Here is a 126,178-nt window from a genome sequence, read left to right as displayed (position 1 = left end):
AAGTTCTATGTTTTTCCTATATGGTGTTAATAACTGTGTTGCACGGTGACAACCGATCTGAGCATTAGGAGTGTTATTTATTTGATATTTTTTTATGTTCAATACAGACATGGGGAGACAGTAATTACATTAGTTACCAAATGATTATGATAGAACATTTTCTACATCTTTGGTTTTGGATACATTTTGTAGCTGGGAATTGTTAATTTCTGTGTCGATTTGGTCTCTTGTGGAGAATTGTCTCATTGGCAATCATACCTCATCTTTTTTTATATGTATTTGCTTACTATTGGTATGGTTCTATTTACATTACTTTGTGGTGGATCGTCAGTATCATTAGTAAAAAAAAAATTTAAAATGTCGAATTTCTTCCTCAGATTAGAATACATTTATTGGTTTTAAGTAATGACAATGGCTTAAGTCTGACATGATTATTGGGGCTAAATAAGATCGGAAGTAAACCTCTGTGCTGATTTATATCAATTCTTTATATCTCCTCCAAAGCTGGTCGAAGCAAAGACAAATTTTGACCAAAATAAAAATGATTTCACCAAAAGAACCTTTGTGAGCATGCTTCAAAGACTCATAACTGCTCCAAAAGTAATCTGATCGAATTTGAAGCATGTCAAGCAGATATCATCAACATCTACTTAATAAGTCTTAAAATATGTCTAAATACCTAAAAAGCTATTTAGTACTCAAAAGGTATTGCAAAATTATTCCTTTTCATTTTTTGTTTTGTTATATGGATACAAATATAAGTGATACATGTACCAATACAGTATTTGTTGTGGTATGCAAGTGTAGTAATTAGCATTTACTGTAACAATGTTAATTCACACAAATTAAGAAAAAACAAATGAATGGAACAGATACTCCGCAGGGTGCTGCTTTATACGACTGCAGAGGTGGAAACCTGAACGGTTGGGGCTAGTATGGACACAACATTCAAGCTAGATACAGCTTTGAATTTGGATTGTGGTTAAATAGTTGACACAACATAGGTTTCTGACACAGATTGAATGTGGTCTATAAAGAACATCAACTTAAAAATTTTAAATTGGACATTTACCTATTTTGGTCCAATATCCAAAATCTAAATACATGGTTAAATTCAGAATATCCTAGAACCCGAAGAATTCAATTTTTGATCGGACCAACTTGAAAACTGGGCCCATAATCAAAAATCTAAGTACATGTTAAGACTCGCCATATCAAAGAACCCCAAAAATTCATTTTTTATTAAAATCAAGCTGATTTTAAATTTGGACCCTTTGGACCTTAATGTAGATCAATTTAAAAACAGGACCAAAAATTAAGAATCTTAACACGGTTAGATTTGGCATATCAAAGAAGCACAATAATTCATTTTTTTGATGAAAGCAAACAAAGTTTAATTTTGGCCCCTTATTCCTTGGGACCAAAACTCCCAAAAATAATCCAAACCTTCCTTTTGTGGTCATAAACCTTTATAGATTTCTATTAACTTATGCTAAAGGTATTGTTAAAAAAACCAAGAAAAATGCTTATTTGGGACCTGTTTTTGGTTCCTAAATCCTACCCTGTTGGGACTAAAACTACCAAAATCTATTCCAACCCTCCTTGTGTGGCCATAGACCTTATGTTAAAATATCATAGATTCCTGTTTACTAATACTTGAGTTATAGAGCAAAAACCAAGGACAATGCTAAATTTGGGCCCTTTTTCCTAAACTGTTGAGACCAAAATACCCAAAATCAATCCCAGCCTTCCTTTCATGGTCATAAACCTTGTGTCTAAATTTCATATATTTCTATTGACTTTTACTTAAGTTAGAGTGCTAAAACCAAATGTCTTTGTATGAAGACGATGACGCCAACGTGATACAAATGTACAACCAAAAAGTTTTCAATTTTTGTGGTGGTATAAAAATGATCTCAAATCAAATTTCTAATGGAGTTTGCAACAATAATTATTCAACTACTCATTTTAATAAAACATTAAGTATTAAAATATAAATGTCATACAGTCATGGTGATGATGCCCCCGCTAGCATATAACGTTAAAAAGGTACATAAAGTGAAACTGCCAAAAATTGAACTTAAACTGAGTTTAGAGGTAATAAGCATTATATACACATTTCACTAAATTTAGTTGAGACAAACTTGAGAAACTTTTCCATTTGTGAAAGGGCATAACCCTAGAATGATAATCAAAGTGCTTGTAATCACTGAATGGCTATTAAAGACTGCTTAAATTTATCAGTTGGTAGTAAAGTGAATTTTGCATTGTATAGTGTATATACATGTATAGCATTATTTTAAGTTGATTCAACTACTATTATGGACAGAGAAATCTAAACTCCAATTTTTAAAGAAGATTTCATAAAGCATTGGTTTTAGGTAATTCAACAACCATTCTGGACAAAGAAATAACTCAAATTTATTGTCTGGAATCTACAAAAATGTTTGTTTTTGGCCCTTAATTCCTAGACTGTTTGACCCATAACCCACAAAATAGACCTCAACCTTCTACTTATGGTATTCAATATTATGGTACAATTTCAGAACAATTGAAATACTTATACACAACTTTTTGTACGGACACTAGATTAATGCTTGTTTTGGTCACCTTTGGAACCCTTATTCCTAAACCTTAGGGACTATATATATAACCCCCCAAAACAATCCCAGGCTTCCTTTTATGATTATAAATATTACTGTGGATGCATTATTATTCTTTGGATACCAATTTTCGTGGCTTTTGTGGCTAGAGTCTTACCACGAAATTAAATGTTCAACTATTAACAAATTTTCTATAGGCTTGTATGCAGACTTCGGCAAAACCACGAAATTAAATATCCATGAAAATGCAAACTTTCTTTAATCCACGAAAATTGGTACCCACGAAAATAAATGAATCCACAGTATGTTATAATTTTAAGGCTTCCTTTTTACTTATACTGAAGTTATTATCTGGAAACCATCCGTCTTGGGAAGACGATGACAGGATACATACATGTATTTCAACTGCAAAAATTTCTGTGGTTGTTTAAAAATTTCAAACATGTACGATGAAATATTGTTTTAGAAATTGATAAGCCTAGATATGCCTTATAATTTTTCCCTGCATAGTTGAAGGACCATTTACACTCAGAACCGAGTCATCAGTAGGCAGGTAGTACAGATGTATTAAAACAACCTAGCATCATATTGCTAGTAGTGGTAGTAGCATTCTCGGGTAAATTTGTTCTATTTTTTTATAATATATTTGGTTCAAATCAATATAGAATGCTTTTATCTCCCTAATACTTACATTGTAAATAGAGGTGATACTACTTTGACAAATCCTTGTACATGAGAGTTTTCTGTCAAATCTTTATTTCACAAAGAATGATTTGCATAACAATGAACTGAGCTCAAAGCAAAGTATTCAATAATACACTTAGACAAAGAGCTAAATTCAGTGATATACTTTGTACTACAGGTCCTTCATTAACATCCATCGACCAAAACCACATCTCAAAAACATTCCATACTACATGGTTGGATTCAGAAGACCTGAAAAAGACATGATTTTTTTTATCATATTTTAAGTATATACACACAGGTTTAAACTTTCTTGTGGTACAATCATTCCGTATCTAGCAACTATCAATTAGCTTCATGCACATATTGATGTGTTGAGTTTACCTCTGTTGGAAATAAGAACACACATAAACCTCCACCTAATTTTAGTCAACGGACAAAACATTAAAAACTATAAAATATTATCCAAGACTTGTCAGTGTCTATTTACCATTGCCACTGAATCAGTGATATATGTACACATAATTATGTACATGCAAGACTAAAATTATAAAGTACACTAGAACAGACACGTGGTATCGCAGGTCCAAGACTGAGTTAACGTATATAACTATGTGCAAGCCTTATTTTAGTGTTAGTATTTTTATCTGATAAAGTTTTGCCGATTAAACGATACACAGTTTTCTCTGCTTTCAAATCTTTCTGATTGAAACCGTCGAACTGGAACTTATCAATTATTGGTAATATTAATTATTTGAAAAACAAAAGTTCCTGGAATGGAGTATTTTTTTAATCAACAGCATTGTCTTATACATACATGTATTAGTTGTAAATAAAATTGAATTCTTTGATTCGCTGTTTTACGTCATGCCGGCTAACAAATTGAAAACTGTACCTATACGCCTTATTTTTAGTCCAGATTTTAGTATTTGTATTGTTACAATGTATCTTAGAAAGTCTAAACTGATTAAAATTTGACAATTTAGTAGTTTCAACCCTGTGGATACGACCCGTGTATATAGCATATTAATCCTGAACACCGTTTGGTGGTGCACCTGTCAGACGCGGAACGTACAAATAAGGTAATCGGTAACAGGTGAATATACTATTAACTTTTGGTATCGGTATCGGACTCGATCCGGAACTTCTTAATTATTGGCAATATTAATTACGTGGAAAACAAAAGGGCCTGGAGTGGTGTAATTTTTAATCTACACCTTTGTACTATATTAGTTATATATAAAGTCGAATTCTTTGATTCGTCGTTTATACGTGATGACGGCTGACAAATTAGACATCGTAATTTTAGTATTATAGATATATAAGACTAAAACTGACATTCAGTCTTTACAATATCTTCATTCCCAAAGTCATTTTCAAATCTGACTTCATGGTAAAATAAGATTCCATATCTACAACCAATGAAAAGGAAATATCCCTCTAATAGACCATACATGTCAAGTGACATGATATTCGCGTGTAATACACGCTTTTTCAACGGTTTACACGCGAGGATTTTGTCACATGGCGTGTACACGCTTTTCACCACTTTACACGCAATTACACGCTTTTTCGTTCTTTTCATTTTTTGGTCGTTAGTGATATCGCTATTCTCGGGTTTTTTCCTTATTCGGCAATAAATACCGAAAAATGCGAAGTAATTGTTGGCTGCCGTATTGTTTATTTTTCTATATGGACAAACAGATTTCTACAGGCCATGGGGATAAAAATATCACAGAACTGTTGGATCAGCTCTCATAGTACCAGCTTTCGTCTGATGAACTACCCAGTTTTAACCAGGCAATAGCAATGGGAACAATGGCAGAGATAATAGATGACATTTTGCATTGCCAAAAAAACCCAACATTATGACATTCTTTCAAATCTTGATGAAGCTAATTCAGTCAAATATCATTTCCTACTGTGGGAGAGCCTTTTCAATTATAAAGAAATTGACACTGAATTCTGATCAGAACTTGACATTTGTATTGTGTGCTATTATCAAATAAATGTAACTAAACTTAAAACTGGCAGTTGTTTTGAATATATGCCTATAGCTAGTGGTGGTGCTTTAAAAGCAACATAACAGACCACTGCTTAATACAATAAAAGTTCACAGTAGAATATGTATTGTTTTTTATATTCACAAATTTGTAAGTATTAATAAGTCCGCATCTACGTCACGCGTTTTCACACGCTTTTTGACATATCATGTCATGTCATGACATGATTTCCCATTGTCAGAGGTTGACATGTATGTAATAGACTAGCATTTAAATCACAGTTTTCGAAAATGGAAGCTAGGTCACCGTGGAACCTAGAACAAAAAAAAGGGAAACAATACATCTTAAATATTTCAAATGCATGTACATGAAATAATATTAATCTCTAAAATTCACCATATTGTTCCCTTTTTTATCTTCTGTTCGATACTGTATATCCAGTGGCGAATCCAGAAATTTTCTAAAGTGGGAGCCCACTGACTGACCTAAGAGGGGGCTCGCTCCAGTCACGATTCAGTCAGTGATTCCCTATATAAGCAACCAAATTTTTTCTCAAAAAGCAGGGCCCCCCCCCTAAATCCACCTCTGATATCAACCTCTAGATGTCTTTCAATTACATTCAGTTTAGTGTGGGTTGATGTTTGATTGTTGTACATGTTACAATTACATTCAGTTTAGTGTGGGTTGATGTTTGATTGTTGTACATGTTACAATGAGCAAAGCCCATACCGCAGTCAGCTATAAAAGGCCCTGATAAGACAATGTAAAACAATTCAAACGAGAAAACTAACATGTCTGTTTAAGGTTACATCATCAAAATATGTAGGGTAGGTAGGTAGGTCGGTATTTTCTTTTTATTATTTTGTCCATTTTATTTTTTGTGCCATGATTTTGAATTGTGTGGTCCGAGTTGTCCATGGGGCGAGAGTTCCCCTATTTAGAATGATTGGATTATTTCTTACGACGGCAATAAAATGGCTTAGGGTGGGTGCTCAAAATAGGATCGGTCAGGTACCCATAATCAAACATATATTTTTTTGGCCTTACCGAGAGCACCATTGAAATATATACAAATCACGGATCGGATACGCATCACCTATGTAAGACCTAATTTCAACACCCCTAAACAGTGAATATTTTTATCGCAAACAGTAGAATTTTATTACATAATGTGAAATCAATCGTAACTACTCGGCCATTCTCGCTATGAAGTACAATAACGTTATTTCTTCGTGCAACCAGAAAGGCCGAGTAGTTCCGATTGAATGTGAAATGTGTGGGATTGTGCAGCACGTGTCATCATGACATGTGTCCCTTCGCGGCCTTCAGTTTTGATTATAGACTAGAGAAGAGACTAAATGCGTACAAACCTGATGTCAAATGAAGATATACGGAATTTAAATAACGTTGATCCTTTAAATGTATGAAAAACAAAAACATATGACAACTGTTCACATAAAATAGATAGTAAAATTTTCCAAATGAACGTCCATTAAAATTATTAAAGTCTCTGATGAATATTTCCCGCGCAAATGTCATGGAATAGACCAAAACGAATTTTAGGTGTGAGTTGTCATTAAAAAATTCGGGTCAATGAACACAGTTAGATTAAATATATAAATATGTTAACTATATTTATATTGGTTTTTCAGAAAAGTAACTTTACCAGATTTTTTTTGTGGCAAACAACGGTAAATAGCCTATATCATCTTGACATGACATATGAAAACCCCTTAAGCATAATGGTGTGTGTATGGAATAGTCCATGGAATTGTCCAAACCGATACAGGTGAAATACGTAGAATAATATTGCTGTGTCTATTGTGGACACAGCAATAAAATCAGATTTAAGATCCTTATGAGCCCGTAGTAAAGTAAAAAAAAATGTAAAAAGCCTTATTAAATAAAATTTGCTCGATTAACCTTGAAGTGAAGACTAATAAAAATTTGCGTGTATAGTGAACCCCCTAAATATAATAATACTGTGTTCTAGACCACTTCCCCTTTCGGTGATCTACAGAAAATTAAAAAATTCGGGTCAATGAACACAGTTAGATTAAATATATAAATATGTTAACTATATTTATATTGGTTTTTCAGAAAAGTAACTTTACCAGATTTTTTTTGTGGCAAACAACGGTAAATAGCCTATATCATCTTGACATGACATATGAAAACCCCTTAAGCATAATGGTGTGTGTATGGAATAGTCCATGGAATTGTCCAAACCGATACAGGTGAAATACGTAGAATAATATTGCTGTGTCTATTGTGGACACAGCAATAAAATCAGATTTAAGATCCTTATGAGCCCGTAGTAAAGTAAAAAAAAATGTAAAAAGCCTTATTAAATAAAATTTGCTCGATTAACCTTGAAGTGAAGACTAATAAAAATTTGCGTGTATAGTGAACCCCCTAAATATAATAATACTGTGTTCTAGACCACTTCCCCTTTCGGTGATCTACAGAAATGATTTTTTACTATATAGTATGTTAATAATCTTCGGACTTATCGCCCCTGATTTTGTGCTGCGTTGCTTCATCCTTGTAATTGCATTTATTGGATACTTCATACCATATGTTTCGAATTATATTGATATATACAGCATTTTGTTGGAGAAAGTTTTCACTATTCAGAAAGAAAACAAAACAAAGAAAGATGAAGCAAATCGGAAAGCTGAGAGCGTATGCAACGCAATCGAACTAAATAATGGAAAAATGGCAATCGAACTAAATAATGGAAAAATAGCAATCGAAATAAATGATGGAAAAATAACAATCGAACAAACTGTTTCAGCAAATCAAGATGCTCAGAGCGGTCGAAACAAAAACGAACAAAATGTAGATGAAATAACTGAAGACTTATTCGACTATGTAGTTGATAATTTTAGTACCGTTAAGAGAAGTTCATTCCTTTTGGTTGTGAAAACATTTATGACTATTATTTTCCTAACTGTCATTTTTTTGATACTTAGAGACACAGGCAAACTTCATGACCTAAACCTAAATGAAATCGTACCATTTCTAGTGGTTCTTATTTCTCCTAAAGTAGTTTCTATCTTTACTACATACAAGATGGAAGACGAAATTGAACGGCACAAGGAAGATATTAAAAAGATGATTGAGGATTTTTATACAAATGCAAACACAAATAAAGTACCGACATGAATCAAAAATTTTGGAAATGTGTAAATGCATATGTTTTTTTTAACTAAGGAAATTATAATTGGAATTAATCCCTGTGAAAGAATTCAGATTTAAAGTTTGAAATGCCATATAGAATAATGAACATGTGATTCAAAAGAAACAAAATTTTAAAAGGTGCAAGTAATATTAGTTTCAAATTCTTTGTAAAAAGGTGGTTTGCTAAAATAAGATACAACGGGGATAGTAGGAGCCATATTAGTTAATGAAATACAGACAACACTGTGTCAAATATAACAGACAACACTGTGTCAAATACAGACAACACTGTGTCAAATACAGACAACACTGTGTCAAATATAACAGACAACACTGTATCAAATATAACAGACGAAAAGAAAAAATAAACAACTTATTCGTAAAGGTTATCAAAAAGTAAAATCACAAAAATATTGAACTTAGAGGAAAATCAATTCGGAAAGTCCATAATCACATGGCAAAATCGAATAACAAAACACATCAAAAACGAATGGACAAGAACTGTCATATTCCTGACTTGGTACAGACATTTTCAAATGTAGAAAATGGTGGATTAAACCTGGTTTTATAGCGCTAACCCTCTCACTTTGATGACAGTCTCATCAAATTTCGTTATATTTACAATGATGCGTGAACTGAACAGACATAATAAATAAAATAGTCAAAATATTATACCGTATTATATATTTGTTTCTGTAAGTCAAAGTCTGAATCTACTGGGAAGTCTTCTTTCTTTCCTTTTGTTTAAAGAATCCATAATCAGCTGAGATTCGATATGTGCTTTGAAATTTAGCCGAGCTTGCGAGATTTATGTCTCGAAAGCAAGAAATAGCGATCCTAGATTTCGTCGGGGGTGTCAACATTTAGGTTCAGTATGCTTAAAACCTTCATGAAAGTTTACGAAAGTTGGACAGAAGCTTTTTATTCTCAAAAGAGTATCAAGAGCATAATGATTAATTAATATATTTGATTTTCCCGTATTTTTTTAGTCCTATAACATATGACCTCGGGGGCATTATTTAGTATTTCTATTTACTTGTTTCTGATATAATTTTTTACTATCAATGTGCCACACGAAAAAAAAATGAAAAATGAAAAGTATCAGTATAAAAACGTAAAAAATTGAATAAGAATGCGAAGTCATATGTTATAGGGCTATCGTATTTTACTGATAAAAAAAATTTCAAGATACAGTCTGTGGTTAAAAATTGTTACACTTCAAATACTTTGTCAAATCTTCATCAAATTTTATGAAACTTTGACAGAAGCTTTTTAGGGATAAATGGATGAAGCATTTTTTTTTAAAGTATACTTTTTTTTCAATTGACAAACAGACTTATCTTTTAGCAATTAACAGACGGTCTGTGATTATTATTTTTCACATTACAAATTTGAAAAAAAAAATCATATATTGTCATATTCCATTTTAAGAAAATAAAATCTTCAGAAGATGTTTGATTACTTCTGTAATGGACTGGTGAATGGATTCAATTTTCCCGGGAAGCGGTAATCCCAGGCGAGAACCACGGTTCCAAGGAACCCTTTACGAATTTTCATAATGCACCTAAACATCTATGCATGATTAATCAATTCATATTCATTAACGACATTTGCACAAAAAGGGGTTTTGTTCGAGTTACTTCTTTGAACCACGGGTTCCTTATATAAAATATTTTAACGTAACTTGTTTGGATATTTTCTCTAACACAAATGACCATTAGATTCCAAATCAAAACAATGTATAAGAAGATGTTATAACCTGGATTGGGGCCCTCAAACCCCTCGCCGAGGTTAAGGCGTACACTTAAAAATAGCCTAGCTACGACACTGGAGGGACAGTCAAACTCATAAATCGAAAATAAACTGACAACGCCATGGCTAAAAATGAAAAAGACAAACAGAAAAACAATAGTACACATGACACAACATAGAAAACTAAAGAATAGGCAACAGGAACCCCACCAAAAACTAGGGTTAATATCAGGTGCTCCGGAAGGGTAGTTGTTACAACTTGTAATTGTTCGGGGCAACTTTTGTTTGTCCAATATAACAAGTTGTCTATCCATTGCTAATATTTTAAGACAATAAGCAACATAAAAAAATAAATAAAAATTGTGATTTAGGGGAAACCACTTCTCACTGGTGTCAAGAGTCAGTTGTGGAATTCATTCTAGGTATGTGATCATTTGGTGTTAAGAGTTTGTCTTTCTATAGTTTTCAATTTAGTTTATCTTAGATGAATCCGATATGTAGTGCATTCGTATATGTAAAATACATAACTATTTTTTATCATGATATGAAATGTTCTCCTGGTAAACATATAACAATGAAAGTTACCATTTTGTGAAATATTAACTGTGTCTCATTATAAACACACAATAAACGTTGCCATTTAGTGAAATGTTCCTCTTGAGAACACACAGCTCAATGGACCTTTGAGGAACAGTCTCGTAAAAATTGCAATCAAGTGGAATTTTCCGCTAGGGAACACATAATTATATTTATCAATCATGGTGTTTATGTTTTTCCTTGGGAAGATATAGCTAGAAAAGTTACCATTTTGGAAAATCCAACTGTGTCTCATTGTTATATTCCTCTGAAAGAGCACAATAAACGTTGCCATTCACTGAAATGTTCCTCTGGAGAGCCCACAGCGCAATGTGCCTTTGGGGGACAGTTTGTCAAAAACTACAAAAATTGTCAAAAGGGAAAAAATGGTTAATAAAAAAAACAGCCGGAAACACCAAGAAAGATGATAGACGAAGTTATTGGAACTTTATTGACTTAATCATATATTTCTGATAGTTTTCCCGACCTATTCACATTTATAAAGTATAAAAGGTGACCTATTCCAGCGGCACATCCAATAACCTTGTAGTGCCCCCCCCCCTTTCCCCCTTTCTGGAAGAACTCATGATAAAATGTTGGTAAAAAGTTCCTCTGGTGAACATTCATAAGAAATGTTACCATCAAGTGAATTGGGGAACACTTAATAAAAGTTACCATTTAGTTGAAAATTATAAATAACTGAATTATATTTCTTCTGTCGTATGCTCCCTAGAAATTAATAAGTCTTTAATTTTGACTACTAGGAGCGATATCATCTAGATCATTAGTCATTAATAATCTCGACTCAGCAATAACTTTTACATGTGGTTCTCATGATGAGGGACATTGCCCTAACTGGTGACTTTTGTGTTTCCTAGAGAAACTTCCCCGGCAGCACATTGAGCTGTGTGCTATCCGAGTGAACATTTCAACAGTTCACTACATGGTTATGCATCATTTGGCATGCAAATGCAATTATTTCCGGTCTCTGATTTTCATCTAGCACGTCAACGTTCACACATTCTTTAGTAGAACTTGGAATCATATGCAACTTGTTATTGTATTACTGACCACCAAACTTGTTATTGTATTACTGACCACCAAACTTGTTATTGTATTACTGACCACCAAACTTGTTATTGTATTACTGACCACCAAACTTGTTATTGTATTACTGACCACCAAACTTGTTATTGTATTACTGACCACCAAACTTGTTATGGTAATAGTGACCACCAAACTTGTTATTGTATTACTGACCACCAAACTTGTTATTGTATTACTGACCACCAAACTTGTTATTGTATTACTGACCACCAAACTTGTTATTGTATTACTGACCACCAAACTTGTTATGGTAATAGTGACCACCAAACTTGTTATTGTATTACTGACCACCAAACTTGTTATTGTATTACTGACCACCAAACTTGTTATTGTATTACTGACCACCAAACTTGTTATTGTATTACTGACCACCAAACTTGTTATGGTAATAGTGACCACCAAAGTTTCTAAGAAGTGTTATCTTGACAATGAAAATTGTTTTATCCTTTTATGAATAATCAGTCTGATCCAGAAAAATCCCTTTCCAGAGTTGTTACCATTATATGGCTTAATTTAATTCGTCAAATATGAAAACCCTTCAATGTGACAAACAAGAGAAACACCACCTCAAATTTCACAACTTAAAACTGTCTATCATAGTTTTCAGAAGACAAGATAAAACGCTAATATTGGTTATAAAAATCTTCATCAGTTCAGGGCAGACTAAATTAATACTCATATAAGAAGCCAACTGAAGATTTGCGGTCATAATAACAATTGAGACGTTACGCATGTAGTGTTCGGTTTAGTACTGGTAACGTTACTCGACGTAGTTTTTCAATTATTTCAACCGACTTCTGTACAAAACGTGAAAGCTTTGCACTATATTTTAAAACAGCTGACATTTTGATGTTTAACTACTTAAAAAAATAGACTGTAAACATGACTGATTATATATTTTTGACAAATAAACTGTATTTCCTCATAATCTTTACTTATTGAAAGTGTATTTTTCAAATATTTGTCACTGCCCAAGCATGTCAATTGTTGCAAAATGTACATACTGTAATTTGATGCTCAGGATTCTGTCATCACAAGTATTTAAATCTACACATATATATCGCGTGGATACAGTCAGTACCAAAGCTGTTTAGTGCTGTAAGAGTATAAATGTTAGCCTTCAAATGTTCCAAAGTCGAAAGGTTCGGTATTATAGAAAACTTATTTTCAGTTTCCATTAAAAAATGATAACAACGTATGGAAATAAAGAGAAACTAAATGCACCAAATTGAGATATGTCAGACGTTACGCACGGTATTGGGTCTATTTTTCATTTGACCATTTCTTCATGCATAAGTAGGACAAAAAGAAATCAATTCTGCGTATTATTAAATAATTACTGGTCTTGATTCATCATTCTGATCGAAATTAAATCAAACTAAAATAGACTTTAAAGGGCAATTACTCCTTTAAGGGATCAGTTGATGAATTCGATCCTACACTTATTGAACATTTTTGCTGCTTAAAATTTGTTTATCTGCAATAGTTTTCAAGAAAATAACCAAAACAAGGAGACTTTTCATTAAAATAAGAATTTCATGTGCAAAAACTCCATATTGGGTTGTCTGATTTGTCTGCAAATTGTTCTAATAAATAGATCAACTGCTGATCATTTTAAACTGTGTCAGTTTTGCTGTAACTGTTTTAGTTTTTGAAAAATAAGCCAAAAACTGCACTTTGCCCCTATGTTCTTTTTTCAGCCATTGTCGCTTTGTTTCTTGGAAGACTGGAATTTAAATCAATTTTTACTACATTTAAGATACCAAAATGATCATTCGTCCCAAATTTGGTTGAAATTGGTTCAAAAGCTTCAAAGGAGAAAATCTTATGACGACAACTACAGTTTACTAAGTACAACAAAGGGTGCCAATAGCTTGCATGGAGCAAGAGGATACAAAAATATATAATAGAAAGTCTTTATGATAGAAAACACCATTAAGCACCAAAGAAATTACTAAAGTCCACAAAGCAATGTTTAAGTTCAAAAGTATTACCGTTAGTTCAGTAATTAATAAGAAATTACAACTTAACTAATCAATATAACAGGTGGAATTTATTTTAACAATTATTATATAACAAACAGGATTAATCACAGTTTTGCTCCTCTTTTACACCAACTACCCTCTCTTTTATAACATCTAGTTTGTTCTCTTTCACATAAATTTTCTCTTGTTAAATATCCATTCCATTTTCTATTGTAACAATGTCCTCCTCTTTAATAACAATGACCTCCTCTTTTATTACAATCTCTTTCTCTTTTATAACAATTTCCTCCTCTTTTATAATAATGTCCTCTTCTTGTATAACGATGTCCTCCTTTTTTATAACAATGTCCTCATCTTTTATATCAATGTCCTCCTCTTTTATTACAATGTCCTCTTCTTGTATATCAATGTTCTCCTCTTTTAAATCAATGTCGTCCTCTTTTAAATCAATGTCGTCCTCTTTTAAATCAATGTCCTCCTCCTCTTTTATTACAATGACCTCTTCTTGTATATCAATGTCCTCCTCTTTTAAATCAATGTCCTCCTCTTCCGTTTCAACTTGCTCCTCTGTAAGATCAATATCTTCATCAGAACTTTCATACTCTGAGTCCTCATCCTCTTCGTGAGTTTCCATATGAGCTTCTAGACCATATTTCCTAGTATACGCACGTTTACATATAGGACACACATGTGATTTAGATTTACTGTGTGTTCTCATATGTCTAGTTAGGTGTTCTTTACGTCCAAAGTTTTTGTCACACACAGAACATGTAAATCTTATATCTCCCGTATGAATTTGAACATGTCTCCTCAAGTGGTCGTATCGTACAAATTCCTTGTCACATACTTGACATTTGTAATCACGTTCTTTCTCTGTAATGTACATTTTATCATCTTCCATTTTAACTACTTTTTGTCCGTGTGTGTCCCGATGGCGCTTTAGATTAGAACTAGATATAAATGCCTTCTCACATACATCACATTTGTATGGTCTTTCACCTGTTAAAGGAATAGACATAAACATTATTGAATATATTTTTTTTTAAAGTATTCTGGATTCATTTAATTTCGTGGGTATTCATGGTATTATTTTTGGTGGATGGAGGAAAACTTTCAGGCATTCTCGAAGATATTTGATTTCGTAGTTTTGCCAATCTCTGCATACAATGCCTAAACAAAAGTTGAAATAAGTTGAACATTTAAATTCATGGTTCATAAAATTGGTTTCTAATGAATAGTAATGAATCCACAGTAATGAAAGATGAAATAATAAATTCATGCATCAAACATTGAATAAAAAGGATATAACTACATTTATATTATACAATTGTCTGTTAAACATAAAGTGTCAAATCAAATCATGTTTCCATTAATTTTAAACAATAGCTTAGAGATTCAGTATTATTGCTAATGAGACAGTTTATATCCACCAAAGTTCAAATGAAGTAGATGTAAGCATTACCTGTGTGTACTCTGATGTGTTGTTGTAAGTGATGACTCAAACTGAATTTTTTATGACATATATCACAGCTAAAGGATTTCTCAGGTATATGAACTTTCATGTGGGTCTGTAATAGAAACATACAAAATAAGACAGTGTCTGCATATAAGCTATAGCAACTTACAGCCAAGAATAAGGGAATAACTTTTTAAAAGCGAATAAAATGCCTCAACAGTACTAATTTTGAACATCTTACATATCTTATGTCAGTATCAAGATTTATAAGTACTTGTTTTGAAATAAGAGAAAATTTGCATTCCAAAAACTGAAAATACATAGTAGTGATGAAGTTTTTTTTTATGTATTAATTATAGAGACAAAATATTCTTATTCTTTATGATTATTAAAAGATTGCTAGACACCTACCAATTATATTTTATTTTAGTTTTTTTGGGACATGAGATAAACTTCTTTTTCACTTAAGGTCAAGTAACAATAAATGAAAGCTGTATACCAGATTCCACGAAATATTGCGATGTTTTGTACGAATTACGTCCCCTTTGACTAGATTTTGCATTGTTGCAAGCTGCGACTTTCCGACGGAACACCGGTAAATTTGATGGAAAGTATGCAACTTCTAAGAGAATGAACTTGTTTGCTAAAATTGAAGATGAAGAACTACTACAGGATTTTGAAAATGAATATGAAAAAAGTCATGAAATAAAAATCACGAACTTGACTGGTATAAGATGGTAGAACTTTGATATCTCACTAAGCAGTTGAAACAGTGTGTATTTCTTTCTAAGTTGTGATGAGGAAAAACAGTGTGGTCTTGGAAGTATTCTATATGTAGTTTGTCAAAACTGTTCTTACAAAAACCCTAGCTATATTCACTGGGAAAAGACATTGTTTAGCAGAAAAAAAGCAGAAGGGGTTGCAAGTTTTGGACATTAATCATAAACTTAGTATTGTACGGTAATACTAGATATTCCCTATAAATGTACCACATAAATATATACTGGTCATAAATTCTCTGCTGCGTCAGTCAGTCAACAACAACAGATGCCACAAAAAGATTTTCCATTTAAATTAATTAACCTTCTCCACGGTTGCAACAATCATTTAAAATTTATACTTCATAAGTTTTTAAGACTAAAACAAATAAATTGTTAACAAAAGTGAAGTTTGACGATCATTAACCCATCGCTACATTTTGCATTCAATGTTTTTGTTTTCTGTAATGGTGTTTTCTTTCATGTCCGCAATTTTGTGGAAAGTTTCGAAGTTAGAAATAGAACACAAATCTTTATATAGATACATGTATAAATAGTCTATTGTTTGAAGAGTTAAACATGGAATATTCTCCTAATAAAAGAACATTCAGAAAAATAATGAATGCCCTATTACCTACAAATGTATAGAAACTGAAAATAAATCTTTTCAGAAGAACTTTATGATGTTTATATTGATCAATGATCCTTGAAAATAAGGTCATAGTCAACCAAACCCAGCCACACAAACATGTATCACTAACAATGATTCTATCAGATAGACTTTAATATATTTTACCCGTTTCCTAAAAGTAACTGACAATATTTAGATAACTTATTCACAAATCTTAAAATTGATTTTATAGACATTAATACAACATGAAAAGGATGACAAGGTTTATATACCTTGAAAGACAGGAAGGAAATCTTCATCTTCCATATTTCCCTTAAAAGGTGAAATATAGCTCAAGGTGTCATACATATATGTCAGGGTCATTTGATGCAGGCATGATAAAATCAGATTCATTGACTAATATGCATTTTACCTGTAAATGGTGTTTCAACTGGAAAATTTTCCCACATTCTCCACATTTAAATATTGGCTTTTCAGCTGGTTGCCTCCCCTTTTTAGTGTAATCTATTAATGAGGCGACATCAATAAATGATGCTAAGTTTTCTTCTAATGTCTGTGTGAACTGACTGATACAGATTTCTATATCTTTACTTATTGCTTCATCTGTATTCTCTGAAATAAAAAAACACTTTTATGAGAAAAAGATATGCCATATGGCTCAATCAATTGTCTACAACATAATTGCAGACTTAAATACAAACAGTGTTCCTGCCTGTCCTGAATAGAAGGGAGACCCACCCTTTTGAGTACTCACCCCTACCCTTCTGTCCTCCAAAGCAAAAAACTGCATCCATCTGCCTTTTAAAAAAATAAAATTTCCAAATTTCATTCCTATTTGCCTTTCCAGTAAAAATGTTAACTGACGGGTGTAACACACTAGTTTTTCAAAACTTCCTATTTGGTAATTAAACTTTCAAGAGGATCCATATGTTCAAAGAATTATATGTGTTGCAAAATACAAATGCACCAAAACATTTACAATGAATAAATATGTATAAATACCTTTTCAAAATTTGGGATGTATATTGATCTACACAAAACCTATTACTGTGGATTCACTATTATTTGTGGGATACCAATTTTTGTGGTTTTTGTTGGTACAAGATTTATTATGTTCAAAGAATCACAAATTTGCTATTGGGTTGCGTACAGACTTTGACAAAACTACGAAATCAAATATCCACGAAAATGCAAGATTTCCTCAATCCACGAAAATTAATACACACGAAAATAAATGAACCCACAGTATATAATTATGGTTATACATGTATAAAAAGTGGGTTTTTTTTGTAAATGTATAAAACCAAAAGTTATTTAAAAAAGACATGGCAAACCAAATACTGTGGATTGGTTTGTACATGTAGATAAAAAAATATAATGCTCATAACAGTGAGAAACAAATAAGTTTGACAAACCAGATAATACTGAGCAGGTTGATTATTATCTTCCAAATGGTTAATAATATCCTGTTTGGGATACAATACCTTGTATGGGATTTTAGTTTAACACTGAGCAATTTTTTTTTCTTTGGACTCCAGGGAAAATATTACAAAGTGCGCATGCAGAAAATAGCAACTGTACAGCAAAGGCAACAACATTTGGTTAGCAAACTTTCTGAATACCAAATTGTTTATTAATTGTTTATTAATTTGGTCCATTGGAAGGGGTTGATTTATAGAAGGATCAATCCAGCAGCTATTTATTAATTTTTTGGAAAAGCTTCTTTATAAATCAGAAGTCCTGAATGATACTACTACTGCTTTAAACATGCTTAATAAATGCACTTTTCAATATTGAAATACAAAAATTGAGATATTTTTGCACTGAAAATGTATCATGTGTATATATCTTATTTTGGCTAAAATCACAAATTGCCTCTTATGATCTTTTTGGGGAATCCATGTCTGTTTGCCCAAAATCATGTTCCCTCCCATTCACCCCCACATGTTCACACCCTAGTCCAGCCCTGGCCTCAGTGACTTATTTTCAATTTTTATTTATTTTGTTGTTACTGAGTCCAGCTGGCTTTCCATTACCTTCAAAGGTGTAAGCTCGCGGGTAGATAACACGGGAACGATATAGACAAAGGGGTGATGATTAGAACTTACTGATGCCTTCAATCAATTTCTAAGTGCGGACATAGGGTGCAACAAATTTGTTATTATCTGTCAACTTTTTCTGGAACAAGGAGACTTCTCAAGATTGTTAGATAAAAAACAGTTCCGCTGATGAAAATATATGCTCTGAGGGTACAGAGGTGGGAGAATGACTAAGATATGCTTACAATGTAGGCCTAGATAAGTGCACTTGTTCATATATCCTACCTCTGTTTGGAGCAATTTTAAATAACTTAAATTGCAAACATTCCAATCCTGTCTTAATTTTTGATATATTTGATTAATATTTAATTTCCTGGCGAGTGCTCTCAATAAAATTATTTTTTGTTTAAGCTAAGAAAGCAACAACATTCTAACAGGAAACCAATTAGTTGAGTATCACTTTGGTAATCGATACTTGGTACTACTGAGCGTTACTCGAGTACTCAAGAACTCATTGACATCCCTACTTTAGAGATATTAATGTTCCGCGTCATATGAGTATTTGGACCATATGAGTATCTCATATCATGGGGGGTCAGAGGGGTCCAGATCCAGAAATCCCCGGTTTAAAAACATGAAATCCTGACATGCTTGAGGTCACTAATTTTAAAAAAAATCAAATCCCGACATCCCGAAATTCGAATGATGAATTCCCAGATCCTGAAAGGATCAATCCTGAAATCCCGAGCTCAAAAACACCTGATCTGGAGTCCCTATAAAGGTCCATCCCCCCTCTCATAGGGGGTCTCATTGGGGGGTTCCGATCCCGGATCCCGCTTACTGTTTTGTCAGATTCCCGTATCCCGCTTACACTATGTACATAAGCAATTCTCATTTTTTTGTCATTTCCCGGGTCCCGCAAGACCTAATTTCCTGTTTTCACGCCACAATAATTTGACTTTCACGTGTCACGCTTACAAAAAATCGACAATCCCGCGTCACGCTTAGACCCCAATGAGACCCACCTCATATGGTCCAACCATTTGTACATTTTTTGGACTATTATCTAGATATGAGTATATATACTTGTTTGGTTATCGATGGGCCACATCAAATGAGAAATTTGAAACCAAAATTGGCACTGAAATCACATCACATAATACACCAATCAATATGCACTAATAAAAATAGTTTATTTGATGAAAACTACTGTATAAAAAAATATACAGGCCCTGTGAATCAAACTTCGGGTCAAACAGCGTTTTTAACCTTTGATTTCTGACTGATTTATGTCTTCAAAACTGACACTGTCCATTTTTTTCCGGATACCCTGGGATCCTGGCTTACTGCTCGACAATCAACAGAGTTATCGTATATTAGATTGGGTCAGGATGCCTAACTGTTTTTTTCGGACAAGCCAATAAAAACCGGAAGTCACAAAAAATGATAAACTATAACTAGTGAGGAGAGATCCTGTTAATACTACGGAAAATATATTTTCTCGAAAATCTTCACAATTTTAAATTTCATATAAATTTTGAAAAAAGTTCAATTTATTATTTTCATGTCTTTGATATTTATTGTCATGTTTTCTTGGAGAAAAATCTTTTAATTGTCACCAAAATAGTCCGTTGTAGTTGATTATTTTTCATCAATCTTTTATTGGTAGACTTATCATTATTTTCACCAATGAAAATCCAATAAATAATTCACTCCTGGTGAATTGTCAACTTCCTTTTCACGTGTGTGCCAGATTTTGCAACATCAGTCAAAATGTCACACTACAATTTCAAGAAAATCACTGTGGTTCCACCATCAAAAGTAAAGTCAATTGACATTTTATTTGAAGGAAACACTATAGCTAGTTATTTAGTCTTTTGAAATTATGTTCAATTGTAGAAATTACAAAAAGATACATATCATCGTGTAATGTGTTTTCGTACTAATAACAATTTTCACTGCTTACGGTTTTTACTGTTGAGTTTTTATTTAGGTGTTTACTCAGATTTAAAAAGCATGTCCTGTAGATTGATTTTAGGTATCTAGTTTTTTTTGTCAATGATTTCTACGATTTTTTACTGTTTCCGATTACTTTGCGATTTTTGTATGTCAAAAAAACGGCGTCATATGTTTTCGTATGAAATAAAAATTGGATCAGTACACGGACAGGAAATGACTACAAAATCCGGAAATAATTTTTTTTTAAAGTCGTGGTTCTGGTGATCGCTTGAATCATAAAAAAAGTTATTAAATACTTTTCAGTACTAAAAATTACTAGTTAATAGTGTAAGGTTGGTGTTTCGTGTGATGAAATTTTTAGATTTTGATTAATTTTCAGATTGGCACCTGGTTTGTACAAAATACATTATTTTTTCTAAAATAAAATGCAGTTTTCAAAATTTATGATTAAATATAAAAAGTTAAGACTGTTTTCATCTTCATGTATCAAGGATGTATAAAAAAAAATTGTCAATGAAATATTGAATAGTTGGATTTTGAACAACCATTTTATATAAGAACCATGCTAATTTTAACTCGATGGTTTGTAATTAAAACGGCCAAAAAAACACATGACAGTCATATGTCTTGAAGATCCGGTGTCTGACTTGCAAAAAACATATCTGGACTTTATTTTAACCCTTCAGAATTTTTTTCCACAACTATTCTAGTGATGCGTTTTTTTGACATTAAATAAAAATGGCTAAATAGGTCAGTTTTATTTAATTTGTTCTAACGTCTTTAAAAAGCGACGTTGAATATGTTTTAAATATATCAAGTTGTAGTGGTGTTGTTGTTCTAAATATAGAAACAGAAAAACATGCCACAATGTACGCGTATGCAGTCGAAACCGACGAAATGTGGTTGATACGAAAACATATGACATACGAAAACATATGACACGACGATATGTTTATAACATGCCGTTCATGAAAAATTTATGTTTACAAAGATGGGGTTAAATAATAGATTGGTTGATAGTTGCTAGCATCAACGAATATAAGTGGCAACTAAGCAAATTAGTTTTCTTAATACAAATTGAATAATAACTTGCCCGATTGCTAAATCACTCCTCATTGCCCTCAATCTTGAGGCCTGTTAGCCCAAATTTTCTCTATTGTGTGTTTTGCTCAACGTAGTTTCTTCTCGGTGCTATAAAAGGGGTCTCACTAATTAGCGACAACAAGCGTCAAGAAGCGACAACAAGCGTCAACAAGCGACAAGAAGCGACAACAAAAATTATTTTAGCGACAACAAGCGACAAGAAGACTATTTAGCGACAAGAAAACATTTTTTTTTATTAGATATAAAGAAATTTGTATTTAATGTTTTTTTTTAAATATACGAGCAGATATGTCTAATTAAAATGTTTTATAATATAAATAGACGAAGAAATGAAACATTTGTGAGAAAGCTCAAGATTGTCATTAATTTCCTTTCATCTTCAATCAATATGCATAAACATGATAAATATTGCGAGCTTAATATATATTGCACGAAAAGAGTTTTAAAAAACAAATTATAAGATAAATAATATGTTCTAAAACACAAGGAAAAGTAATCTCATAATACAATAATTAAACGTAATACTGGCTGTTATATATATATATTCATAATAGATGATAAAATATTATCATGTTAAATAATGTTTCATTTTTTTCTATCAATTTTAACTTTCTTCGTCGCTAAAATTATTTTCTTTTGCATATTCTTTTAATATTTATTGCAATAATTAATTTTAATTAAAAAAAAAATGTTTTCTTGTTGCTTGTTGTCGCTAAAATAATTCTTATTGTCGCTTCTTGTCGCTAAAATTCTTGTTGTCGCTAATTAGTGAGACCGTATAAAAGGGTATGCACTGGTTAAGAGTGGGATTGTGGAAAAGAAGTATCAAATCTGCAAATTCTGTTTATGAACTCGCCTTCTAATCTGGTAAACATACTGTTCAGGGTGCTCTTTGGATATTTGATTGAACATATCTTCTCGTTTGTTCTCATAGCAAGGACACTCCATGAGGAAAATGGTGAAGTGTTTCACGTGCTCCACAGTTGCATGACTCTGCGTTGGTTTAGTTGTCTTACTTGGTTCTTATAATAGTTGAGTTCTGTGTAGCCAGTTCTATGTGGGTGAAATATGCTGAAATGTCTTTTAGTTGGGAAATCGTACAAAATTGAGTGCTTTGTAGTTGGTATTTTTCCAAACAGGTCTCTGCATAATTCTCATCTTCTCTGCCATTTGACATCTTGAAGTGTTTTAAAGTTATTTCCAGTGGTTTTTCTTATTGATCCTAGCTGACATTGCTGCTGTTTTTGCAAGGATGTAGGCCTCGTCATTGCCAGTTATATTGGCATGTCCTGGTGTCCATGTTATAATTACATTAAGTCCTTTTTGCCTAAGATGTTGTATGTTCTTCTTTTATTTATCTTATTACAGAAATGTAGCTATTTGGGGCCCAGCTTAGTGTTAGTAGTCCCACAGCACAGACTGTCAGAGAAAATTTTTAGATAAAACTTTATTGTACAAAAACAATTTTTTTAAATTTAGGGGGAAATATTCCAAAGTTCAAACAAATAATTCAAAATTTGGTAAGCAACTGTTTTAATGATACTACAATGTTTATTAGATTGATCTCTCAAAAGAGAAAAAAAGCAGTTACTTTGGTTTTAATAATTATATGAAATTGGTTGTCAGCAAGTTTAGAATACTGGATGTTAAAAGAGTAAGAGGCAATCACAATCTAATGTTTTTGAATAATTTTCAGGATTTTATAGACATAGTGCTGTCCAAAACACAGAGGAAGACACCAACTGTAATACACAAACAATATCGTATTGGCAGAATTCGTCATTTTTATATGCGTAAAGTCAAGTTTGCCCAACAAACATTTCACGATAAATTGACACAGATCTTAACAGATTTTCCCAAACTTGAGGTAGGTATTTAGTCATATGTGTATGTCTAGAAGATTGCCATATTAACATGATTAAGACTTCCTTTTTTCACAAAAATCTTATACAAAAAAAGTATACATTTCGATTAAAATAGGCTTCATTTTGAAAACCTGCTATTTCTAGATTCTTTGATTTTTAGCATTAAACTTCCTTTTAAAATGTTTAAAGTCATATGAAACGAGTGACTGGTAAAAAAAAAATTTATCCAATTCTTGAACCAATGCATGTATATATCATACATGTATACTTAGTCTTTTGTGTACAAATTTATTACTTTTTATGCAAACATATATCGAAAGATCGTAAATTTTTTTTCTCTTTGTCTGTTGTGAGATGAAAATATATATGGCCGCTCATTAATTGTCGAGTTCTGAAGTCATAGTTTACCAATTGCCACCTTATAGCAAACAATCAACAAATAAGCATGGATATTGAGCACGTGTATAACATGTACAATCAGATAATAGTTTATTTTAGTGACAGATAATGTGTATTGCGGTCACTGAATTTTTATGAGTAGGGTCACGCTAAGGTCACTTTGAATACGGAAAATATGTCATTGAATTGCTTCCTGGAAGCAAGCAATTAAAAAAAGTAAACTTCTTCTAATTGTGGTCAAATTAAAGAATTTTCTTCAGAAAAAGTTTTATGCATGTTATGTATATAAGTTTCATAATGATAACTATCCATTTTGTTAAAAAAAACTATACATATTTTTTTGATTTGAGGTTTCATATGACTTTAATGCAAAATTTCTTGATATGGTGAAGGTTTGAAACTGTTTTTTAATCATTTTTATTATATTTTAGGAAGTACATCCATTTTATGCCGATTTGATGAATGTATTGTATGATAAAGACCATTACAAGTTGGCTCTCGGTCAGATTAATACTGCCAGGCATTTAGTAGACAAGTAAGTTGAAGCAGACCCTAAGTAGTATGGCAAACATGGTAAAGCCTAGCATTCTTATTGATATTGCCAAAAGTAAATTAATTTCTCTGTTTATCATGTTCATGCTTTTAATTTTTCTATCCTGTCTGCATGTTTTAGTCAAACAAATATTGGGAAGAGTTTTATTGGATTTAGAGTTAAATGATTGCTCCCTTAATTTTATATTCCCCAAAATTAATAGGAGAGTGGTAAAGAATAATACTTCAAAACCTTGTTGAACTGTAATATGTTGTTACTGTGTGATATGTTAAGACATAGCAACAAATTTTGTCAACATACTGTAGCATAAAGCTGTAATTATACTTTACTTGGACATGTTGAATGAACAAGACTACATATTTTATGTTTGGTTTTTTTAGTGTTGCTAAAGACTATTCCAGACTATTGAAGTATGGAGATTCATTATATAGATGTAAACAGCTAAAGAAAGCAGCTCTAGGAAGGTAACATATACAAATTACTTACAAATAGGATAAACATAGTGACACTGTATCGAGTGTGATACGATATTTATCTACTCAAGACCAGGCTTGCCCAGTGTATCAAATATTAAAAATTTAATTGTTGAAAGTGGATAAATATTGTATTGCACAAGATTTGATGTGGAATCTGTTTCTTTAATGGTTTTAAAAGATATGTAGATAAACTCCATCCTTCTTTTTGAATTATTTGCCAAAATATGTGATCTTTCTATGTGATGTCATCAGGCATGGTCACCTTTTTCATGGTGTCACATTAGGAAATTTAGAGAAAAGCAAGAAAAATTTGACATCATAATTGAATTTTGACCAATGAAGAACTGAGATCAATTAAACCACACGCTGATTAAATTAGGATAATCAGTGGGTGAGGAAAAGGATAAATTGTGTATAAAAAATGAATAGAGATATGTTCATGTATATACATGTACATACATGTACACGCACAATGCATAGATAGATAGATATATAATTTTATTAACCAATCATGGTGCCCAAAGTTTGAGCTATACAATCAAATAAATTACGAAATAAAGCACAGAAAATGATTAGAATGATTAAAGTACATTTAAACAAAAAAACCACATGAATACACATTTACACTAATTAACCTGATATAAACCAAGTTATTGACAAAACATAGTTGTTATGGGTGCCACTGTGACCTGGAGAAATTACATAAATCTTTATAGTTCTAGGTCTTTGGGAGACAACTCCTGATCAATTTTATTTCCTATATATGGACCATAATTTGGTATTCGGCCTTTGGTTTCTTTTTGTATCCTTTTTTATAAGTTCTAAAATTTTAACTTTTATTTTGTGGGTTGTGTTGGTGTTAGAATAGTATAAAAGGAACAATTGAGTTTTTCGAGAAAAAATTAATACATTTTGATTCACCGTTTACGTGACAGGAAACCAAACAGGAAACCAATCTTTATTTTCTTTATTTTGCACAATATAATTCAAAAGGCATAAATAAACACCATTACTAGTGTTACTTGCTTCATGTTAATATTTAAAATCTATTTTCAATGTTATATTAAAGTTTTTTTAAAACGTGACAGGAAACCATAAGAAACCGAAAGCATTTTTTTTGTTTTATTTTATTGCAAAATCTGCTTCAAATAATCTGAACAGTATACTTTTTCTTAAAATCCATCTTAAATGTAACAGTATTATAAAACTCCTAAATATGTGCTTGTTTTGAAAACAATTAGTACAATTTATTCAGAATTTTCCATATTTTCTTCATTGATACAGGATACCATAATCGTTGTATCTTGATGTTTTGGCCAAAAAATATATTTATATTTGGTTTTGAAATTCCAGTTATAAAAATTTATTCCAAATCATTGGCAATGTAAAATTCTTTAAATCCAGTAAAGAAAAAAACTTTTAACTTGGAATTAAAATCTTTAAAATAGGCACCATGTGATAATTGTGACCTGTACACCATCTACATGGTTTCCACATTTTAACCTACTTTAGTGGGCTAAAATCAATAAAGTACTTCCTTTCAAGTCATGCCTGGTAAAAGTTTACTTTTCCTTTGACAAGTTTATTGCGTTTCTGAAAAGTGTTTGCAGAACATGAATAAAAAAAAATAATTAAAAATTGTGACAAAGTTACCAACTTTGTACATTCCTAGTGTAACGGTATATTAACATGCATTTTTCATTTAATTATCTTTATTCACCTAAAATATCCAGTAATATTTACTGCTGAAGCAAAATCAATCCAATGAACATCGGCACCATGATAAGAGACGTAATTTCGATTGAATTTTCCAAGGATCCTTTACATCGTTATTGGGAAACGTAGTGTGTTTAAACGTCGGTCAAATTTGAAATCGATTTTGTCAAGTCATTGGGCATTTATTTTCACACAAGATCGTATGTAACATTATGCGCATAGGAATAATAATAGACCCCCCGGCGCAATCTCTTTGAAAATTGTATTTTCCTTTTTTAAACAAGTCGAAACAAGTCTACAGATTATGTTTGCTAACATCCCGTTGGAAACAAAAACAATGTTTAGAACTAGTATATCGTATGTCCGGCTGTAAGGGCGTGATCACATGTTAGTCACATGTTTCACGTATGACCGGAAATGATTAGAACTTAAGGACAAAAAGAATTTTAATAAATAACTGGACTTCTGTTTCGTGTGAAATGTAACGCATAACGATAACGTCATTTTCTTACTTAATTATTACGAAGATCAAAACAAGAATGTAAATCATCTCTGATTTACCTGTTTGCACATCTCGCGAGAGTTCATATTTGCATATTGTTTTTAAGAATTCTATTACAACAAAGCAGATTACATCATCTAAAATTTGCGTTACGAAATCGGACACAAAAATCACGCCACTGTTCTTACATCTGCTACATAAATACTTATAGTTCTCGGCATTTTCTTCTCACTATTCTTATTGGTCGATGTTCTTTGTTATTTGAAAGCAAAAGTTACGAATTTGCCGGTGACGATTATCTATAAATCAGTCAGCGTTATGCTCTTCGGAAGCAAAAAGTAACGCGAGAAACGACACAAAAATACGGTTGTAGAATCTTTGAAATTCGTATATTTCAATTTTTTTTCTAGGGAAGAGTAGCATACACTTGTATGTTCATAAAAATAATGGCATCTTTAGATGTAGTTACAACTTTTCTTACAGTAATTCAAATTTTATCACTTTTCTATAGTTATAGGAAACGGAGCCCAATAGCAAATTATGGTCCATATATATATATATCTATATATATTTTTCTTCAATTTTTTTTTTGTCATTGTATGTTGTAGCTGCAGGGCTCACGCTACCAGGCGACTTGGGCGAAGAAGTCGCTTTCCAGACCGTCACTTCGCTTTCCCTGACCCCCAAAAGCGAAAACAAGTCACCCTGTTCTTGACGATACTCGCTTTCAGTCGCCTCCGACATCGGACATTTTCAATTTTTACCAAGTTGGTGAAACATCAATTTTTTATTGATAATTAAAGAAATTTAGACATAAACGATTCATTATCTTAAGAAAAGAGGTTGAAGCATTGTCTTTGCAGTGTGTAGCAGGTTATTTGATAAAAATACAACTTTTTATCACTTCGTGCATTTCTGCAAGTTCCCGGTGCTTGTTACTCGAAAGCGTACATCAACCTAAATTTCGGCGGCAAAATAAGTTTGTTACTTCATTTAAACGTGATAAAAGTTGCCTCCAGTAAATGTTTAATCCATTTATTGCATTAAAAACGTCATGTTCCTTTCCAAATAACTTGTCAAACATCGTTTATTTTTGTAAATTTTCTTGCAATCGTCCGCCATTGACCGATTTCTAAATTACGGATCTGAACCGGACCAGCTATGACCGAAATCCGTACTTTTACAATAATTACTACGGACGGACGGATGGAACAGCTGACAGAAGAATATTGATCCCAAAGGGGAAAATTACGTATTCCACACGCATTAAGAGACTTTTGGTTACATCTAATTGATTGGTGTATATATAATTCTCTATATTTTTTATGGATTGTTTCAAAGTTGCTTAACTCTGAGACTATTAATTATATTATGGCCCAGCTTAATAACTTTATTTTTTTTATGAGAAACACTGAATTTCATACACAAGATAGATTTGAATTAAATTGTAATTGATATATTAAAATTTCTTTACATTTTTTGAAATAAAAAAATATTTTTTTAGTGCTAGATATTAAATATTTAGTTGGTAGTTTCTCACAAGAACCTTAGTAAAAACTTAAACAACTTTTAATTTGAAATGTTACTTTAATTGTACTCAGATATGAATTGAATAATATAAAAAGAACATTAGTTACATATGACCCTTTATACTATAGTAAAATCCAAACATTGTAGCGCACCGCACGAATGAGCACTTCTCTTTCAAATCTCACCACTTCTCCCTATCAGTTTCAAAAAGAGAAGTCACTTCTCCCTATAATTCTGAAGTAGTGTGAGCCCTGAGCTGATAATAAAATATTAGTCAAAATAAAAGCTGATGGGTGGCTATTTAACATGTTATGGTGATATCAATATAAATCCTGCTATGTACCAGATAGACAAGCTGAACAGGAATTTGAATGTGCTACATGACAATTATGACGATGTAAGGAAATATTCCTGTCAATTTGAAGTATTAGTGCTCTGAATAAAATCAAGGACAAAATTTGTAGGCTTTTTTAACTGCTTTATTTATTTCCTTTCGATCTGTTTATTTCCTTTCGATCTGTTTATTAATCAGCTGATTATTGAATTTGTATATGTACCTTTTTATTGTGAAATTATCTGTATGTTTTAGAATGTGTACCATTTTGATATGACATTATATGTATGATTTAGAATTGTGTACCATTTTGATATTACATTATGTGTATGTTTTAGAATGTGTACTATTATGAAGAGACAGAAACAGAGCTTGGAATACCTAGAACAAGTCCGACAACATTTATCAAGGTTACCATCGATAGATCCAAATACCAGAACATTACTTATATGTGGATTCCCTAATGTTGGCAAATCTAGTTTCATAAATAAGGTATTCAGTCATAGTTTGTTTCTATATATGTGTACCTGTAAACTCAGTCATATACACAGCCAAGATAATAGAATTAATTTGTTTACAGATCTATACAGTTTTTTTTGTCAATTATGTTCATTTCCAGACCAAACTTAAGATTTTCTGTTTTGGACAAGAAAGGATGGCGTAGAAACTCTTGAAGGAACCCAAAGCAAAGTTTGTCATTTAAAATTTACATTGACTCATGCTCTCAATACGGAACAAATGCTCATCTGTGGTTCACATGTACCATTTTTATTTAAAAATTAGGTGATATGGTATAATTGCAAATTAGACAAATATCCACCAAAGGAAAAAAGATGAAGATGTAAACAACTACATGTAACTATGGTCTTCAACAATGAGCAAAAACCATATTGTGTAGTAAACTTTAAAGATTCCAGATTCCAAACTATTTATAAATTCAAAAGAGAAAAATAACGTCCTGTATATCAGTGCATATATTTAATTTTATACTTATTTTATTAACCGGATTTTTGTGACAAAAATGTCGGTTATTGATTTGGGGATGCTCGGTGGGCGGCCGGGCGGTCGGGCAGTCGGGCGGTCGTGCGGGCGGCAATCAAATGTTGTCCGTGCATTAACTCATGAACCGTTCGGCCAAAGCTTTTAAAATTTTAATATGTTGTTACTGACAACTAAATGAAGGTCAAGTTCAATAATGGCGATTTTGACTTTTACCGTTCAGGAGTTATGGTTCTTGAAAGATTGAAAAATGGAGTTTTCAGTCGTGTCCGTGCATTTACGCATGAACTGTTCTACCAAAGCTTCCCAAATTTTAATATGTTGTTACTGATGACAAAATGGAGGTCAAGTTAAATAATGACGATTTTGACTTTTACCGTTCAGGAGTTATGGTTTTTGAAAGATTGAAAAATGGAGTTTCCAGTTGTGTCCGTGCATTTATGCATGAACTGTTCTACCAAAGCTTCCCAAATTTTAATATGTTGTAACTGATGACAAAATAGAAGTCAAGTTCAATAATGACGATTTTGACCTTTACCGTTCAGGAGTTATGGTTCTTGAAAGATTGAAAAATGGTGTTTCCAGTCGTGTCCGTGCATTTTATCATGAACCATTCAACCAAAGCTTTTGAAATTTTTATATGTTGTTACTGATGACAAAATAGAGGTCAAGTTCAATAATGACGATTTTGACTTTTACCGTTCAGGCGTTATGGTTCTTGAAAGATTGTAAAATGGTGTTTCCATTCACGTTGTTGCATTTACTCATGAACCATTCAATCTAAGATTTCAAATTTTAATATGTTGATACTGATGACAAAATGGAGGCCAAATTTGATATTGACGATTTTCACTTTCACCATTCATCAGTAATGGTTCTTGTGATATTGCCAGGACACAAATAAATATTAATAAATCCGGTTTGCTGTCGTTGTGACAGCCTCTTGTTTATTTAGTGTATTAGATATATCAGTATTTTTAATTTTCAGATTACAAGAGCTGATGTAGAAGTACAACCTTATGCCTTTACAACAAAGTCATTATATGTAGGACACACAGACTATAAATATCTCAGATGGCAGGTCTGTCTTATTACAAACTTTTTAATTAAGTTCATACATCATTCCAAAAAAAATATCCTATTATCGACTTTAAGGTCATAGAAAGAATACTGAATTACCTCTCTCTTTATCAGTCAGGGTCCTCGGTGGCCGAGTGGTCTAAGTAGTTAGTGTAATCACTACCCAGTCAACAGTGTGGTTGTGAGTTAGAACCACGTTCATGGGGGTGCACTCGACTCCAATCTTAATTGACAAAGATTGTTAGTTTTCCTATCGAAGGTCAGTGGTTTTCTTCGGGCACTCCGGCTTTCTCCAACATTAAAAACTGGCGGCACAAAATAGCCTTAATGTGGTGCTTAAAAGTAATGTTAAAACACCAAAAATCATCAAACTTTATCAGTCAAGACTTCAGATCAATCAGATGGAATGCTTTCTGTCCAAACTGATGGCATAACAAAATAGATTAGTGTTCAGGAATTTCTTGACAAGGAGATGTTTTTAATTGAAATATCATATAAATCATAAAAGATCTTTTTTCTTTATTTATCTTAGGATTTTGCCATCTTGGTTAATATTATCAGAACAGTTTTATACAACACATTGCTTGTATTTCTAATGTCATGATTTTTTTTAAATTTACTAATGTACATTTAATATATATGTAATATGTGCATGAATGAATTAATCTTTGTTTAATAATTAAAATTGTATGAATGAAGGAATTTGTATTGAGTCAAAATGATAAGTAGCTATAATTAGAATAAAACTTTGGTAAATTTTGATTGCTTTACTAACAGGTAGTGGATACACCCGGTATATTAGATCATAGTTTAGAGGACAGAAACACAATAGAAATGCAGGCTATTACAGCTCTGGCCCATCTTAGAGCTGCTGTACTGTATGTAATGGATGTATCTGAACAGTGTGGACATTCACTAGAACAACAGGTACTTCTTTTTATAATTTATTTTTGGAATAGTCCATAGCTTTTTATAATTAGAATCATGATTTTTAATTGATACACAGTAATAATTACCAAGATATATACAGAATAATTGAAAAATAATTAAGTATGTTTATTGAAGTGCACATATATTTTGTTCTTGTGTTGATTTAGCTTTGTACTTGGAATAAAAAGGATACCATTAGAAGTGTGCTCTATTATTTCATACATTCTGCTCTATCTATTACAGTTAGAATTGTTCAACAATATAAAACCATTATTCGCCAACAAACCTTTAATGGTATGTGTTAACAAAATAGATGTTCTCAAGTTGGATGAACTCTCACAAGATAAACAGGTAAGAACATATATAGTGTCATTAGTTTTACCTGGCTTAATGTGATAGATATAAGAAGATGTGGTATAAGTGCCAATGAGACCACTCTGCTTATATTACAATATTCTGTAAACCTACTAATTTTCAGGATCTTTACTAGATTTGAAGAGTGAAAATTTATGTATATATAAATCATCATAAATGTTTCAAAATTAAACTTTCTGTATATGAATAAACCAGTAAAAATTTGAAATCATGGAAATCAGTTTTAAAGCTTAATGCAAAACTGAGTTTGTTTGACAAAATGTTTGATTGACAATGATTGAGATGAAGAAAATACATATTTCAAATGAAAATTTTCTATGGATTCATAATTAGTGGGGTAAATGTGAACAATGAATTTACATATTTATCCAGAAAAAAATGTAGGGGGGTTGGGGGGTTGGAAGGCAGTTTTTGTCAGCACCCGCCACCCAGACAATTGTAATTGAAAATTATAGTGTGAAAAGTTGCTCTGATATCCATCACCAATATTATTAATATAATGTGCCTTCCAACCCCCCTACATTTTTTTCTGGAATAGCCCTAAACTTAAAATATTCTAAAGCCTTGTATGCAGAAATTGTTGATGCTATGGAATGAAAATGAATCCACCATTAAACCTCATAACTAATCATCATAAATATTACTATAAAACATTAATATAACATAAGAATGGTAAAAGCTAGTACACACTAATTTAAAAAAAACAACATTATACAATGTATACATTTAGTTTCTACAGACAAAAACACATGTAAACAGTGAGAATGAATAAAATGCCACAAAATATTCTGTTGTTTTTAAACTTTTACACACAGATTTGATAAAGATTGATTAGAGTTCCTTATCAATGTATATGATTTCAATAACCATTACAGAGTATTGAAATTATTGAATTCAAATATAATGTTCATCTCCTTTATTTCATATTAAAACTTGAACTATCACTTTTGTTTTTTTTCTTTTGAAGTTAAAAGTGATACTTATTAAACTTCCCTGTTTATGCCTCTATCGCAGTGGCAGGGGCATTATGTTTTACCTTTGTCTGTGCATCCCAAAATTAATTTCTGTTCTTTGACTTTGGTTTGCCTCCATCAAATGTAAAGAAACTTATACACAATGTTTATTACCACCAAACACAGATCAAGTTTGAATTTTGGTGGTCACTTTCAATGTTCCTGAGTTATGTCCCTTTACAAACTGAAAAATTGCTGAATTTGTAGTATATTTACAAATAGGGGATCTATGTCCCATCATCCCATGAATACATTCATATTTAATTGGAATTTTGAAAAAAGTCGTTGTTGTTTGTTCAAACGTGAACTTTTAAGAAATAAGCATCAATAGAAATAATACATATACATTTGATGTGATTACAGCAAATATTTGAGGAGTTTAAGACAGAAGATATACCAGTATTACAGATGAGTACTCTGACAGAAGAGGGAGTTTTTGAAGTCAAGTCTCAGGTAGGTATATTAATAGATATGTTGTGTTAAAAGTTACTTATAGTTATTCCATGAGATGCATCATAATTTGATAGTTGTATCCCTATAGCAGTTGGTTGTTTACAATACAAACTGATGGCAATCTTTACCTACAGTACTCACAAACAGTTTTGTTTGTCCTTGAAAACACTGAATGCAAATATACTTTTTGAATGAAAATGAAAAAAATATTCTATATAAATTTACCAGGACAAATATAATATATTATCAGAATATAAATTTTTGTAAAACAGTTGGCTTTGGGTATTTTCCCGGCTAAAGTCTATATATTTATTATATTAGAATAGGATGTCACAATTTTGTCTTTTAAGGAAGCTGTATTTTAGTTTGCCATTCAACTTATTTTTGTCATTCATTATTATGAAATTTTTAACAATTTATTTAGGTTATTAAGGTGAACAACAAATTTATATTTAGACTTCTGAAACTGTTACATGCTGCTTATCAACCTACTATTCCTGTCTTACAAATTACAGAAGTGAAATAGAAATCATACATATTTCAGATTTGTTAAGCTATAGTATAGACCTAACACAAAAATCAAATAGGCTTGTATCTCACCTATAAATGAAACCTCTATTTTAGGCTTGTGAAAGACTGTTAGCTTACAGGATAGAAACAAAAATGAAATCAAAGAAAGTAAATGATATTCTAAACAGATTACATGTAGCTGTTCCTTCTAAACGAGATACTATAGTAAGTACAATGATCACAATATGTTTAACCTTTCATTTTAAGAAGATGAAGATGTACAATGTAGTATGATTTAACAATTAGACCTCTATCCACCAAGATTAAATTATGTGGATATGAGCAACTATTGATGACTTACTGTACGACCTTCAACAAAGAGCAAAACTAGCTTTATTGTAAGCTATAAAAAAAGCCTAAAATGACACAAACATGACAAAGTAAAACAATTGGTCTGTTTATTTCTAATATTTGCAGGTAGAAATTAAATCCAAGGCTCCTTGTTGAAGGCCGTACCTTGACCTATATTGGTTAACTTTTATAAATTGTAATTAAGATGGAGAGTTGTCTCAGTGGCACTCATACCACTTCTTCCTATATTTATATAATTTGTTTTTGTTTTTATTGATTTTAATAAGAAACATGTATAAATATTGTTTATTTTAAAGAAATTATAGGTGGGTGATATTGTCAATTTTATTGAATGAGAGATACATGTAAAAGAAATTGTATGGAAAATCTATCAATATTTGAAGTGAAATAAACAGTGTATAGGTTCTGATTCATATCAGACCATTAAAATCAATTACACATATTTTGAATCACAAACATCAGAGGATATAAAATGTTTTTCTTGTAATTTTTAAGCCTCTCATAGAACACTTGTTTCACAGAATTAAGTGATTGTTGTGCAAATGTCATAAGGCTACAGATGCAAAATTAGAACCTTAGTAATTAATTTAAGCAACTTGGAATTTATGTACACATTTCTATGCCCCATTTATGGGCATTATGTTTTCTGGTCTGTGTGTCTGTTCGTTTGTACATTTCCGTCTGTCTTGCTTTAGGCTAAAGTTTTTGGTCGAGATAGTTTTTAATGAAGTTTAAGTCCTATCAACTTGAAACTTAGTACACATGTTCCCTATGAGATGATCTTTCTAGTTTTAATGCCAAATTAGAGTTTTTACCCAATTTCATGGTCCATTGAACATAGAAAATGATAGTGCGGAAGGGGCATCTTTGTACTATTGACACATTCTTATAATATTGTAAGCTGAATGAAACAACATCTTAGATATGAGTGTAAAATTATCTGACTTTTTTTTAACCAATGCAGAAACATCCTACTCTACATATGTATTGACCTTGTCTCAGATCAAACTGACAGCCTCTAAAAAGATTTAAAAAAACAAGTATGCTAAACAGACAGGGAAAACAAATTAAGAAATATTGTGTCAGTCATTTACATGACTATTTTAGTATCTTAGAAATACTGTCAATGTAGAGAAGTTTTTAATCAAGTTGATTGTTTTAGGCACGACCACCATGTATACCTCAGGCAATATTGGATAAAAGGAAAGCCATGGAAACAGATAAACCCAAGAAAAAACTGGTAAATATAATATATTGTAACATTGTATTGTGTATTCTTCAGAAAAAAATGTGTTTTTCACATGTGTTTAGTAATAGGGTGGTAACTGCATATATCAATTTTTTATGTATGAGTGCATATCTCTAAATGAAATCAGTGAAGAATATAGCATGGTGTTTTATTTATGTTCATCTTTAAAACTTATAATAGATCTCAATAATTCAGTTTTCAGTTTGGAGCAAAAGAATCTTATAAAAAATTTATCTTTTAGTAAATAGAAGGTTTAAAGTCTAGTTGAAAACATTGATACAATTTTAAAGATTAAAAGATTAGTGATGTTATGTCTTTTGATAATGATGTTAATTCCTTGCATTGTATTCATATTTAGATAGAATAATATCAATGGCACCTAGACGTTACTTTTGTTTTATTTGGTGCTCCTACTTTTCAGGAGAGAGATTTTGAAGTAGAGATGGGTGATGAGTATTATCTGGATCTTAGAAGTAAGCATAGAAATAGTGTATCTATACCCTGTGATAGTCAAGGCCAAAGTGCAAAAGTTTTAACCATAAATCTCAAAATGCTAAATAATGACAAATTAAATATTGGTATAAAAAAATGGAATGAATCAAACAAACACATTCCAATTACTCTGAAAAACTATGTGAACATTATAATTTGTAGATTTCTGTTCAATCAACATGGCTAAAAATTACATGTATAATATTAAAAGATGGAACATAGTACAGTATGAGACTGTCATTTATAAGGCCACATTTAAAAGAATGTCTGTTTCCCCTCCCCCGGGTCTACCCTTTGTAAACAGACCAGGAAGGCAGGTTCTTTTTTTTTTTTTTTTTTTTTTTTTAACTGGATGTGATTGTCATAGCATGGTCACATGAATGGTTTGACTTGTCCAGTCCAGGCCACTTATCAGTTGTTTGTGCTCAATTCGAGTGTATTTATTTAGATTATCAATCCTTCTGCTTTCAAGCACTTTCCAAAAATGGAAACAAATTATTTTCAGGAAAAAAATAATTTCGATTTTTTTTGTGGAAAATAATTTTTTGACCCGGGTGCTTATTTTTGACCCGGGTGGGGGAGGGGAAACAAACATATTTTTAATTTTGGCCCAATGCTATATGCACACACAAAAGAGTGGTAGATTAATTTTTGTTTGTTTAACATCATGTGGCAAGTATTTTATGCATATTTATTGTGAGAACAAATATATGATAACAATAAATCCAATTTGTAAAGTTGATCAACTGGGATGCAGGGTTGGAATTAGGAAAACAGCTGAAAAGGAGACAATATTTTGTACAGAGAGAGTCTCCCACAAAAAGAACTATTAAAACAAAAGTATGTTAAGGTAGCACAATACAAAGATTTTATAACTCCAACTCCCAAGTTTTAAAATGCGGTAACTTTCTTAATAATGCCTGAAAAATTATAAAAGTGGTAGTTTTGGATAGCTAACAGATTACTCTTTCAAAGTAATGCAATGTTAGTATTATGCAACAATTATGTAACCAATTATAATGTTAACTGTGTCTAAAATATTTTTCACCAAATTTCCACTTTCAAATGAAATTAGCTTCTGCATAGGTATTCCTAGAGGGTTGATTTTATTACATGTTGTTCCTATGGCCATTATCTACAAAAGGGTGTCTCATATTTCAGATAGAATTTATAGAACAAATTTAACACATAATTAAACATTATCTTCTTTTATGTGGTTAGGATGTTTACACTAATTAGAGATTTATGAGAGAATGTAATACCATAGAGACAATCTGAGACACCCTTTTGAAGCCCATGATGTGTTGATTAAGATTTCGTTAAAATTTTCTGTATAGTTAGAGAGATGATAGAGCTAAATTCATTCAAGTGAACTTACCCAGATTTTGCCACTAGTTACATAATAATTGATTACATAATGATTGCATAATAAAAATATTGCATTCATTTAAAAGATTAATCTTTTATCTATCTATGTATACCTCTTTTATTATTTTCAATGCATTCTTAAGAAAGTTACAGCATTTCAAAGGTAAGTGATTGAAAGTAAAAAAATCTTTGTATTGTGCTACCTTAAAAGTCACCTAAACATGATAAGAACTATAATACTTTTTGATACAAGTTTTTATGCCTCATTTATGGGCATTATGTTTTCCGGTCTGTAGGTCCGTTTGTCCATCCATCCTTCTGTCGGTTCGTCCCTCTTCAGGTTAAAGTTTTTGATCGAGGTAGTTTTTGATGAGGTTGAAGTCCAATCAACTTGAAACTTAGTACACATGTTCCTTATGATATGTTCTTTCTAAATTCAATGTCAAATTATAGATTTTCTCCCATTTTCACGGTCCATTAAACATAGAAAATGATAGTACTGATTGGTCATCTGTGTACTATGGACACATTCTTGTTTTTTTATTTATTAATATTTATTACACTGAGTATATATTTGTTTCAGAACACTGGGATTTACTTAAGGAGGGAGAAAAGTATGACAAAATACCAGAAATATGGCAAGGTCACAATGTTGCAGATTTCATTGACCCAGAAATTATGGAGGTACAGTTTTATGTTTGATAATTAGCAATTACACAATAAGAAGACAATTATTCTACTTTATTGATAATTTCTTAAACAGATCTTGGATCTGAGATGGATTTTTTCTCAGTTGAATAAATTGAGTTTGTAAATGTCTTAAAAAATGGCAATAAAATGTTTAGAAGTGTTTTGGCCATTTTATCTCGGTATATGATTTTTAATGAAATTGAAGCATAGAAACTCCCTCTTATTTTATAAACTTTTATTATATATGATATTTTCAAAACCTTGACAATCTTGAAATATCATTATGTTCAAAAATTTTGCTTCAAATTTTTATTGTAATAATTTTCCATATCACCTTTCTCCTGTGTCTCAGTTGGGAGAAAATGGATGAATGAATTAATGATAATACATCATTGATGTTGCATAGGAAAATAAGAATAAACCAAATATCAATGGTCTTGAAAACTTGGGGAAGGTATCGGCTTCACTTCAGCTGAGGGCTGTTGCTTTTCGATGAGATCATAGCTGAGAAACAAGTTCTTGGTCAAAATACATTTGATTATCTATAATTATAGACATGATAAGATAAGTTTGATTACAAGTTTGCATTCAAAACATCTCCTAATTTGCATAGATAACGTAATTATGTATATTGACATATTGTTTAAAGGAAGATCAATATTCAGTAAAACAGCAAATAATTGCAATGCACAAAAAAATAATAAAAGTCGTACAAAAGTTGATTAATAATATTATTTAAAATATATGATAATTAAAATTGATTTTATTGTGTAGAAATTAGATGCCTTAGAGAAGGAAGAAGAATTGAGAGAACAGGCTGGTTATTATAATAATGAAGAGAGTGAGGAAGACGAAGAAATGCAGGAGATTAGAGCAACGGCTGGAAGGTAGGTCATAGGTCATGCTACTTTGGGCAGGAGATTAGAGCAACGGCTTGAAGGTAGGTCATAGGTCATGCTACTTCTTAGGGTAGGAAATTAGAGCAATGACTGGAAGGTAGGTCATAGGTCATGCTACTTTGGGCAGGAGGTTAAAGCAACGGCTGGAAGGTAGGTCATGCTACTCTAATGAACATGAGATTAGAGCAACGGCTGGAAGGTAGGTCATAGGTCATGCTACTCTAATGAGCAGGAGATTAGAGGAAGGTAGGTCATTTCTTTATTTTGTATAAAGAAAAAAACATTCCACCATTGGTAGTATGGTCAATTTGTAGGATGCTGTTAACCCATCACAAAGTTTTACTGAATTTTTTGAAAATATTACCCAAAATGCATTAGATTCTCCAATTATCAATTCTTTAAACATGTTTTCAGATATATTTTTTTTGGTTTTTAAAATGAAACAGCAATTTGAATCAGATTTTTAATATGACAATGTAAAAATATATCAGTTTCAATTTTGAAAAGAGAGTAAAAAAACTGTGATTGTAAGAAATAAGATATGGAAATTTGATACTTATATTCATTGTTGGATGTTGAATTTATACTGTAGAATAAGAGAGAAAAGAAAAATAATTGTTTTGGAGTCTAGAGAAAAGAGAACTATTGAAAAACCAAGATTGCCGAGAACTGCCAAAAAATTAGACACAAAGAGAATGACCTCAGAAATGGGAGAACTTGGTGTTGATGTGGACATTGATGATGATGAAGTAAGTTCAGTAAGCTGCCAGGCATGGTAGTGAGGCACAAACACTTATTGTCAGATTTATCAGTAAACTGCCAGGCACCAATAATTATTGTCAGATTTAACAGAATACTGTCTTCAATATTCAACTCATTTACTAAAATTATAGATCTCACTACATTTTGTTATTGACCTTCATACTTAATATGCTCTTGCATATATGAAAATTCTATTACACTCCAAAAATGCATTTATTTCTTTCATATGATGGAAATAGTGGTTTGAAGTTAATTGTTCTGTTTGTTAACTTTTCTTTTAAAATCTAATCATCTGAAACTGCTCAATGGTTTGAAACCAAAGTTTGTAGCTTCTTTGATAAGATGACAACTAAATAGTTTGTTACTTCCATCCAGGTTAATAAACCAACATGGCCACCTTGTAAATTTTAATAGTCATTGGGAATTATTGCAAAAATTATAAGAGCTAGGTTTAAACTGTAAAACAAAATGGACCATCCTGATAAGAAGTATCTACCCTGAAAATTGAAGAAAAAAATCTGTCAACCTGTTTTGGAGTTATTGCTGGTGAAATATCCATGTTTTGCAGTTTTTTTCCCTGTCATCTTGAGAACTATGGGATGTACATTAAAGTATACACTGGAGAAAGATATGAGCATTACCAGATCTATCTATTATGAAACTTTCACAACCCTTTTTGTAGTTTGCAATTAGGTGTTACTGTTTTATGTAGTTTTGGCTATTATCGAAAAACTGGTAGCTATGTTAAACAATGCTCAGTAACACTTGTAAGAGTAACTTGTATGTGCAAATAAAATTCCAATATATTTAAATATTAGAATATTTGAATGAAATTATTCACTTGTTTTCTTTATTCATATGTAAATTATATAATTTTAGACACATCTTGGAAGGGCCAGATCCCGCAGTGTCACCAAAAAAGCTCTGAAACGTAAGAGAGAGCAGTCGATGGAAGTGGATACCAAGAGCAGATCAAGGAGTAGATCAAGAACAGTACCTAGAGACCAGTCTGGTGTCAGAGATCCTGTGGTAGGCTAATATCCTTTTTCTGCTAAAACAAAATTTAAGATAAGATACACGTCACATTTGTCCATTTAAGGGTCATAGATATAGGAAGATGTGGTGTGAGTGCCAATGAGACAACTCTCCATACAAATTATGTACATTTAACGGCAAAATGGCATGCACTTTTGTACTCCAGATGTTATTGATGAAAAATGTATGCTGTCGAGAAGGAATTAACATCTATACTATTAAATGAGAAGACCTCATTTTGTGTGTCTCTTCTCTTCTTTCCACAATAAAGTAATCATCATGTCTCTGTGTCCTATTGGGGCAGTGCATAGTCACATTTGTCATCCATTTATATGATTATTCAGATTGAGTTATTTTGGGAGAAAAACAAGAAAAAAACGCATCCGGATATTGATTCCGTCATTGGTAGAAATTTTAAGTGTTATTAGACTTCCGGTTTGCGTTTTTCTGTATTCTTTGAACATACATATAAGTGTATTTTCTATCTGCTATCTTTTTCAAGTTTACTATCCACAGCGGTCACAGAGTTCACTAAATAGAGAGAGTCTGTATAATATAGAAATGACCGCCGTGAATCGATTTGTAAACTGGAATTGAAAGAAAAAAGCAAACACTTTATTTATAGTCATGAATGTTTATCATACAGTTAAGCGTTAAAAGTATGCATGTGTTATTAATGTTAATAGAAATTTTTAAAAAATGGGAATTTTTGAAAAATAAAGGAAGAGCTGGGCTAGAAAAACAATTGTCCTGTCCCAAAGCACCTTAATTTTGATACCTTTTCTGAAATTCTCCTTCAATTAAATCTTTTACAGAAATTCATTATTACAAAAAAAAGAAGATGTGGTATGATTGCCAATGAGACAACTCTCCACAAGAGACCAAAATGACACAGAAATTAACAACTATAGGTCACCCTTACGGCCTTCAACAATGAGCAAAGCCCATACCGCATAGTCGGCTATAATAGGCCCAAAATGCAATGTAAAACAATTCAAACGAGAAAACTAACGGCCTTATTTATGTACAAAAAAAATATGTAAGACAGAAACAAACAACAACCACTGAATTACAGGCTCCTGACTTGAATGTTCATAATATACTAAATGTATGTTCATATTGAAATTAAAAAAACAAAAAAAATGGAATTTTGGAAATAAAGGAGGGATATAAAAAAAACATTTTCCTGTCCCCAAGTACCTATGTTCCTGAAATTTTCCAGTCATTAAATGTTTTACAAAATTCTTCCTACAATACTTTTCATACTTTCAACCACGCTCTGAATGCCCGTGATTTCGCGGGTGTGTTCTAGTATATCTAAACTTAGAACCAATTTTCTTGCATAAAATTACATTACAAATATGAGTAAAGTAAAAACTCATGAAGTTAAGCATGGTTAAAAAAAACTAGAAATTGAGCATGGTTTTGAAGAAACAGTGGTTCAGCACAAAATTACCAGCAAAGCATAAATGAACAGATTATATTAACCCTTGACAGCTGTCATTAGCACCTATATAGCTATACTAAAAGAGTAAATCAACCAATAATATTTACCCCAGACAACTGCAACTAGCACCTGTATTAAGAGAGTAAATGATTGATTGATTGTTGGTTGCTTAACGTCCAGTGGCAAGTATTTCATGCATATTCAGGATGAGAACAAGTTCACAATAAATACTATAGGTAGGTCTTGAAATAAAACAGGCCATATGGGATGATGGTCAGGGAAATTTGGACTGCCACTGGAAATGAGGGTATATTGGATAGGGACAGAAATTTTGCCTTGCAACAGGCCACCTACGGACCCCTCAAAGAGTTGTTGCAAGGGTTCTTAACGTGCAAAGAGCGTGACACTCTCTTTACACGAGGCATTGGATTTAACGTCCCCAATCTGACCGGACGTGACTGCGAACTTGATACATCCCGCACAGCAAAACGGACGCCCCACTTCGGCATGCATTTTACTGCCGGTTGGAAGAAGACCCAAGTGACCATATTTCTATCCCCCAGTCACCCTTGGGGGTGAGAGTAAATGAACCAATGATATTAACCCCTGTAATCTATAATTAGCACCTGTACTGTTATAAACGATGTAATACAATGTAAAGGATGATTAATTTCTATTCCACAGATGGCTAAGAAAGTAAAGAAGATTGCCATGAATGCACAGAAAGCCAGGAATCATCAAGCTCGTAAGGGTGAAGGAGACAGAGTTATCCTCGACATGAAACCTAAACATCTCTTCGCTGGAAAACGAAAGCAAGGCAAAACAGATAGACGTTAAACAACTTTTATTTTTGAGAACATTAGTTTTAGTAATGGATGGATCAAGAATATAAGCTACAAACTTGTTATTGTCAAAGTGAATATTGGAAAGTTAACGTTTTTTTAAACGATTTTAATCTCAGTTAGCTGTTTACATATGATATACAATGGAGAATCTTAAACAACAGCCATGTTATATTATTTCAAACCGTGTAAAGTCTGACATAATTTAAAGATACATTATGGATGTTATTGTTAATGATAAAGATACTTATTAAACAAATTCCACAGTCCTTTTTTTTTAAAGATCCAGTTTATTGCCACATCATCACCAGATTGTTTTATATGAGCCACAAAATCTTCTCATTATAACCCAAATAATACCAAAGGATATTTTAGGGCAATATAAAATGAATATGGAAATGGGGAATGTGTCAAAGAGACAACAACCTGATCAAAGAGTAGAAAACAGCCAAAGGCCACCAATGGGTCTTCACCATCGAGAAAATCTGCACATAAAGGCATGCTCAAGCCAGCTCCCTAACAAAAATGTGTACTAATTCAGTGATAATGGACAGCATACTTAACTCTGAAATATATATAAGAAATGAAAATTAAAAATCATACAAGACTAACAAACCCAGAAGGCTCCTGACTTTGTAGAGGTGCAAAAATGCAGTGAGTTTAAAAATGTTTTTGAGATCTCAACCCTCCCCCTGTACTTATAAGTTTTGTTATCCATTCAAAAACATACAGCTTTTATTTTAGTTCAGCTTAATTCAGAAGGAGGCTACTTAATGGTGTCAAAGACTTCACTCAAGTATGTGTCCATAGCAAAATCTTGTATATTGCCAGAAAAATTATTTGCACCTTGGAATTTAGTCTACATTTTCAGTGTGATTAAGAAGCTCAAGAAGTGTGTATGTTTATTATTCTGGTGAAACTTCATAAAAGTATTCAATCCTGATATATTTATAAAACCAAAGGTGCATTCCCTTAAAGTCAAATGACGAATGAGGAATACCAATCATGCAAGACATGAGGAAAAACGATACTTGTTTTAGTTTATAAAATCATAATACAGGAAAAATTCTGAGATTTGCCAAGTCATCAATCCACTAGAATAGTCATAATAGACTGTTGCGAACCAATAGCTGAGTTTCCTTTGTCTAAACGAAATCACAGAAAACGATGTCTCACTATCTTTTTGGCCACTAAGTAGGTCCAAGTAGTTGGTTGCTTTCAGGTTGTTTTTTTTAACAGCATCTATTTAGCAGATCCGCCCTGAAGTGTCTTTGTGTTCAATACGAATGTGTACTCTAAATTTTGGTTTCTTTGATAACTAATATAATAAAAGAAGATGTGGTATGATTGCCAATGAGACAACTCTCCACAAGAGACCAAAATAACACAGAAATTAACAACTACAGGTCACTGTATGACCTTCAACAATGAGCAAAGCCAATACTGCATAGTCCGCTATAAAATGCCTTGAAATGACAATGTAAAACAATTCAAACGAGAAAACTAACGGCCTAATTTATATAAAAATTGCACAAAAAAACAAATATGCAACACATAAACAAACGACAACCACTGAATTACAGGCTCCTGACTTGGGACAGGCACATACATATACAATGTGGCAGGGTTAAACATGTTAGCGGGATCCTAACCTTGGACAGTGGTATAACAGTACAACATAAGAACGAGCTATAAAAATCAGTTGAAAAAGGCTTAACACATCAGATGGACAAAAATAGAAGTGGACGTGGACAGGTACTTGTACATTCAGATAACAAAAAGACGCTAGGAACAGATCTGAGAATACTACCAGTTAAACCACAGCTATTTCAAAGCCTCTAACAACGAATAAAAAAATCATGCATCTAAGACTCCATACATTTTTTTGTACACTATTTTTTATATATAATTTTGGCCAAGTATTGTTTTAGAGAGTATTTTTTATCAAGTTTGAAACAAAAGAGTGATTCAAATTGGTTGGGAGAAGCAAACGACTGTTTTTGGATCAGGTTAGCAGAGCAAAAGGGGATGATTCTGAATGAACCAATATGAAAATTTAATTTTCTGATTTATGTACTCCCAAAGTCTACTCATTGTTTATGCTGAGAAAGGTATAATTTTGTTTAAAAGTTCATTAACAACAGATTGACAATTCTGACCTTGCATTTAAGGTGATACCTAACACCTTCACGAAAATTAATTTGGCTCGTTTAATTTTAATGAAATTATGACGAAGTATTTACTTTGACCTTTTGACAAAATTATCAAAATTTCAAAACATTTGAACCAATTAATTTATCAGAAAAATTACACTGGTTATATAGTAGTTTGACAATCACTAATTTTGATCATTGAGAAGCTTAATATTCCCTTAACAACACAACGTAATTAAAACGTTTTGCTGATTTTACAGAGTTATCTCCCTGTAGTGTTAGGTACCACCTTAATGAACTAGACGAATAAGAAAGATTTGTTTTGTTATGTGCCAAATTTGATATTAAAACAGATTCATATGTACACAGTGCATATAGTATTTGGATACATGTCAACTCGTACTTTCGGCAACTCGTACTCAGCCAACTCGTACTTTCGGCAACTCGTACTTCTACCAACTCGTACTTCTACTAAGTCGTAACCAATATTTTTTTAGCATTATAATATAAGTTTTCTACGTTTATATCCGTAGATATGGATATTTTAACTCCCTGAAGTATCCCAGTGCACCCTGAGGTAGATCCATAGAATATGAAAAGGATATTTTTTACTGAACATTGCGTTGAACATGTCTTAGTTTTTTCGTGTTAGTAGAAAATATTTTTAACATTATAATGCTTCATATTTTATTATTTACCTACTGATTTATCTACTGATAGGATTTGTATATGAAAAAAAATCCTCAAGTGTCAAGGTGTGCTCGATCCTTAGAATATTTGAAGAGATTTTTTACTGAATATTGCGATAAACACGTTGTTTGTTGATGTGTTAACACTTTGTTTTTTGTTCTTTTTTTTTATATAAGTATGGCAGTCAGTTCGTTTTCTGTTTGAATTGTTTTACTGGTCATTATAGCCGACTATGAGGTATTTTAAAATGTATATTTCATCACAATACTACTATCATTTATATACGTATTGACCTCAATTATTATAAAAGTTAAAATAAAAATTAAGCCAATATTTAGAAGAATTACGAGAGGCGCATTTACTTCTCTCTGTTTATTCTACTTTTAACAAATCCATTCTATTTTTGTAGGTATGTTATCCACTAATGACCACTGATTAGCATATTGTGTACTCATAATTATTTTAATGTGCATATCAAATAAATTGCCGTGCAAACAATTTCAAACAATCAATTCTAAGGAATACTAATGATTATAACGATTATCATTTTATAAGCTTATTTAAAACAATTATGATTGAATTTTATTAACAATGAAAGTTGGTTTTTTTATTTGTATTTTGCTATATAATAATATACGAAAGAAAGTTACAATAACTATGCATATAAACTTGATAAATAATATCAAATAAAACATGGTTACGAGTTGGTAAAAATAGGGTACGAGTTGGTTGAGTACGACTTGCCGAAAGTACGAGTTGTCGTGTACCCTATTTGTCTGATTAAAACAAGTGCAGTGAAAATAGTACAAAAATAAAAAATTCCCCTAACATATTAATATTGTCTGTTTGCTAGTTGATGTAAATCGTCAATAGAAATAATAACGCTTCACAGCAGCGGACCCTTGTCTGACAGTGTCATTGTGATTTATAAATTTCAATAGATTTGCAAATTTTGTTTATAACTAACAGTTCTCTCGTTTCACAGTTGTAAGATAATCCGTACGGTTGATTGATACCATCTTCTGCTGTCAGGACGATATCATGTTTCTGTCCGTCATTAGATATTCTATGTATGTTGTTTGATTTATACCCTGATACGTACACATCACCACGGTCATCTACAGCCACACCACGAGTATCTTTCAGGTCAGGACTACTGTATATCCCACGTTCTTTTCCATCCGATGTAACAACGAAGACTTTATCACTATCTCTGTCTGTACAATAGACATCACCATCTTTGTTAGCACATATATGAAAAGTATCAAATATTGTTTGAATTGTATTGAGAACTTTACCATTGATATCTATACTGATAAGAGTGTTATCTTGGTTATTTACCCAGATCTTATCCTTTACACTAGTTATACCAAAACAATTTCCGTCCACTTTAATTATCCTTCCAGGCTTTAATGTTGTCAGGTTAATGATCTGGATACCTTCATGACCTACAGATACTAAAGCATGGTTGTTGTCATACAAGGTAATACTTTGTGGTAAAGAATTCAAATTAATTATTTTGGGTTTGGATCCATCAAGTTTACAAACATAAAGTTTTGTTTTGATCGAATCACCAAGGAGTAAACTTTCACCAGGAATAAAGCAACCACTAGCAATACTAACTTCATCGCCTAATTTCGTGGTTTGGATGGAATGTGTTAACGACAATTTTCTTTCGTTTTTGATGAGAAACAGACCTTGTTGGTCAATATCTAATACAGACATTGGTACTGGAATATTGTCTACCGTTATTGTTCCCAAGTCTTGGATTAATTTCTTCATGTTCGATTCTTCTTCTGGAGGATGATATGTTAGTATAGGGACAGTAGCTTTTTGAATTTCTCTGATATCCAATTCCTTTTGGTGGGTTTTCGCATCTAGAAATTTAACTGCTCGGAATAAATGGATTTCTGATGTGTTTTGCTTTAGTGATTTAAGATCTCTTTTCCATGAAGACAATGAATCAATGCTGGATTTGACGCCATCTTCATTTCTGGATACCGTGTCATTACAGTATTTATACTTGTTATCAATGTCTTTAAGTATATCTGCTTCTATCTTATCTAAATGTGCGAGAACTCTTTGCTTCATTTCTGTCACTCTTTTCTTGATATTATTTCGACTTTTTGTCAAATCGTTAAGTGTTATCCCTGTTTTACCGAGTATGTTGTCTGTTACTTTACTTAGATTGTCCAATCTTCTCTCTAAGTCAGAAATAGCGGTACTATCTTTCACGCCTCTAGCTGCTTTTTCAATCGAAATGATTGGCTTACAATTCTTATGTGATACAGGTACACATGAATCACAGATTACTTTGTCATGTTGACAACAGAACAGTACAGTCTTTTGATCGGGGTGATTCTCACAGTTCTTGGACAATTTAAGCAATGAATCACTGAGTTGTTGTATCTCTTTCATTGGTACTACTTTGTGAGGTAGGGACATCCTTTCATGAGCTCTGGCGCATGACTTACACACAAGTTCACTGCAGTCGCTGCACCAGGATACGGCTTTAATGTCTTCGTTATGACGCTGACAACCAGCCAACAGTACCCATCAGCGTGTGTGAAATCAGAACCTATGTCAATTTAGAGCCGGAAGTGAAAGTAGAACCATATTTTACACATGCGTTATAGCCTACTAATAGACATATATATCTACCCAAAAGATGATGCGAACTGTCACGATACCGGATTTATTATCAAATTAAGTAGCTGAAATCAACACCATTTTTACAATTATCATTGGACATCATTAAACTGTTGAACTAATAATAATGAAATGTACGAATAAAATGGCAACATTTAAATATTTTTCTCTGTTAAAGGCACATAAATTTATGTTCTGTTTGGCGTGAATAGGAGTCTGGATGGGGTTTACAGAAAAGGGAATAAAAGTAAGAAAAGGTGCAGAATAAAGGGTAAAATGAATAAAAAATATAGAATATTGGCAAAAATGATAATAAAATTAATAGACAAGAGTATGGTGCACAATTACAAAGAATAAAGAATAATGGGCATGCAAAATAAATAATAAATATAGAAAAAAATGACCTCAAAATCAAAGAATAAAGACATAATAAAAAAGACCATCCCCTTCAATCCAGACCCTCATGAATTTGATTCCAGTTCTATCGTAATTAATTACAAACGCTTGTTGACCTTAATTTTGAAGATAAAAATGTAAGAAAAAGAAATTATTGAAAGCTTAGTGTTGATGAACGCTTCAATGTGCCAGTAAAGTAAAAAATATATGTGTATTTATTTTTTATCTGGGACTAATTACTACATTAATTTACTAGTTCCAGTTTCATACATATTAAAATAGTCATAAGTTATTCAATATTAGAATGTAATATGTGTTTTTTTCCATAGATATCAGGTACAACGATCTACAATACTACATAAATATAAGTTGTTAATCCAGAACCAAACATGTAATACTACATTTATGATGGGTATTTCTAAAATATCAAAATATGATTACAATTATACAAGCATTTTCTCCCATGTGAAAATTACTTTTATCGACCAGAATTTTTTTGGCATATGAGTAAAACAGAGGTTGGAATTTAAAGAGAAAGATTAGTTTGACGTAGTTTATTTATGTAGGCATGTAAATGATTAAAAATCTTTAAATGACAAAAAAATAATATGACTATCTACGTAATGTCTACATAAATAAAACGTCAAAACGAACGCGATTTGTTATTAAATTCTGTTTAATGGACGACTATTTTATTTTCGGGGGAGAGTTAGGGGAAGAAATCCGCTAAAAAAAAATGCATATACCTACCAACAGTGGTAAATAAATAGCCAATCCACAAAAACCAAGAATACCAAATGCCCGTCCCCTTAAGTAAAATAAGGACGAAGCCAAGTAAAATGGTATGGATAGGGTTCTTTAATTTCTGTATTCTTTAAATTTTTAGGGCATTTTTCTTTATCTGTAAGAATAACGCTTATTTTGTAAAATTCCCATTAACATAATTTTACAATTCAAATTTTCTGTAATTGGAGGAATTCTTTATTCTGTACATTGCTCGTTTCTCTAATCAGTAACGTATAACATAATTATTTTATTTTCCACAGTTATTCTCTACTCTTTATGTTTTCAGTTCATTTTTCTCTATTCATTATACGTGTTATATTTATTTGCCATATTTCTTCATGAATGCCCCATCCAGACCCTAATGTTATTGAAACGTAAATCAATGTAATTCATTGTTAAACTTAAACTTTATTTCCTCTGAATTTTCAAAATCTTCTTTCCCTTCGAAAAAGACTGAACAACGATAAACCTATATATATGTCTATATATACTAGGATATTACGTGTATATATGAACCAAGTCTGTATATGGAATCATATATATATAAAACTGACGTCGAAAGGTAACACATGCCCACCGAGGGTCTTTTTTTGACAGCTCAGGTGGTCGTGTGGTCTAGCGGGACGGCTGCAGTGCAGGCGATTTGGTGTCACGATATCACAGTAGCATGGGTTCGAATCCCGGCGAGGGAAGAACCAAAAATTTGCGAAAGCAAATTTACAGATCTAACATTGTTGGGTTGATGTTTAGACGAGTTGTATATATATATATATAACATGTTAATCCAAAACCAAACACGTAAATCTAGAACCAAGACCTGGTCAAACCAGAACCAAGACTGTACATGGTATAAATATAACGTGTTAATCCAGAACCAAACATGTAAATCTAAAACCAAGACCTGGTCAATCCAGAACAAAGACTGTATATGGTATAAATATAACGTGTTAATCTAGAACCAAACATGTAAATCTAGAACCATGACCTGGTCAAACCAGAACCAATACTGTATACGGTATTAATATAAGTTGTTAATCCAGAACCAAACATGTAAATCGAGAACCAAGACCTTGTCAATCCAGAACCAATACAGTATATATGGTATAAATATAACGTGTTAATCTAGAACCAAACATGTGAATCTAGAACCAAGACCTGGTAAATCCAGAACCAATACTGTATATGGTATAAATAGAACGTGTTAATATATATCCAACCATGTGAATCTAGAACCAAGACCTGGTCAATCCAGAACCAAGACTGTATATGGTATAAATATAACGTGTTTATCCAGAACCAAACATGTAAATCTAGAACCAAGACCTGGTCAAACCAGAACCAAGACTGTACATGGTATAAATATAACGTGTTAATACAGAACCAAACATGTACATCTAAAACCAAGACCTGGTCAATCCAGAACCAAGAATGTATATGGTATAAATATAACGTGTTAATCCAGAACCAAACATGTAAATCTAGAACCAAGACCTGGTCAATCCAGAACCAATACTGTTAATACTAGTAGTATAAATATAACGTGTTAATCCAGAACCAAACATGTAAATTTAGAACCAAGAACTTGTCAATCCAGAACCAATACTGTATATGGTATAAATATAACGTGTTAATCTAGAACCAACCATGTAAATCTAAAACCATGACCTGCTCAAACCAGAACCAATACTGTAGATGGTATAAATATAACGATTCAATCCAGAACCAATACTGTATATGGTATAAATATAACGTGTTTATCCAGACCCAAACATGTAAATCTAGAACCAAGACCTTGTCAATCCAGAACAAAGTCAGTATATGGTATAAATATAACGTGTTAATCCAGAACCAAACATGTAAATCTAGAACTTAGACCTTGTCAATCCAGAACCAAGTTAGTATATGGTATAAATATAACGTGTTAATCCAGAACCAAACATGCATGTAAATCTAGAACCAAGACCTTGTCAATCCAGAACCAAAACTGTTTATGGTATAAATATAACGTGTTAATCCAGAACAAAACATGTAAATCTAGAACCAAGACCTGGTCAAATCAGAACCAATACTGTTAATAGTATAAATATAACGTGTTAATCCAGAACCAAACATGTAAATCGAGAACCAAGACCTTGTCAAACCAGAACCAAGTCAGTATATGGTATAAGTATAACGTGTTAATCTAGAACCAAACATGTAAATCTAGAACTAAGACCTTGTCAATCCAGAACCAAGTCAGTATATGGTATAAATAGAACGTGTTAATCTATATCCAACCATGTGAATCTAGAACCACGACATGGTCAATCCAGAACCAAGACATGGTCAATCCAGAACCAAGACTGAACATGGTATAAATATAACGTGTCAATCCAGAACCAATACTGTATATGGTATAACTATAACGTGTTTATCCAGAACCAAACATGTAAATCTAGAACCAAGACCTTGTCAATCCAGAACCAAGTCAGTATATGGTATAAATATAACGTGTTAATCCAGAACCAAACATGTAAATCTAGAACCATGACCTGGTCAAACCAGAACCAATACTGTATATGGTATAAATATAACGTGTTAATCCAGAACCAAACCAAGACCTTGTCAATTCAGAACCAATACTGTATATGGTATAAATAGAACGTGTTAATCTATATCCAACCATGTGAATCTAGAACCAAGACCTGGTCAATCCAGAACCAAGTCAATATATGGTATAAATATAAAGTGTTAATCCAGAACCAAACATGCATGTAAATCTAGAACCAAGACCTTGTCAATCCAGAACCAAAACTGCTTATGGTATAAATATAACGTGTTAATCCAGAACAAAACATGTAAATCTAGAACCAAGACCTGGTCAATCCAGAACCAATACTGTTAATACTAGTAGTATAAATATAACGTGTTAATCCAGAACCAAACATGTAAATCTAGAACCAAGAACTTGTCAATCCAGAACCAATACTGTATATGGTATTATTATAACGTGTTAATCCAGAACCAAACATGTAAATCTAGAACTAAGACCTTGTCAATCCAAAACCAATACAGTATATGGTATAAATATAACGTGTTAATCTAGAACCAAACATGTGAATCTAGAACCAAGACCTTGTCAAACCAGAACCAAGACTGTATATGATATAAGTATAACGTTTTAATCCAGAACCAAACATGTAAATCTAGAATTAAGACCTTGTCAAACCAGAACCAAAACTGTATATGGTATAAATAGAACGTGTTAATCCAGAACCAAACATGTAAATCGAGAACCAAGACCTTGTCAATCCAGAACCAAGTCAGTATATGGTATAAATATAACGTGTTAAACCAGAACCAAACATGTACATCTAAAACCAAGACCTGGTCAATCCAGAACCAAGAATGTATATGGTATAAATATAACGTGTTAATCCAGAACCAAACATGTAAATCTAGAACCAAGACCTGGTCAATCCAGAACCAATACTGTTAATACTAGTAGTATAAATATAACGTGTTAATTCAGAACCAAACATGTTAATCTAGAACCAAGAACTTGTCAATCCAGAACCAATACTGTATATGGTATAAATATAACGTGAACCAACCATGTAAATCTAGAACCATGACCTGCTCAAACCAGAACCAATACTGTAGATCGTATAAATATAACGTGTCAATCCAGAACCAATACTGTATATGGTATAAATATAACGTGTTTATCCAGAACCAAACATGTAAATCTAGAACCAAGACCTTGTCAATCCAGAACCAAGTCAGTATATGGTATAAATATAACGTGTTAATCCAGAACCAAACATGTAAATCTGGAACCAAGACCTTGTCAATCCAGAACCAAGTCAGTATATGGTATAAATATAACGTGTTAATCCAGAACCAAACATGTAAATCTGGAACCAAGACCTTGTCAATCCAGAACCAAGTCAGTATATGGTATAAATATAACGTGTTAATCTAGAACCAAACATGTAAATCTAGAACCAAGAACTTGTCAAACCAGAACCAATACTGTATATGGTATAAATATAACGTGTTAATCCAGAACCAAACCAAGACCTTGTCAAACCAGAACCAAGACTGTATATGATATAAATATAACGTGTTAATCCAGAACCAAACATGAAAATCTAGAACCAAGACCTTGTCAAACCAGAACCAAGACTGTATATGGTATAAATAGAACGTGCTAATCTAGAACCAAACATGTAAATCTAGAACCAAGACCTTGTCAAACCAGAACCAATACTGTATATGGTATAAATATAACGTGTTAATCTAGAACCAAACATGTGAATCTAGAACCAAGACCTAGTCAATCCAGAACCAAGTCAGTATATGGTATAAATATAACGTGTTAATCCAGAACAAAACATGTAAATCTGGAACCAAGACCTTGTCAATCCAGAACCAAGTCAGTATATGGTATAAATATAACGTGTTAATCCAGAATCAAACCAAGACCTTGTCAAACCAGAACCAAGACTGTATATGATATAAATATAACGTGTTAATCCAGAACCAAACATGTAAATCTAGAACCAAGACCTTGTCAAACCAGAACCAAGACTGTATATGGTATAAATAGAACGTGTTAATCCAGAACCAAACATGTAAATCTAGAACCAAGAACTTGTCAATCCTGAACCAATACTGTATATGGTATTATTATAACGTGTTAATCCAAACCAAACATGTAAATCTAGAACCAAGACCTGTTCAATCTAGAACCAAGACTGTATATGGTATAAATATAACGTGTTAATCCAGAACCAATACTGTATATGGTATAAATAGAACGTGTTAATCTAGAACCAAGAACTTGTCAATCCAGAACCAAGTCAGTATATGGTATAAATATAACGTGTTAATCTAGAACCAACCATGTAAATCTAGAACCATGACCTGCTCAAACCAGAACCAATACTGTAGATGGTATAAATATAACGATTCAATCCAGAACCAATACTGTATATGGTATAAATATAACGTGTTTATCCAGACCCAAACATGTAAATCTAGAACCAAGACCTTGTCAATCCAGAACAAAGTCAGTATATGGTATAAATATAACGTGTTAATCCAGAACCAAACATGTAAATCTAGAACTTAGACCTTGTCAATCCAGAACCAAGTTAGTATATGGTATAAATATAACGTGTTAATCCAGAACCAAACATGCATGTAAATCTAGAACCAAGACCTTGTCAATCCAGAACCAAAACTGTTTATGGTATAAATATAACGTGTTAATCCAGAACAAAACATGTAAATCTAGAACCAAGACCTGGTCAAATCAGAACCAATACTGTTAATAGTATAAATATAACGTGTTAATCCAGAACCAAACATGTAAATCGAGAACCAAGACCTTGTCAAACCAGAACCAAGTCAGTATATGGTATAAGTATAACGTGTTAATCTAGAACCAAACATGTAAATCTAGAACTAAGACCTTGTCAATCCAGAACCAAGTCAGTATATGGTATAAATAGAACGTGTTAATCTATATCCAACCATGTGAATCTAGAACCACGACATGGTCAATCCAGAACCAAGACATGGTCAATCCAGAACCAAGACTGAACATGGTATAAATATAACGTGTCAATCCAGAACCAATACTGTATATGGTATAACTATAACGTGTTTATCCAGAACCAAACATGTAAATCTAGAACCAAGACCTTGTCAATCCAGAACCAAGTCAGTATATGGTATAAATATAACGTGTTAATCCAGAACCAAACATGTAAATCTAGAACCATGACCTGGTCAAACCAGAACCAATACTGTATATGGTATAAATATAACGTGTTAATCCAGAACCAAACCAAGACCTTGTCAATTCAGAACCAATACTGTATATGGTATAAATAGAACGTGTTAATCTATATCCAACCATGTGAATCTAGAACCAAGACCTGGTCAATCCAGAACCAAGTCAATATATGGTATAAATATAAAGTGTTAATCCAGAACCAAACATGCATGTAAATCTAGAACCAAGACCTTGTCAATCCAGAACCAAAACTGCTTATGGTATAAATATAACGTGTTAATCCAGAACAAAACATGTAAATCTAGAACCAAGACCTGGTCAATCCAGAACTAATACTGTTAATACTAGTAGTATAAATATAACGTGTTAATCCAGAACCAAACATGTAAATCTAGAACCAAGAACTTGTCAATCCAGAACCAATACTGTATATAGTATTATTATAACGTGTTAATCCAGAACCAAACATGTAAATCTAGAACTACGACCTTGTCAATCCAGAACCAATACAGTATATGGTATAAATATAACGTGTTAATCTAGAACCAAACATGTGAATCTAGAACCAAGACCTTGTCAAACCAGAACCAAGACTGTATATGATATAAATATAACGTGTTAATCCAGAACCAAACATGTAAATCTAGAATTAAGACCTTGTCAAACCAGAACCAAAACTGTATATGGTATAAATAGAACGTGTTAATCCAGAACCAAACATGTAAATCGAGAACCAAGACCTTGTCAATCCAGAACCAAGTCAGTATATGGTATAAATATAACGTGTTAAACCAGAACCAAACATGTACATCTAAAACCAAGACCTGGTCAATCCAGAACCAAGAATGTATATGGTATAAATATAACGTGTTAATCCAGAACCAAACATGTAAATCTAAAACCAAGACCTGGTCAATCCAGAACCAATACTGTTAATACTAGTAGTATAAATATAACGTGTTAATTCAGAACCAAACATGTTAATCTAGAACCAAGAACTTGTCAATCCAGAACCAATACTGTATATGGTATAAATATAACGTGAACCAACCATGTAAATCTAGAACCATGACCTGCTCAAATCAGAACCAATACTGTAGATCGTATAAATATAACGTGTCAATCCAGAACCAATACTGTATATGGTATAAATATAACGTGTTTATCCAGAACCAAACATGTAAATCTAGAACCAAGACCTTGTCAATCCAGAACCAAGTCAGTATATGGTATAAAGATAACGTGTTAATCCAGAACCAAACATGTAAATCTAGAACTTAGACCTTATCAATCCAGAACCAAGTCAGTATATGGTATAAATATAACGTGTTAATCCAGAACCAAACATGCATGTAAATCTAGAACCAAGACCTTGTCAATCCAGAACCAAAACTGGTTATGGTATAAATATAACGTGTTAATCCAGAACAAAACAAGTAAATCTAGAACCAAGACCTGGTCAAACCAGAACCAATACTGTTAATAGTATAAATATAACGTGTTAATCCAGAACCAAACATGTAAATCTAGAACCAAGACCTGGTCAATCCAGAACCAATTCTGTTAATACTAGTAGTATAAATATAACGTGTTAATCCAGAACCAAACATGTAAATTTAGAACCAAGAACTTGTCAATCCAGAACCAATACTGTATATGGTATAAATATAACGTGTTAATCTAGAACCAACCATGTAAATCTAAAACCATGACCTGCTCAAACCAGAACCAATACTGTAGATGGTATAAATATAACGATTCAATCCAGAACCAATACTGTATATGGTATAAATATAACGTGTTTATCCAGAACCAAACATGTAAATCTAGAACCAAGACCTTGTCAATCCAGAACCAAGTCAGTATATGGTATAAATATAACGTGTTAATCCAGAACCAAACATGTAAATCTAGAACCACGACCTTGTCAATCCAGAACCAATACTGTATATGGTATAAATATAACGTGTTAATCCAGAACCAAACCAAGACCTTGTCAATTCAGAACCAATACTGTATATGGTATAAATAGAACGTGTTAATCTATATCCAACCATGTGAATCTAGAACCAAGACCTGGTCAATCCAGAACCAAGTCAGTATATGGTATAAATATAACGTGTTAATCCAGAACCAAACATGTAAATCTAGAACCAAGAACTTGTCAATCCAGAACCAATACTGTGTATGGTATAAATATAACGTGTTTATCCAGAACCAAACATGTAAATCTAGAACTAAGAACTTGTCAATCCAGAACCAAAACTGTTTATGGTATAAATATAACGTGTTTATCCAGAACCAAACATGTAAATCTAGAACCAAGACCTTGTCAATCCAGAACCAAGTCAGTATATGGTATAAATATAACGTGTTTATCCAGAACCAAACATTTAAATCTAGAACCAAGAACTTGTCAATCCAGAACCAAAACTGTTTATGGTATAAATATAACGTGTTAATCCAGAACCAAACATGTAAATCTAGAACCAAGACCTTGTCAATCCAGAACCAAAACTGTATATGGTATAAATATAACGTGTTAATCCAGAACCAAACATGCATGTAAATCTAGAACCAAGACCTTGTCAATCCAGAACCAAAACTGTTTATGGTATAAATATAACGTGTTAATCCAGAACAAAACATGTAAATCTAGAACCAAGACCTGGTCAATCCAGAACCAATACTGTTAATACTAGAAGTATAAATATAACGTGTTAATCCAGAACCAAACATGTAAATCTAGAACCAAGAACTTGTCAATCCAGAACCAAGTCAGTATATGGTATAAATATAACGTGTTAATCCAGAACCAAACATGCATGTAAATCTAGAACCAAGACCTTGTCAATCCAGAACCAAAACTGTATATGGTATAAATATAACGTGTTAATCCAGAACAAAACATGTAAATCTAGAACCATGACCTGGTCAAACCAGAACCAATACTGTATATGGTATAAATATAACGTGTTTATCCAGAACCAAACATGTAAATCTAGAACCAAGACCTTGTCAATCCAGAACCAAGTCAGTATATGGTATAAATATAACGTGTTAATCCAGAACCAAACATGTAAATCTAGAACCAAGACCTTGTCAATCCAGAACCAAAACTGTATATGGTATAAATATAACGTGTTAATCCAGAACAAAACATGTAAATCTAGAACCATGACCTGGTCAAACCAGAACCAATACTGTATATGGTATAAATATAACGTGTTTATCCAGAACCAAACATGTAAATCTAGAACCAAGACCTTGTCAATCCAGAACCAAGTCAGTATATGGTATAAATATAACGTGTTAATCCAGAACCAAACATGTAAATCTAGAACCAAGACCTTGTCAATCCAGAACCAAAACTGTATATGGTATAAATATAACGTGTTAATCCAGAACAAAACATGTAAATCTAGAACCATGACCTGGTCAAACCAGAACCAATACTGTATATGGTATAAATATAACGTGTTAATCCAGAACCAAACATGTAAATCTGGAACCAAGACCTTGTCAATCCAGAACCAAGTCAGTATATGGTATAAATATAACGTGTTAATCCAGAACCAAACATGTAAATCTAGAACCAAGACCTTGTCAATCCAGAACCAAAACTGTATATGGTATAAATATAACGTGTTAATCCAGAACAAAACATGTAAATCTAGAACCATGACCTGGTCAAACCAGAACCAATACTGTATATGGTATAAATATAACGTGTTAATCCAGAACCAAACATGTAAATCTGGAACCAAGACCTTGTCAATCCAGAACCAAGTCAGTATATGGTATAAATATAACGTGTTAATCCAGAACCAAACATGTAAATCTGGAACCAAGACCTTGTCAATCCAGAACCAAGTCAGTATATGGTATAAATATAACGTGTTAATCTAGAACCAAACATGTAAATCTAGAACCAAGAACTTGTCAAACCAGAACCAATACTGTATATGGTATAAATATAACGTGTTAATCCAGAACCAAACCAAGACCTTGTCAAACCAGAACCAAGACTGTATATGATATAAATATAACGTGTTAATCCAGAACCAAACATGTAAATCTAGAACCAAGACCTTGTCAAACCAGAACCAAGACTGTATATGGTATAAATAGAACGTGTTAATCCAGAACCAAACATGTAAATCTAGAACCAAGACCTTGTCAAACCAGAACCAATACTGTATATGGTATAAATATAACGTGTTAATCTAGAACCAAACATGTGAATCTAGAACCAAGACCTAGTCAATCCAGAACCAAGTCAGTATATGGTATCAATATAACGTGTTAATCCAGAACAAAACATGTAAATCAGGAACCAAGACCATGTCAATCCAGAACCAAGTCAGTATATGGTATAAATATAACGTGTTAATCCAGAATCAAACCAAGACCTTGTCAAACCAGAACCAATACTGTATATGGTATAAATAGAACGTGTTAATCTATATCCAACCATGTGAATCTAGAACCAAGACCTGGTCAATCCAGAACCAAGTCAATATATGGTATAAATATAACGTGTTAATCTAGAACCAAACATGTGAATCTAGAACCAAGACCTTGTCAATCCAGAACCAAGTCAGTATATGGTATAAATATAACGTGTTAATCTAGAACCAAACATGTAAATCTAGAACCAAGAACATGTCAAACCAGAACCAATACTGTATATGGTATAAATATAACGTGTTAATCCAGAACCAAACCAAGACCTTGTCAAACCAGAACCAAGACTGTATATGATATAAATATAACGTGTCAATCCAGAACCAAACATGTAAATCTAGAACCAAGACCTTGTCAAACCAGAACCAAGACTGTATATGGTATAAATAGAACGTGTTAATCCAGAACCAAACATGTAAATCTAGAACCAAGAACTTGTCAATCCTAAACCAATACTGTATATGGTATTATTATAACGTGTTAATCCAAACCAAACATGTAAATCTAGAACCAAGACCTGGTCAATCTAGAACCAAGACTGTATATGGTATAAATATAACGTGTTAATCCAGAACCAATACTGTATATGGTATAAATAGAACGTGTTAATCTAGAACCAAACATGTGAATCTAGAACTAAGACCTTGTCAAACCAGAACCAAGACTGTATATGGTATAAATATAACGTGTTAATCCAGAACCAAACATGTAAATCTAGAACCAAGACCTTGTCTATCCAGAACCAATACTGTTTATGGTATAACTATTACGTGTTAAATATATAACCCAAACAATTAGAAAATCTGTTTATTGTTTGTACACGGTAATTTTATTTTATTTTTGCTTTATAGAAATAAATGTATAATATGTATTTTTGTACATAAGTAAGATCGTTAATTTTCTCGTTTGAATTGTTTTATAATGTCATTTCGCGGCCTTGTATATTAATGACTTTATGGTATCGGTTTTGCTCATGGTTGAAGGCTGTACGTTGACCTATAGTTATTAATGTCTATATCATTTTGGGCTCTTGTGGAGAGTTGTCTCATTGTCAGTCAAACCACACCTCCTTTTTTTTATATAAAAAAGATATATAAATTCTTAATGAAAATAATTATTTTCTTTTTACAGGTGTCAAAAATTGAGAAGATATGGCAATTTTGAATGTGGCCATCAGGTTTGAGTGAATGGATAATATAATTTTCGCCAAACTTGCTGGTTATGTGATGTTTGCCACTTTCAACAACTGCAATCAACAAACTACAGTTGGACAGACTACGATGTATTTTGACAGTATTTTTCCACACTAAATGTAATGCTAAAAATTTTGATATCGATAAAAAGGGCAACTTTTTGACAAATTAACTTGAAAATAACGTTAAATTCTGTGATTAAAAACACAAAAGTTATACGTTTTCCGCAGAAATTATTGCATTAATTACAGATAATCAAAACACAGTATTTTCTCTTTTTCAAATTAGGTCAGCTTCCTTTAATTATATGCATTAGCTTTGCAAATGGATGTTTTTCCATTGATGTTTTAACAGTTTTTCTTATTCATTTATAAGAGCAATTGTAGTCTAAACTTGTGTGTTGACTTGGTAGTATAGTATGTGTTATGTTCTGTTTACGCTCGACTTAATTTACAATTTTGCTTTTGGATTACACATTTTCGTTTTGAGGCCAACTGTAACACACTCCCGGTGCGAGATATTATCGCTGTATTGAAGACCCGTTCAATGATGGCGTTTGGCTGTTTTCTCCTTTTTAGTCGGGTTGTTCACAGGCACTTGTTTCTTTCAATTGGAAGACCCACTATCAACGTTATATCAACGTAATATACGTTGGTAGTGGGTCTTCCAATTGATAGAAACAAGTGCCTTTGGTGTTGTTGTCTCTTTGACAAAGTCCCCATTTCCATTCTTATTTTATTAATTGATTCTATACAGATATAGAAAACATTCATATTGCTTTTAAATTTCACCAAAAAAGATCCCATCTTTTTCAATTGCATTCTTTAAAAAAAACTTTATACATACATGAATATAAGTGTAATTTCTATAGATACGAAGACTAGATTCCTGATTTTTTATGTCTAAAGAATGTGTGATGTCTGGTCAGTTTACATTCTTTTATCATTGTATTATGTGTTTGTACCACACTTGTATATAATTAACATTCGATTTATTGTCTTAAAGTCTGTGACTTGATGACTTCGTTATATAAATCTTTTTCAACACCGAGATAACCATTTGGAATATTTTCTTTGGCAATTTTATTTCTTTCTGGCATATGTCAATAAAGCTTTCTTGGGATATTTAAACATTTACAGCTAATAATATTTCATTACTATACTTTTTCCTTCAGCAAATAGTTTTGATGTCTATATGTATTTAAATCCTTTCTTCCATTTTTGTTGTGCGTGAAAATCCGTAGAAAAATGTTCCACCAGTTTTCCAAAAGATGACAAAATTATAATCAGTATAATAAGGTAAGACAAATATTTGATATTCATTATATAATATTCAACAAAAGAAACGATACACGACTTTTGAATCAAATTGATCAAAAAGTATTTGATATAAAACAAAATGAGATGCACTATTTCAAAACTTTTCATTTACCATGTATTTGCATATGATTATAAAAATCAACACCTGTCGGAAAGAAACTAAATTCCGGGGAAATCATCATAGGATTCAAATTATTTTGGCAGAATGTAGCATTAAATTTGACCCACAATTTAAGTACTGCAACAAATTTCAAATTTGTTTTAAAATATGCAATCTGCTAATCAAGTTTTGTTTAAAATAATGGGTTGAAATATTGTCCGTTTTTTTTTTTGGTAATCTCAAAAAATTAAATAAAAATGTGTTTACGTTCCAAATCAATGCTTAAAATCTGAAAACACCACACTGTTAATTCGGATCATTTCAGATTAGTTTTTAGTTTGTTACTATGTATTTCAATTTCACTTAACAAATTAAAATGAAGGGATAATGTATACATTTTACCGATTTCTTACGGGGCCGAATTTCGATTTACATTTAAACAACTGTATGTTTTTTCAAAACAAATTGATGGGAAATATTGTCTAAGTTGTCATCATTTGTTGAAACTGTTCTAAAAATTGTCTTTTTTTGTAATTTTTGTCCAAATAAAAAATAATTTCGCTCAATGACGTCTGGAAGCAGAAAAATATTTTTTGGTAAATGGAATAATAGTTCCGTGGTAATTCGGTATTACTATATTCAATATTTGTGGTGTATAATGAAAAATTCATCTTCGGAATTCGAAAAAAAAGTCGTGTATTGTTTAATTTGTTTACTAGTATACATATATATATATATATAATTGATGCATGGGACTTGTGTATCGCCCTTGAAATATGTGTTAATACTTTTTATGATATATACACAGTAATGCTTTTATTTATATTTACTTTGTCTATAATATATGTTCTAATAACTTGAAATCTTATAATTGAAAATATATGAATAATTTCTACCCATTCTTTCATCCGTAATTGTTTTTCCCCCTCTCAAATCTGTACTTGAATTTTTATATTTGTATTCATATTGGTTGTACTATTTAAAAAAAAACGTGATACACTATTAGTTTATATTATTTCTTAAATTATCTAATTAATGAATAATATCATTTTTAAAACACCTTTAAATTAATTAATGGGAAACACATACCACCTTTAAATTATTTTTTCCCGTTGATTTCCATTATTTTTCCATAAATCAATGTAAATATTTATTTTTCCATAAATCAATGTAAATATTTATTTTTTCATAAATCAATGTAAATATTTAAAAAATAAATAATTTAAAGACAAGTTTATGACATCTTAGGTAAAACCCATTCTAAGACAGCTTCGGGGCGAGGTCTGAGATATAACCTATGATAGCCAAGAGGATCATAATTGTAAGCGTAATCATCCAATGTCATCTTTGCAGTAGGCGTTACTATCGCTGCTAATTCTATCCAATCAGGATTGTGCATTCTAGAAATCAACTAACAAAATGTATTGTTATAAAAAAAAATAGACATATACAATCATAAAAATAAGGTTTCATTTTTTTTAAATCCTTCTTTCTTTTATTGGGATACTAAAACTTGCATCCTTCATAATTTCGTGTAGAAATATGCATAATGCCATCAGTTTTTCTTTAAAGGAAGATATTGCCTTTTCTAATTACATGTATTAGTTTTTAAGGGCGCATTTCATTTGCGCCAATTTTTAAAAAATCAATCCTTTCATTTGCGCCACAAAGTTATATATCATTTGCGCCAAAAAAAAACCTTCATTTGCGCCATTTTACAGGTATGCCAGGTAATATAACGGAAAAGTTAAATATTATTTACGATTTATTTTGTTTGTACATAACTCCTCCTGGATATGTGTGTGAGTTCATACTCATTTCTAATACAAAACTGAGAGTCACTAAGGTTATAATAATATATATAGTGCTCACTTGACCAGTCCAGTGTGAGGTGTCAAGATGGACATAGTCAAATTTGAGACAAACAGAGGAAAGAATTTTGTGATATTTGATGACCACATATATAGGTTATCAAATGTTTTAAAAAATGGAGACAAATCCTTCAGGTGTACCAAAAAAAAACCTGTAAAGCCAGGATTACGACTGATGCGGACAGCAAAACAATTATAAAAACTTTAAACGAGCACAACCATGGAGTAAACCAGCAGAAAGTAGAATCTCAACAACTCAGAGTCCGAGTTCGGAAAGCATATAGTTATCTCATTAACATTACTACCACATCTTCTTTTGTTAAATTCATTTTAATTGAAAAAAGAAAATAAGAGCAGAAAAGTTAAATTATTCAATTGTCTTCCAATTTGCCATGTGATTATGGACTTTCTAAGTTCCTTGTATGTTACTTTGTATTCTATGGATAAATATTTTTAACACCATTGATTTTCATCTTCAGGAATGGATGAAAACCAACTACGTACAAATGACTTTAAAAATGTTGCCTTGGCTATATATGATGTTTTATACTATTATAACCTGTATTCCTGAGGAATATGTTTCTTCATTATTAAAAGACGTTTTGAAAATTTTTATGTTTTATACTATTATTACCTGTATTTACCTGTATTTACCTGTACTTACCTGTAATATTGGCGCAAATGAAAGATTTAGATTTTGGCGCAAAAGAAATATGGTTTGTGGCGCAAATGAAAGATTTTTTTGGCGCAAATGAAAAGCACCGGTTTTTAATTAAGAAAGAATACTAGTACATACATTACCCGGTTTTATACATCTATGAATGTAACAATCATTACTTTATTTGGTTCTATTAATATTGAATGTGCGCTTGTACACATAAGGTCGATGTCTCAAAGACAAAAATGTCCATAAACGTAACTAATAAAATAAATAAATGAATGTAATGATGACATTCGTTCATATAAATGTATATTTATTCGTTTCAAAGTTAATGAAGATATAATAAAGTAAAGTAATAATTTATATATTCCATTTTAGAGTTGTTTTATTTTTTCATGATTGTTTGTGATTTTAATTTGTATGCATACATTTACCTCTTGTTATGCAAGGGCCTGGGGCCTTGTCAATGAAAGTATCCTAGGATATGTCCTAAGATATGTCTTAGGACGTTATTTAGGATGGTCTTAGGACGTGTCTTAGACATGTCTTAGAGTGTAAAACAAAGCTGTCTTAGGACAGTCCTAACTACGATGGGACATAGATTTAATAGTATTTTAGTATCTATATGTATAAAGAGAGGGAGGGGGACTTTTATAAGGAAAACAATTAACGCAAAATAAAAGTTAAAGATTTAAAGTTATTCTAATAAATAACGTTGTTTTATAATATGATAAAAGGTATATAAATGAATTTAATACGAAAACAAAAGTAAATAGTCAGTAAACTTTAATTGTTAAATGCGATATTTATTCGTGCTACAATTTTAGTCGATGAAATAGTTTTGTCTTCAGGTCCACTCGATTTCATTACATGTATCGAATGAGCAGTTAAAAAAAAAGTAATATTTTCCGAATTTTCGAATTTATATTGCACCGTCTTTTAGTAAGTCGCTAAAATGTTAGTTTAATGCTTGTATGTTTTAGGCTTCAAAAAAGGTAGCACGAAATAATTTAATGTAATACAATTACATCTTTAACAAAAAAAAATAAAAAAAATGTATTAATTTAATTCTCATAACAGTATGATAGTTTAATATTGTATATGTATTTTTAGTATTGAGTTTTTTTGCCTAATTTGTTGTTATGCCCCACCTACGATAGTAGAGGGGCATTATGTTTTCTGGTCTGTAGCTCCGTTCGTTCGTTCGTTTGTTCGTTTGTCCGTCTGTGCGTCCGTTCAGGTTAAAGTTTTTGGTCAAGGTAGTTTTTTATGAAGCTGAAGTCCAATCAATTTGACACTTAGTACTTGTTGCTTATGATATGATCTTTCTAATTTTAAAGCCAAATTAGACTTCAATTTCACGGTCCGCTGAACATAGATAATGAAAGTGGGAGTTTCACGTTAAAGTTTTTGGTCAAGGTAGTTTTTGATGAAATTGTCCAATCAAATTGAAACTTAGTACATATGTTCCCTATAGTATAATCTTTCTAATTGTAATACCAAATTAGATTATTACCCAATTTCACGGTCCATGGAACATGCAAAAGATAATGCGAGTGGGGCATCCGTGTACTTTGGACACATTCTTGTTTTTATTACGTTTTAGGACATATTAACCTGACTTAGGACTTAGACGTGTCCTAAGACCATCCTGGGGCCGTGTCAACGAAGCTGTCCTAGGACTAAGACATGTCTTAGGATGGTCTTAGGACACGTCTTAGTCCTAAGTCAGGTTAATATGTCCTAAAACGTAATAAAAACAAGAATGTAATAAAAATTGTGTACTAACGGACATGCAACGAATTTCTAACGGACACACAACGGACATTGAACGTACGTGAAACGGATACGTACCGGACAGAACGGACGTCGAACGTACATCCAACGGACGAGTACCGGATAAAACGGACACCTAACGGAAGCGTAACGGATAAAACGGATGAACAAAATATTCTGAAAATTAAAGGCAATAAACCATCTAAAAATTAAAGGCAATAAACCATGAGAAATTTCAATTGGCATTTGTCCATTTTACATCCGGTAGGCATCCGTTTTATCCGTTATCTTTCCGTTAATTTCCGTTTCACATCCGGATCCGTTTTATCCGTTCGGCGTCCGTTAGGCGTCCGGTAGACGTCCGTTGGTGAATTGGTCTACCGGATCTCCAACGGATGCATAACGGACACGTAACGGATACAAAACGGACGAGTACCGTACAAAACGGACGCCTAACGGACGTTCAACGGAAATTTTATCCGTTGGACGTCCGTTCAAAGTTTTAAACATGCTCAAAATTTTCCACCGGACAGAACGGACGTCAACGGATAAAACGCACGCTTAACGGACGTCTAACGGATATGGACGGACGCCTAACGAATAAGAACGGACGTCTAACGGACATGAACGGATTGAAAAAAAGTTATCCGGTAAGGTGTGACCGAGGCTTATAACATAGCTGTCTTAGGACAGTCCTACCTTAGGTGGCGTCGGACCATTCTAACACATTCATTTTATAGACATAAAATTTAGAGAATCAAATGACATATTTTTTATTGAATTTCATTAAATATCTAAATATCTAAAAAGAGGGACTGAGGTTGCAGCTAATATTAAAAGAAAAATTAACGCAAAATAAGATTTGTTAACGTAATACTTTATATATATAGATTCGCTACTATAAACTTTCAAAATATAAATGCATTTCAAACAACAAACGACAAAACTAAACAGAGGTATTAATTTTTTCTTGTTATCTTTTATTCTAAAAAAAGATGAGTGAAGGTATTACATAAATTGAGGAAGAAAATATGATGAAAAAAATTGGATTCCCGACATACTATTTTTTTAAATAAAAAAGTTTAAATTAAAGAATTAAAAAATATATAATAATCATATGACTTACTGTGATAAATTGTTTTGTCACTTAACAAAATACACAAAAACAGTAATAAAATTTCTCATTGGGAATGTTTATTTATAAGGTTTGGTAATTATAATTCCGGAAGAGAGCTTACAACCAACCTATGACACTGCGGTTGGATCACATGTACTCTTTCATGAATTGCTTTGGCATGTTCAAAACTTCTATCATAAAAAAAACTATATATGTCCACTGTTCTTTTGTTGCTGTTTTTGTTTGTTTTTTCAACACATAAAGTAGTAATTATATTTATTTAGTATCAAAAACCTTTTAATTGCAGTCGGTGATCCTTTGTGATGAATGTTCATCAGCAGTATGAATCATTTGATGAAATCTTATTACTTAGAGAAAGATGTACAGAATGTTGTGCAGGCAGCTATAAATCATTCCACTGCCCTTTTTGTTCCACATCTAAATTCAAACCAGCAAAAGAATGTAAACTGTTAAGCCATCTTGAGAGTCATTGGAAGAACCGACTAGCTGTAGGAAATGGTTTGTGTTGGCTTATTTATTATGAAAAAAAAACCTTCTTGGACGTACCAAATATACAGCTGAAATTACTATAAATCAATCACGTTTGACTTGGATTTTTTTTTCTTTACAAAAAAACATAGTGATAAATTTTGGGTTATCAAAGAGCAGCTTTACCATATTCCAACCCAAAATTTTGAACTTAAGAGAAACAATTAGTCACAACTATGTAACAAAAGGTTTTAAACTAGCTAACAAATAAAAAAAAAAGAGCCCTGATAACAGTCTGCACAGTTTTACTGAAAGATGGTAAAAACCAGCGTTAATACGCAATCAACAGCCCGAGACAACACTGTCTTATGCAAGCAAACAATTTAAGTATCGATGGGACGTATGAGCACACAAGTGTTCATATAACTATATACCAATATATTTTGAGTTATGTTTTAGTTTATATGAAAAAAGCAATGTTGGTAAAAATATTCCATATTCTTATTTAGAATAGATCATTTCTTATATGTTTCTCATTTTTTTTTTACTTTATGAATGGCTTTCATTTATTTTCAAAATAAATTATTGCCATTCATTATAAATAAATTTCTATGAAAAAATAGGCTCAAAGAACTTTTAATACTATTTATATTAAAACAATAACAACATACACACATGTTGGCGTATGAATACACAACATCAGAATGGGCGTGTCTCCATAAAAATTGATAACATTGAAAATAAAACTAATACTTTTAACCAATCAGAAGACAGTAAATACACCAAATTTATTTATATTACAATGTAACGAAATTTTCTTATATTCTCGTATCTTCAAAAGCAACTTGGGCGTCCTGATTTGTTTTCTTCTCAGAATATACTTGTTATTATAACATCTAAATTTTCAGGTAAATATGCGGTTAAATGCCACCTTGAGCAGTGCTCAAACGAACAAACTGGACACTACCACTGTTCTATATGTGATCTAATAATATCAAGAAAAGACACAGCAGAAAGACATTTTAGGCGATGTGCTGTAACAGACGATAATGTAACAGTAGCAGACCATCAGGTTTCCGAACAGTGCGACTATGTTGCAGATATAGACATAGGAACAGGCGACAATGTAGCCGAAAAAGATGACCATGAAGACGACAAAGACGAACACGTAGGTGATGAAGACGACCATGTAGGCGACAAAGAAGAACATGTAGGCGACAAAGAAGACCATGTAGGCAAAAAAAACGACCATGTAGCCGAAGCATTTGATGAGCATAATTATTGGTATGTAGAAAATCAAATAAAGCCTGTGTCGCTCACCTGATATTTAAAAAAAAAATAATGCATGAAATAGACAACCATGCATTATATAATTTTCGTTTAGTTTCAGAGATATAAGTCAAATAATTCAGTTTACCCCTTTGTTCTACTTTTAATCATGGTACTGCATCATTATTGAATTGCGATGACCGCGAGGGCATTCCGATGTATTGCTATCGCCTAAATTTGCACACTTAACTTTCGTTTGCGGTTTGTATATAACCGATCTATAAACATGATAAATACGCGAATATTAACTAGTGCAAACAAACATTCCTTATCGTTTGTTATAAATAAATCTCTGCAATGAATACTGATAAAAATATTTTTGTTTATGACATAATTCAATAATGTGAAAATGATTTGTCGTTATATATATCTCCACGCGCTTAAAACACATGTCTTATATGTCTATCTCTAGATTCGCCTTCCGTGACAAGATAACACTACGACTATTGAAGATATATTTTATAGCGGATGTGGTCGAGTGATCTAGAGCGCTGGACATGATGCTAAGCGGTTGGTGATTTAGTGTATCGAAGGTGTGAGTTCGAATCCCGCTGAGGGACGGACAAAAATTTGTTAGTAGAATAATCTAATTTCTAACTTTCAGACATATATATATAAAAGTAGAAAAATCATTGATAATATCTATGCACACGTATCGAAAAATTGTGTTCAAGCATGTGGCTAAACAAATACCATTTTTAGCTTTGACAACTCGATTTTCATGAATAATCTTAAACTGTACAAGTCTTAGTACTGGCCAATGATCTTGTCTATCTATAACAAAAAAATAAAGTAATGAAACGAACTTATTTTTGTATATATTTAAAAAAAAAAAGAAGTCATATTTGTACAAGGTTTTCAAGAGGGAGGGTTAACACAAAAATGTTTAAACCCACAACATTTTCACGTCCTTGTCAGCGGCCTGTATAGTTATATGGATGTCATTGGATCGGGGCACTTTACGGTCGACTATATATATATATATATATACTAGTCGTCTAAACATCAACCCAACAATGTTAGATCTGTAAATTTGCCTTCGCAAATTTTTGGTTCTTCCCTCGCCGGGATTCGAACCCATGCTACTGTGATATCGTATATACTAGTATATGGTATGGGTTTTTTTTCTCAAAAGGGGGGGGTATTGTATATTTATTCAAACCTATAATTGCGTACATCCAATTTATTCTTTATCACTGGATAGTTGTCTCATATACAATCATACCACGTCTCCTTATTTTTACATTATATACCCAACTTTTAAACTCTTGTCGTCCTGAACATGCATTGAATATTTTCCACCGAACGTTTATAAATCGACAAACAAAAACCAACAATTTGAACTCGTGATTTTTATTAATATTTGTGGTAAATGTGATTGTTTTTTGGTGTTGGTATAGACGAATTTTGAATGTGAATAATTATGTTGTCTTGGTAAGAACCGGAAAAATAAATAAGCAAGCATATAGTACCTGTAAAGAATAGTTTTTCAATAAAAAAAAAATCATACATTCTGTCCTTATCGCCCTCCTATCAATCATGATCCAATGGTGGTCCATTTACTATAATGTCTTGCATGTTAGTTCTATAATATGAAAACCAATTTAGTTTGTATGTCCCAATGTAGACGACGGGGACATTAAGTGATACCATTCATCGTCTTACCATCTTTCTTTCCGTCCCGGTTTCGTTTCTGCTATCCTACTCAAGTTTACCTCATGCAAATTTAATTAAACTCATATATATATACAATGCTAAAAATCATAATTGCAGAGAGTGTTCGAATGAACGTAGTAAGTCATTTACCGCTGTGTTCTTGATTTGTTACCTATTCTGTACTTAATTTATATTCAATTTTCAGCACATTCGACCAAGAACCTTCAAGAAACCAAACACCAAAAGAAACGTCAATCACGAAGAAATGCCAAATATGTAAAAAGATAGTATCAAAAAGATGGTTTAAAAGTCATCTTAAGTTGCATATGGATAAAAACGATGACATTAACCAAACCAGACATCATCACACTGTAATGGTTGATATATGTAATGGGGTATTTGCTTCTTCAAAAAACATTTCAGGCCCCTTCAATCCTGTCCATGTGGCCAAAATAACAAGTGGACCTGGTGCCGGTATATTTTGTGAGGACAACAAATGTATAGAAGCCCAACAGATAGCGAAGCGTGGTCGCAACTATTCATTTGAATGTCCTCATGCTCGATCAAGTCACTATGCGATACAGCAGTATGAAGAAGTTTTAAACGCCGTTTCACTAGAAAATATGGTGGATGAAAAGATACTGACACAAGACCAAGGCCATATGGTGCAACAGCTACAACATCAAGCTGCACTAGAACATGTCCCTTTCTTTGTTTTTTTAAGGAACCAACACTCGACTTCTAAATGTTTATTTTTTTCTGTATATGCCGATAGAAGAAGATATTGGTCATTATTAAAGAGAACAATTGTGACATTTGATACCGTTAAAAAGACCTTATCATGTCGCTGTTCTTCAGGAAAGAGGACATGTTCTCACAAAACAGCTACCAAATGGCACTTATACCAAGAGAACATGTTAACATCGGAAATTAATGATATAAGTGACAGTGAGGAAAACGAAAGCGAGAATATTATACATAATAACGAAGATGAACAAATAGAAAGAAGAAAACTTGATTATATTGGAAGACATAAAAGGTACCCAGTTACAAAAGGTGCAGAAATTCCTCAACTTGATGACTTAAAAGAGATCATTCCATCGGAGAAAGTTTGCGTTCAATGCAAAGAGAAGTTGACCCGAGTTGTTTTGGTGAATAGACATGGCAAAGCAGTACTGAAAAACAAAGTCATACACGGTAATTGTTTTTTTTTATTGAGAAACAAATGAATGTTTACTTAAGTCTTATTCTAATAGCACACAATCTTAACCATTTCAACTAACTTCTGTAGCCATCCTCTGTCAGTCATATGTCATGCCCGTAGCTAACTATCCGTATACAAGTGGCAGTTATTATAAAACTTTTGCTTTTGAATCTTTTGTATTGTTATTTAAACTTCGAATGTTCTGCTATTTATTGATATTATAAAAGTTTATACACTATTTATACATAGTCAACTATTACCAGTACTTGTGTAAAATGCATTGCACTCAGGAAAATTAATTTGATCTATTACACATTTCAGATATTTCTGTTTACAATAAAGTATGTTCTAAATGCGGAATGGTGTATAGGTATCAAGAATGGAGTGATGGTCTTCACAATTACGACGATTCAACATTCATTGGGCTTGACGCTTGTCATCTAATCAGAGCTGGATTACAGGTATTATATAGTTACAGATATATTTCCACATTCAAACAATGTTAGTTGTAATTAACGTTTGCGACCATCATCAATGAACAAAAACCAAAACCTTAAAGTAAGCTATAAAATGTTCCGAAATGAATTTAAAATTAATAATCCAAACGAGAAAAATCAGATTTATATGTACAAAAGAGAAGACGAAAAACAAATATGAAATAAAGATCATAACGACAACAACTGTATTAACAGATTCCAGACTAAGAACAGACATGCAGATTACAGAATGTTGCGGGCATCAAACCCAATGATTCAGATATAAAACTTCCTAAGCATTTTATAGACTCCAAAAACAGTTTATTTCATTTCTTTCGTATTGCTGTTCACAATTATATTTTGAGTTCTTAGATAGCACTCAGCGAACTAGCAAAAAGAACTTATTGGATGTGGAACATCTATACTATAAGCCGAGAAATATATTTAATGTAATTTAATGTAATCAAAGTATCCAATTTAAAAAGGGACCTTCAAATGTTCAGTGGAGACCTTTTAGCCGAAAATTGGCAATGATAGATTGTTTATTATTTGATTCTCTGTCGGGCACATCGACCCGGGTGTAATATAATTATTTAGTCGGCTTATTTTGCTGCTTTCTATTTAGATAATAGATAACAAAACGTAAAGTTTTATTAGAATTTTTGTAATAAGGAAATGTTTACTCTTCTTTTAGAATCATGTGGCAATTAGTAGAACAATAAACATGCTTGCAGATACACTAGACGAAAATCTGAGGCTTCATGAGCTCACAAATGCTTATTTGATGTTTGAAGCGCTAACTGATCATTCATATTCTTTCTACTGCTACCTGTGTGGCTTCTATCCGACAACGCTTGTGATGGACGGGATACGAAAGACTTGTTTTCGACATGCAGGTCGGTATAGTATAAGTTATCAATATAAGATGTAATTGTGACCACTAAGTCGCGTCATTATCGTTTTAATGCATGTGGTTCGAAGAATAAATTCTACCCTTTATGTAAACATTATGTAATTATGAATAATTATAATAACTAGCTTACGACCGTATCATTACGCAATATCATTACACACAATATTTCTTAAATGAAAATTACTGTACGATCTCCGACAATGATCTCGATATAAAACAAGAATAAGTCAGGTATAGTAAAATATTTAAGAACAAAATAACGTTTTTGGTTTCCCGCCTTACTATCATAATGCTGTTTGAATTCACTTGCAAAAGCCTTAAAGAAACCATTCAGTTGACAAATTGATTTGGGCATGTTCATTCAGAAATATTTTATATAATATTATAAGATTTCAGAAAGCAAGGGCAAAACAAAACGTCAATAATATTAATACATGTGTATTTATTCATGAACTCATACACAAATGAAAGATGCTTAAAGTCATAAGAAACCTCAAATTATAAAAAAATATGCACATGTTTTTTTATAACTAAATGGATAGTGACTTGAGAGTTTCAGAAAAGGTATCAAAAGTCATAGGTAATTTGGGACAGGATAATTATTTTTCTAGCCCGGCTCCTCCTTTTTCCACAAAAAAATCCTTTTTTTTTTTTTTGTTCTCTTTTAATTTTAAAGAGACATGCATAATTAGCGCTTATTTGTATATTATGAACATTCATTAAAGGGAGTCGGGGCAGAGGCAGATTTAGGGGACCTGAATTTTCGATCTTAAAAACACCCGTTCCAGACGTCCTGAAAGTGTATTTTCTTTTTCCAGTCAATTCTCAGTTTAATAATTGATTCATAGCGGTCATTGATATATTATTCAGACCCTCCCTATTAAATGGAATAAACCCTGTGACTGCCGTGGATAGTAAACTTGAAAATGATATCAGACAGAAAATACACTTTATTCGTAGTATATGTATTTGTTTCAAAGTAAAAAGAAAAACGCAAACCGGAGGTCTAATCTGACTTAAATTTTGTCAAATGACGGATATAAGACAGAAAATACACTGTATTCGTAGTATTAATGTATGTTCAAAGTATACAGAATAACGGAAAACGGAAGTCTAATCTGACTTAAAATTTCGCCCAGTGACGGAAATATATCCGGACGTCTTTTTCTCGTTTTTCACCCATATTAATAACTCAATCTGAATAATCATATGAATGGATGACAAATGCGATTATGCACTGTTCCCATAGGACACAGAGGCATGATGATTAATTTATTGTGGAAAGAAGAGAAGCAAAACCCAAAATGAGGTCTTCTGGTTTATGATAGATGTCTCTGTTATTACAAAATAAGAAATTAATTTCGCTCAGCTTCGCCTGACTTGCAGTAGCAATAATTTAACGATTGATTGCAATATCATGTCTTGTACAGTTTCAGATATGGCTGCACCGGCAGATTTTACAGAATTACCAGAAACAGTTGATATGGATTCATTTTGGAAGAAAGTGGAACAAGAGTTAATAAGTCCTGGAATTAGACATGGTAAACATTTTCGCTTGTTAAATCGTAAATTTACAACGATAAGGCAACTAGGCAAGCTAGTGCAGGAATGCAGCCAATTGCATAAAAACTGTCACTTATATAATTAACAAAATTGTGTAAACAATGAACAATGTGAATTAATGTGAAAAAAATGTGGTATGATAGTCAACAAGACAACTCTCAACATAAAAACAACTGACATATGTTAGCAGATATATAATAATGTTATAATGTTTAGCCTGTAACGCTGAGAAAAACCCAGACCATAGTTAACAAGTACAAAGGTTTCACTTGTTTATATGGCATTAAAGATTATTTAAAAAAAAAAACCACATATTTGATATTATTGCTAATGAGACAACTATTCAGAAGAGATCAAATAAAACTGAAATAAACAACTATAGGTCGCCGTAAGGACTTCAACAATGAGCAAATACCATATCGTAAATACCGTCTAATTTGTCTAAATAACAGCCCAACAATGTTAAATAGATATCTAAATTTGCTGAATATTTGTTCACCCCGGCCGGGATTAAAACTCGTACTACTGAGACATGTGACCCGGATTTCGAACCAGTGCTACTGAGATACGTGGCACTAAATCGCCTTTCGCTATATCTGGCGCGCTAGACCACTCAAACACCTAGACTCTATCGACTATATGTATAGTCAGCTATAAAAGACAAATGCAAAGCTATGAAAACAAGAACACATGGGCCTAAAACGAAAAACTAAATGTTAAATAATTCAACAGAGAAAACTTACAGCCTGATTAATTTTAAAAAAAAGCAATAACACAATGTGATACATTACATACAGCGTCAAGCGAAAACTACTTAATTACAGGCTCAGATTTAGGACAGTTACATATTGTTTGCGGACGACACATCCCGGCACTTATTCACTTGTTGACATGTTTCAGGAAAGCGACTTAATGAGATAGTGCCAAACTACGAATTTTGGGCACCTTGGATTGGAAATGAATCAAGGCGTAGCAACCATGTCTTCAATACAGAAAGTTTTAAATGTTCAAAGAGGCTTCACATTCCAGACGAGACTGAACCAGTTCCTGACGAAATTATCAAAAATTTAAGAGATGAAAAGGTACACGTAGTTTTTGAGAGTCATATAACAGATATAGTAAATATACACATACACCGAAACCTCTACCCTGAAAATATGATAATATTTGAAAACTCTTAGTAGATCTGCCCTCTTTCTCATCTACTAAGAGTTTTCAGGGTAAAGGTTTCGGTGTATGCATGTGTATATTTACTTCATTAACACAATGGAAAGGTAGAGTTCTGAATGTCATTTGAATCCACTTATATTGTTTGTTATTTTAAGATAACTCATAATTTGTTTATGTAAGAAATTATAATATACTCTCATATAGCTTCAATTTCAAATTATATATTTCGTAAATCGAATCAAATAATAGTTTTGAAGGAGAATTGCATGTAACGACTAAAATGTGAAAAAAAACCATCTCCAATAATATCTCGGGAACAATGTACAAAATATGATGAAACAAGGAAATACAAAAAACTTTCGCGTATTCAAACTATGAAAATATAAATAGTTCCCCATTTCCTTTTTCAATTTTACCTTGATCCATATACGAAACTGTTAGATTGAAAGGATACTCTTTCTAGCTGGACAACCCTCTTCGATCACTACTTCGTGAATATTTTGTAGATTCAGTTAATATGATTTATTTATGAAATACATGAGTGAAATTTTCGTGTGAAAGAGAGTAATCCGGTATTTTTCAAAATTGTCTGATTTTGTATAAATTATGACTTTGACTGTCCCTCTTTTATGTATGGAAAACCCAATTTTGTATGATAAATGTGTGATAAAAAAATACACAATAGAATTTAAAGATAAAATATAAACAGATAGCTAGATCCTATTATTAATAATATGCTTTTAGATAAGAAAAAGAACAAATGGGGTACCGTCAGCGGACTCCTTTGCTTGCTATATTGTTAAAGGTAGATCCACAGAACACTCATTTATAGAAGTTACCTTATACGAGTTATCTCCCCTTATCTGTCACGCTTGGACAAAAATATTTATTAAACAAAAATATTCGTTGTTTTTAAATAATCCATTGATACGATAACACTCATGATTTTCTTTTTAAAGATGAATATTCGTACACACACATTTAAAAATACATACTAATATAAATTTGCAGTGTTATCCTATATTTTAAAATCCAAGGTGGATGTACACACCCAAACCACCTAAATACCGTTATGGAACGTTTTATGTTAAATATATGTAGTTACAAGCGTCATTCATAAAATCTCATTTTGTTTCAGGTTTCGAGAGTTCGACGTTTCTGCAAAGAACTAGGTATACCAGACAACGGTTCAATGATGGATCTAACAATCAGACTTCGTGAACATTCAATAAAACAGACTGAATATGACAGGGCATACGAAAAAATCTTTGGCACATCTGGTAAGTTTCAATACATTATGGAAATCTTAGCATTTTAAAATGTTAATTTGCTGTGTGTTATTTAAATATATAACAGAATAAAATTAAACGAGTAGAAAGTGGTTCAATCTTATTTTTGCAAGAAAAATGGGAATCAGTCGGCCAAAAATTCTTTGACATTAAATATGAAAAGAAGATGTGGTACGATTGTCAAAGACAACTCTCCACAAGAGACCCAAATGACACAGAAATTACTTTACACAATAACAAATACGGGTCACCGTACAGCCTTCAACAATGAGCAAACAACATACCTCATAGTCAGCTGTAATAATATGACCAAAAACATGAGGGGAATTATGGCAAATAATAGAAATCGCAGTCATTCCGTCTGAATGTTGACTCTGTACATATGCTCTGCAAGTGTAACTTTACGACTTGGTGTACAGTGGTGACATGTTATACAGTTGCACAATATCACACGAGTTTGTGCAAACAAAAGAAAGTATGTTCAAGACCTCCACAAAATATGAAATGGAATTGGTAACGAATTTGATGTACATGTATTATATTAGATTTTCATAGACCTTAGTGTGGACAGTATATTTAACTTACATTTCTTTCATACATTTTCCAAAAATATTTATTGACGTTTTATTTATGAAATGTTAAGTAAGGGAATGAGATTATTAAACAAACTAGTAGGTCTGAAGCTAATATAGAGTAGGATTTTTTTGGTTTAAAACTGTGTAAATGCATCATCAAATAACTGGTTCTCGGTCCAACTGATTCAAGGGATGCATTAATGTCTGGAAAATTCCAACATGCTCAACGTCATTCATAAAATCCATAGAGTAAATTATTGACGAATGATTACGAGAATGAAAGACAATAGCGACAATGCTCACATTGACATTTTATGGGTATCACTATGGGGTGGTAGAATAAGATGCCAAAAAACTGAGTTTATATAACAATACGAAAAGAAGGAGATAAAATAGTCTGTTATACGCGAATGATAGTTTGATTTGAAACCTGTCATCTGTAGACCTTATTCTTTTAATTTGATTTGAAGATTTATAAAAATCAAATTGAAATTATGTTGTATCACAAACAATATTATTACTAACATAAAACATGAAGATTTGTTATGAATGCAAATGAGGCGAATATCCAACAATGCAAACGTAGTCCTTTCTAGCGCAAATGAAATGATCTGCACACTTATGTTATGGTTTGCATACTGATGTAATGGCAATGAATTCAAATGTTATACATCGAAAACCATATCACGACCTGATGTCTATACAAAACAACAAATGAAAAACAATTAGGATATTCATGAAAAAAGGCAAAAAACAGTTATGATATACAACAGCAAACACAGTTGAAAAGGGATCGGTTCATTGCAAAAATGAAAAATAAATTTATTTTTCTAAATTCAGGTGGATGGCTTATTGCTGCCTGTCCTCATTCGGTGGTTTACGCAGCAAAGAGTCTCCTCAGAGGTGAAAGTCCAAGAGATTTCGTCGATTTGATGAGATCATTCAAACACCGACCAAACATCTTGATCTGTGATATAGCCAATAGGGTAGCTGCCAGTGGAAATAAAATCACCCGCATGTTTTATCCATTTGAGGGACGTGTGGCAGAAAACACTGTCGATAACATAGAAAAGGCTAAAAGTGGAATGTATACTTGGGAATTGGGATGTCTTAATGAGATAGGTCCAGAAACAACATTCAACCAGTTAATAAGCAATGAAAAAAATCCAACATCTGGGTCATCGGAACACTATAGCCTATTCGACTGGTTCCACGAAGATAACACAAAAGATGTCAATGAAACTCTTAGAAAAGTATCTCTAGTGGAAAAATTAGGATCCATCACCAACTCCCAAGTTGTTGAGCAGTTTTTCAACAGCATGAGAAGAGATCTTTACTTTATTAACGAGATGTCACCAGCTGTTCATGTTTTCGTCTGTCGCCTAATATTACAGTTCCACAATGAGAAATCTAACAACATAATCAAAAAGCAACAGAGTAAGTTATTTCCAGCAGATATGTCTTTCAACCAGTTAGGCCAGTTATGTCAGCACTTTGGAGACGAGATCAATGGTATACAGACATCAACTGTTGGAAGTATGGAAATGCCAGATCATGGTTCAGGAACTGTTGACCAGCAATCTGATATCATCACACAGCATACTTCCCCCAAAGCTGCTTGTGTTTCTGACAGGTCATCTGACGTAGTACCTTTGCATTTGAATGAGCTGTCGCAAATACAAAGCGCCCTCAACTCGTCAGCCAGGGAGAATTATTCAACCTTTTCCTCTTTAATGCTGTCAACTTTTGAGGAGAAAATAAGAGAGCTCACAAACACCTGGGACAATCTCTCTGATGAAGAAAGACGTGCTATGTCACTAAACATGGACTATGTTACTAACGTTCTGTTTAAATGTCCGTCGGAGAGAAGACTGTCAGAAGTAGCTAGCGTTTTTGTAGGTGGACATTTCATACAATGGCAGGGAAATACCAACTACTGTGGATTGTGTGCTGTTAATAATATCATTGGTTCGACCGCTGACGGCATATTTCCTGTTCTGATTGCTGATATGGATCATATAGCAGATGAACTGTGGTTGAATATGGCTGGAGATCCTTTGGTTCCTCTAACTTTCCTGATACCGGCACTTCGTGACAGAGAGGGATTTTATAGTGGAGAGGTCATCATCAAAACAATCGAAAGGCGGTCATATTCAACCACAAGACTGCAGCACGATGTCCTTTCTGCCACAGAAGACAATGAAATCCTAGACAATCTCATGTCCTTCAATGAAATTAAAGGATTGATTATCAGAAAATTTAATGAAGCCCATTGGATTTCGATCCCCATTATTGACAGTAACTTTACTCTTATAGACCCGAAAGTGAAAGCAATGAGAACACTGTCATCTAGCGATGTATGCCAACTAGTAAGGAGCCATTGTTTTCACCCTGGAGCCGTTTACATTGTGCAGGTAAAATATAATCAAAAACAATTGCGCTGGACGGATGCTACTATAGAATATCCTCCTAATACTGATTTGTTAGTCAACTCAAACATTAACCACATATGTAAAGTTAGATCTGATCGAAACACAGATCCTTCATCCATGCTTCGTTTACAGGGCCATATTTCATTCTATCTATCTACACACACAAACAATACAGGCAAAAACGTGTAAAACTAGTAAGGCCGGCAAGTCAAAGTCAATAGTGTTACTTTTATTGTATTCGAGGACAAGAAGAAAATCAAATGAAACGATGTTCAAATATACCTACATCTCGTTCACATCTTTAGAATTTAGAATACATATACATTTAACATCACTGAAAGAAGTTGACTTTCTCCCCATTTTTTCATGCCTTATATATAATGTAATTTCAAAAGTCAGATCATTTACAATGATTTATTATAAAAAAGAATAATAAGACACAAACGGATTTAGTTACTAGCTACGCTTACGATATTTAGACTAAAGTTCATTGTGATATAGCTACAATACTTGTATGTTCCATTATAATACATTATTTTTATTGGCTATTGGCAATCGTGTGTCAATGTGAAATCAATATTCATTTCCCAATGAAGTGTAACATTCATGATGCCACGAGCATCTACAATAAAGTGCACAGGTAAATAAAAGAAAAACTTGAAAGAAATCTTGATTTCATGATCCTATAAAAAAAAGTGTAATTATAGTAATTAAATACGATTTTCAGTAATCTTATAGGGATGTGAACGCATTGACAGTGCGTACATTTAAAGAATTCAAATTTCGGAAAACATGGAGAAACCGGTACGACAAAAAAAATATTTCATAACTGTTGTTGGACACTTTAACAACGGTAAATCCAGAAAAGCGGTTCGGACATGTGAAATTATTAAACGTGTTGTTTCCAATTTCTTACATAATAAATAAGTTTAGAAAAAAATCATAACTTGATTTTCGGTTACAATTAAGTTACGACATGTTTGTTTTAAAATATTTTACAGAAGGACACTTGTCAAATTGGAACAGACGAAAACATAGAAAGCACTGATGTAGAAGAAACTGGAGAGGAGATAATTCAGAATGAGGTTAAGGTTTATGACCCCTTCTGTGGCCATTTTTGTACGAACTTTTCAAACTGCAACAGTATCAAAACAACAAATATAATGAAAAGTATAGATAGACCATTGTGTATATATACTAAGGGGGAACTTGATGTAAAGCATGGTTTTTTACTGTTTCATTGTATTTGATAGAAAAAAAGGGCTTTGTGGCAAGTAAACCAAGATTTTAAAAGAAAATCCACAGCCTTTAATACAGAGGTTTTTGTTATAAAATTTTAAACAAAGATAACTCACTTGCTTTTCTATGATGTGCTAGCATTTATTGTTTACAACAGTGGCGAATCTAGAAATTTTCATAAGTGGGGGCCCACTGACTGCCTAGGGGGAGCCCGCTCCTGTCATGCTTCAGTGATTCCCTATTTAAGAAACCAATTTTTTCCCAGAAAAGGGGGGGCCCGGGCCCCCTGCCCCCTAAATCCGCCTCTGTTCAAAAAGTTTTAAGCAATCTGTAAATTCCAAAAACACCCCATGCTGAGTCACTTAAGTCGAGCGCACCCTAAAAGGTGTACTTGATTTGGATCATACGCGCGTTATTCAGTGTGCACCAATTTTTTTATTTCTTCATAGACAGAAAAAATATTACAGTCATTCCTTAATGAAATAATACATGACAGTTAAAAAAAATAGTTGATAATCATAAGACGTCTGACTATCATAATAAGTCATGTCGCGATGTGTCTTATGTTTACGACACAAGTTATGATATATCCAACTTGGAACTCTTTCGCAAACATATCTGTTGAGACTATCATAAGACATGTCTCAGTAATAAGACACTTTGAAAACTAGGCCAATGAATTAAATACATGAGAGTATATAATTAACGAACTGTCTATATTGCAGGTGAAACGAAATTACGGATTAAGGAAGAAACCACCAAAGGTAAATGAATAGAACATGTTTAGAACAAATGAATTAATTACGGGCGAACTACTTTTACTTTTTTACGTAAATTCGAATTTTGATAGGTATAAAATGTTTGCGCAAGCAACTGCATGATATTACATTTGACGAATTTAAAGAGCCATACCTGTATCATTTAACACAGAAAAAATAACCTGAACTTTACAATAGTTTTTTTTTAATAATTAATTATATTGATAAATATACATTATTTCATTCGTTGACTATAGACATTTGAAAGCAAAGGCTTTGATATAAAAACACAGTGTGTGTGTGTTAATTCTCAAAAAGAACAAATTATAAAGAAAATAAATATGTCGAAACTATTTATTTATAAAAGGATTATTATTTCTAATGTATGCTTCACAGAAAAGAAGGACGAGTTTTTGGTATGAATTAGACCATAAGAAGAATGCCAAGAGATTGCCAGCTAATGTAAGTGTCAATCATTCATATATTTTATAATTTGCCACGTAACACTTACCAAAATATTGGTAATTGTTAAAAAAAAACCAACAGAATAGAAGACAATTCAATAAAATTAAAAATTTCATTTTCAAAAAGAAAACAAGACAATTTTACAATAGCTGTTATATAAGGACAGGGAGTTTGTATTTAACCTGCTAGCAGGAATTGTACATGTTTCCCCAAAAATGTAATTTAAATTTCGACATATTGAACCGTTGACTGATTTTTAAATACATCAGTATAAAATGACTTAGCAATAGTCTCCGCTATCTATGCATTTCTTGCAATGATAACAAAAAAATGTTCGGGTTGTATTTCTCCATAAAACGAGTTTAGTTAAACTTTCAAAGAGATCGTCTTTATTTATATAAATATGAAGTTCAACTGTAGGCATAAGGGTTTAAAACGTCATAGCTTCGTCGCAACTTGGGTTAAACACTTCCAAGCTTTCATTCAAAATCTCGAGTATTTTTCTTTATTAGAATTGATTTGTTATAGTAGTTATGATTTTTTTCATGCTTTATAAGAGTGAACCGCATATCGCTTTATGTATATATACAAAAAAACGTTATTAATTTCAACTGTTTTACAATTAGTCTGTGGAAGACAATAGTAGAAATACAGATGAGGATGAACATACGCAAAATGACGAAGAGGACAGTTCAAAAGGTAATATACTAGTATTTGAAATCCATACTGTACACAGATATTGTCTTCAAATTAATGGAACTGTGTATAAGTAAAATAAATGAAAAGGTGTTTTACAGTAATTTACAAATGTATATCAAGCCAAACAACCAATGACTACGAATGGCTATCACACGAGATAAGGGAGATGTAGGGTGAGAGACATATCGAAAAGTAAATCCGAATGTTTGTGTTTTATTTGGTAGGTATATATCATGTAGGTATATTATTGACGTAAGAAAAATTTCGTAGCACATTCATTTCTAGCCTCATTTAGTATTACTGTGGTCGAATTTTGTATTTAAATCGTGCATAAATTTCTCAGTTGTCATATTTTTATGATCTAAAATGTGTCAGACTCAATAGAAGCAACAAAAGTTGACTCATCAATTTGTCACGCATACTAATTTTCACAATTTAAAATGAGAAAGTGTTTTTGATCAATTATACTATCCATAGATATGAAACCTCGATGAAATTTCGCCCCATAACTATGGACTTATCAATAACTACAAAAACAAGTATTAGCCTTTCAAAAAAGGACTAGCCGTCTCTTAGCTGATGAAAATGGAAAGTGTTCTCGCTTTGTAGATTAATTCATTTAGAAAATCCACGTGCATCAATCAACAAATTTTACCACACACGTGAGGTCACACGTTATGAAGTAGTTACATATCGTTTAACATTGTTGTTTACGAAACTCCAGAAGATTCAGCTATTTATAGATAAAAGTTACCTGTGTACCAATATCATGAATATGCATGATTAATGACCAGGCAAACTCTAATTGCTAGAATAGAGAGGACAAATCCGATACTCTACGGGATTGAAGGACATTAACTAGGTTTGGATTGTCCTAAGCAATCAATAAACTTTGATTATTCACGTCTCGTAATATCTTCCAATCAGGTAGTAAGAAGCATTCACGCAATGACTGCCCATCGTTCAAATTATTAATATCGTCTCCTCGGAGACGGTAATCACCGAGACAGTCGCACTCCATCCACACCTTCAGCCGGCTTCCAGCTAACGGTAGTTTTCTAAAATATACCGTTCTAACGAAAGGTTAGGAAATATGTAAACTATGTCTTCAATTTGATTCGAAGTTTATTTCTTCTTATATACATTTTATTATGCTTTGAAGTGCATGCAAAATACATTTGAAGAGATTTATTACAGTAGGTCAAAAAATATTTGTTTTATGGGCTTTTATGTAATCAAATTGGAGAAAGCGGACAAAATTGATATTTAATTTCACCGGTTGCCCCTTAATAACTACAGTTTTCAACTTTTAAATGTTTAAGTATAATAAAATGAATTGGAGAAAAGAAAAAAAAATGTACTTTTGTGTTTGTTTCAGATACGCCAGAGATTTCTGAAATAGACGTTACGCAGGTGACATGGGTGAGTGAATTCAAATAGAACTGTTTGGATACAATATATTTTAAAACAATTGGTGCAGTAATGTGCGGTGCTTTGTAAATATATTTATCAAAAACACATGGTGGGCGTGGACCAGTGTTTGCATCCAACACTAAATGATGAGTAGGTTCAAAGTACATGTATGGAGTTGTTTCATATTTTGTTTCCCCTACGATTAAGTAGAAATATGAATATATACAAAAATAAGTTCAAGATCAACTTCGTACGTTATCTTTTTACAGCTTAATAAAGACAGTCCAGATGACACGGAAGTTGGAAACAATGAAGAAGAAGAAATAGATGAAGGTAATATAATTATGCTCGAAGGTCGAGGGGATTTGAACAGCCCTTTTTTCTGCGGAGGTCTATTAAATGTCAATATTAAGTTAATAATTGATCTTTTGCTGTCTTTCTATTTGTCAAAAACATAACAGAAGTACACAAAAAGCACTTGAAGAAGCCTAATTCTTATTTGATATATGAATCAATCAAAACCCAATCAAGACCTCATTTACAACTTACTGACCATTGAATATTCTGAACAACAACTAATTATTATATGTATAATATTTGATGTTTTTAATCTGAGATTAAACATGAGATAGATTCATAAAGACTAAACCTTAGAAAACAGATATTAGCTTTTCAAAAAGCTTAGTTTCATAAATTCTTATCGAATAGACTTAGATGCACAAGGTCCTTCACACTATTCAACGGTTAACTGTTCAATTTGGTTTTGATTCTGTAATTTGTCTTAAAGTCATAAGAAACGAGTGACCGGTGAAAAATAATGTTCTTCCAATTCTTCAACCAATGCATACAAACATCATAAACTTAGTCTTCTGTGCACGAATTTCTCATTTTCTTCGTGTAAATTTCGTATAATCGTCAATTTTTTTTCAATCGGCCAGTGTTGGTGTGAAAATATGGCAGGTAATTAAAGTTCGTGTTTTGAATCCGAAGTTTAACGATTGTCACCTGTTTGTCAACAATCGACATAAAATCAACAAAAAGCATGGAAATTGAGCACGTGTTTAACATGTAAATTCAGATAATAGTTTATTTTAAGAACATTCATGCGTATTGTGATCACCGGATTTTTACGAGGTGGGTCACACTGAGGTCACTTTGCATACGAAAAATATGTCGGGGGAATTGCTTGCTAGAAGCAAGCAATTAAAATAAAGTAAACTTCTTCTAAATATGAATAAATTAAAGAATTTTCTTCAAAAAAAGTATATGTACATAAGTTTTATAATGAAAACTATCCATTGAGTTATAAAAGACATATGCATTATTTTTTTTGATTTGAGGTTTCTTATGACTTTAACTACAATTAAAACATGCGAATGCAAAATAATTACTGTTGTCTGTTCAGTCCAGTATGGAATTACAATGTTCAAGTTCTCAAAATGACCTCAGGTTCAATAATTTGTTTTAGTTTTCTTTGATTTATGTGCTAAACTTATTTCAGTCATACACATTGAAACTAATGGGTAACTTTCAAAATTTTCTAGTTAGACATGTTTTTATATGAATTGCATTGATTCGATTTTTATATTTTTAGACAATGCTAATACCTTTAATTGACATATCAATATCTTTATTTTCATTTGTTTAATTTATTGTAGGGCAATACAACTTAGAATCAGTTTGGTTATCTAATGTAAGTGTGTTATACCTTTGCAAGCACATAAGATTATATGAACTGACATTTAGAATTGAGAAGTTGACTAATGAATTGTAATTCTAAAACAAAACAAAAAAATCAAACGAAATTCTCAAAATAAATATACAATAGTTATACATCGTTGGAAAATTTAATATAAAAATAGTTTGAACAAGCTTTAAAAACAGGACGAAAAGAGAGGCTTGCCGACAATGTACATTTGTTTTATCCTGCAATTCACACATGGCTCATGAGCGACGCTGCGTTAGTTGTTAAATCCAAGTCAGTACCGCTGACTTTTTCAAATAAATTCAAATCGACATGGTTTAAATGCGGACCACGAAGAGGATCCCAAAATGAAACGTTACCCAGAAAGAATATCCAATTTAACGCTTTCTCAACATGGAAGTGAGTAACGGAAGACTTTATTTGTACTCAGAAAATAAAGCAGATATTTATTTGATTATTTCAGGATCATATGAATACATCGATATACTGATAATTCTCACATGCTTTATTAATCCCAATCACTTTAAATAACAAAAACTAGATCATGATTCTTAATTTGAAACATTTGTTAATTTTTAGATTAGTATACTTTCATCTTATACCTTCATTTCAGATTGACTCTGCATTAAATCACATACTCGGGATCATGATATGTGATGATTCAAAATGGTTAGTAGATTTTATTACCGTTAATAAATTCACGAACATCGTGATTTACTTTTGTTACGCCAAAGTATGAAAGGAGTTAATTTCAACATGCACTAGATCACACCCGCGAAATCGCGGGCATTAAGAGCTTGGTTGAACGTATGTAAACTTTTGTGGAGAAAAAAATTGTAAAAGATTTTGTGTCTAGAGAATTTCAGTTAAAAATTTCATGTCTGGAGAAATTCAGAAAAGGTATCAAAATTCATAGGCACTTAGAAACTCTGAGCTTGGAAACAGTTTTAGCCCTCTGCCTCGTTTCCAGAGTCCGTTTTTTATTCTGTTAAATTGATTATTTTCAAATTTCTGTATATTGTGAACATACATATACTGTAAATAAATTGTACTTTCTATTAACTATCAATTTCAAGTTTCTTCACCTAGGCGATCAATGCTATGTTGTGTACAGAATCTCCGCTATCAACGGATCAAGATCATTGTCCTGTCGACCCGAGTAATCTTAAAATTTACTATGTGCAATTTTTAAATCGGAAGTCTTGTTTGACTTAAAAGCGAAATCGCGGCCATTTTTAGCTTGCTTGAAAGTATGTAGGATTATTTTTTGTAAAAGATTTTATTTCTGTAGAATTTAATTTACTGAAATGATATCAAGTCATATATGTACATAGAGACAGGACAATATTTTAAAGCCCTATCTCTTTTTTTCAAAGCCCGTTATTATTCTGTTTTCTGTTGTATTCCATTATTTTTCGTTTCTGTATACTATGAAAATACGTATCTATATTATCTGAAAATGAAAATAAATAATTTTGATATGGATGCTGTTTTTTGGTCATTGACCAGCTGCGGTTCAAATTTTCAATAAAAATTCCATTAGGTTTGAGTAAGTTATTGATTACTGAAAACTTTAACCTCAGACTTATTCTCCTTGTTAACTTAAAAAAATAAACAGTACGTTCATTTGAAAGTACGAACAATTTGCTCTCGATACTGTTTTTTTTCTCTATTTTTGTATAGTAAGCTATACATGGCCCATGAGTGACAAACGAGAAAACATACAATCATCATTATTTTTTTTTAACATTAATAAGTGTAAAGAAAAATATAATATATGGCAACTGATTTAAAGAAGCCATTATTAGAAACACTTATTCTAGAAGATAGATATCTAAGTTGTTCAAGTAACTGTGTAACTCCTCTAGATATTAAATTATATATTTATGTTATTGTTATTCATCAGCTTTTTTTAACGGTGTAGTTTAATAATCTAACGAATTGTTGATCAGAAATGTATCCATTATACAGAACAAAGCTAGTCATTTTTTTGGATATTATTTATTTTTCAAATGATGTATAATGTTTAGTCACCATACCCTAGCTCTTAAGATTCCTCGTCATGAGAGTTTCTTCTTTTTATGTAGCATTCTAGGCTTGTCTTCGGTAATTGCGAGCTTTTTCAATCTAATTAAAATTAAATCCTTTAATTGCTCCTGTTCTGATATGTCGCGCATCAAGGATCAATCTAATTAAAATTAAATCCTTTAATTGCTCCTGTTCTGATATGTCGCGCATCATATCAGAACAGGAGCAATTAAAGGATTTAATTTTAATTAGATTGGAGCTTTTTAGTAAAGGTGTTATTTTTTGGTAGCACGAACTTGACTCGAGGGAATGCAAATAATGTTTCTGAATATTTATACTTAAAAAGAAACATGGTACATTTAATAAATGTTGCGGGTATCTCGTTACAGGAGATATACTTAATTAGAATTTTGTCTTTTAAAGCGATGAGGTTGACCATGAAAGACACCATGAATTTCTGAGAACACCAAACAGAGTTCAACAAAGGGAGCATGATACCTACGGTTTTGGTTATCATGTCTTCTCGGAAAAGGTAAGACTTATATTGGTATTCCTTGAAGTATTTAAACGAACAAAATTAGTTTTGTTTTACAGTGCTTGAAAGTAAATAAATCAATATTAAGGTGTTAAAATGTTTGTTCACATATTAATTAAAAATAAAGATATTAATCATATTGAATACCATTAAATGTCAATACACCGATGAAAAGAATATATAATTTACTATTAAGTTTGGGGAGAGATCCGTTTGCGCCAAAAATGCGTCCTTTTGCGCCACAACTTTTTTTCACCAATGCTACGATTGCGCCACCTGTTTTAAAATAACATGGTATCATTTGCGCCAAAAATAAAATATACGATTGCGCCAATTTAAATAAAAAATACTTCCATCCTCCTTTATCCGTGCTTGGGACCGACAGTATGATTAACTTTAAAATATAAAACTGTGTACAGGCTGTCTCATGTATATGTGCACGATTTCCACTCAGACCAGCTAGTCATTGCTCATCGGTATAAGCTGTAGCACTGCAGTTTTTTTTTGTGTTTAGTGTTTATATGCATACCTTTAGTTTAATGGTAATCCTATTATTTATACTCACCTTTCACCAACAAGAGTAATCGAATAAAATTTATAAGACAAAAATGATTCTAAATATATATTAATCTTTAATATGTACAATCAATATGTGTTCAAGTAAATTGGCGCAAATGAGTTCCGAAAACTGGCGCAAATGATACATTTGAAGAAAAAAAATTGGCGCAAATGATACCCCTGAAAAACAGTAATTGGCGCAAAAGGAGTGCTGCCTTAGTTCGTAAGCGTTTATTCTTATTTTTGATAATTTCGTTTCTATAAACAATTTCATTTTAACCGTAATAAGTTTCATTTAATTTCAGCTGGTCTATGATATTGGTTTAACTCTATCGCAGAAATTATTGTATTATCCGAAACTGCCAGGGTAAGTTGTCATTTTTATGCCTCATCAAGTAAAAGATGGGGTTGATATTATTTATCCCTGCATGTCCGTCCTTCTGTTTCATCATGGGCATATACTAGTAGTTAATTATAACTCCTCCAACAGTTTAAAATGAAGTAAGTTTTCACTGTGCTGGCTGTTTGTACATATATATTGATGGTGAGCATGTGGTCAGGGTTTTAATTTTTTTTTTAAAACAAATATTTGTTCTTTTTGGAAAGGGGGCTTAATTCGTTACTACTGGAATCACTAACCAGTCAAACATTGAGGTTATGAGTTCGAACCCCGTGTTGGTGAACTCGACTTCCATGTTAGTTGACTAACCGGGATTGTCAGTTCTCCGATCGAAGGTCAGTGGTTTTCTTATAATGAAAAACTGGACACCACGAAAGAGTCTAAAAGCGTTAAAAACAGAATTAAACAATCAATTCATTTGGGAGACTGTTTAACTTCGTCGGTTTTTTTTAGTATTTACTTGCATATATGAGGAACGTTTTTTACACGTTTTAATTGTTTCTATACTGCACTACGTGCTCTTAAATATTACTATGCATGTCTTTTTAAATCTTTCTTAATATTTGTAGCAAAACGACTCCAATAACTATTCCAGTAATCATTTTTAAATCTCGTTACAGGAAACCATACACCTCAGCAGTAGTAGAGCAGATACGGGGACTTGCAGACTGCAAATTAAAAGAACTGTTTACTGTTAATACTACGTATGTATTGTTTTGGTTTGGTAATTTTATAAGAATATCTATTAGATTCATAGACAATGCGACGTTGCTTAGAAAGATTGACAAACAAACAAAATATTAAAAAGAAAACCAAGGCACACGAATCAAATAGGCACTTATTAATTTTTAAAAAGCGAAGAAATTTTAACATGTCAATTATAAATATTAAATGAATAATACTTCATTTTAAAAATTGTACTGTGTAAAATAGGATTACCAATGAGACAGCATCCCAGCAGAGACAAAATGACATAACAGTTTAGCCACTACGCTACGTATCGTTTTAGAATGCATACTCTCCATTGTGTAAATGTTGTCGTTTGATTACGCATTTATTACATTTTTTTTTTAACTCTTTTTCAGTTTTGCTTCAAAGTACATCAGAGACGTGGTCTTGAAGGAGATAATGATTTGGCTATTGTGCCGAAGCAGCAAATGTCCATACCAATTTGCCAACAATAAATGTTTGTCAACAGAACATCGAGTTGTGAGGAAAGGATTGAGAATTTCGATTTAAATGTGTATTCACGTCTCAAAAAATCAATTTGTAGCTAAAGTTTATTACTTCTTAAAAATACATAACAGACGAGACAAAAAACAACTATAAAAACTCTGATAAAAACCGATCTTCTTCTATCTATAGCATTTATAATAATAAAAGCCTTGAACAATACGCAATGGCACAATTTGAAAATAAAATATAAAATATATTACTATATAGTGTTTCCATATTATTGCGAAAAGGGAATATTAAACAATTATGAAAAACGGTTTTCCTTTTTTCCAAAATTTGTGTCTTTATAATTTAAAGAATGAGATTATCAAATGACAACTGCATGTGGTTTATTGATCCGATTTCTTTTACGAAATCTTTTCAAATTTTCCTAACTTGTCGGCTATTACGTATTCTTTCATGGTAATTTTTCGCGATACACCGAATGTTTAGTTGCGAGAAAAGCATGATTATTTAATTTTTAGGAACTGATTGTACTTGTATTTTTATGATTATCTGGCTTTCTTTAAATGACATTCACAATGAAATAATCAATAATGAATATGCACAAGAGAACAGTTGCAGATATGTTTAAATGTATTTATCTTTAATCTTTCGTCTTGTTTTTGTAAATGTGCAGTGGGTATGTCTTGATCCAGTGTCAAAGTTTATTAGTGTTCTTCTCAACAATAGGTGTACATTCATGCCAGGAAGATATCAATAATACATTGGGGTGGTGCTTATCTGTAAAATGTTTCGTAAATGATTGGTTCTGGTTGTATTTTGGTCACTCCTCCCAATCATCCAGATTGATGGTTGTAGTAATTATTTGGACTGATATCATTTCAAGCTCGATTTGATATGCTTAATAAAATTTCTACAGGTCATAAAAATTGTATTTTGGTGTACGTTTAATATGTATTAGATATAGTTAATGATTATTTTGTGTGCCCAATAATGTTTTTATTTACTCAAGGATTTGTTAACACGTTTTGTTTATCAATGTTTTTTCAGTGTCAACTTATTAAGAAAAGAATAAGAATAAGAATTTTATTAGGCTGAAATCCAAACAATCGGATTGTTATTATGCATTTGTATCATTCAACAATATTCTTTTATAACTGCTGTGTACTTTATTCTGAAAGAGATCGAAAACGAAATCCCGCCACTAGGGATATAATCTTTAATGTTATTATTTACCCCAAAAAATTAAAAACAAATTAGATATTAAATGTTTAAGTCATTTTCGACCATAAATCAATCTTTTTATATTTTCTATTAATACATTTGAGAACATTTGATATCAAAATATGAACAAATAATCGTTTTCAATATTTAAAATTGCACAACAGAACATATGCTCAATTTAGATGTGGAGTTGCGCCTTTAAAATTGAAACTGGTCGTTACAAAATACTAGATTTCGATAAACCATCGTGTTTCAATTGTGATAATATAGAAGATGAAAACATGTTTTGTTAACATGTCATTCATATGAAGATCTAAGCCAGTCTTTATTAATTGATATAAATCATCACCATAATTATATGTTTTTAACTTTATCGGATGATAAAAATGGAAATGTTTGTAGTTCTGTAGCAGAAACCTGCCATAATGTGACGAAATAGTATTACTATTGTTTACAATGGTCTTATGGAGATGATATTTTTTTATGTGCAAATGTATATACATGTATTGAATGTGCATGGTAATACTGCACTTTTTGTTGTTTTATCTAAATAACAAAACTATGTTTTATTCTGATGTTTTAATATTGTAAATAACAGTGTCTAATAGTTCTTATAAGAATGACACATGCATTCTAAATTTTATGAATGTACATTGAATTTCATAGTGTGTTAATATTTGTTTGTATGTGATAAGACTATAGTAAACTATTATACTTTAATCAGAGACATATATGTCTCTGCTTTAATATAATAGAAGCGGAAGCGGATTATGTAAAATGTGAAATGTCAAAAATTAATTTTATGGGTCAATAAATTCAAAATAAATTATTGCCATTCATTATAAATAAATTTCTACCAAAAATAAGACTCAAAGAACTTTTTATTATTCATATTAACAATAACAACGTACGTACACACATGTTGGCGTATGAATACACAACGTCAGAGTGGGCGTATCGCCATAAAAATTGACAACATTGAAAATAAAACTAATACTTTTAACCAATCAGAAGACAGTAAATACTACAAATTTATTTATTAAGACATGTTCCAAAAATAATCAGTTATTGATTAAAAAAAAATCCGCAACTTATATACGAATAATAAACAAATCTGAGAATGTATTTTTGTAGTTATAATGACGATGTGCACAGAACAAAATAAAGTTTACAATTTATAGTATTATAGTTTTTATTTATACTTATTACATTTTCTTTGTTCATTGTTAGTCTGATTTCATTGTCTAAATACGTAAAATGTCTATCTGATGATTAAATGATTCATTGCTGGGTAGCTGGTGGCTTTACTTCAGTGGCAAATATTTCAGGCATATTCAGGGCAAGTTTACAATTTAAACAAACCATACATATACGATACGGAATGAGATGAGTTCTTCTTTTATTTTTTATAAGAATTACGAAAACATAGTTTTTCTATATAGTATGCACGCCCGTAACGGTGTGAAAAGGGTTCATTATCAGCAGGTCATATATTAGCAGGTGATGTTATAAGTGAAGAAATAAATGGTCGATAGATGCCTACAGGGAGGGGCAATATCTGCAGTTGATGTTAAAAGTAAAGAAAGAACCTATGCAGGAGCAGATCAAGAATTTAAGGTTAAGGGGGGCACAAACGTTAATTGTTTTCAAATAAAATCAAAGTTTTATTTTATTTTCTCGATACATTGTTAACGGTCGCAGGACATTTTGACGAACAAATTTTAACTACTAGGCGACATTTGAGCGCCGACATTTTAGCGAAAACTTACCTGTTTATACTTTGGGCATAAGTTCAGTGTAGTTCATAGCGAACAATTAATGGTCAAGAGTCGTTCCATGCCAATTATAATGAATAATGTCATAGTTGTCACCCAGCTATTATGTTGTTTTTTCATTGATACTACTATCAAATTGTAAGCAACAACATATTAAATAATAATACGAAGTATAGACAAATGTGCAAAATCTAGACAAGATAACCAAATGCTAGAAGAAATTTTTAACGTGTGATTAAATCTTTTAGACATGCAGTGCTGTGTTTTAATGGACATCATATGTTTTATTTTATGCTCTCCTCCTGGGTATGAGTTATAGTGCACCCTTGAGACCAAGTATCAAGTGAATGACTGACAGATGGACGGAGAATATATCCATGTTCCGCGAGAGCCTCTGAGTTATTATGGTTAATTCTACTTCATTACAATCTCAGAACACCCCGAACTTATGCCCTAATGGATTAATATTGCATATTCGAGTTTATAAAGCTACATGCAGTTATAAAGCTGCAATCCAAAACAGACGCCAAGGATCATGCGAACATTAATTTTATTTTGATTCTGAGTTTCTCTGCAACCTAATCTACATCAAGACACCAGGATTTGTTGAACCCTTATCTATATAGTAATATCAGGTAATATCTTAAGATGCATTTACGAAGTTGTGCTGGTGGGTGTATATTTTGTTTAGGGATCACATGCATGTAGTACGGTTGCACGGCTCGAGGGCCTTGATAGACCCTTTGATAGTTTACAAACTTTCTCAATTTGATGGAGAGAAAAATATTGTGGTCAAGCAGATAACAAAATTGTTTGTCAATCAGTAATTATTTTCAAGATCTTTTTTAACTGGTAAATAATAGGGAAACGACAATGAAACAATGAAAATCACAAAGGTGAAGCCATGTAACAGTAACAGTGAAAGGGAGATAACACTTTTATACAAATATACACCAAGCGTATTTTGTTTACTTTTCTTCAAAATCATTAATTGTTTTTTTATAATATAATTTTCTTTTCGTAAGTCATCTAAAGTGATATACCGACTAGACCAATGATTATATTTACATACAAACACGCTTTCTCGACCAAACCAATAACAACGTTTTATACCTGTTGTTTACAATTTGGTTCTTAGTAGCCGTATCTATATGTATGGTATTAAGACATGAATTGGTTCTAGAATTACTTCCGGTTCTGCAATAACTTGGTTCTAAATTAACACACGCTGACGTCTACTTATCCAACCAGCACACAATTCACTGTCTGCCATACTGAAAGAAAATAGAAATACAAAACATGTAGTTAAAGTATGATCGTTTCGGCGTCCGTCTTTAATCTCAATTGATTAATGTTCAGTAAAAAAATTTCAGTTCAAAATCTATTCGCACTTTTTCTAAAGACATTATTATTATTTTAACATCTGTTCTTCTTTAAACATGATTGTCAACTATGAATATTCTCGTTTGCTCATCTTAGAAATACCGACTCTGAAATGTTTCGTTTGTTAATCTCATATAGGACCACCAACTAACAGTAGAACGAAAGTTAATTAATGTCTCAAAATTCGTAAAAAGAAGAACTAATGATTTGATAACGGGGTCCAACTAAAATGCGCCCGAGACAGCCCGGGTGAAGAAAAAGCGCCCGGGGAAAAGAAAAAGCGCCCGGAGAAGAAAATATAGTGCCCGGGGAAAAATATAGATATTTTATTGGCATGAGACAACTTTGTTACGTTATGGACATTGATTTTTTTTGTTTTAGACAAGTAATATGCAAATTCAGATAATAGACATTTGTAATAAAGCACAAAAACAAGTATGAATATTTCAATTTTAACAATAATATATGAATACTATTTCGAAAGACTGATAATAATGGATCACAGTTTATACGGAAGATTTATAACATGCAAGACATCAAAAGACATGACGGATGATGTTTTTCAAAAACGATATCAAAATGAAAAATGTTTAAGACAACTCAGAGAGGTACACATAATAAATCAGCAAAAAAAGCAGTAATATACATGTATCGTAGTTAAAACAAGGGGATAAAAAGCTGGTGTTTGGTTTAAGTTTAAGTCAAAGCATTAAAACCCTTATAACCATAGCCATTGAAACAGTTTTAGTTTTATAAAAAGATATAATAAATCTACCTTAGCATCTGTATAACAAAGTGTTCACCATGCAGTTGCGAAAATATTAGACCGCAGGCACCGATTATTTTTAGTAACAAAATATACATTTTGATCGAGGACAATGTCTTTCATGATTCTTCTATATACTCTTATTTATATTTATTTACTTACTTATATACAATTTTGAAATCTAAAATGTAAAAGTACAACACTTTAGATGTAGCATCGTACATATCCCTATTTATATTAAGGACAAAACAAGCAATGATTAGTTATTTTTTAAGGAAAAAAAATATTGTTGTGAAATATTATTATTTTCTTCTCCCGGGCGCTAATTTTCTTCTCCGGGCGCTATTTTTTCCGGGCTCTAATTTTCCTTCTCAGGGCGCTTTTTCTTTTCCCCGGGCGCCTTTTCTTTTCCCGGGCGCTCCCGGGCGCTTTTTAGTAGGACCGTGATAACGTGATATTAAATCTCAATATTATACAATTTAAGTGTACATATATTTCCCGCTTAATCAGTTAATTGGACGATCAATAGAAGTGGCGGATATGGAGAAGGACGTATACCAACTTGGCATTGAAATCATCAAGATTTTGGGAACTACGACCCCCTCCCGTTCCCTCCTAATCAAACATTCTGAATCCGCCTCTGCTATGTGGTATAAAAGTACAAGGTTAACTTTTACAAAATTGTCCTTTATAATGTATTATAATAAAGGCCAGATTTTGGTTCTTGAATCATTTGTGAATGTTCCTTTCTCAAGACTCTTAATGCCAAGTACATTTATTAATCACTAAAGCAACAGACACCTGAATTCCATTTATTTCAGACAGTAAAATATCTAGAAGCGATAACCCATCAGAAGGAATAGGAGATCAGAGAAATTCAAACATTGATATTTGTGGACCTGCAAGCTTCAGAAAAATTTGGTCGTATGAAACAAATCAGTCTGTAACAATATGGTGCCAATGTTTATATCGAAAGCGGAAACTGTTATAAATTAAGAACAATTGGACCAATGTGTGTCAAAAAAAAATATCAAAAAAATTCTTCGCCAAGCGCAGCCTGATACGAACGTAGAGGTCGAACCCGGAACAGTTGGGGAAGTTTGGATACAATATTCAAGCTCGATACCTTCTGAATTTGGATTGTGATCAAAACTTTTACATTATATAGGTTTCTGATAAAAATAAATGTGATCAAAGGTCTTAAAAATATATTACGCAATACTGTGCGACTCCGTGAAGATTTCTCCTTAAAACTTATCCAAAACATTTGAAATTTCAAAATTTTGAAGAAAAAAATATGGTTTTTGTCCCTTTTTGGCCCCTTATTCCTGAACTGTTTTCTCGATTTCATAGAGATCCATTCACTTTAACTGAAGTTATGTCTTGAGAAAGAATGTATCTTCGGGCGATAACGACGACCACAGCACAGTATTATACGAAAAATAAAAATTGCGGTCGTATAAAACTACCGTGGCTTCTTTTTGAAATTTGTAGTGTTCTATATAGATCTATATAGAGTCAAATGAAAATTATACAATCTAAAGGAGAATTGTAACCCATCCTAAAAGCTCTTATTTCACAAAATGAGTTTGATAAATTAATATAATATATAGTATCAAGGAAAAAATACTTTTGGCGGCAAAACAAATATTTTAGTTAGAATAAAGACTTTTTGTTCTATGTATTGGTCAATTAAAACCACAGTCCCATACGATTTTAAGGATTTGATACAATTATAAGTACGTATAAATAACTACGAAAGGATAGAATAATGTTCCATAATTCTTTGTTATCTATATATTATAGATTAGACTGTTAGTTGATGAACTTTTTCATATTTTTCATGTTAGGGCCTTTGAAAGACTATAAGGTATGGGTTTGTTTCATTGTTGAAGGCCGTATGGTTGCCTATAATTATCCACCATCCACTTCATTTGAACTTTAATGGATAGTTGTGTCTTCAGTAACCAGACCACATTAACTTTGTTTTGTTTTGAAATCACAGTAAGGAAGGGAAACAAGCTTCTAAAAAAGAGGCTCCAACGAGTCTGTATCGCTCACTTTTTCTTTTACAGCAATGTAATACGAATACATGTATTTCCATTCTCAATTTTATTTCAGATTGAAATTGGCAAAATTCAACAAATAGGTAAAACATTTCATTCAAGGACAGTAACTCTTACAGAGAGTCGATTGATGACTTCGTCAATGTTCAATTAATAGTAGACCCTGTTCTGATGTTTACAATTTCTCTCTATCTATAACAGTTTCAGAAAACACTCAAACATAGAAGATTTCGTTATGATCGACTATGTGATATACGATAGATCTTAATTTTACTAAGAATGTTGTGCAATCTTATTAAAATATTGAACTCGATTTTCGTTATACATGTACTACAAAAAAAAATAGGAGATTAATTGCTGCGCTCTTAACTCCTGTTCTTCAAGGATAGAAATATTTAAAAGTTAGTATCTGACAAGTTGAATTCGAAGATTTCACCACCAAAATAATTAATATAATTGCAATTAGAATGCATTTTTTTTTGTCTGAACATCAATCGGAAGGTGTTGATGCCAAAAAATCACTTGAAAACTTTTAATTCCGTTATTTAAATACTAATTGTTTCACATTCCAATGTGGATATAACAGCATGCTGAAGTGGATCAAACTGACAGCAGAAAAACATTGACCCAACGTCAATTCTTCTTCAGTCTTCTTCCAATAATTTACATCATACCACCTCTGGTGTATTATCGCAACTTCGTATCATATAGCATCCGTATTAAATGCACCCGAGTCAGCATCTACTTCTCAGAATATTATAGCTCAGGATATCAAGACAAGTGCTGTAGAAATAATTAAGGTTTATGATGTGTACACTTTAGCTAAAATGGCTGCATTTTAACCTCAAAATTTAGATAGATTACAACAAACCTGTGCATCTGGAAAAGTTTTAAGGCATAACATGCACTATATAAATAGAATTCAATTGTCATCCAAACACAGAGGCAATGATTACCGTAATATATCAAATGAATGGCTTAAAACAAAAATTCTCAAATGTTATGACTCATAAGACAATGCTTAATTTCACAACAGCAACTAAAATGTGTTACAGGTTATAAGCACCTCTATGAATCTAGTGTATATAAACTTTTTATTCCTGTGGTAATACTGCTGTTGTTATGCCCCTACCGTATTGAGTTTTATCCTTGTTCTTCTGTAAGTATGTACGTCCTTCCTTTACTTGTGCGTACCTCCGTACATCCCAAAATTCGTTTCTGTTCTCTTACTTTAGTTTAACTGGACCAAATTGTAGAAAACGTACATACGCAATGCTTATAACCACAATTCACAAGTCAAGTTTGAATTTTGGTTGCATCACTTTTACATTTTACATTCTAGTGTGTTATGCTTTTACAAATAGAAAAGTTGCTGGAAATTTTAGTTTCTGTTCTCTAACTTTAGTTTGTCTTAACCAAATGTTATGAAACTTATACATAATGCTCATTACCACAAACACTGATCAAGTTTGAATTTTGGTGGCGATAGTTATACCGTTTTAGAGTTATCATCCCCCTTTACATATGTAAAAATACAGGAATAAAAAGAATGTATACACAATGCTTATTACCCCATAACTCAGATCAAGTACAAATTTTGGTAGCGTCACATTTACAGTTCTTGAGTTGTGACCCTTTATAACGTTAATGCTAGCGGGGGCATCATTTGGGTCCAATGGACACATTCCCTATTTTTGATAAAAGCCTTTAATATAAATTCACTTTTATTACAGTTGTATTGATTTCAGTTACTGTAACTGTCTTATTAATAAAAAAGGATGCGGTATTTTTTGCAAAGAACCAATGCTATATCCAAATAAGTTCAAAGGAGGAAAATGTATTAATAACTATGGGCCACCATACGGTCGTCAATAATGAGAAATATTTGTATCATATACGTGAAGAAAGCTATTAAAGGCCCCGATATGAAACATGTGGAACAATTCAAACGAGAAAACTTACGTATTAATCAGTAACAAAACATTTTATTAAAAACAAATATGAAGGACCTAAACCAATAGAAATATACTAATTCACAGGTCCTTGAAGTTGACATGGCATGGGTACTTAAAGAAATTAACAGAGCTTTCTGTATATTTCATCATTTTAGATCTACAGTTTTAGGTTGCAATAGAAAATATCAAAACTTTTTATGATAAACATGAAAAAGGTGATTTTTGATAATTACTGACGAGACAATGGACAGGTTTAGTTTAAAACATCAAAGCTGTGATGAAATACATATTTGAAAAAATACATGTCTATAACTTTTTTAGAATAATACACAGCTACAGTTGCAAACTTTCCAGAGGTGCTATCCAGCACTTTGATTAGTGTTACTTACCTAATCAATTTGTTTTTATGATATATTTTGTGTCTGTTTCTCGTAAACAAACTACTTTCGTTTTCAGTCGGAATTCCTATTTGATTAAAGGGAGACGATCTAATTTATCCTAAAGGTAATTTAATATAAATTTGCGCTAAAATTTAAATTGTTTGCAATATATAGATATAAGAAGAAGGTGTATGAGTGCCAATGAGACAACTCTCCATCCACTCATAATTTGTAACTTGCATCTTAGTTATTGCAAGTTTACCCTTGGCACTAACAAGAGTGCCTCAAATTTTGGTACAAGGAACGAATTAGGAAGACTGCCTATTGAATGTCATATAAAAACCCAAAATATTATGTATTTAGCAAGGCTTTTCACCTCAAATTTGAATCCCTTATTACATGAATCTTTTCAATTAACTAAAACTTTGGATTCTAGTGGCTCCTATTCATGGTTCACTTTTGCAAAAGATATTCTTTCTGAATCTAACATTGATAAGATAGACTAAAAACCTGTAATAATTTAAAACAATTAAAAAATATTAAAAGCTATATTAAACCCCAAATAAACTCATATTACAACAACCTGTTGATGGATAAGTTGAAATCTATTGATGATAAAAGTAAATTAAATTTTTATAAAGGACTTGAGCCAAATCTATTGATCAAACCTTACCTCTCTAACCCAATCTTTGAATTTAGAAAATTAATTACAAAACTTAGAATCAGTGACCATTCATTATTAATTGAAAAAGGAAGGCATTTTAAAATTCCTCGCGAAGTGAGACTTTGCATGCATTCATTCATATCTTTATTTCCTCTTAATAGAGATCACATGAATTATATTATCATGAACAATAAATTAATACAATATAATAATAGAAAATAAAAATAGTTAAGTTATAAACAATGCGTAGTATTTACATATAAATGAAAATGTTAATATATATTGCAAGCTGTAAATGAGTTTATGTTGCGAGCTGTCGATATTACATGTGCTAACAGTACTATACTATATAGTTCAATTGGCGATTGTATTCGGATGCCGATTTTATTACATGGACGTAGCAAAGTCGCTTAAATGAATCTAAGTCGGAGTCACTGAGCGTAGTTGCAGGGTCTTTTCCTAGACAAATTATATATAACGATTCATCACTACATTCACTGAGTTCAACATAGAGATCGAGAGCAAAGTTTTCTATTAATACGTCTAGTCAAGTACTGTACATATTTGATGTGCACGTACAGCCAAAGCATGCATGTACAAAAACGTCAGTGAATAGACGGTCGCAAATTTCACAAGATTTGGAATCGTGGTTTGGAGCGGTAGATATAAGTTTTCCGATAAACAGTGCAGTGCGAATTTCGAAGCTGTTCGTCGGGAATTTCCATACATGAGCCACAGATATGGATTTATGTATATATTTAAATCTCTTGAAGTCATTGTCCGAATTAATGCGAATTAGCCAGTCATTATCATGCTTTGATTCAACTGCATTTAAAACAATACGTTTCCATTGTAGTTTTTCAGGAAAGTAGCCATCACTAATGTAGGTAATAAGAAATTCATACAGATTGTATTTACTTAGAATGTCCAATATGTCCGGAATGAATCCAATATGATTTCGTCCGTCTAACAGGCACGAAAAAAGTCTTTGTAGAAAAATTTGTTTTGCAAGACAAGAGTTTTTTGTTTTACAAAGTTTTCCAAAGAAATACAATTTACGTTTTTCGATATCACAGGTTATATTACGTAGCCCAACCATACTTTCACACATATCGGATCTTGTTGACGTCTGTAACTTTTGTACGTGTTTTACAACAAAATGCTGAAGTCTATTCAGTAATGTGATATCTTGCTTTTTCAGATCACACCAAACTTCACAACCATACAAAAAAGTAGGAATTACGACTGACTTGTACAGTTTCACTAGAACTAATGGATTTGTATTATCGCTTCTAAAGTTTGAAATTGCAAAATAAGTGTTTCTACCCTTCCTACAAGCTTTTGTCGTTCGTGCAAGCGCATTCAATTTTCCGTTTAGTTCAATGCCTAGATGGATATGGTTGTCTACAACAGGTACAGATTCTTGGTTTAGTTTCCAGTCATAGTCTGTTTTTATTGAAAATTGAATAACACATGATTTCTTTCCGTTGAACTGAAACCGCCATTTATTTGAATATCTTGTACATATATCTAGCATGTGTTGTAAACGCTTCGGTGTTGTAGCAATACATGTAATATCGTCAGCAAGTGAGGGTGCGCAACATTTTATACTATTGACACCAGTGACTCTATTACATCTTTCTAATTCATTAATTAATTCATCAATAAACACTAAGTATAAAAAACCAGACAATACCCCTCCTTGTCTAACACCTTCTTTGACTACAAAGTTATTTGATTTACATTGATTAACAATAACTGAACCTTGTGTTTTACTATACATATCATTAATCAGGGACCATGCTTTCCCTTTGACACCCAATTTGAATAATTTATACATAAGTGCTTTACGCCATACTGTATCAAAAGCCTTTCTACTGTCTAGAAACGATACAAATACTTTGCTGTTTAGTTCTATATTATGGTAAATTGTTTCAAGGAGACAAAAAGACGCAGTCAGACAACCAAGACCTTTTTCACTGGTATTAAAGAGATAATAGTAACTGCAATTACGATTATCCCAATATGGCGACGGTAGATATAGGTAAAATCTTTACACTCATTTTTCTTAAATGTAGCATCCTTTTGTCAATAGTTACTCAGCTGCAAGGTTTATCTATACCAGTACATCATATTTGAATCGTAAAGGTGCACTGGATTAGTCTAAGCGCTTTGAAAATTGCCGTCGAAAAATTCGGGATGATAATCGTAACTCGGAAAAAAAGATAATCGTAATTATGGTATTTAAAAATGGAAAGATAATCGTAACTGGAAAGTGTTTTATTGATATTGACACTTAAAACATATATCTAATAGCATATAATGAAGTTATGTCGATGAATTATTTACGAAACGTTCCAACATCTTATGACATTTCTTTTTATGCATATATTATTAACAGTTCTTAGGAAAACAGCTACATATGTGTATTAATTTATGTTTTTTGATTGAGTTAAGTCTGCCAATTGATATTTTAACGTGTGTTTTTCTATGTTGTGATGTTATGCTATTGTTTTTTTACACTAATAATTTTGGGGCCCTTTATAGCTTGTTGTTCGGTGTGAGCCAAGGCTCCGTGTTGAAGGCCGTACATTGACCTATAATGGTTTACCTTTTTATAAATTGTTATTTGGATAGAGAGTTGCATGTCTCATTGGCACTCACACCACATCTTCCTATATCTACATACTAGTATATCATAAAATTTAGTTTTTTTAATAAATAATGCCGTTAGTTTTCTCGTCTAAAGTGTTTTACATTGTCATTTCGGAGCCTTTTATAGCTGTCTATGCCGTATGGGCTTTGCTCATTGTTGAAGGCCGTACGGTGACCTATTTTTGTTAATATCTGAGTCATGTTGGTCTCTTGTGGAAAGTTGTCTCGTTGTTAATCATACCATATTTTTTTGGCATTTTAGCTACTTCATGACTGTCACTGAAATTTCGATATCTCAGAAAATAACTATAAACAACACAAATTTAATTTTGAATTATAACAATATGACATCCTTTAAACAGTTAATGCTATATAAGAATAGAGACAGGTTGGGATTTTTGGTGTATTATGAAATTAAGTAACGTGGAGTTCTTTGACAAACATGGATTTGTGTTCTCTTATAGTTTGGCCAAAAGCCCGAAAATGAAGAATTGAAGTTGATGTGGCTTTAAATTGTCTTACAAGGAATACTTATTCAAAGAATGACTGCAAAGTGGAGAATAAAATAACGCATATTCCGCAATATTAGAAACAAACTAATTCAAAAATTCATAAATACTCGGTATATGAAAAGTATGATGCATACATATGCATGGAAGATATTGTAGAGACAAATATTGAAGGTACTAAACAAGTAACATTTTTGTATTTGCATACTTGCCATACAATAAGTTATTTTCTATTAAATGAAAACAAAAATTAGCCTAACTTATTGTCATGTATTTTTCTGAAGCACAAAATATTTGTTGTAAAATCTATAAAAATCTTTGTAATTAAACAAGTTCCGACTGTGATGATGTACATGTTATGCCTTCTGGTGTAATTTATCAATATACATATTTGTGTGTGTTTTTTTCAGTCCGTCAAGTGCTTCGTATTAAGACTATAGGTAAGGCTAAAAAAACCAAAAAACAAAAGTAACTATAAACAAAAGTAACAATAAACAAAAGTAATAATAAACACTAGTAACAATAAACTGTAACTATTTTAGATCCTTAACCATACACACTGTTTAAAGAAACGTCCTAAAATACATGGGTATTTGATCAAAACATTTGAAGTAAATTTTTAAAATCATATATTATATCAGTATAAAATAGAAAAAAGGGAATCAAAGGGGAAAAAATGGAGGGCTATATTTATTGAATTATAAGGAAAAGGGAAATATGAACACTCATATCTACCGATAAAGGTATCAACTGTTAAATCCGATAATGCAGTTATAAAGTTATTGACGGAAACTTTTGTTCATTTCGCGCAGAATTTTAATATAAACGTGATATTGGAGGCAAAACATATATATGACATGAAAATGTGGTATACGTGACTTTCATTTTGAGCAATGAATTGAAAGGATTGCACTTTTGGGATATGGGATATAGCTTATCCCCCCTCCCCCTCCCCCCTAAAAAAACCAAACAAAAACGGACTTAAACGCGCACACAACATTGAAACTTTGAAAAAAATCAAAATATCTACTTACCACAATAGCTGTCTCGACAGCTGCTTCATTTTCCGTATCTTTAACAGGTACATGTATATATCAAAAGGTTCACCAGCTAATAGAAATTTATTATAGGATATGCATGTCACTTGATGATCGCTGTATAACATCTCTTATATTATGTGATACCTCGAAAGCTTTTGATAGGGTATGGCATAGTGGCCTCTTAATAAAACTAAAAGCGTATGGTATTGATGGAAATCTGTATAAATGGTTTGAAAGTTATATTTCAAATAGAAAACAAAGCGTTTTCGTTTCAAATGCCTATTCGCCTTTTGATAATACTAATGCAGGAGTTCCGCAAGGCTCTATATTAGGTCCCCTACTATTTCTTATTTATGTAAATGACATAGCTGATAATTTGACAAGTCTAACTCGATTGTTTGCTGATGATACATCTCTTTCTTATTCCAGCAATAACCCTTACACTATAGAGGATGTCTTAAACAGCGATTTAGAACAAATTTCAGTATGGTCTAAAGATTGGCTTATTAACTTTAACCCTAATAAGACAAAGGCTATGATATTCTCCTGCCATACTTCCCCAGATGATATTGAAATAGAATTTCAAAACCAATTAGTAGAATTTGTCTCCTGTCATGAACACTTAGGGATTACTTTTGATTCCAATGATAAATTCCATACACTTATAGAAAATATTTTAAAGTGTGCAAGCACGAGATTAAATGTTCTTAAAAAACTGAAATATGTATTGAATAGAAATTATCTTGCTCGTATATATTTAACTTTTATAAGACCCGTTATGGAATATGCATGTGAGTTATGGGATGGTTGTACTCAACAAGAAGCCGACAATTTAGAAAATGTTCAGTTAGAAGCAGGGAGGTTAGTAACTGGGTTGCCCGTGTTTGCTAGTCGGGAAGCTATATATTTTGAAACTGGCTGGCAATTGCTTGTGAACAGAAGAAAATCCAGAATGCTCAATATGTTCTATTCTATACATAATGAGACTGCCCCTGATTATCTCTGTGATTTAATGCCCCCGCTTGTTGGTCAAGTATCTAACTACAATTTGCGAAACAGTAATAATTATGTAGTACCCGGTTATAGACTAGACATAACTAGAAAACCCTTTTCCCCATCCACTACTTTTGAATGGAATAGCCTTCCCCCCGACATACGTACGTCCAAAACATAAATATTTTTAAACGAAAGATGAAGTCCAAATTGATACAGCCACCTTCCTATTTTAGTTGTGGGGATAGAAAATTAATATCATTCATACACGTTTGAGAAATATGTGCAGTTCTTTAAATTCAGATTTACATCGTGTTAATATTAAACCCAGTCCCGCATGCAGCTGTGGCCACCCTGTTGAGGATAGTATACACTATTCTTTACAGTGCGCTCTTCACAACGAAGCCAGAGAAATACTGTTTTCAAAATTAGAAAGTTATGCTATATCCATTGAGCTTCTTTTAGCTGGTGACGGTGACCTTTCTTTTCAGCAAAACAAAGACATTTTGAGTCCGTACAATCTTATTTCAGAATAACACAAAGATTTAAAGCAGTCAATTAACATTCTAAATTTCGACTTTACAACCTTTCACTTCAGTCTAGTTGTTTCAATATTATTCCTTATTATATTGTATTTTTTTTTCTTTTTTCTTTTTATTTCTAATTTTTGTTTGAAGTATGTATTACATGCATTACTACTATGTTGTGTTTTTTTCGCCATTATCTAATGTACTTTGTGTTTATATTTATATTGGGAGAGGACGTCTCTAATGTTGTTATAACTTGTGTCCAATCCCTTTTGCTACTTTTGCAAGTAAAATATGTTTAAACTAAAAGGTTATGCATATTGTTGTCAGTTATAAATAGATATACAAGTTGAAATGATAGGACTTTTTTTACTGGGAACTCACTTTAGTCCCATGACTGTATATATTGATATAGAGGTAAATTTGTCCTAGATATTAACCTGTAAGTTTCTTCATTTATTTTTATATGCGTTTATGTCATCGTTAAACTTGACATTTGCATTTTTAACACACAAAATACCATTGAAATGCTGAAAGACACATTTATTATGTTTCAGTTACTATTATCCGATAAAGAAAATTACGATTATCAAAGAAGAAAAATACCATAGAGTTACGATTATCATACCGAATTTTTCAACGGCAATTTTCAAAGCGCTCAGACGATTCCAGTGCACCGTTACGATTCAAATATGATGTAATGGTATAGATAAACCTTGCAGCTGAGTAACTATTGACAAAAGCATGCTACATTTAAGAAAATGAGTGTAAAGATTTTACCTATATCTACCGTCGCCATATTGGGATAATCGTAATTGCAGTTACTATTATCTCTTTAATACCAGTGTTTTTGAAATCCATGTTGAAGAGGATTCGGAAACGACCCTGGTAATACGACGAATGTTTGTAGACGGATAAGTACTATCTTTTCAAAAAGCTTCAATACACACGATAATAAGCATACGGGTCGATAGCTGTCCGGGCTCATTTTTGGTTTATCCCCTCCTTTAAACAAGGGAACAACCAATCCTTCCTGCCAGTCATTAGGAACTTGCTGTTTTTCTATAACGATATTAAGAAAAATGGAAAGACATTCCGCAACTTTTGGTCCACCATATATCAAGTGTTCGTTTTGTATCATGTCATTGCCACACGCTTTTCTACGTTTTAGCTGTTTAATAACAGAGCTTACATCATCACAAGAAATTATTCCACCTGGTAAGTATAGATCTTCATCAGCTTTCATTTAGAGTCGGATCATCGAACGTTGACGTATCAGCTGGTGTATAGAGATCTTCGAAATAATTCGCAAATGCGTTACAGATCGACTCTGGGGATGTATGAACAATGTTATTATGTTTTATTTGCTGACAAACTTTTGAATGTTTTGGTTTTTGTCGCTTAATTAGTTTCCAGAATAGTCTTATATCACATTCGGCAGCGTTATTAATGTCATCGTACGTTTCTTCGATATATCGTTCATTTTCAAGTTTCTGGATGTTTCTAAAATCTCGTTTGGCTCGTTTGTAATTAAAATACGATTCGTGTTGCATACCTCGGGGTCTTCCATCTTGCATCCATACCCTACGCATATTTCGTTCTTTAGTATGTGCTTTTTTTACGTCTGCATTCCAGTATGGTTTTGTGTACGGATTATACGTATTACACGGAATTGTCTCTTTTGCTGTATTTATCAGCGTATTCACTAGGTTATGATAAAAAATATTAATGTCAATGTTATCATTCTGTGCTTTCAGTATTAGTTTATCTAAAGGAGCACACAATTTATCTTGGTAGCCTTTAATATTATGTTCTGTGATCTTGTGCCAAGCTGGGAGTTTTGTAAAATTGCTTAAGTCAATATGCGGATTTTCGTCTAGTTCCACACAGGCGATAATGTGATCAGACGTCGAACTAAACGTTCCTTCTTCTAGGATTTCATACCGTCGTAATTGTCTGACTAACGTCTCGTTTATCAATATATAATCTAACATTGTATTTTTTAATGTAAATGTGAAATCTGGACCTTTTATTGGTGTTTTACATGTGTCGGTAAATGGATGAAAAATATTGTGTCTTTGTACAAAATTTTGCAGTTCTTTTGATTTTATCGTGTTTGTAAACTGTACGTTTTTGTTTATACAACTAGCATTGAAATCACCTGCAACAACTACTTTGCCGTAGTTAATGTAATATGTGTATAAATCATCAAGGGCGTTTAACTCTTGTCTATAATTACCGATCGAACCATCAGCAGGTAAGTATACACCAAAAATAAAAATTGACCCAAAACTTTTGTTTTTTAGCTCAATACCAACAATTTTATCTGAATTAGTTTCTATTATTTCTTCCGCTGAAAATTGTAAAGATGCTTTGTATAAAATAGAAATACCACCTTTACCATGAGTGCAATTGTATAAATCATTTAACTTGTCAGTTTTTGAAATACTCTTGTATCTCATATCTATACTATTCATATATGACAATAAATTTGGTTTCAGCTTATGTTCACTTATTATAGCAATATCACAGTTTGTAGATTCTAGCAATTCTACAAGACATAAGGTAGAGGACATAATCCTTCTGACATTCCATGCTAAAATATTAAGACTCATTGTGACCCTTTATAACGTTAATGCTAGCGGGGGCATCATTTGGGTCCCATGGACACATTCCCTATTTTTGATAAAAGCCTTTAATATAAATTCACTTTTATTACAGTTGTATTGATTTAAGTTACTGTAACTGTCTTATTAATAAAAAAGGATGCGGTATTTTTTGCAAAGAACCAATGCTATATCCAAATAAGTTCAAAGGAGGAAAATGTATTAATAACTATGGGCCACCATACGGTCGTCAATAATGAGAAATATTTGTACCATATACGTGTAAAAAGCTATAAAAGGCCCCGATATGAAACATGTGGAACAATTCAAACGAGAAAACTTACGTATTAATCAGTAACAAAACATTTTATTAAAAACAAATATGAAGGACCTAAACCAATAGAAATATACTAATTCACAGGTCCTTGAAGTTGACATGGCATGGGTACTTAAAGAAATTAACAGAGCTTTCTGTATATTTCATTATTTTAGATCTACAGTTTTAGGTTGCAATAGAAAATATCAAAACTTTTTATGATAAACATGAAAAAGGTGATTTTTGATAATTACTGACGAGACAATGGACAGGTTTAGTTTAAAACATCAAAGCTGTGATGAAATACATATTTGAAAAAATACATGTCTATAACTTTTTTAGAATAATACACAGCTACAGTTGCAAACTTTCCAGAGGTGCTATCCAGCACTTTGATTAGTGTTACTTACCTAATCAATTTGTTTTTATGATATATTTTGTGTCTGTTTCTCGTAAACAAACTACTTTCGTTTTCAGTCGGAATTCCTATTTGATTAAAGGGAGACGATCTAATTTATCCTAAAGGTAATTTAATATAAATTTGCGCTAAAATTTAAATTGTTTGCAATATATAGATATAAGAAGAAGGTGTATGAGTGCCAATGAGACAACTCTCCATCCACTCATAATTTGTAACTTGCATCTTAGTTATTGCAAGTTTACCCTTGGCACTAACAAGAGTGCCTCAAATTTTGGTACAAGGAACGAATTAGGAAGACTGCCTATTGAATGTCATATAAAAACCCAAAATATTATGTATTTAGCAAGGCTTTTCACCTCAAATTTGAATCCCTTATTACATGAATCTTTTCAATTAACTAAAACTTTGGATTCTAGTGGCTCCTATTCATGGTTCACTTTTGCAAAAGATATTCTTCTGAATCTAACATTGATATAGATAGACTAAAAACCTGTAATAATTTAAAACAATTAAAAAATATTAAAAGCTATATTAAACCCCAAATAAACTCATATTACAACAACCTGTTGATGGATAAGTTGAAATCTATTGATGATAAAAGTAAATTAAATTTTTATAAAGGACTTGAGCCAAATCTATTGATCAAACCTTACCTCTCTAACCCAAACTTTGAATTTAGAAAATTAATTACAAAACTTAGAATCAGTGACCATTCATTATTAATTGAAAAAGGAAGGCATTTTAAAATTCCTCGCGAAGAGAGACTTTGCAAAAAATGCAAAGTACTAGATGATGAGAAACATTTCTTAATAAATTGTTCTCATAATTCAAATATTAGATTAACATATTTTAATTGCATTAACAGAGAAAGTAATTCATTTGCTAATCTCACTGACAATGACAAAGTTATATATATACTTAACCCATCAACACCAACACAAGTGAATAAACTAGGATCCTTTATAAAAAAAAGTCAATGGAACTGAGGACAGGGGACCCTTTAATATTTACCTGAATTTGTGTATATATATATTGAGTTACTTAGTTATTGTCTTTATTTGTTTTTGTTGTTGTTATATGTCACAAACTGTATAGTTTATATGGCAATAAAACTTTGAATTGAATTGAATTGAATTGAATTGTAAAATTAAACCATCAAAGTACGGTCTTCAACACGGAGATTTGGCTCACCTGTCGGACAACAATTATATATATATATTTAAAATTATAGCTTAATATAACATTTTTAATTTCCTTTCATCTTTGTTTATTAAAACATCGTCTTCATATTTTAATGACACCTTCCGGATAGGCATTAAAACCTCACATTTGTTAAGTCAATTCCACAGTATCAGAAAAACATACCAAATCAGACAATCTATATATTAACCAATGAAGGTGTCATTAAAATATGAAGACGATGTTTTAATAAACAACGATGAAAGGAAATTAAAAATGTTATATTAAGCTATAAAGGGTCCCAAAAACGACTAGTGTAAAATATTGAAATGGGAAACCAATAGACTAATATAATTGATATATAAACAAGATCCAAATCAAGATATATTAAGATATAAAGGGTCCAAAAAACTATCATATCTACTAACTCCGTCATGTCCGTACAGTGATCGTTTCCGATCCGGAACTATTTTCCTTTACTCCATCATGTTTGGTCAGTGGGTTGCTTGTATGCTATACATGACGTCCGTAAGACAGGGTTTGCCTGACCCTGACCTCATTTCTTAGATCATTGATTATTGTCAGATTCTCATTTACCTTAACCATAAGTCCGCTATGTTCGGTGTTTTTTTTTGGAAATAAAGTTTGTTTCCAGTTTTTGGAGAAAAAAATAATTTGTTTTTGATTTTGAGAAAAAAAAATTGTTTGTTTCACCCTCAGCTGCCACTATATGTAATGCTAAAATTGAAAGAAAAAAATTGTTTTCGACTTGTCGCGAAAAAAATATATTGTTTTTCGCCGCAGGCGAAAAAAAAAGTTTGTACAGAAAAAAAAACCATAGCCCCCCCCCCCCCCCCCCCCCCCCCCCCCCCCCAGAAAATCAAATGGTTGCTGCCTAAAGTTTTCCTTTTGAAACGGTAAGCAATATGTTTTTGTTGATTTGGATTCTTTATGATCCTATTGGTTTAAGCACATTGATTGGAACAGAACCCCTTAACACGGAATGTGCTGTCAGCTGCGATATTCATGTAAAACAAGGACACAAGTGATAGGATTACCAATGAGACAACTTAACTTTCAAGACCATATATGTTTGATTCAAGCAATTATAATAAAATTGAAAGCCTTCAACACTGTGAGTAATTGCTGCGATTAGCAATGAGACAACTGTCCACAAACGACCAGATATATTGATTCAAGCAATTATTATAAACAACTTGAAAGCCTTCAACACTGAAAGTGAGTGAGGCAATTACCAATGAGACAACTATCCACAAACGACCAAATATGTTGATTTAAGCAATTGTAATCATCTAGAAAGCCCTCAACACTGAGTAAAGCACCTAGGAAACGGTATGGTCATTTGTGAAAGTAGTTCCATTTCATGAGTTGTGGAAAACCATATTACTTATTTTTTCATCTATTGTATAGTTGGTATAGATGTACCTTTTCTCCATCTTTCCTGTTATTCATACCGGTATGCTTAAATATTTTGATAGTTAAAGACTCGTCTATCAAAACAGAACTACCATCCAAAAAACCAAAGTGTTATTTACAAAAATGTCCCTTTCCTGTGAAAATTGTATCGATATGATGATTAGAGCCTATTTCAACTGAATTTTTAAGTGTTGTGTGTTGCTACACCACTGTTCCAGGTTCAGTAAATCGTTTAGCAATCACAAACATGCATTCAAAAAACATATTTGTTTTGTGAATGTCCCAAGTCTGGAGCCTGTAGATCAGTGGTTGTTTGTTTATGCTTGTCATAAATGTTTTTCATAAACTATTCTGTAATAAATAAGACTTAATTTTTTCCATTGAATTGTCCCATATTTTTCATGTGGGTTTATCTTTTTATTAAAAGACCGTGCAGTAAGTGTGTTTTATCTGAAAATTTTAATATGGTAATGATAAAAATATGATTGTTTGAGTGTTACTGTAAAGTGCAACATTTTGGATATTTTGTGGCTGCCAGTTTTTGTTGGTGGTGGAAGCCACAGTGCCTTGAGAAAAGCACCGACCTTGATAGGAAAACTGACAATCCTACACAATTAAGTTTGGAGTCAAGTTCACATGCAAGAGCTGGGTTCAAGCTCGCAACTTCAGTGTTGACTGGCTAGTGATTGATAAAAATATGAAGACGATGTTTTAATAAACAACGATGAAAGGAAATTAAAAATGTTATATTAAGCTATAAAGGGTCCCAAAAACGACTAGTGTAAAATATTGAAATGGGAAACAAATAGACTAATATAATTGATATATAAACAAGATCCAAATCAACAAATAACAACTACTGAACATCAAGTTTCTGAATAAGAACAGCTGCAAACAATTGCAGCGGGTTAAATGAGATGAGGGGTACCATCCTTCATCCTTTCCTGTAACAATATATATAGTGCAACATATTCTTTAAGAACTTTTAAAAAAAGTTCTCATTAATCTTTTTTTTTGTTATATATCATTGTTTGTATTGTATTATGAAAATAATATGGGTTATACAAATATATAAAATATCTTCTTCTTCTGTACGTCTTTTTCAATATTTAAACAATAAAAAATTATACTATTGCTCGAATTCCCTATTATATATACATGTACGTACGATAGAGACGTATCATTTAAAATACAAACAAAATTATAAAAAAATTTGTATTATTCAAACATAAATATACTACAAATTAATTGCAATAGACCGCTATTACTATCAATTCCAATTAACTATCCTTTTATTAATTTATATATACTGATATATATTATAATATACTATGCAGTTCTCCAAAAATAGATTTATAAAAAGCATGTTTGATAGCAGTGAACTAACGACGAACTGCGTATACTTGTATGATGTTGAATTAAAAAAGGACGTATTCTAATTTTCAAATCTGGTTGAATATATCCGAACCAAAGGTTGTTTTCCTATATATAAAGTCCTATAAATATCAACAAGAATTTTTAATAATTAAATTCCTATGGTATAAGTGAAGTTATAAAGTGACACAGACTTCGAGTTCTCTAAACTATTTTCACATTGCCAGTGTTATGAATACAATATGTTTTAACACAAATTTTGGATGAAAATATAAAAATTTCAAGAATAATTTCTACCTGAAGCATAGCAGTTATTTAACAGTAGCTACAACTTCAAAGGGGGATATTGCAGAGTGGAACTGTTTAGTCATGCAAAACCGATGTGCACATTCCCGTTTGATTGGTTTACATTACTAATTTTTGGGGCCCTTTATAGCTTGCTGTTCGGTGTGAGCCAGTGGGCTTGGCATTTTGGTTACTTGCTATTACTTCGAAAAAAACAAAATCGGCATAAAAAGTTACCTGAAGACCTGAAGACAGGTTGATTGTGTTTGGAATGATTCAATTTACATTAACAATTCACTTTCATGTATCATTTCCTCCAAAAAACTAAAATAAGATACCATATAACAACTTTGAAATCTACTTTCAAAACACACATGACTTGACAAGAAATAATTATACAGAGTACTAGTGAAAATTGAACTTGACCTTCATTTAGACACGGACAACAACATATATAAACTTGCAGAGCAGCAGAATTTGAAAAAAAAACACCAAGTTTCCGTTCGTGCTTATTTTGGCTTAACTCATTGCAGAGTATTAATACTGTAAACACAAGCAGATTACTAAGATTGCGTGATTCATCTCAAGAATAAAACACAAATATTGCAACTGTTTATAACGAAACCATTACTAATATAATTGGTTTTATTTGATGGTTTAGTTGTCCACACAAAATCATGTGACATACTCGAAGGGTAGTCAAGATTAATATTATCATTTTATTAGTCGTACCAAACATTTCCGGCATACATTATTCTTACTTCCCCATCGGACCTCCGAGTTCTACAAAAATACCATATCTATCTATCCCGATAAAAGCAATGGCATTTTTAAAAAGTCATATTATGTTTTCTATCTCAGAAAGGGGTGTCGGAAGAGCTTTTTAAATTAAAAGAGGACAAGTATGCTATATGATATTGCTAAACTATAAATATTGTCCAGTTGCTTCTTTTGTTTATTTCTGATATAGATTACTTGCATGGCATTATAGACAGACGTCAATTGGAATTCCGAACCTTCACTGATGAAGAAAATTTGGATAGATTGGAGAGGAATTTGCATGATTATAAAACCATTGCTGATGAAAATGAGACGGACTACAATGAGGTAATAAGAAAATTAATGGCTTGCAGGTGGATTTTTTCCACGACAGATAGATGTCGACGAGCTTGGGAGAACAAAATGTTTCTCAATGAGAGAGTAGAACAGCTGGGAGCTGCCTTTAATAAAACAAACAAAACTTATTGCAAATGAAGCGGAACGCAAATTTGACGGAGCAAAATCTGTGTTCAGTGGGTGTGGCTTTGTATAACTTTTACCTCTTTTACCATTTAGTTATGCTGTCAATAATTATACCTTTGTTTTTTTTCTTTCAGGAATCTTTTGAAAACTAATATCTTTTTTCTTTTAGATGACACAAATTATGGCATATGTCAGTTGCTTAATTTTTGTAATAGGGGTGAAATGTTTTTAATAATTATATTAAAATCATCTTAACAGAGAAAAGAAAGATACTAGAAAGTCGTAATGTAGCAGATGACGAAAAACATCACCTGAAAGAGACCAAATACATTGCCGGGGATGCAGATGACGAACAAATAGATGCTCTCGAACAAGAGCTGAAAAAGGCCAAATACATTGCTACGGTCGCAAATAAAAAAATTGATGAGGTGAAAGTGCCACAAAAATCTAATTGGAATTGCTTTTCATCTTGTTGCAAGGAATAAATACTGATTATTATTCCATATGCCCCTCTTATTGATAGCTTTTTATTAATTCTTTTACTGTATTAATTCTGCTCTCAGAAATAAGAAGGTCTTGGAAAACCTTGACTATGGTAATGATGAAAGAATAGACAATGTGAGAAACAATTAACTGAGGCAAACTGGATACTAGTTGAAGAAGCCGATCAAATATGAAGAGGTGATTCATTTGCATTATCATTTGGGGTGCCCATCAAATGACAATATAGACTTAGCAGATTTGATCTGAACTATTGTGTGTTCAATAATCCATAGTTTTGCAATTATTTTTTTGTAATAAAATGATAGCAATATGATAGAATGGGAAAAAAATATATTTATAAAAAAAAAATGCGGCGGGTTTAAACATGTTTTGTCAGATCTTAAACTTACCCCTATAACTCTAGCCTATGTAAAAACAAACAAGCACAGAACTATCTTAACAGTAAAACTCAGTTCAAAAGAAGTCAGGGTCTGCTGGTACGCGTCGAATAAACGCAATCTATACACAACGCATTTATCTACCGTTTACAGCATTTTATGGTGCCGTAACTGACGGGAAATTTGTTCAACAATAGAAACGATGTTAAAGGCAATACTTGCAAGCAACAAAACAGCAGCGACGAAGCTTTGGACAAAATTCATTGGAAACACACTATATATAGCGACATTGCAATGCTAACAATAAACGTTACAATGACAAAAACGTCCATGCATCTACGGCAAATGTTATATATTTACCAGGAGACTGCACGATAGCCTCTGATGTTAATACAAGATTGAACATCGTAAAGCAAACAAAAACAAAACTTTGTATTAACTGTCTAGGAAACCACAGTTTTTTAGAGTGTAAATCACATGACATATGTAAAATATGAAACACGACACATCAAACTAGTATATGCGGAGGACAAGTTACATCTAAACAGACAGGACATTAAGGAGAACCCAATCACTGTATAGAAAAACCATCAGCAGCAGTTATGTATACCTCTAAGCAACAGTTTGTTTGATACGAGAAACAGACTACAGAAGCTTATATTATATTTGACGAAGGTTCCTAACATTCATTTACACAATATATTAACCAGAGCATCGCAATTACTCTTTAGAACAGGCAGAAGGGACACAATTGAATTATCAGCTTTTGGAGACGAGGAGAAAAATGTGGAAACATCAACCGTTCAACTGTAAATTGACAAAGGTGGAATTGTAAACAATAATGCATTGCAAGAGGTGCGAAAAATACCAGAGGGACATTCAACTCATATATCGTAAATAAGCTGACAACACCATGGCTATAAAAGAAAAAGACAAACAGACAAATAATAGCACACAAAACAAAACATAAAAAACTAAAAACACGAACCCCAATAAAAACTGGGGTTGATATCAGGTGTTCTGGTAAGGTAAGCAGATCCGGTTCCACATGTGACACTCATTGTGGTAGCACTCCGCAGTTAGGTGTGTAGTTTTGCGATTTGGCCCCTTCGGATTTTCAAATATGAGATCTTTTAATATTAAAATTCATTCTTGGATAGCTGAGGATTAAGATAGCCTTCATATTGGGTTTATATCATTATGAACATCAAAATTATGTAATGTCTGTAATATTGGCTGTTTTCTGTATGACAGTCCGTATTTTCATATCAATACCATACATCGGTCCGGCAATTATTGTTATTTTTTTTCCCAACTTTTTGTCGCACGAACTTTGTGATTAAATTTTACGAAAAAAAGAGGCGCACGACACCCCATTTTTAATTTGATTATAAGGAAGATTAATGTCAACAGTTCCTAAAAAGGTATCACTCAAAGGCATTGAAATTCTAGTTTGATCCAAATTTGGGGGGATATGTGACATTTTCACCCCCCTTTTGCAATATTTTATGGTAAATAAATGCAGAATGTTGCCATGGATATACATTAAAAGGAATTATATTTCACTCTTTTAACTTTTGAAAATCAAATCTATGGAAGATACTGATTACATACATATGCACATGTACAACACAAACAGTTAGGTTAATGTATTAGAAATCCAAGAATAGGAATTTTATTTTCTAACTATGAAGTGCTACCTGTGTTGATAATGCACATACAAACCCGATAAAGAGTCTCATTCGGTAGGTCATATTCGTGGAAAGGAAACGGGATTTTAGTTACGACACGAGGAACATATCCGATGTCATCTGTGAAACCGATATTTAATATAGGTCAACCGACTCGTGATGGCGTCTTTAAAATTTACGAAGGAGTGTTTCAACTTCACCATTTTGAACTCTTGTTTCAATAGCGTCCTTGTGAACAGCAACTCTCCATGGAGAAAATCCTGATAGGAAAGGGAAGCCCGGGAATATATCGTACCAATTGGCAGATATATACTTTGTATGCAGGTGCTGCTAGAATGTTGCTACATAAAAATGTAGAGTTCATACTTGGGAAGCTAAATTCATTTCTTTGGTCGTAAGGTTTTGTTTTCAACAGACCCTCATTGTCAGTTTCTAGATATAAATCTCGAAAAACGATAAAACTTACGAACCACATCAACAAACTACTGAACATCAGATTCCCGACTTTGGGTAGGTGCAAGTCAATTTTTAGATTGTTCCAGATATTGCACTTTCACTTCAAAACGAGATAAAATACGTAACACGCAATTTGTCACCCCCAGTGCAAACAAAAAATGTGTTTCAAAGTATATGGTATGTGGTGCAAATGAAAGGCATTTTGTATCATTTTTCTTTAATATTTTGACATATATATCGTAAAATACGATCCTGTCCAGAATAGACACCGGCGAGATTATTGACGCCAATAGACTTGTATATAATCAGAAAGTCCTTTTCATTTATTTTCACAGACGGAAATCACATGATTGTTTTTTACTTTGTCGCAATGTGTTTCGTTTTTTTTATTATAACTTCTGATAGCATAATTCATCATAATTTGTTTTGATGCGAAGAATGGATCAAAGGTAAAGTAGTTAGTTATGTTTTCTTATGAAAATTAAAATGTTTTTGTTCAAGAAACATTATTTAAGCTGACTTACGGATTTTAACTGGACCTCCGATTAATGGACCAATTTATTATATGCGGGTGTAGCACTTATTGCTCAAATGTATTGCAAGAATCCGTTATTAATCAAATAAGGGATAGTTATCAAAAATGTCAGACTGTGATGTTTTGTTACTGGTTGTATCTAAATCCTACATTTAATCGATTTGTCCCAACTAGGAAGTATTTATATAAAAAGAAACCATTTCGTTGTAAAAACATACTCGTCTTAACTAAAGTACGCGACTGTAGCAGTACAAGCATATTCGTCTTACAAGAAGCCCGACAGGCAGCGGAAGATGAACAAACAATTATTGCTTGGAGTATTGGTTGTTGCTGTACTGTTGCAGTGTGTACAAGGTAAGATACTGATAGTTTTATAACAAAATATGTTTAAAAATATGAAAATAAATAAAAATAATATATTTGCAATAAATATAATCTAGATTCTCGAGCCCCCTCTATATCCCGATATTTGATTTTTTTTTATGTCACTAGAAATAAACTTATTTGACTTAACAATCACTGAAAAGAAATTAAAAAAAAAGATAAAAGAAAAGTAAATCTCATAAACAACAAAAAGTGTAATCAAATGTATAAGCATGTTAGTTTGATTAATAATTGTAACATAAATCTATAATACCAATAACATGAATTCCAGATTATCATCCTCCATTCCGATATTTGAAAATAATAAAAACAAATATTTCACTCGAACTTGAAAAACCTATTTGACCTTAAAGGTTTTTATGAGTCGATGTCCTTCCAAAATAGAATTTCCATCCACATTTTAAGATATTTAAAAAGACAAATCAAACCAAAGTTTCTTTAATGGAAAGGCTTTGGCTCATATTTGATTAACAATGAAAAGATTCTTATAGTGATATAGTTATAAAACAGAGTTCCTATGCAGCCTATAATACGTTATGGCTCAATGTAAATATGTCAGACAGTTTCAAAAATGATTATACTCATATCACTGATTTATGTCTTAAGTATATGCGAAGGGTGTTATTTCATACATTTTAATTCTTTTGTTTCAATTTGAATTCATTGGTTTAAAAAGTTGGCATTACCATTCATACTTTCATCTATGCATAACTCGTTTGTAGAGATTGCTAAAATTATAAAAAAAGGTTGCACTTTGTAAATACAGCTGCTTCACATACAACGCCTCTTTTGGGAAGTATATGCTATTCAGAGATATTTTGTTTCGTTTACGTACTGGATCCCAGATATGATATCTATGTTTCATCTTTTAGAGACATAACTTGGAAATGTCGCCAGTATACATACACATGGTTGCGGGGAATTTTGAAATCGGAGGGTCACACAAAGTGAAGGGAGGGGTAGTACAGATTTCAGTATACTAAAAGTACGTTACACTCTTAGAGGTTCAGGGCATATAAATACTGAAAATATTACGCAAAGCAAAACTATGATTCGATCTTTAAATAAAATAGCGCATATAAATTTTTCAGCTTACAGTTGGCCAGACCAGCTTCGTGATATACCAGGGTACCCCATCATCTTTTTAACTCTTTGCTGACAGCTCGTACGGGTCTAGGGCATAAGTGCTATGGGCCATTTTAAATCGAATTCTTACCTCTGAATGGCAATAATCTGATAATGTTAAGACTCCGAATGGTCTCCGTAGTTTTGAATAATAAAAGGTCATTAATTAACTGTCAGTTTTTATTTATTCTTCTTCTTTCTTTAATTGTAAATATTTTGTATTTGTCCTGTCTATTTAAAATGAATGAAAAACGATAGCATTAATGATATGTAGTACTTTTGAGTACAAATTAAGAAATGTCCGTATTGCAATTAATTCCTTTTTATTTATTTCAGTTTACGTGTAATGTATAGTTTAAGAAAAATGTAAATACTTTGAGAAGTCAGAAATATTATAAGAACTGTCCTATTTTATTTGTCATGTGGAATGTCCAGTTTTGAAGATTTATAATTCAGCATATTTCATTATTTATTGATAGTAATCGTTAAATTTCTATATTTAATCATCCTTTTATTTGTTGTTGCTCCAGTTTACATTATTTAACTAATCACATAATTTGGAATAGATCAGTTATTAGTTCTATGATTATGGAAGCATTAATTTTTTTTAACTTTCATTTTAAATGTTGTTAAAAGACGCACGTCTTTTCGAAGACCAATAGATACTAGTAAACGCAGATCTCGAAGAAGACACCCACTGACATGTCTGTTTGAAACAATATCAAATATAAACAAAAAACATTATTTAATCATAATAATCGTTCATAGTTTCTTAGAACGCAAGTCATCTCATGAATGTTATTGACGGCTCATGAATATTATTGAAGGCTGGACTCATGAATATTAATAATAATAATCTTTATTGTCATATTAACAAATTAAACATGTTTGTGACAAACTGAAACAAAAAAATAAAAACTGACATACACTCATACATGTATATATATATACAACTCGTCTAAACATCAACCCAACAATGTTAGATCTGTAAATTTGCTTTTCACAAATTTTTTGTTATTCCCTCGCCGGGATTCGAACCCATGCTACTGAGATATCGTGACACCAAATCGCCTGCACTGTATCCGGCGCGCTGGACCACACGACCACCTGTGCTCCATTAAAATGAAGCTTTCGGTGGCCGGGTGTAACCTTTCCTCGTCAGTTTTAATCTAGCGTCGTAATACAGTACATGATATATAACGCATGAAGATGTTAATGTTACAGATCAGCTAAATTATCTATAGTAAAGGATCCTAACAATTAATGTAAGATACAGTCACAGAAATAATTATATGTGTATATATATATCAATTGTTGCAAGTATATAATATAGAGAGAAGTTAAAATACAAATTACAACATATTAATATACCACAAAACATTTAACCATGGTAAATCAATTATGAGTCCCCTGTCCTCAGTTCCATTGACTTTTTTTCAAAAGGAATCTAAACTTTGTACCTCATACATGTATATATATATACAACTCGTCTAAACATCAACCCAACAATGTTAGATCTGTAAATTTGCTTTTCACAAATTTTTTGTTATTCCCTCGCCGGGATTCGAACCCATGCTACTGAGATATCGTGACACCAAATCGCCTGCACTGTATCCGGTGTCCCCTGTCCATAGTTCCATTGACTTTTTTTCAAAAGGAATCTAAACTTTGTACACTCATACATGTATATATATATACAACTCGTCTAAACATCAACCCAACAATGTTAGATCTGTAAATTTGCTTTTCACAAATTTTTTGTTATTCCCTCGCCGGGATTCGAACCCATGCTACTGAGATATCGTGACACCAAATCGCCTGCACTGTATCCGGCGCGCTGGACCACACGACCACCTGTGCTCCATTAAAATGAAGCTTTCGGTGGCCGGGTGTAACCTTTCCTCGTCAGTTTTAATCTAGCGTCGTAATACAGTACATGATATATAACGCATGAAGATGTTAATGTTACAGATCAGCTAAATTATCTATAGTAAAGGATCCTAACAATTAATGTAAGATACAGTCACAGAAATAATTATATGTGTATATATATATCAATTGTTGCAAGTATATAATATAGAGAGAAGTTAAAATACAAATTACAACATATTAATATACCACAAAACATTTAACCATGGTAAATCAATTATGAGTCCCCTGTCCTCAGTTCCATTGACTTTTTTTCAAAAGGAATCTAAACTTTGTACCTGTTGAAAATTTGAGGGATTGAGTATATATTGTAGCTTTTTTTTATTAGTGCAACTCAGAAAGTCAGGATTTTGAGAATTAACGCCGGCTGTTATCAACGGCTAGCTTCAAACTATTCAGTTTTAGACGTAAAGGGAGTTCCAATTAAGGAATAACAGTACTGTAGTTGAAGAGTTGCCACCGTCAATTGTAGATTTGACGGTCGCAAATGCAGTTTTACTGTCGACGCGTAGCGGAGACAGTAAAACGGAGATTTGCGACCGTCAAATCAAAATTGACGGTGGCAACTCTTCAACTACAGTACTGTTATTCCGATTCTAATGCATTTCAAAAAGAAATAATACGATAAAACTTGGAAAAATGTCTAAATTTGACAAATAAAAAAAAATCCGCGAAACTTCATGAATGATTTTGGCGCAAAGACGTCATGGGTAAAAGTGATGTCATACAAATAAAAACTTACAAACATGAGGTTATTACGTTACCTGTACGCTTCAAATTCGGATAAAATAACTTTAAAACGGCGAATTCGAGGTAGGTGTTGTTTTATTTTGGACTATATAGTAGTATTCGAACATTTGTTGATTCAATCATTTCAAAATGGTTGTCCCTCCTTAGTTACGCCTGGTCAACTGTGGATTTGACGGCAACTTTTAGCCAATTAAAATAATTGTTACATACAAATTGCATTAGAATTGGAAATAGCATTGTCAATATTTACAGAAATGCAACCTAAAGATGTTTGATATTTAATAGACTAGAACATTATTTATCATCAGTAACTTATTATTTACTATACAACAGTCACTTTTTTACAGGCGTGCCATATGGTGAAAGACCTTTATTTGAAATTAGTAAGTTTAACATTAAATTTTTCGCTTGTAATAACAGAATTATAAGTATGAAAAAAATAAGAAGATGTTGAATGACTGCCAACGAGACAACCATTCAACAAAGACAAAATGACCAAGTAGTTAACAACTATAGGTCACCGTACAGCCTTAATCGATGAACAACTATAGGTCACCGTACAGTCTTAAACGATGACCAACACCCATTCTACACAGTAAGAAAAGACCAATGTAAAACATATCAAACGAGAAAACTAACAGCCTGATTAATGTACAAAACAATAAACGAAAAACAAATTTGAAAAACAACAGCAAACGACAACCACCTAATAACAGGCCCCTGACTTGGGACTAGCACTTACATACTGAGCGGGGTAAACATGTTTACTGGAGCCCAACCATCCCTTAACCTTGGATTGTTGTTTAACAGTGCAACCTCAGAACAAACTATGAAAATCAGTGGCCGCGATGAAAGAGGGAC

General features: G+C 32.2%; 6 protein-coding genes and 1 long non-coding RNA gene across 7 annotated transcripts in view; 4 read left to right on the top strand and 3 right to left on the bottom strand.

The window, feature by feature from the left end:
- Positions 1–11,846: 11,846 nt before the first annotated feature.
- Positions 11,847–12,362, top strand: LOC139510445 (uncharacterized). Its single transcript, XM_071297027.1, has one exon. The coding sequence runs from the start codon at positions 11,847–11,849 to the stop codon at positions 12,360–12,362; it is 516 nt and encodes a 171-aa protein (XP_071153128.1).
- Positions 12,363–13,946: 1,584 nt separating this feature from the next.
- On the bottom strand, positions 13,947–20,213 carry LOC139511504 (zinc finger protein 28-like). The gene is made up of 4 exons (XM_071298295.1): positions 20,047–20,213; positions 17,151–17,350; positions 15,356–15,461; positions 13,947–14,892 (listed from the first exon to the last, which is right to left on the bottom strand). Exons 1-4 carry the CDS (start codon positions 20,090–20,092, stop codon positions 14,081–14,083), a joined length of 1,164 nt encoding a protein of 387 aa, XP_071154396.1. The 5' UTR covers positions 20,093–20,213; the 3' UTR covers positions 13,947–14,080.
- A 266-nt stretch (positions 20,214–20,479) lies between these two features.
- Positions 20,480–44,000, top strand: LOC139511523 (GTP-binding protein 4-like). Its single transcript, XM_071298317.1, has 17 exons — positions 20,480–20,598; positions 23,537–23,707; positions 24,536–24,639; positions 25,038–25,121; positions 29,554–29,707; positions 31,203–31,295; positions 32,072–32,221; positions 32,468–32,575; positions 33,976–34,065; positions 34,690–34,800; positions 36,110–36,187; positions 36,618–36,669; positions 38,640–38,740; positions 39,521–39,633; positions 40,238–40,394; positions 41,287–41,436; positions 43,574–44,000. The coding sequence occupies exons 1-17, from the start codon at positions 20,551–20,553 to the stop codon at positions 43,724–43,726; spliced, it is 1,917 nt and encodes a 638-aa protein (XP_071154418.1). The 5' UTR covers positions 20,480–20,550; the 3' UTR covers positions 43,727–44,000.
- On the bottom strand, positions 43,633–102,414 carry LOC139511524 (uncharacterized). Its single transcript, XM_071298318.1, has 3 exons — positions 102,328–102,414; positions 97,021–97,042; positions 43,633–49,118 (listed from the first exon to the last, which is right to left on the bottom strand). The coding sequence occupies exons 2-3, from the start codon at positions 97,039–97,041 to the stop codon at positions 47,490–47,492; spliced, it is 1,650 nt and encodes a 549-aa protein (XP_071154419.1). The 5' UTR covers position 97,042; positions 102,328–102,414; the 3' UTR covers positions 43,633–47,489.
- On the top strand, positions 79,635–95,176 carry LOC139510299 (uncharacterized). The gene is made up of 14 exons (XM_071296803.1): positions 79,635–79,692; positions 80,199–81,772; positions 82,792–82,875; positions 83,755–83,793; positions 84,184–84,249; positions 84,879–84,951; positions 86,330–86,373; positions 86,634–86,697; positions 88,023–88,057; positions 88,683–88,738; positions 90,521–90,629; positions 91,496–91,557; positions 92,211–92,294; positions 92,676–95,176. The coding sequence occupies exons 1-14, from the start codon at positions 79,635–79,637 to the stop codon at positions 92,827–92,829; spliced, it is 2,502 nt and encodes an 833-aa protein (XP_071152904.1). The 3' UTR covers positions 92,830–95,176.
- A 7,527-nt stretch (positions 102,415–109,941) lies between the features above and the next one.
- On the bottom strand, positions 109,942–111,321 carry LOC139510444 (uncharacterized). The gene has a single exon (XM_071297026.1). The coding sequence runs from the start codon at positions 111,319–111,321 to the stop codon at positions 109,942–109,944; it is 1,380 nt and encodes a 459-aa protein (XP_071153127.1).
- Positions 111,322–121,327: 10,006 nt separating this feature from the next.
- LOC139510486 (uncharacterized) overlaps positions 121,328–126,178 on the top strand; it is a 10,132-nt gene continuing 5,281 nt past the window's right edge. The window contains exons 1-2 of the long non-coding RNA XR_011661891.1: positions 121,328–121,483; positions 125,665–125,700. This is a non-coding gene — a long non-coding RNA (uncharacterized lncRNA). The remainder of the gene's footprint in view (positions 121,484–125,664; positions 125,701–126,178) is intronic.

Source organism: Mytilus edulis, chromosome 2, assembly GCF_963676685.1.
Source record: "Mytilus edulis chromosome 2, xbMytEdul2.2, whole genome shotgun sequence".
In the NCBI taxonomy this organism is placed as follows: domain Eukaryota; kingdom Metazoa; phylum Mollusca; class Bivalvia; order Mytilida; family Mytilidae; genus Mytilus; species Mytilus edulis.
Note: the sequence above shows the minus strand (reverse complement) of the source record. Positions and strands in the feature narration are given on the sequence as shown.

Excerpts from the sequence above, each read along its gene's own strand:
- LOC139511524 (XM_071298318.1), bottom strand. The coding sequence starts at position 97,041 with ATGGCAGACAGTGAATTGTGT. Across the intron at positions 49,119-97,020 it reads TGGCAGACAGTGAATTGTGT|GCTGGTTGTCAGCGTCATAA; the intron begins GCTGGTTGGATA and ends TGGGTACTGTTG.
- LOC139511523 (XM_071298317.1), top strand. The coding sequence starts at position 20,551 with ATGTCACACTACAATTTCAAGAAAATCACTGTGGTTCCACCATCAAAA. Across the intron at positions 38,741-39,520 it reads TTGACCCAGAAATTATGGAG|AAATTAGATGCCTTAGAGAA; the intron begins GTACAGTTTTAT and ends TTTATTGTGTAG. Across the intron at positions 39,634-40,237 it reads ATTAGAGCAACGGCTGGAAG|AATAAGAGAGAAAAGAAAAA; the intron begins GTAGGTCATAGG and ends TTTATACTGTAG.
- LOC139511504 (XM_071298295.1), bottom strand. The coding sequence starts at position 20,092 with ATGGACAGTGTCAGTTTTGAAGACATAAATCAGTCAGAAATCAAAG. Across the intron at positions 17,351-20,046 it reads AAATCAGTCAGAAATCAAAG|AGAATACAGATGAAGCAATA; the intron begins GTTAAAAACGCT and ends TTTTTATTTCAG. Across the intron at positions 14,893-15,355 it reads ACACATCAGAGTACACACAG|GTGAAAGACCATACAAATGT; the intron begins GTAATGCTTACA and ends TTCCTTTAACAG.
- LOC139510445 (XM_071297027.1), top strand. The coding sequence starts at position 11,847 with ATGCAACTTGTTATTGTATTACTGACCACCAAACTTGTTATTGTATTA.
- LOC139510444 (XM_071297026.1), bottom strand. The coding sequence starts at position 111,321 with ATGAGTCTTAATATTTTAGCATGGAATGTCAGAAGGATTATGTCCTCT.
- LOC139510299 (XM_071296803.1), top strand. The coding sequence starts at position 79,635 with ATGAAAGACAATAGCGACAATGCTCACATTGACATTTTATGGGTATCA. Across the intron at positions 84,250-84,878 it reads CCAAGAGATTGCCAGCTAAT|TCTGTGGAAGACAATAGTAG; the intron begins GTAAGTGTCAAT and ends TTTTACAATTAG. Across the intron at positions 88,739-90,520 it reads ATATGTGATGATTCAAAATG|CGATGAGGTTGACCATGAAA; the intron begins GTTAGTAGATTT and ends TGTCTTTTAAAG.